At 40.2% G+C, this 121,759-nt stretch overlaps 7 protein-coding genes across 15 annotated transcripts; 2 read left to right on the top strand and 5 right to left on the bottom strand.

The window, feature by feature from the left end:
• The first annotated feature begins 7,039 nt into the window (after nt 1-7,039).
• On the top strand, nt 7,040-23,049 carry LOC113023155 (rho family-interacting cell polarization regulator 1-like). 3 transcript variants are annotated; one of them, XM_026169210.1, is made up of 16 exons: nt 7,040-7,367; nt 10,223-10,356; nt 10,486-10,564; nt 10,662-10,685; nt 10,767-10,820; nt 13,056-13,205; nt 13,448-13,511; nt 13,599-13,642; nt 13,724-13,849; nt 15,576-15,724; nt 15,853-15,961; nt 18,374-18,949; nt 19,026-19,273; nt 20,792-20,888; nt 21,561-21,651; nt 21,738-23,049. In XM_026169210.1, the coding sequence occupies exons 2-16, from the start codon at nt 10,265-10,267 to the stop codon at nt 21,797-21,799; spliced, it is 1,965 nt and encodes a 654-aa protein (XP_026024995.1). In that variant the 5' UTR covers nt 7,040-7,367; nt 10,223-10,264; the 3' UTR covers nt 21,800-23,049. The 3 variants fall into 3 exon arrangements, with proteins under 3 accessions (XP_026024995.1, XP_026024997.1, XP_026024996.1); XM_026169212.1 differs by having other exon boundaries at nt 7,041-7,367; nt 20,795-20,888; XM_026169211.1 differs by lacking the exon at nt 7,040-7,367 and adding an exon at nt 9,756-10,102.
• A 1,266-nt stretch (nt 23,050-24,315) lies between these two features.
• On the bottom strand, nt 24,316-39,514 carry vrk3 (VRK serine/threonine kinase 3). 3 transcript variants are annotated; one of them, XM_026169209.1, is made up of 16 exons: nt 39,403-39,514; nt 35,250-35,461; nt 35,083-35,166; nt 33,726-33,839; nt 33,483-33,629; nt 30,741-30,887; nt 29,762-29,805; nt 29,543-29,609; nt 28,722-28,806; nt 28,522-28,624; nt 27,451-27,543; nt 27,229-27,361; nt 26,671-26,788; nt 26,532-26,590; nt 26,311-26,447; nt 24,316-24,688 (listed from the first exon to the last, which is right to left on the bottom strand). In XM_026169209.1, exons 2-15 carry the CDS (start codon nt 35,458-35,460, stop codon nt 26,311-26,313), a joined length of 1,542 nt encoding a protein of 513 aa, XP_026024994.1. In that variant the 5' UTR covers nt 35,461; nt 39,403-39,514; the 3' UTR covers nt 24,316-24,688. The 3 variants fall into 3 exon arrangements, with proteins under 3 accessions (XP_026024994.1, XP_026024992.1, XP_026024993.1); XM_026169207.1 differs by having other exon boundaries at nt 35,074-35,166; nt 39,403-39,513; XM_026169208.1 differs by lacking the exon at nt 39,403-39,514 and adding an exon at nt 38,781-38,810 and having other exon boundaries at nt 35,074-35,166.
• A 1,343-nt stretch (nt 39,515-40,857) lies between these two features.
• On the bottom strand, nt 40,858-64,018 carry rab27a (RAB27A, member RAS oncogene family). Of its 2 annotated transcripts, none has more exons than XM_026169200.1 (6): nt 63,614-64,018; nt 48,704-48,872; nt 46,177-46,262; nt 45,997-46,100; nt 45,338-45,461; nt 40,858-43,628 (listed from the first exon to the last, which is right to left on the bottom strand). In XM_026169200.1, the coding sequence occupies exons 2-6, from the start codon at nt 48,854-48,856 to the stop codon at nt 43,433-43,435; spliced, it is 663 nt and encodes a 220-aa protein (XP_026024985.1). In that variant the 5' UTR covers nt 48,857-48,872; nt 63,614-64,018; the 3' UTR covers nt 40,858-43,432. The 2 variants fall into 2 exon arrangements, with proteins under 2 accessions (XP_026024985.1, XP_026024990.1); XM_026169205.1 differs by lacking the exon at nt 63,614-64,018 and adding an exon at nt 63,027-63,107.
• A 1,491-nt stretch (nt 64,019-65,509) lies between these two features.
• Nucleotides 65,510-68,467, bottom strand: pigbos1 (PIGB opposite strand 1). 3 transcript variants are annotated; one of them, XM_026169195.1, is made up of 4 exons: nt 68,405-68,467; nt 67,098-67,148; nt 66,208-66,238; nt 65,510-65,852 (listed from the first exon to the last, which is right to left on the bottom strand). In XM_026169195.1, exon 4 carries the CDS (start codon nt 65,804-65,806, stop codon nt 65,648-65,650), a length of 159 nt encoding a protein of 52 aa, XP_026024980.1. In that variant the 5' UTR covers nt 65,807-65,852; nt 66,208-66,238; nt 67,098-67,148; nt 68,405-68,467; the 3' UTR covers nt 65,510-65,647. The 3 variants fall into 3 exon arrangements, with proteins under 3 accessions (XP_026024980.1, XP_026024963.1, XP_026024971.1); XM_026169178.1 differs by lacking the exon at nt 67,098-67,148; XM_026169186.1 differs by lacking the exons at nt 66,208-66,238; nt 67,098-67,148.
• On the top strand, nt 68,164-73,088 carry pigb (phosphatidylinositol glycan anchor biosynthesis, class B). The gene is made up of 12 exons (XM_026169167.1): nt 68,164-68,577; nt 68,665-68,788; nt 69,290-69,407; nt 69,509-69,613; nt 69,850-69,980; nt 70,507-70,647; nt 70,733-70,784; nt 70,901-71,112; nt 71,966-72,030; nt 72,116-72,338; nt 72,632-72,809; nt 72,882-73,088. The coding sequence occupies exons 1-12, from the start codon at nt 68,466-68,468 to the stop codon at nt 72,993-72,995; spliced, it is 1,575 nt and encodes a 524-aa protein (XP_026024952.1). The 5' UTR covers nt 68,164-68,465; the 3' UTR covers nt 72,996-73,088.
• A 332-nt stretch (nt 73,089-73,420) lies between these two features.
• ccpg1 (cell cycle progression 1) lies at nt 73,421-84,295 on the bottom strand. Of its 2 annotated transcripts, XM_026169149.1 has the most exons (11): nt 84,145-84,295; nt 80,883-80,972; nt 80,307-80,424; nt 80,130-80,215; nt 79,853-80,036; nt 79,671-79,763; nt 78,152-78,496; nt 77,947-78,008; nt 77,025-77,144; nt 75,116-76,407; nt 73,421-73,845 (listed from the first exon to the last, which is right to left on the bottom strand). In XM_026169149.1, exons 2-11 carry the CDS (start codon nt 80,940-80,942, stop codon nt 73,653-73,655), a joined length of 2,553 nt encoding a protein of 850 aa, XP_026024934.1. In that variant the 5' UTR covers nt 80,943-80,972; nt 84,145-84,295; the 3' UTR covers nt 73,421-73,652. The 2 variants fall into 2 exon arrangements, with proteins under 2 accessions (XP_026024934.1, XP_026024939.1); XM_026169154.1 differs by lacking the exon at nt 79,671-79,763 and having other exon boundaries at nt 84,145-84,291.
• A 7,902-nt stretch (nt 84,296-92,197) lies between these two features.
• prtga (protogenin homolog a (Gallus gallus)) lies at nt 92,198-116,040 on the bottom strand. The gene is made up of 19 exons (XM_026169135.1): nt 115,794-116,040; nt 114,093-114,395; nt 107,733-107,877; nt 107,421-107,554; nt 106,987-107,283; nt 106,737-106,896; nt 106,072-106,319; nt 104,743-104,907; nt 103,911-104,216; nt 103,029-103,217; nt 97,100-97,195; nt 96,822-97,008; nt 96,237-96,364; nt 95,945-96,115; nt 94,436-94,606; nt 94,220-94,343; nt 93,938-94,079; nt 93,581-93,694; nt 92,198-93,348 (listed from the first exon to the last, which is right to left on the bottom strand). The coding sequence occupies exons 1-19, from the start codon at nt 115,855-115,857 to the stop codon at nt 92,968-92,970; spliced, it is 3,525 nt and encodes a 1,174-aa protein (XP_026024920.1). The 5' UTR covers nt 115,858-116,040; the 3' UTR covers nt 92,198-92,967.
• Between the last annotated feature and the right edge of the window lie 5,719 nt (nt 116,041-121,759).

Below are 121,759 nucleotides of genomic sequence, written 5' to 3'. Positions count from 1 at the left end.
TTTGGTTTTTAAATATGTTTTTAAAAGAAGAAAGGAAACTCCAGTATTAGGAAAAATTTGAAGTTGCTCACATAATCCAGTGTGTGAATGTGTGTGTGAATGGGTGGATGACAGGTTGTGTAAAGCGCTTTGGGGTCCTTAGGGACTAGAAAAGCGCTATACAAATACAGGCCATTTACCATAATCCAGGCTAAAGGAAATAGTCAGCTGTGTGTGTGTGTTTGCATTTTAAGTCCTTTGGTCAGTAAAACTGAAGTTAACCCTTTTTGAAGCTAGGAAGGAAAGGAAAAAACAAAACAAAAACATCATGCAAGTTAACAAGGCTCATCTGTATCACTAGAAGAACGTGATGGGTTATAGTTTTTTATTTCTTTGACTGCCAGTCCTGGTGCAGTTTAATGACCTGAGAGTAATGTAATATATAAATAAGAACTTAAATGCTGTTTACCTGTAAATTTGTCACATGGTCGACAGAGGTCTGAGGCATTTCCCAGGAATGATGGTACTTTCCAGAGAAGTGAAGTCAGCAGCATAAGTTACCATGGCGATGTACTGCAGTAAGAAGTCTTTGTCTTGGTAATAATTAAAACCCACAGCTAAACTCAAAGTTACCTGGGCATGCCCAAATCTTGCTTCTTAGTTCACCAGTGGAAATGCTCAACATCAGACCTCAAAAGGGATCTCCCTGACTGCTGGACGACATCACTGCACTGTGGCTGCATCCATCTTTTACAAAGTCTAAAGGTATCCCTGAGATTGCGTATTTGACATACAGAGCTAAGAAATGATGGTTTCAAATAGAGCATTTAGATTATTTGTGCACACATGACCTATTTATTAGAAATTTTGCCCATGTTTAATATGAACATTCACCACTATAACAGCACATATAGCTGGCTTTTGTGTATAAATGTGAGAGATGATACAATTGATAACATTTCACATTATAAATGAGTCATAATTTGGACATTATTCTAGCATAACTGATTTACTAAAATACTCTTTTTACAAATAAACTGCTGAAGATTTGTGACCCAGAGTGTATCTCTTAAATTTGAAGCTGTGGATTTTAATTACTATAAAGTCATTAAGATTTTACGTCCATGCTCACACACTCACTCATGGTTTTCTTACACTAATTGGGATCTTTGTGGGATCAGTCTGATCAGCCTCCAATAATAAAATTCTCAACTCCGTTTAATCTTTGGCTTCAGCGAACGTGCAGCAGCAGCAGGATCCAAAATTAATGACCACTTCCATTGCATGTGACTTGTCCCGTGAATTTTTATCATGTGAGAAAGGCACGCTGGGGCCGATTATAAATGCTTTTCACTGCCACTGCTGCCATTTTAATTTACCACATGCCTGATTGAACTAAAATAATCTCATTTTTGTATGTGCACCAACAAAAGGAGTAAACATCTGCAGGGTATTTTAATGCATTACTTTAAAAAGTAGATTTTTTTGTCCTGTTAGTTAGCAGACTCAGCAGCCTCACTTAATGCTTTTGGGTGATACTATCCATGGAGTACTGACATTCACACGTGGCACCCATCTTATTCAAACTGGATGTTTAGTGTCTGCTTTTCTTTTTACTATCGAAGCGTTAGCTCACTAAGGCCTTCAGAAAGGGCTGTGGATGTCTGAGTCTCCATCCATCTATTTTCTTCCCCTTATTTGGGGCCAGGTTGCGGGAGCAGCAGCCTAAGCAAAGAAGCCAGGACCTTTTGTCTCCCCAGCCACTCCTCCAGCTTATCCGGTGAATACTAAGGCATTCCCAGGCCAGCAGAGAGGCATAATCTCTGCCCAGGGTTCCATGTCCCAACAGTTAGCCTCGATAGCTGGGCATTGGACCATCAGGGCCTCTGCCCTTGACCACCACCCGGCATACATTGCACCTGCAGGAGATGGCCCGACATGAGTCCAGGCCCATGTTTCCTGTTTGAACCCCATGGAATAAGGCCCAGCCACCCTCCCTCTCCAGGCCTGGCTCCAGGGTGAGGCCATGAGAATCCTGTTCAAGGGAGGGTAAACTAAACCTTGATTTCTTCCCCTTGGTTTGGGTCTTGTGAATTGCTCTTCATCTGTCCCATCAACAAGGACAAATTTGCCTTGGGATGCCCTACCAGGGGACAAAAGCCACACACAAACTCCTCCATCATGGTAAGGTAGCCATTCATGGAGGGGTGTTTATGAGTCTGAGAAATAAAACTGTTTGAAATACATCTCCCTGCTGTGGAGAAGACAGTTTAAACTGGTTCAGGACTGGCCACCCTAGCAATTTTCAAACAGGTGGTGGTATATAAATGGAGGTATATAAATACAAGGCCATCAGCCAAAATGCGTACGTCAAACAATAAAGTTGTTCCTTAGTCTAAAAGCGAGACGGAAGTTTTAACCGCTCCTCTCTGAACATTTTAGAAGAAGGTGAAGTTGTGCCAGAAACCTCAGCCCCCACACTTCACCAAGGGATCTGCAAGCAGTTGTTGGCGTCAAAGTCTGGCACAGATTGGGCTTCCATGGGAGTCGTGCCATGAAACAAATCTCCAAAAAGAACTTTAGAGCTAAACTAGTTTGTTAAATCTGTAGGCAAACGCTTGATGCCTGATCCAGACCAAAGACAGTTTTCCAGGATAAAAACCTCAGCCATGAAGCGTGGGGATGCTAAAGCTATACACCTCATCAAAAGAGTGGTTGATGACAATTTAAGCCAATCTGTTTTAAAGTTAAGGTGGTCACCTCAGTCACCTCACAGCAAGAAGGTCCTAGGTTCAAATCCAGTGGCCTGCTGGAGTCTTGCTGTGCAAAACAGCGCAAAAACATGCACGTTAGGTTGAATAGTGATTCTAAACTGGCTGCAGGCCCTGCAATCGACCGGGATCTGTCCAGAGGGTGGATGGATCAGCTTACATGTCTGAAATAGTGTAGTGTCACACTTTTCACTCACTCTCATATGAAACGCGTATCACAAACTATAAATGTCACACCAAATGAGAGACACTTTGTTTTTAACTTTAGCTAATACCTGAGTTAACACACAGCAGCAATCAGCCAATCAGCAGATGAACTGTCTTGTTAAATTATCAACGAAGAACACTAACTTGCTGATTAACTTACATTTGACTGTTTTCATGTCAGAAATTAAAAACCAAGCAACATTCTTATCTGCCTAATCATACTCATCCTGTTAGTTATAGTGCTGGCATACTCTGGCCTTCAGGTGCAAGTGTCACTGGCCATACACTGCACCTGAGTCTCTTTCTGGCTGTTGTCTGAGGTTTAAAAAGGTGGTTTGCTGCCTATCTTTGACTTTCTTTTATAAGTTATAGACACCCTTTCCCTTTAAATCTCTCACTAGGGGTTCTTCATTTCCATCCTTGCTTACAAAAAAAGGTTGAAAAACATAATCACAGGGCCTCTTTGTGTCTCAACAGCCAGAAGGTGGAAGCTGAGGGGGTTTTGGCTACTAAAATAATATAAAAGCCTTTATTATTTATTCCAAACTGCCTGTGACTTCCTGGACCTGGATTTTTAAAATTTCGTTTTTTAATGCCTGTTTTTGGTTGTAATTTTTCCATTTAGCGTTTTCCTGTTTTTCTTCCCCTCTTTGAGCACCAGTGGTTTGTTATGGAAGCTTGTTTCTGCCACAGAAAAAAACAACCAACCAAACATTTGTTGGCATCCAAAAGTCACTTTTTTGTGTTTCTGAGAATTAACTTCTCAGAACTTTGAGTTATTAAGTTGAAAATTTGGGATAATAATTGCAAATTTTGAGTTGTGAATGGCATTTATTTATTTATTTATTTTTTGGTTGGCAAAAACAAGCTTTCATTGTGTGTGCAACACCGAAGGTCCTCCTGTTTTATTGGGTTATTCCATCTCAATTCATAAGATTTCCCACCTGACCATTTCAGATTTGCCTGAAGAAAGGAACAAAAAGAACTGCAGGTAAAAAACAAACAAACAAAAAAACAAAAAAAACATAATAAAATAAAAAAGTGAATTTCTTAATAAGAATTATACAAAATTGCAGGTCCTTACTGTCATCAGTTTTCTCAAAATAAAATATTTGAAGGGATGAAGGCAGGGGTGTTTTAAGAAATGCTTCTAGCATGACTATTATTATTATTATTATTTTTGAATTAAACTACCCAGACAAACACTTGAGCTCAGTCACTTACCAAAAAAATCTGGTGTTATTCCTCATTTTCCCAGTATGACTTAAAAAAAATGTCTACAGTATGTTTGTCATCATTTACAACACATACAGTGTGTTTTGTAATGGCACCCAGCACACAGCCTCTCTTCTTGACCAGAAAAAAACTTCCTGCTGGGCTTTGAGGTAATGGTAACTGAATTAAAGCATACTGCTCTGCCTCTGAAACAATCTTTGCCTGCCCTGTATGAGCATTTTAAAAATTCATATAGGGAAAATTCGAGAGAACATAACAAGAAAGTTAAAATATTTGGTACATAGTGGCATACCTGGGGAATACTGTACGGCAGTTGTATGAAAATCCGCTCTGACGAGCTGTAACTAAAATATCAGGCCCCTGCATGCAAAACTGTGGTTTCTACGGGCCTCCAACTTGGCTGTCAGAGATAAGACATCCAAATATTTGCAGGCATCCATCATTCTGTGTTAACCAGAGCTGACATGTACTCAGTCACATTCATTCCTTCATTTTTTAAAAAATGTTTTTTTGTTTGATCAAACTATAGACAGTAGGAACCTGAAATTTTGCATAGTTCCCAGTAGGAAGTGCATCTTTCTTTGGAATTTCTTTCATGTAGCTCTGGGATGATCAGGTGGGAAGAATTAGATGAAATAACATGGGATGACTTTCCTTTTTTTTTTAAACAAACAAACAAACATATTGCAACAAACAAACACATCTTTTTTTTTATGGGGAGGAAGGCATTTTGGACCGTGTGTGATATTATATACATAAAATATTAACTTTATACGTGTATATTTTAAGGGGAAACCGTTTTTAAGAGCATTTGGTGTTGCTGAAGGAGAAGCTGTTCCTACATTTTATCACAGGCATGTTAAAACATGAGCCGTGAATGCAGCACATCTGTAAACATCTTACCCAACCATGCTAACCATCCGCGTCCTGCTGCTAAGGCTAAAGGGACACTTTTTTTAAGCTTTTAATAACCTCGTGTTTTCTGTGATGGGAGGACTTAACTAAACTTAACTACTTTAAACTAGCTCTAAACTGTACAATCAGATGTGTCTGCTTGTCTTTTCTTGCGTTTATAATGAACTACAGTTGTGTTGCGCTGTTTAGTTGCGGCGTTATTTAACGTACGGGGATCTTCGCGGCGGCTCTCCCGGTTGTGCCAGCTGCAACGTTTTGTTGTGGAAGTTTGGAGGGAAAAGTGCCACATGCTTTCCCCCACCTCCTCCTCCTCCTCCTCCCACTCCTCCTCGCCTCGGTAAAACTTAGACAAACGGTTCTCGGAGTTCCTGCACCTGATAGATTTAACGGCCCAATGAGAGGCTTCACCGAGCCGCCACCCCCGGCTTACGGCCACGGCTGAAGGAGAAGTCGGTACTTCCCTCAGTGCTCTCCTTCCAAAACGTCATATCTGTTTTTTTCCGATGGGTTCACGGTGGCGTCGCCAGCGCAGCACAAGCAGCAACGGAGAAAACAGTGACAGACAGAGGGACATCCTTGTTGCCACAGCAACTAACAGAACCGCGATTCCCGGTCTGGGGAACATTTCAAAATAAAAGCAGAATAAACGCAGGATTTTAACTATTTCTGCGTTTTCATGTGCCCAGTAAGCGACGTTGTTTTGTTTGGTTGTGTGAGTCTTAAAATGCGACTAAGTGCTCAAAATACGTGTTTGTGGAGACTGGTCTATAAATATAAATATCTGATATAACAGAAATGGAGGCATCTTCCTGCTATAGCTGGTCATTTTGATAAGCAAATTATTAAAAGAAAACAAAACAAAAACTTTGGCACAAGTTTTATTATAAGGAGGAAAAAAGTCAGTTGAGAAAGACTTTGATATATACTGTATGCAACAGATTTCTGCTTGTTTGTTTTGAGGATGTTATGAGAAGTCAAATCAGGAAATTGTTGTATTGTCCTGTCTAAAAACAGATTAATGTCTGTTTACCTTTTGAAATGGCAAGTTGCCATAATTTGATAAGTTAAATATGGAGATGAGGCATATTTAAGGAAGGTGGAAATAAACAAGTATTTACAGATTGAAAAAGTGGAGGTGTGGCTACAGACAGAATGAAGGTTTAAGGACAAATTGATGTCTGTTGTACAATGGGCCATTAGAACAAACTGACTCTTTCAGTCTTCTTTTTTCAGCTTTTCTCTTTAGGGGCCACGGCCACCAGATAATGTCCTCACATGTCCCCCTTCATTACATCCACCAATCTTCTCTGTGGTCTTCCTATTTTCCTCCTGCCTGCGGCTCGATATTCAGGATCCTTTATCCAGTATATCCACTTTCCCTACTCTGAACATGTTCAAACCATCTAAGCCTAACCTTTCTAATCTTATCCATCCTTGTCACTCCCAGTGAATTCTTTAGCTCAGGCTCCTGTCTTTTTGTCAGTGCCACCATCTTCAAACCATAGTAGGTCTCACTACCATCTTGTAAACCTCCCCTTTTACAATTTCTGCTATCCCTCTGTCACAAATTACCCCTGACACTCTTTTCCACCCACTCCACCCTGCTTGCACTCTTTTCATTTCCTCTCTTGTGCACTGTCCGTTCTTTTCGATGGCTGATCCCAGATATTTAAAGTCATCAACACTCTTAAAGCAAGCATAACCTCTGTAGTGCTCTTTCTAAACATGAAGCCACACTGCTCCTCATTGACCCCCCCCGGCTCAGTACAATGTTTAAATTCTTTAAAGACAGTATGATATTCAATTTTCATAATAAAGTAATAAATAAATTATTTACAAATAAATAAATTTGTAAAGCTCTATAGTTCTTAGTATTTTCCACCCCTCTGCTATTTGCTTCAATGCAGTTACTGCAAAATAAATAAAATAAAATACGTAATTGTCGTGTTGTTTTAGGTTAATTAGAGGTTTCCTCCCGCCAAAAATATAAAACTGAATAAAACTGGCTTTATTTGACAAGCAATTGTTTGGCATTGCCAGTCTGTCTCCTGGACCAAAGCAAGCTTTAACTCTGAAAAATGCGAGCCGGAAGTGGTATGCGGTGCTTGCCGTTGATTTTACTGTGAACACAAAAAACTGCGAAATCAAGGAGAAGGACAGCGCCCCGAATAACTGTAAACCTCTGCAAACTGCGAGCGGCACTGTGCTGGAAATGGGACCGGGGTCGTGTCCTCCGGGTGGTCGGACTTTAAAAGAGAGGTAGGGGGGCTTCTGTTTTTATCCCCAAGGTCACAAGCAGAAGCCTGGTCATTTTCTCTACATGGACATGAGTCCGTCCGCCGTGAAGTTGCCTTGCAGTGATGTTGTCGAAATGAAATCCGCTAGCAGGCTCCACTTTGTCCCTGTTTTTTCCCCCAGCCGCTTTCGGTGTTGTGGTTTAGCGGGATGATACTTTAGGAATAGAGGGGGTTAGAGGGAGAGAGAAGAAGGCGTCCTGGTGGAGTTTTTGTGGCCTGTGATGAGCTCCGTGGGGGCCCCGGTGGGATATGTGTGTGTGCGGAATACGAAATGTGGCACGACGGGCGGCTTACAAGTTTTGCGGGTGGGACTCCATCCCCGGGCTGATGGTGGAAGTAAAGAGCAGGGCTGGCCGAGGCGTGTTATCCGACTCAGTGGCCTGCTTTCTGCCGGGTGAGGCTAATCCAGTAATCTGTAATAGAGGTGGTGGCGTTTCATTGTAGCACCATCCTCCTCCTCCTCTTCCTCCTCCTCAGAAACCACAGAAACTACGGATGAGCGCTCTGTCTGCACAGTGGGAGCGACATGGCTGTTTTTGCTCGTCTGCTTCTTAAATGCCCCATAATTGGTCGATTAATTGAAGCCGTTATAATTAATCAGTCGGTGCTTTCCTCCTTATGTGCAGTTTTGTGGTAAAATACACACTTCGGAGCAGTTTTGTTCAGTTTAAACCAGTTAAGATACCACCTTTACCTTTACCCGGTACCTCTCCATAACCCGCTTTATTTTCAATTATGGAGCATTATAGCTTTAGTAATAAAGACATTAATCAAAATACTATCGTTATGTTTAGTTTAGTTATGATCGAATCGCCATATGTGACAGCTCCAACCTCAACCCTGTGTTTTGGAGAAGAGCTAAAGGACTTTTGATGAGCTTCCATTATAATATACCTCATGCAGTTGTTTTACTTAGATCTATAGGGTACATGTTATTATTTATTAAGGCAATTTGCACTACCTCTTACACAATGTCAGCTTTATTTTTAGTGTTAGTTAACTAACTAACTTATTTTGACTTTTGTTTTGTCTGTTGTGTATTAAATTTCTTAGTATAAGGCCCAAATTAGGCACCTGTAGCACTTTAACTTTGTTGTTTATTTGTCATGTTTATCATGTTGCTGTAACACAACAGTTCCGTTTCCTCATTAAATTATCTAACTAGCTATCTTATCTCCCTGACTACCAAGAAGCCTTCAACCCCCATTCTTGTTCTTTATTTATATACTTTTTCTATTTATTTAAGTTATTATCATTATTGTTATTAAGAAATGTGACATATTCTGACCATATAAAAAGCTTGTAGTGAAGATAAAAATGCAGATTTTTATTTGCCGTATTAAGCTAGCTATATGTGTTTGAGCATTCAGTGCATTAAAGTTATTTATTTTATTTTATTTTTTGGTTGTTTTTTTTTAAACAAAGCCCTGGTCTTGTGAGGTGTTTGGGAACAGTATCCTCTTTGTTCCCCCCCTGCTGCGTGGAGAGGATTAATCCAGCTAATCATCTCTAATGTATGTAGGGGAAGGGATAAAATCACATCTGATGGAGAGGACACTGAGCGACTGGGTCTCGTTATTATCAATATAACCAAAGCCCGCTGGTGTATGACATATTTATGTGAGCGTGCAAGATGTGGGTTTCCCTCTGTCTCCTCTGTGTGTGTGTTACCATGATGACTTTGCACTTTCATAGCCAAGTCCTGCACATGTTTGGCTAAAGGTGATTGGTGGTGGGGATGTTTTATCCGTGAAAAACTCTTATAGGGCGTTACACCTTTTCTTTGCCATGTTCTAAGCACGATCAGCTCCAGCTAATCCCCCCTCGTGTGCAGCAACTAAGATTAGTGGGTTTAAGTGGACCCCCCCTAGTCCCTGTGTGAGAGGAGGAATAAATTCAGGGTGTATACGCTCATATCATATCACTGGTATTGATTGTGATTAGGTTTTGATTGTGTAATCTGTGAGAAACTGGTGCCACAATTCACTGTGTCCTGTGCTGACTCATTCACAGACCCCATGTGTTAATATGGGTTTGGCCCCTGCTTGGCGGATTTACTTTGGTTTTAAGTCTACAATCTCTTTTGTGACTAGTTTAGCTCGGGCACGACCCTCTCTTCCTAAAGTTTTCCCTGACGGCAGCAGCGTCGCTCTAATCTGCACCTTTACTAACTTAGCTCGGTGCGGTGAAGGGGTGAAAAGAGATGGTTTTCGATTCTCGGGCCAAACGTCTGTGTAGAATTTCCTGTGTAGAGTCAGCCGTGAGACTTCCTGTATGTACTGTGGTGTTGGATGTGGAGTGGAGGGTGGGTGGAGTGGCAGGGAAGGAAGGGGAAGAGAAGCACAGGCAGACTGCACTCGCTGCTGTTGTCAGCCATGGCCACTGTGGTTGTTGCTAACGCGAAGCTCGCCGTCTTGCAGACAAAGCAGTATGGACACACTGAGGAAGTGAAAGAGGGGATTGCATCCTCTTTTTTTTTCTCCTTTCTGTTTTCTCTGTGCTCTTAGCTGAATCACTGATCGTCTTAAAGGAGCTGCAGTCAGATACAGTGAGGAGCGAAGCTAAGAGGGACATTTTGTTTCTAATATCTGCTTTTTGTGTAACTGCAGGACATGTTCTTCAGTCTGTTAAAGCCACAGTGCTGCACACAACTCTCCAAGCATGTTTCAGCACTATTGATATCTCTTTAATCAGCAGGTGGGCAGCACCCTTTCTGCCCTACTTGCCTGTTTTGAATGTGCTTAAACTGAATGATCCTGGTGGCCTCATCAGAAATCATCCCATCTATCGCTCTCTTTCTTCCTCCCCCTCCTTCAGCACCGTTTGATCCAAGAGAAGCGTGCCTTGTAAGGAAGCAGGATGTTCACAGGCTCCACCAAACTGCCACCCACTAAAACCCCCCAGCCCGAGCGGCTGGATGAAGTGTACGCTGCCTTACGCCGAGGCCTACAGTGAGTAAACACATTTCAGGCTCAGTTTAGGGATGGCTGCCAGGTGGAATATCTCTGAACACGCAGGAAACAGCTGGGCCTCTTTCTTTAGCATAACGAAAGCAAAGATGATTTCTTTTTCGCCATCAGGTCGTACCTGCAGGTCCACCAGCTGGAGCTGGACAGCCTGGGTCAGCAGATCAGAGAAAACAAGAGGAATGGTCGCTTGGTGAGTCAAACCAGTCGGACCAGTACTGGGTGTGATCAGTATCATCATCCGCTGCTTTGATTTGTGTTTTTGATCGGTGTGTTTTTTTTCTCTGCAGGGGTCTTTGTATGAGTTGGATAAGGTGAGATTCAGGCAACGAAACTGAAATAAATAATTTTCTTTACTAGTTTGGCAAGTGTAATAATCATATTCTCCTCTGCAGCACGTGAAAGCCATTGAGAGGTTCATGCGTCGCTTGGAGTTCCACCTCAGCAAGGTGTGTATTTACACATTCAACCCGTAATGAATGGCAGTGAGGGAAAGGACAACAGGCCATTGAAAAGGTGCTGCTCTGTATAATTCAGTAGGGCATTTTAGCATCTTTCAGCACATCACATCAAAACAATACATTATTTTTAATGGCTGCTGTGGACCAGTGTCTTTGTTCACTCACTGCTTGGGAGGCAGCTATTTATAGCAGCAAGTCCCTGATAAAGCCAGTTTGTAGAGATGCCAGGATACCAGATACCCAGTACCAGTAGAATTACATGATTCCAGAAACAAAAACCAAATGATTACTCCTTTATTAAAAAATCATTTTTAAATCTCTGACATGGTGACGGCACTCTGTTTATTTGAATTGTTAACATTATATTTTGGAGACACGACACAGGCTGAAATGTTAGGTTGGTTGCTCAGTAACCTGCTAACATTACCTTGAGGTATAAAGTTTGTTACATTAGCTTAAGCATTTGTATAATGTTCGCTAGGGATGGGTTATAAAGCCTAAAATCCAAACTTTGAGTTTTGTATCTAAAACGTTGCATTCATCCGTGTATTCTAAATTTTACTGCAGGTTTTATTTAAGCCTTTTGAAATAGGATGATTGCTTTTGATACACCCTTTATATCCAAAAAACTCACAAAAATACAAGAAACAATACAACAGCCTAAATACTTAAGCTCCCACCCCTCGTTGAACGCCACAGAATAAAAATGAGTTTTAAGCTTTACTTTAAAAATGTGCAAGGTGGGTACAGCCTAGCATGACCTGCTCATTCCACTGTTTAGGGCCTAAAACATAAAACACATTAATAACAAAAATAACATTTAAAGAAATATTATACATTTCAAGAAAATCTGTGATATTTCTGATACAGAAGAAAACATTACTGAATAATGTTTTATCAATGCCTGGTACAGGCAGCAGCATTTATAAGTGTTAGTAAATGAGTTCCCACATTTCCAGTAAGGTTCTGTCATTGATGATGCACTTCCTAACTTAAAGTACAACTCTACTAAAACAAGCTGCAGCATTATAGTGTAATAGTGATGACACAGCACAAGTCAAATGTTAGCACAGAAATGGCCTGGGTAGGGTTTTCCCCGGTAACTTTAGGTCAAAGTATAAAATACATGCTTAACTAATATAGCAGTGCACACTTTACCAAACAAAATGCTAAATATGCCAGAATAACATCATAAAGTACTTCCTTATCTGACTCATAATGCTTTTTTTTTATCAACAAGTCTGTTTGAGCCTAACCAACACAAGAGTTTTAACACAAAGACGGATACCGATATGTGTCATGTGTGTTTCTTGCACATGAAACATAAAACTTTTCCCCTAGAATTTGCCATTTATTTGTTCATTTATTGGATCAGCTGACTGTTGTGTTTGTGGCGTTCCAAATGTGGTGCTGACAGAGAAGCTGCAGGCTGATGTGGTATTGATGTCAGCCTGCTGTGCGAGCTGCATTGCAGCATGGACACTAAAGTTTGTGAATGTAATAACTTAAGAATGAAGCGACGTAGGATTTTGAAATTCACGCCACAGGTGCATCTACAAAAACTGTTGGGCAAGTTTGAATACTTGTGAATTCTAGTGACTCCAACCTCAACTTTTCTGAAAATCACCTAGGATTTTCAAATTTATGCCATAGGAGCATCTAATAGGATGCTGAGTGGTTGCATTAGTCACCACCAGTATTTTTTAATTTTCATTTATCGGACGTTATCAGTGCTGCTACTGACAGATTGGTAGATGGCTAATATTAGTCGAAAATATCGACCCTGAAGATAGACTAGAAAACTTGTAGACCTAGTTTGCCTCCATTAGTTCTCCAACAATGGCCGCCTTGCAACACTCTGTACTAAAAAAGAAAAAGTACCATCACATTTTCAGAGTTTTGGTAGTGAGAGGTGTTTTGGATCTTTTGACATCCCTGGTTTGCACTGCCTGATGGCCACACGAAAAAGCAGAGATTAAGATTTGCTGGTGGAACATGTAGAAGTTAAAGAGGAAGCTATTTTCTCAGGAGGTGGTGGAGACCAAAACAGAGCAAAGGGGATGCTGAATATCGGATTTAAATTCAGCAGACAACTCCCAAAGGACGCTAATGTTGCTTTGTCACTCATTATATAACCTGCAACATTTATGAAATATAAATTAATGCTATTTTGTTTGATTAAACCGCAAAGGCACTAAACTTTTGTAATGTTTGCATTTCCAGGTTGAAGAACTGTACGATGCTTATTGTATACAGCGGCGACTGCGTGATGGAGCTAGCAAGATGGTGGCAGCCTTTAACTCTGCCAGTGGCAGCAAGGAGGCCCGAGAGAGTCTGAGTGAAGCCAACAAGGGCTACAGGGAATGTACAGAGGCAAGTAATGGGTGTGGTTCTGTTAGATGTTTCTATCATAACATGATTGTTTGTGTGCTTTGGGCTGAAGTGAATGACTAGTGAATTACCGATTAATCCAAAACCAAAGAAAAAACACATCTAAGAAGCAGAAAACATGAAATATCTGCCAAATTGACTAATAAGTCGCTAATTTTTTCGGCTCTTAATTTAATAGGAAGCTGTACAATATTCAAAGCTGTGTCTGCTTTTTTTCTCTGTAGCACATGTGCTCACTTGAGAGTGAATTAGAAAGTCATATGGGAGAATTTCATGTGAAGATGAAGGGTGAGTCGCTTTCTTAGCCCATGTGACTTCCCATTTGCTGCACTGTAAATGAGCTCAATTCTCACTTCTCAGTTTCTGATGTTTCAGGATTGGCTGGATTTGCACGTCTGTGCGCTGGTGACCAGTATGAGGTAGCACAAACACACAGGCGCACATTTTTATTTGCGTATCTGCGTCACCATTATCACACCCACTACTTTTGGCCCCGGCAGGTTCTGATGCGTTACGGTCGCCAGCGCTGGAGACTACGAGGCCGCGTAGAAGTCAGCAACAAGCAGATGTGGGATAGCGAAGAGTATATTTTCCTGCCTCTCATCACAGAACTGCTGTCAATCAAGGTAATGATACCACATTTATGTAAATCTTATGGAAAACCTGCAGTGTGATAGTTCATCTTTTACTAACTCCTACAGCCATTTTAATATGCAAAACACTACAAACAGTTTGCTAGTAGGAAGTGTTATAATTTTTTGTTTTTAAGCAAATGACGGATGTTATTGGTCCCCAAAGGTCAGAAAGTTCCAATAACAGCGACTGATCACATGCTCTGTGTACAGAGGGTGTATCCTCCCACCTGAGTTTTTCCAGCCCTGACAATTTACTCCACTCCATTCTCTCCCCACGTTTATTACATCCAGCTGCCTCAAAAAAAAGATCAGCAAATCAAAAAAAAAGCAGCTCAACAAGTAGAAAGGCGAAATAATAAAGTAAAGTCATAAATAAGTAAAATAACTCAGTAATATTCATGAAAGTCAATCGAAGCAAGAAAATAAACCCATTTTTGGGTCAGACAGGTACATAGATTACAATATGGTGAGACAGAAGGACCACAAGGAAAAACATGTAGAGCAAACATGTAAAACATGTATGTCTTAAAATACAATTTTGTACCATCTTTAATGACTTTAAACAGCAGGCTGTGCCAGTGAGACATGAGAGATTGTTGAAGCTGTTAAAAAAATAGGCGATGATCAGTGAGTAGCAGTATGGCCTTATACAGATGTGATTGATGGAGACATGTCTAGAGAAGGCATGGGAGAGGAACTGTGGTACCACATGAGAAGGATGTGAGGGTGGTTAAGGTCACGTATGAGGACAGAGACACAGTGGTGAGGTGTTTGGTAGGAGGGACAGATGGGTATAAGGTGGAGGTAGGATTACATGAGAGATCAGCTTTGAGCACCTCCTTGTTTGCAGTGGTGGTGGACAGGTTGACAGGTGAGGTCACACATGTTTGCAGACAACAATGGGATTAGTAGTGAGAGTAAGGAGCAGGAAGAGCGTCTGGAAAGGTGGAGGTATAAAAGTAAAGGAGATGAAGAGGAATAAAAGTCAGTAGAAGCAAAAAATAAAATAAAATACATATGTATCTGAATGTAGTGGTGTAAATAGCTGGAGTCACCCATCCAAACAACAGGAAGTGTACAAGAGAGGTGAAGAAGAGAGTTCAGGCGGCAGCGGGAGGTACAGGATTGGACATCAGTACATCAGAGAGAGCTTAGAGACAAAAGTTAGAGGGGCGAGGCTGAGACGTTTCAGACGTGCAGAGGAAGGATGGTGGATATATCGGACAAACGATGGCAGAAAAAGCAGCTCAGTAAGCAGAGAGTGTAACGTGTAGCAGACAGTGTTTGAAATAAAGATGAGGATAAGGACGGATGTGCTGGGTTATTTCATGAGGTAGTTAGATGCTTCCTGTAGCAGTGGAGCTGAACCGTGATCTTTATCATGTTTTGACTACACTAGAAAAAAATACTTGTTGGTGGTCAGTTTGGTTTGTCACATACGCCCAGAATAACTCGCTAATATATTCCCTGCTGTTAGAGACGTGATTCATTCATTTTTTTAGACTTTGTCTTTGTTTTCTTCTGTTGTTTGTTTTTTCCATGTACAGATTAACAACTTCCAGACAGATAATTCTGTAGTCATAATAAAAGTAATTATAACCTTTACCCTTGCTCTTACACACGTTCATATATGTGTGTTTGTATCCACCTCTGAAAGCTTTAGATGACCACATGGTCTCTGCTCTCACGATGGGGTTTGTATTCTTCTGTTTCTAAGGTGACGGAGCTGAAGAGCCTGGCCAATCACGTGGTGGTGGGCAGCGTGTCCTGCGAAATGCTCGATCTGTTCTGCCCGCTGCCTCAAACACTCGCCGTGGATATCAATGACCTCGGGACAGTAAAACTGAACCTGGAGGTCACCTGGAGGTATTCAGACCTGCTACACACACACACACACACACACACACACACACACACACACACACACACCTCAGTTTACATGTGCAGCTTTTTTTTTATTCACACGTCTTTTGTCTCGTTTCTTCTTTCTTCAGTCCGTTTGATAAGGATGACCAGACATCTTCCTCCAGCACAGTTTCTAAACGCCTGCTGTCCAATCAGAGCCCTCCAGACACACCTTCTATGCGAGAGCAGGTGTTTTATGTGAGTGACAACATGAGAAACATTCACCAACAGCTTTTTCCACTAACAACTTCTCCTTCACACCTGTTCTCCTAACATCGCTCGGTCCCAATTTCTATAAATCAGCTTCTTGCATTTATGCTAAACTGATGGGTGTCATTACTGTGGTTTCACTGGCCTGTTCTGTTTCAGCTGCTCCCCGACTGCTTCCTCTGTAGCGGTAGCGCTGATGTGTGTGAGGATGTTCGCAGAGGGTTGTGTGGGTGTGGTCGTGATGTGCCTGAGGCGAGCAGAGTGAACGATAGCCGTAGCGAATTGTGTGACAGCAGCAGTATGTTGGAGCGGAGCTGTGGTCCTTGTAGCTGTTTAGTAGTGGTTGAGTAGAATTCCAATATGTTCCTCCTCTTCCTCGCCTCGATGAAGAGCATGGCTCGGTGTAGGCACTGGCAGAGCCGCTTGCTGGTCAAGGCCTTCCACGGGGTGGCGGCGGACAGGGCGGCGACCTTCCGTTGTGAACTCAGCCATGCAGCGCCTCAGTTCACCACAGCAGAGTCGGTGTGTTGGGATGTAGTCGTAGCTTTAATATAGTTTATAGTGACGGAACAATTATTAACTAGTTTGTTAATATCCAATCAGATCCTAACCCCCCCCCCTCAAAAAAACCCAAAAACTGATTGTGTTTAATTTTCAATTCCAACTGATCCAAGTTTTGTTGCGGAGATTTGAGTTTTTCTTATTTAATCAAGAAAGTTCAGTGTTTAAAGTAATGACATTTCACAAGTTACCAAGGTCCCAAAATTGTCCATCAACATCGCCTACACACAATCTTGCTATTGCTGGGTTGGACCCTCTTTTACCTTCGTTACCTCCTTAATTCTTCATGGCAGAGATTCAACAAGGTGCTGGAAATGTTCCTCAGAGGTTTGGTTCATAATAACATGATGGCATCCCAAAGGTGCTCTCTTGGATTGAGATCTGATTGTGGAGGCCGTTGGAGTACAGTGAAGTTATTGTCATATTTAAAAGTTCCAGTTTGAGATAATTTAAGTTTCGTGACACACAAGCAGTTGTTTTTATAACATCAAAGCTTTCAGCAGAGACAGGATGGTGGTCATGAAGGGATGGACATGATCAGCAACAATACTGAGGTAGTCTGTGGTGTTTAAGTATGGTTGGTTGTTGTGAAGGGGCTCAAAGTGTGTGGAAAAAAACATAGCCTCCACCGCCAGAAGCACTCTGAAGCGTCGACACACAGGATGGGTCCATGCTTTCATGCTTCCTTCAAATTCTGACCCTGCCATCTGAATGTGGCAGCAGGAATTGAGACTGATCAGGCCAGGAAACATTATTCCAGTCTTCTGTTGTCCGATGTTGGGGTTTCCTCAGTTTCCTTTTGATAGCTAAGAGGAGCAGCACCAAGTGTGGTCTTCTGCTGTAGCCCATCTGCTCCAAGGTTTGATGTGCTGCCATTCTTCTCTGATGTCTGGCATCAACAAAGCATTTTCAGCCAGAGAGCTGCTGCTCACTGGATAGTTTCTCGTTTTCAGACGGTTCTTTGTAAATCCCAGAGATGCTTATGTGGGGAAAATTGGTGCCAAGCCCATCTGGCACCAAAACCACACCATATTTGAAATCATTTAAATCCGAGCTCTTCCCCATTCTGATGCTCAGTTTGAACATGTGATTGGATGATTAGAGATTTGCATTAACGCAAAGTTGAACAGGTGTAACTAATGAAGGGGCTGATGAGTACATGTTACACTGGTGAGAATATTAGCAAAAAAACTGAGTGAGAAACCTAGGACACTGCATGCTCGTACAGAAGCATCTCTGCTTTATCACCTGTTTTACTCTAAATAGAACTACATTTACAAAATAAAAATATTACGTCTAATAGGACCAGAAACAAGTGAGTTCATATGACAAACTCATCAGTGGAGCTTTTTTTTCATAGATCACTGTGACATCAGCTTTACTTTTGTCCTGTCTTTCTCCCCTCAGACCCAACATTCATGTTACATGGCCGGCCCTCCCTGAGCCCGGTTCTGTCTGAAGTTTCTTCCTGTTAAAAGGAAGTTTTTCCTTCCCACTGTTGCCAAGTGCTTGCTCACTGTCCGATTGTTGGTATTTTCTCTATATTATCGTAAAGTCTTTCTCTTCCAGTCTAAAGCACTGTTGTTGTGGTTTGGCCCTATCCAGATAAAACTGAACTTTTCAGGGGATCATGTCCAACTTGAGAAACTGTGGCTTTGTTTTTGTGAAAACCCTGGAAACAGTCAGATTACTTTAGTTGAATGCTTTTATCTTTAATCTTCCCCCATTTAAAGCTTTAAGGATATAATTTAATGATAGGTGTTCAGTTAGCATTGTGCTGCGTATCACAGTACAGGTGATTTAGTTTCTTGTTCTGATCTCGTTTCCTTTCATCTCTAGTCTCTGCTGAAGCGTCAGGGGGAAATGGAGAATGGGACGGTCTGGTCCAACTCCTCTGAATCCTCCGATGACTCATCCAGTCCAGCACTGGCTCATCACGCTCAGAGACTGACGGCGTCCAACTTGCTGCAAACCACTCTCACCACTCAGCTGTCATTCACGCCACACAAGTCCAGTGCATCAACGCCCTCGCTCTCATCCAACCAAGAGGAGGATGAGACCGAAACCGGGGAGGTTTTTCCTCAGACGAATGGCCATCTCCAGGCTTCCTTCTCCCACGGCCTCGCCAGTGAGAGCAGCCCGGATTGTACCGCAACTGACAGAGTGTCTGTCCAATCAGAGGAGCTCTCTGAAACCTCGGCAGACCTGAGCTGCTCCTGCCCCGACATCTCTCTGCCTCCTGCGGCGTTTGTGCCTGCGGAGGTGAACGATGACGCGTCCGTGGACTCGTTAGCCCAGGCTGAACAGACTGAAGCACAGACAGACACTGAAGCAGCAGCAGAAGAACACAAGGTAGACCAAAGTCAACCACACCAGTCCGTCCAGGAGATGAAACATGGCGAGGACGCTCCAGCGGTGAGTTCAGGAATAAATTTAACACATTCGTCTATAAACAGTGACGTATTTAACTCCTCTGTGTGTTTCTCCTCAGCCTCCTTTCCCCACATCTGCGAGTTTTAACCAGGAAGTCGAAACTGCCCTTGAAAGCTTCGACTTTCTCAACTGCTCCGATCTTGATGAAGAAGAGGAAGAAGAACAAGAAGACAGAGGAGAGAAAGAAGAGGAGAGAGGAGAAAAGGAAGAGCAGGATAATAAATGTAAAGAGGACCAAAACAAAAAGGAAGAGGAGGAAATAAAGGAGGAAGAAAAGAATGCAGAGAACCTGTACTGTGGAGGAAGGTCAGTCAGTGTGGGGACAGAAATGTTTGTCGACCGTGTCCACAACTGTTAACCTCGGTTTCTTTATAACAGACTATAAAGCTCCACACCAGCAGGTAGGAGCTGGTGTGGAGCTTTACAGTTAAGTATAAACGCAACTTTAAAAACTAATCATTAACCAAACTCAGAGAAACATGGAGCATTTAGGAGCTGATGAAACCGGAGATGAGAGACCCAAAAAGAAGCAAAATGAGAGGGAAAATCTTTGAAGATTAACATCAGGAATCGTTCTTGTGTCTCCATTTCTTCCATTGTCTTGAACATGTTTAGATTTTGATCCTCAGAGGTCATCGTGGCAGTAATTCTAGTTTAATCATCAACAGTCAGGTCTCCTCAGTACAGTACTACAGTGTTTCCAGGTATTTGGCAGACGGATATTTCCAGCCATAATCTGCTGTGCAAATGCTGTTTATTATATTTCTTACTGTGTTATGAAATATCACAGCTTTGTTAACAATACTGTAGATGTTTAAAGTTCCTGATATCTGTGACTCTGAACTAAAAGGCAGAAATGTGAAAGTTTTATTCTGACTCTGTTGCTCGTAATAATTTAATGTGGCCGCTAATGTATACACGTGTACACATACTGTATGTCAAAGATGGACGTGGCTTACCAGAGGGGGTGAGGGGCAACTCTCCCCTCCCCATCTATATGGCTCTCCCTTTCCTTCAGTAGTTTTTGAGCTGCTCAACATGGCAAACAACAATCAAATTAGAAACTGCTGTTAACTTTCAGCACTCACAATCCGTGGCAATAGGACTTTGGGAGGAGGATCCCATTCTTTTTAAAGATTTTATTACATCACTAAGCTATTTGAGAGTAAAAACTATCATTAAACAACTAAACAAAACAGAAATGAACCGTATTCAGAGTCTCAGGAGCCTCAGAAAAATCCTAGAAATATTCCTGCTGTGTGTCAAACACACTGATATCAGATTTCCCTACAAGAGTGAGCTGTGCAGCTTCTTCTTTCTACCTGTTAGCAGCTACACACTGCTGTTGTGATATCCTGCAGTTATTCTACCTCTTTTCTTTTGTTTTTGATTTACTAGTGGTTGTGAAGCTGCTGCGACAGGCTGATATAGAGGAGCTTTAAAACTGCTGATCTCAGTAAATCCAAGTTTTCTTCTTGCTTGTGTGGATATTTGCAGACCTGGGCAAAAGTGGACTCTGGGCTTGACATAATCAAAGCAGACTGTTTTCCTAGGAGAATCTACTGTAGAGGAATATTTATTAAACTGACAGCATTTTGTGGTGTTGAAATTTGGGATTATTTCATATTTTTAGCTTGTTTGTCCAGTTTCAAAGCACCAAGGTGGTGATGGCCAAAATAGAATTTCAAAAAGAAACCAAATGGCTGATGTCACAATGCCTGTGCATCTTTTTTATACAGTCAGTGTGTACACTGAACGTGATACTGTGTCAGTGAACAGGTGCATTTATGTCAGTGTCACAGCATTTTGTTTTGTCTCACTCAGCAGTGATGAGGAAGAGGAGGCTGATGGTCTTGAGATCCTTATGGAAGCTCCAGAAGGATTTAGGAACTCTGATGAAGATCGTTTCTCTGAATCACAGGTAAACAGACTATAATGTTCTTTAATGCTCTTTGATTGTTTTAGGTGTGGCGATGTGAGACGTTACATCTGTGATTGTAGCTCGTTAACGGCAGCATTACTATTTATTGCACAGTTTTCTTATAAAAATGCAGTGTTTTATAGTTGCTGTGGTCCATCCCACTTTAACTCTGGAGCTGTGTGTGTGTCATCTGTCATACCAAGTCTGTTTCTAGGTAGTGTGCACAATTTTGTTTGCACAGTGACAATAAAGGAATTTGACCTTGTAGAGTAAGAGTAGAATTTTGGGACATAATTATTCACACTGTGTGTTCAGCATAAAGCCTCAATCATACTTTCTATGTTTGTGAATCTGAGTTGAGTGACATAAATTTTATCATCTCACATGGGGTGTTGCATGTTTGCTTTTTGTGATCATATTGACGCGTCCATGGAGAATACACCACTAAAGAGAGGAGCCGAAAGAAGCGTATCAGAGTGCAGGGGGTGTAGCAATCCTTAACGTGTTTTAGTGCACACAGTTCATAATCTAAGAGGGTCGGTGCATATTCTAAATGCATGATGCATATATACATTCATGTTTTATGGTCACCATCTGATGTAGGTAAACTGAATCTATAAGGTGCTGCACCGTGCTGCCTTTACCAATGAAGAATTGTGTTTTATTTTTCAGGAGTCGAGCGTGGGTGACGTGCAGGATTTGGGTCATATAGAAATTTCTGAGGGTAAGGAAGAGGAGCACAGCGAGGGAGGCGAGGATGACGGTGAGGAGTCAGTCAGTAAACACAGGTGGTAGTTCTTCAAACTGCAGGTGTGAGGGGTTTAATTTTCCCTCTTTTTAATCTCACAGGAAAGGATCAGGAAGAGGGTTGTTCTAGTCCCAGCCAGGTAGACCTACCTGACTTCGAGTGAGACCACGGATCCACACTTAAACCATTTCTCCCACTCTGGTGCCATCTGTGTCCCTCTTACACTGCAGGATTGGAGGCCTTGAGGATGTTCCACTTACTGCTCAGACAAACAGGCTCCTCCCAATCACAGTGGAGTTTGTGCACATATTCGCCTTGTTCTCACCAGGAATGATAAACCTCGAGGTTTCTATACCTCAGTCGTGACTGTAAACACACACACACACACACACTTCCTCCTCTTCGTCCTCTGACAGTAATCATACTTTGAACGCAGACTTTATCATGTGCTCTGGGTTAAAGTGGGACCCCACTTAAGTTTACACTTTCATAAACTGCTCCTGTCATGTGAAAAAAAACATTTCAGGAACAGCTTAAAAAGCGGCCTTTTTTGTTTTTTTTAAGTGATCTAATCATTTTCAGGTGGTTTTATAATTTCAAGTTGATGTTTTTCAAGCTACAGAGACGCATACAATCAGCTACCAAGATGCATTATAGTGACTTCAGAAAAAAAAAAAGAAAAAAGAGAGAGTATTTGTGGATATGGAAGAACTACCGAGGTATTGATGTTCAGTGTTAACTCTCTGCACAGCCCGGAGCTCTTTCATTGCGAGACAGGGCTTCTTGAGCATGTGATGTTTGTCTGAAGACATGAAGTCATTTCCAAAGCAGCAATGTACCCTGAAAGTGAGAATTTTAGGCTTTCAGAGACAGTTAATGTTTAGAAACACACTCGGAGTGAATTTAAAGGTCAAAATCGTACCAGCGCCTAAGCTGTTATTAGAAATGAACACTTGAAGGATAGCAGAAGTGCGAAACTGTATTTAAACCTGCATGTGTAGCTGCCTCACACACACATACATACACACACACCGCCAGCATGTCTGCATTACAAAGCTCAGCTGATCAGTTTAGGTGTGTAAGCTATGCTCCGCTCTGAGAAAGCCATCCGGTCTGTGACTGTGTCAAAAAAAAAAAAAAGAAGCCGCCTCACGGGGGCGATATAGTCCGTCATGCTTTACATGTTTCTTTAACAGCCTCGTCATTCAGAAAGTGCCTCAAGCGACGTTTAGGTTTTAAATGCCACGACAGGAGAGATCAGGCAAAGAGAACAGTGTTTATTTTCTGAATTACTTTGAGTGTGCACAATAAGAGATATTTACTGTTTCATATAAAGAATTGTATATGTCTTGAAATGTCGAAATGTTTATGTTCAGAAATGTTTAAACTTTATAAAGGTTTCTTTAAAATTAACACGTGCTGCTGTGTTGAATGAATCAACTTTAGTCTCGCATGTCATCAGGAATGTGAAAGTATTTTATGTCCCCAAAATAACAGGAAAATGTACAGATGTCTGTTAGGGTGAGACTTTGTTACCTCTTAACTAGATACCGCTCAGTCATGGTTATATGAGCAGCCTCCCACCAAAGGCTTAAAGTGACCAAAGTGGGATTGTTTATGGATATTTATACTTCCTGTTGTTGCATTTTTACTTTTAAAATTGTTTCTTACTACAAACTAACCAGCTACTTTATAAGTATACCTGTTCAGCTGCACAAGTATCTAATCAGCCAGTCACATAGCAGCAACTCAAATGTATTTAGGCAGGTACACGTGAAGTTTAAGCTGAGCATCAGAATGGAGAGAAAAGGTGATTTAAGTGATGTTGAACATGCTGGTCTACTGGGAATTTCCCACACAACCATCTCTAGAGTTTGCAGAGAGTCGGTCAAAATATAGAAAATATCCAAAGGGTGAAAATTCCTTTTTGAACACCACACTGACCCTTAAAGCAGAAGATCACACAGGCTCACCAAAACTGGACAGTAGAAGGTTGGAAAAACTTTGTCTGGTCTGATGAGTCAACAGTTCAGACTGTTGGTGGTATAAAAGGTGTGGGAGATGTGCTCTTGGCACACTTTGAGCCTTTAATACCCACTGACTGGCATTTAAACACTGCAGACTGACCGAGTATTATTGTTGACCATCTCCACATGACACATTTTTCTTACACTCAGGTTTTAATTTTATTATAAATTTTTCCCTGTCTGCTCTCTTCAAACACAGTAACATTATTAACTGATACAGACGTCTCAAGGCAGAAACTCGATGCCCTCAGTGGTGATGAAAACAGCTCATTTGACAGAGACTGGTTATGGTTACTAAAACAGTTGGGTTGTGTGAGGGTTAAGCTTGGCAAAAGTCTCAAATAAAGAGGTCAGTGTGTGTTTGTGTAATTCCTGTGAGCCAACAGCCTCAGCCTTTCTCAGCCTTCTGTTTGTGAGCTACGACCAATCAGAAGAGTGGAGGTAAAGTATAAAGAGGTAAAATGGGCGAGATGTGCACAAAGGTCCGGTAAAAGATAAATAAGGATTATTTTTAACTCTGAGTCATGCAAAGCTACTCTCCCAAAATTCAGGGACAAAAATCTGGAGCTTGAAAAAAAAAAAAAAAAAAAGAATAACAGGTAGCAATAACCAGACGATGTATTCTTATCAGAAAATATCAAAGCTCACTGAGTCACTGTAAGAAATGTCGATATTTTATTTGTTGAAATGTTCAGCAGGATAAGTCAACAGAAAAAAAAACATCTGTTATAAAAATCACCCTGTTAAATCTAACTACCTAACAACACTGCAACACACAAAATATAAAAATCAGTGCTTTAGGAATTTAAAACTTGTATTTCTTTGAGGCTGAAAACCACAGAAGCCTCAACAGGTCCATAAAGATGATAAACCCCCCACACACACACACACAAACTGTAAAACCAATGAATCGTTTACCTAATAAACTCATGACTTTCAGTGCAATAAAGCATCAGCATTTAAACACGACTTTAAAATAAGAAAACTCCAGGATCTTTCAGTGTCGTCTCTTTTGTGCGATCTCTCTGAAAATAAAACAGATTAGTCAGACTCAAAGGGTTTGATACATATGCAGCATCGCTGTCAGGTTGATGTCAGTTTTAACGCTTCAGTTTGGTTTAATTAAATCTCTGATAATCTCATCTGATCACAGTAATAATCCCCGTTTGCGTTCAGTCTGCTTGGATTTTGCCTGTTCGGCTACATAGATAAAGGGCCCTTTCATATAAACGGTGGCAGCTTTATCTGAAGATTGTATGTCTTCTTTTGACTGGGGGTCACCACAGCGGATCATCTACCTCCATCTTACCCTATTCCTAACACCAACCCTCCGCTTCACTAACTCAGAGCTGTCCCTGAGCTGATGAAGTCATTTCGAATCCCCTCCATCTCAGTCACGCCCAATGAAAATCTAAGCATCTTTACCTCATGTTCATCTGCCACCTCTAGCTTTGCATCCTGTGCTGTAAATAATAAACATAATGTCTCCAACAGATGTAATTCATAATGACATCAGTGTATAAATAATACTTTTTAATATCTGATTGCAAAGAACAGTCCTGTACTATGATACAGGCTTTGAGGCTGAGCAAGGGGTCTTTAGCCTTGAGGTCTTTACCCACTGAGGGAAAAAATAAACAACACGAAATTCAAAATTTTTCAGATCTGAACTTGTCATGTAACGTGTATACACACTGAAAGGGTTTTTACAAAAGGTTTGCCCTCAGAAAAACTAAATCTAAAGAGAATGAAGTCGACATGAAGCGATGATGAGCTGGTCCTGATGTTTTTAAACAAGAAAAGGAAGAAACTGAGATTCTGGGTTCATTCGATTCTCAGAAGAAGGCAGCAGCAGGGAGAATTTCATGGTTTGATCCAGCAGTAGAAGCTGTATCACAACAGCTTTCGTACATATTTCAGGATGTCAGTGGGGCAGTTTCAGCTCTTGTCATCAGAGCTGGAGCCACATCTGAGAAGGCTAAGAAATCATTTCAGAGGCCGACTGACCTGAAGCAGCGTCCAGCTGTGTCTGAGGTAAAATAGTGTTATCTTACTATTTCTATATCACTGTTTATTAAGTACTGGCGCACATTTTGAGCTATGATTGCACTTGTTGCCAAATGCAGTGACCTGATTGGTCAGATCTATTAATTAAAAAAAATTAATCCTGTGAGAAACTCAGAATCAGATGAACCCAGAATCTCAGTTTCTTCCTTTTCTTATCTGAAAATTTTAGTTTTACAAAGATGTTTCAAGTCTTACTGGGGTATCACCATGGTAACTTATGCTGTTATATCTGTTAAGAGATCAACAAATATGAATCAACCTCCCAGTGACCAATCAGCTGTCTAAAAACAGCACCACCATCTCTGTGCAGATACAAAGAGGCTCTATGTGATGAGCATCAATGAGAAATATTAAGATCTTGGAGAATATGTTTAAACTTTTTACTTTTAAAGCAACTTTTTAAAAATATGCTCCTAAAACACAACACCTGAGCCTCGTTGACCTTTTATTCAGAAGGCAGGTAAATGAGCTGACTGCTGACATCAGGTAAAGAAAAGCTATTCTGGGTATGTTGAACTTGCCTCAGGTGCATGTGAACATCTTTATTTCTGAGTTTCAGTAAAGGCGGGTGTGTCCTCACCTAAAAATTGAGGGGCTCCTCCACCGATGCCCCCAGCTGCACTAAAGCGTCGCTGAGTCCGGCCTTCAGCGTTGAGTAATTGGGCTGCTCGGAGTACTGCAGAGCCATCACTGCAGTCAGGTACGTTTGAAATGCTCCTGGAGCACAAAAAACAGAAAGATATCACCAAAGAAAATGCAGGAAAATGTGGTATATGATACAGAAGAAACACTGGAACTCACTGGAAACGCTCCTCCTCCCAAAGCACTGGCTCAGAAGTGCAGGAACATCCTCCATGTACCTGCAGCCATGTGTTATTTGCATTTTGTTTCACACAGAAGGTTAAAATTACACAAAAATGACAGATTATCTCTCTCTTACCTCTGTTTCTCGGTGGCTATCTGCTGTGGTTGAGTGAGCTCGGTCCACGGCAGCAATCCAGTGTGCCAGTGCAGCATGCAGTAACCCAAAGACTGCAGGTCGCTGCGGCGAGATGGAGCTGAAAGAGTGTGATGACAAAAATCAGTAAACAAAAAAAGACCTCAGATTTACAAAAACATCTCCTTGTTTTTCCACGGGTGAAATTTGTACCTTTTAACTTCAAAATCTGTAAAAACAAAAAACAAAACAAAAACCACCTTCACATGTGAAAATAAAATCATACTAATGTGAAGCCATGGATGTTGCCAGGCAGAAAGAAAAAAGGAAAGCCACAGAGAAGGATGGATGTAGTGACGCAAATGGTTGGTGTGATGGAGGAGGATGGTAGATGATCCGCTGTGGCACGAGCAGCCGAAAGGAGAAGCAGATGTGAAGCCAGTGTTTGGCCAGATGGAGCGTGGTCAGAGCGCTCTGGTTTACAGCAGCTTACACGATGAAGTATGATTTAGTGACACTGACAGACTACAGATGGCTCAGTGGACCACAGAGGCAACACACCTGCTCCTTTATGCGCGTCCAGGCTGATGAACTGGACGGTGCCCTCGTGTGGCGTTCGGCTGGCTTCACGGTACTCCACATGCTTTCCTCCTGGACCGTACCTGAAGGCATGGCAGTATCCTACAAGGTACACCTAGACACACACACAAACACACAGAAGCAGCCTGGTTACACACACTTCAGGACAGAGTAGTGCAGTTTGAAGCTCAGAGCACGTCTTACCTGTGACCTCTGTCCTTGTTTTATGTACACGTTCTCGGCACTGATATCCGCATGAACGTATTCGTTTGAATGGATGTAGTGCAGCACGTCTAACTGCAAGGGAAAAGAAAAGTTAGTCTCTTAACGCTTTATCGCCCAGGCCTAATGGATTTATTTTGTAATTCTGGCTCTAAAATTAAAATAATAACTCATCTTTCCAAAACCATTAGAATTTTGTCTCTAGTGCTTGTGAAATGGGAACAACGATGGGCACACATAAACAGGTCAGCACAAAGAAAAGTAATCACTGTGCTTTCCAGTTCTTCTCAGACACACAACTCCAGAAGCCCCACCCACTTGCTGTCCAAGCCTTCCATTTGTGAAGGTCAGCCAATCAGAAACCAGCTGGCTTAAAGAAGTGGGTCTCAGGAGTGGAGCAGGAGCTCGTTTTTTGTGGGTTTTTTGTTTTGTTTTTTTACTTCAGAGGTGACGCTCAGGTATTGATTAAAATGACCAAGTGGGATTATTTATAACCTCATTATATTTTACACAGATTTTTTTTAATGGCTCTGTATGTTTATCATTCGTATACTGTTTCCTTCATCTACCTCACACAATGTGAAAGCTCTTCATCGTTACTTTGTGCATGCAGTTTCTGCAGTTTTAAATGTCGCTGCTCTACCTCTGTTAGTGCAAAACATCACAGTTTAGTGAACAGAAGTGGAAAATTGGTTCTGCCGGAGGTTTCTTCCTGTTTAAAGGGAGTTTTTCCTTCTCACTGTTGCCAAAGTGCTTGCTCATAGGGAGTCAAATGATTGTTGGGGGTTTCTCTGTATGTATGATTGTAAGTTCTACCTTACAATATAAAGCGCCTTGAGGTGACCGTTGTTGTGATTTGGTGCTGTATAAATAAAATAAAATTGAACTGAACAGAATAGAAGGTTAAAGGAAGAGGAGCTAAAGCAGCTCGTTTCAGACTGTGTCTACACAAAAGTCCAGTAAGAGATAAATAAGCATTATTAAGAAGAGGAAAAAGTACAAAAGGTCCACTTTTAGAGTATTTATGTGACTAGACAATTCAAAAACACCAACTATTCTATAGGCCAGCTGAAGAACAACTTCCTCAGACAGAGGCTGATTTTCTTTCTCGATGATGGACTGGAGCGACTCGCCAATGCTGGGAAAAATTAGAAACCTACAGAAACGAAAATAAAATGAAATTAATGTAAACAGATTTACAGGTCAAAGTAAGATGCTTTCATATGTTTTGTATGTGCAGGTAAAGCTCACACCTGTACGAGTCTGTATGGAGACCAAAGCCAACGCAGGAAGGAATCCCCAGGAAGTCCAGCTTGTTTTGCTTGACCCACTTTTCCACTACAGAGAAAACAAGTTTTAGTAGGAAAATCATCACACAGGCAGAAAACACTGTGTATATGTACAGATGCACTGCCTTCAGAGTCTGAAAAGTCAGTTCAGAAAAGTTTTCAATCTACATTCTTTCTCACAGCCAGCAGAGGGCGACTCTTCTCGCTATAAAACAAACATCTATGAGAAAATGACCCTTATCATTGAATACACCTCCCTGAAGAGTTCGTCACTAAATCAACAGCTTAAGCGCTTTGAATATCACATGATGGTCAATCTGTAATTCACGGCCCCTGTTAGAGATTGCGGCCCTCGCCGTCTGGTTTAATAAAACTGAGAATGTGATGACAGAAATCGTCAAATCAAGGTTTTAAAACAGGAGTCCACAAGCCAAAGGGTGAAGTTGCTGTGCTGTGATGAGGGTTAAAGACACAACAATGCTCCTCTGATGCCTATCAAGTCAAACAGATGTATTACAGCTTCATGCCTCAGCTGTTAGCGTTTCTTTCTGACTCATTTGTCACCTTTGAGAGTTTAGTTTTGAGTCACCTGGTAATTTAAATCCTTTGTGTCAAAGTGAATGTTCTGTGCACAGACAAAACATCCTAACCCTCCGTAGGTGATAGAAACCGTCACAGAAACTTATCCTCTGTCTTTATTGAAATCAGAATAAAATCAGCTTTGGGAACTAATTCTGGTAATTATGGGCTTCTAAACGTGACAGAAAAGCACAATAAATCCTCACCGGACGCCGGTTTAGCAGCTCTCTGCAGGAAGTTCTGTTCATTGAAGATTCTTCCATCTTTAGTTCCCTAAAAGTGAAAAATAAAATATAACTTTGATTTTTTTTGGCACAGGGAAATTCAGGAGCAGAAGAAGCATTACAACAAAGTAGAGAGCAATTCAACGGATTATTGGGAAATAAACTGAAAAGCAGACACATTTATCTACCGTTTGTACTCACCAGTTTGAGGGTGTGATTCAACTCCTTTGAGCTTGGCCGAGAAACTGAAGAGAGAAAAACCGCTTTATTCATCTGTGATCATAAAATTTCCTATTAATATTTATCTTTTCTAAGTCAATAAATAGTCAACTGGTTTATCCTGCTGGAGTGCAATGCAGTGTTGACCAGCTACACTGGATTAGTCCTCTCTTTGCTTTAATAAAGTTTACTGGACTCAAACAGATAGAATATAGACTTGACTGATTGCATTAAATGTGGGCTGCAGTTATTATGTTTCGCTATTTGTGGTATGCTGTAGTTTATAGTACATCCAGTATTACTTTAAAGGTTAAAAACCTTGATGAGGGGCATGATTTTTGTAAATCACTCCAGCTTCTGACCAGTCACGCATGATCCAGCTTTGGTTGTACTCTGATAGAAAACATCTGCATGTAGAGAATTTGCTGAAATGCAATCTCAAATCCATGGACTATCATCTGCCAGCGATGTTGGGTTACTTAACGTAATCCCTGGTTCTTTGATAAACGTGTGAGGGGTTTCACTATGGGAATACAGACCACTCGAGCTGTGCTCAGAGCCAATCAGCCCTTCCCTGCTCATCATCAGTTCCTTCCCATGAGAAACCACACCGAGCTCCTTCAGCACACCCAGGCTGATTTGGATGCCAGAACATCACCGAACACGCTGCACTGAGTGAGTCCTTTTAAAGACGTGTGCTTATAGTTACACTCTGGGGACAGCGACCATATTCCTTCTCAGTGACAATAACAGCTGGTCGATGCATCACAGAAACATCTGCTGCAACAACTCAACTAGACTTCCCTCAAACACGTTTTCTGCCAGCTGTTCATATTGAGTTTGCTCAGTGGGACACAGCACATCAGCAATCACCACGACTATTTCACGTGAGTCAAACTCTTCAATTGTACATTTGTCTTTGTTTTCATGTGTTCCCCTTATGTCTTGTGACCAGTCCTACCTTCGTAGAGCAGCTCGGTTGCGCTCTGACTGAGCTGCCTGATCAGCTTCCACTTCTTGCCGGTCGTGTCGGTCACCTCCTCACCTTCAGGCAGCGGTTCCACAAAGGATGCATGCTTTGCCTTCCTGCCTTTATTTTTTCCAGTTGCTGCAAGTTAATGAAAACACTTCAAATTAATTAGTGCAGGAATAACCCCCCCCACACACACACACACAAAATTACACACCTAAAGTATGCTGTGCTGTGATCGACTCAACAAAATCTTTTTGTACAAAGAATTTGTAAAAAATTTCTGCACACTAGAAGAAATGGAAGAAAGAAAGACGACTATTTCTTTTTACCAGAATCACTAAAAACTGCTGTAATCAAACCTATACTGAAAAAGGACAATCTTGACAAGACACAAATGAAAAACTACAGGCCGATCTCAAATCTCCCATTTTTAAGTAAGATCATTGAAAAAGCAGTTTCTCAACAGCTCAGTTACTTCTTAAAACAGAATAACTGCTATGATGCCTTCCAGTCAGGTTTTAGACAGAACCACAGCACTGAAACCACTCTGACAAAAGTGTTTAATGACATATGTCTGAACACAGACAGTGGAAAAATGTCAGTCCTAGTTTTACTGGATCTCAGTGCAGCATTTGATACAGTTGACCACAACATATTACTCAAACGACTGGAGAACTGGACAGGTCTTTCAGGAACTGTACTAAACTGGTTCAAAACATACTTAGAAAACAGGAAATACTTTGTATCAATAGGTAACTTCACATCTGAGCAGACAAGTATCACATGTGGAGTTCCCCAAGGTTCGATCTTGGGACCCCCTCTGTTTAACATTTACATGCTCCCACTGGCACAGATTATAAACAACAACAAAATAAACTATCACAGCTATGCAGATGACACACAAATATATATCACAATGTCACCAGGAGACCGAGGCCCTGTACAGGCTCTTGGTAAATGCATTGAGGAAATCAATGACTGGTTGTGCCACAATTTTCTCCAGCTAAACAAAAACAAAACTGAGGTAATAGTCTTTGGCGCCAAAGAAAAACGATTACAGGTCACCAGAGAACTTCAATCTATACAGCTAAAAACCACAAACCAGGCGAGAAATTTGGGTGTAGTGATGGATGCAGACCTAAACTTAGAAAAACACATTAAGACAATAACAAAATCAGCTTACTATCACCTCAAGAATATATCAAGGATAAAAGATCTGATGTCTCAACAGGACCTGGAAAAACTAGTCCATGCATTCATCTTTAGTAGGCTTGATTACTGTAACAGCATCTTTACAGGTCTACCAAAAAAATCAGTCAGACAACTACAGCTCATTCAGAACTCTGCTGCTCGAGTCCTCACTAAGACCAAAAAAGTGGACCACATCAGTCCAGCTCTGAGGTCTTTACACTGGCTGCCTGTCCGTCAGAGGATAGACTTTAAAGTTCTGATGCTGGTCTATAAAGCTCTGAATGGTTTAGGACCAAAATACATCAGTGACCTCCTAACCCAGTATGAACCTTCCAGATCCCTCAGGTCATCTGGATCCGGTCTTTTATCAGTTCCCAGAGTCAGAACCAGACACGGAGAAGCTGCATTCAGCTTTTATGCTCCTTATATCTGGAACAAACTCCCAGAAAGCCTCAGATCAGCTGAAACACTCAGTTTATTTAAATCCAGGTTGAAGACTCACCTGTTCTCAGCTGCATTTGAATAAAGCACCAAATCCACACTTTTAAGCTTAAATTTCAAAACTTACATTTAACTACTGATTTTATCTACTGTTCTGATTTTATCTGTTTTGATTTTATATACTGTTTTGTTTGTTTGTTAATTAGTTAGTTAGTTTTTTTGCTTGTTTTAATCAATTTTAAATCATGCTTTTTATTTGTTCTTGTTTCTAATGTCTCTGTAAAGCACTTTGAATCACCTTGTTGTTGAATTGTGCTATACAAATAAACTTGCCTTGCCTTGCCTTTACTGATTTTAATTTAACTTAAGTTTAATTTATTGATAAATTTATTTTACTAAGCTGAAACTAATCCACGCTGGGAAGCTTTGGATTTAGTTTTTATTATTACTATTTGCCTCTCATGTATCAGAAGCTTTATGTGAATTCTGTTTATAACAGTGATTCCTAAAGTGTGCAGGTGGGCCACAGAAACACAAATTCAGTTTGAAATTACTCACAAGTATGTACACTCAGAAAGCATTTAAATATTTATATAAAAAGTGAATTAAATCCATTAAGATGAGGTGGTTAGTTTGTGACTTTACTCCTTAGTCTTAACTAGATGTAATGTTCTTGTATTGAAGTTTGTGTCCGAGTGGCAGGTTTCTCACACGTTCTCCTTAAAAGCTTTCCACATGACTGATGAGCATTAGAAATTTTTGATTGGATTTAAGATTGGGGGGCCCCCATGAGATTTTCTTGTATATAAGTGAACCATAGCACTTCTGTAAAAGAAGTGGTTAAATTTAAAGGTAACTCTGAAAAGCCTAAGGGGGAAAAATGTAATTAAATTATTAATTGAATAGATATTCTAAGAGAAATGAATGATTACTCTTGTTACAGCAATAAAACTGCAGTAAATGTGGTGATTGTAACGACACCAGAACAACAATAAAGCTCCCGATCATTAAACATTTTGTGATCTTTATACAAACCTATCAGTGTACTTAACAATGTGTGTAACATGCTCCTGTTACATCATTCAACGTGTAGCTCACCTTTTGCAGGAGACTTAGAGTTTGGTGAGGAAACAGGTGAAGCTCCATCTACTGCTGATCTCCCCTCTATCCAGCCTGTTTTTGCAGACAGCTTCTTTTCTTCTTCCTGCTTTTTCAAAGGACTGCAGAGCTTCCCTTTCCTTTGCACTACACAGCAACAGTTAACAAAGCAAAGAGGAACGGTAATGGAGATTTCATAAAAGAACTGCAGGAACGGGCAGATAAATCAGTGCTTCTGCTCACCAGATCGAGGAGATTTTGCAACAGGAGACTCTACGATTGGCTGCGCCCCAGTGTCGAGTTTAAAGGTGACCGTGTTCTTCTTTGGTGGAGATTCCTGCAACCCAGCGTCATTATCTGTGGAAGCAAAGTACTTCTGGTTCAGGGCTTCAACTGATTGTGATTGAGTATGACTAATTTGACTAGTTTGTCCAGACAAAGCAGTCGGGACAAACATAAAAAATATAAGCTACAAGGTTATGCATCCAAATAAGCATAATAACATATACTTAGAAGTAATAAATAACTGGGGGACAAATATAATTACAAACACGAACAAAATAAGTGGAGTAATCTATAGGCACAGTGAGTAAAGAGTTAAAGTAATCAATAAAAAAAACTTTGGGGGGAAAAAAAGGAATAAAGCTTCCTTTGACTGTGAGAAATGACATCACATCTTTGAAGCCACAAGGGTTTAGCTGACTTCCAGAGGTGTGAGATACGACACGCTGATAACAAAAATGTAAAAGAAAGACTTTTTTTTGTTGCACAGAGGTACAGGGAACAAGTGAACCCCCAAAACATCAATGAAGGGTTCGTATTTATCTGCGTCACTAAAACATCAGACATGGGGAGCCGGTTTAGCTCACTGGGGTGAGCAGGCAACCACATGGTGTATAGCTAAGAGCGGCCGGCCAATATTTGAATCCGAAATTACTTGCCGCATGTCTTCTTCTCTCTCTCTCTCCCTCCACTTTCCTGTCACTCCTCACTGTTCCTATTCAATAAAGCCAGAAAAGGCCAAAAAAAAAAAAACCCCAACAGATTTTCAAAATCTTAAAAAAAAACCCTCAACAACATACAAAACAGACATTCATGAAGTCATCGATCCAGAACTCAAGTATTTTACAGCATGAATAAAACACATGGCTTAGATCATAAGCCACATGTAAGCCACAGTACTTGAATGTATACTAAGGACAGCTTTCTTGCACCATTGATCTACCAGCCCGATTCCAAACTCCAGGGCCATCCATCAGCCAAGTGATTTTTAATTCACTCTAAAGGCCAGAAGAGCCTCCCATGGCCTTTCAGTGTAATGTAATGTACTCACATTTACAAAGCACTTTAACTATAAGTTTGTTCTATACACTTCGAGGTCTTCAGACCCACCAGTGCACGAACTCCACAAAGAAAGGCCCCAGCTGGAATCACAGTGAAGCTACAAAAGGTGGAGTTTTTTAGAACTAAACACTTCAGGGAGCTGAACCCTTTGGTTTGACATCCCTGCTCCAGCTGAATTTACTCATGCTGTTTTCATACCTCATTATAACTGACATCTTAACAGGATAACCTGTATGATCTCCTTTACCTTCTTTACCTTCTTTGTCCAGGCAAAGGCTTTTGCGAGTCCTTCGCAGTGCAGGACGTGGTGTTAACGAACTTAAAGTGTCAAATCCCTGGGCTGGACACAGAGAGAGATTGTTAAAGCTAAATTACTTGGTATTTTAAGTATTTATTTGATGACATACTGCCACCTGTATTCACCTGTACTGAGTTCACAGCTCGTGCTTGGAGTGGGGCTTGGATTAACTACAGATGTTGCTGCTGCATTTCTCAGAGGCGAGGAGAAACTTGAGTTCACAGATTCAGATTGAAATGGACTTTCAGGACCGGGAAGTTTCTCCCCACATGAAGGACAGAATCTGAATTCAGGCTGTAACTTTGTCCCACACTGGGGGCAGAAATGGAAAGGCATTCTGCAAGAGTGAGGATAAAACATGATTATACATCAATCATCTGCTCCAGCCACGTCGTGTATCTGTCCGAGGTTTATCGTGTGGATCAGGAAACTACACACAAACAATCTGACAGTTGTTGGCTGGTAACTCTGTTAGAAATGAATTCGTAGTACAGTTTTTAGCCACACCAGTCTTCACAAAAGCTTTGCAAGTGTCACAAAAAAGTTTTCAGAAAATAAAGTCAAGTTCATAATTCTACTCCCAAAGTAAACATGAGTTTACTGAGAGGATTCTGGATATTTCTTTTTATCAGTGCAGAGGTAATATTATATAAACCAGGCTATGAATGTTAATATATCCCTCTGCAAAAATGGACAGCTTTAGTGAGTGCAAAGACTACATGAGATTTTAAGCTTTAAGTATGGGGGAAAAAAACAAAACAAAAACATCCATCCACTTTCTTAATGGTAGGTTTTTCAGCATTGTACCCTCTGCAGCATTTTATCAGCAGGTGTCCTGAGATGATTCATTCTTCTCTCTCCAGCATCGCCTCCACCTTCACTCCTCCCTCCCTACAGAGCTCAATGTTGTCTGCAAACATAGTTCTGTCTATCACCACTGCAAACAAGAAGAGGCACAGAGCCAATCCTTGAAGTAATCTAACTCCCACCTTGAAACCATCTGTTACTTCTACTCCTGACTGACTTCCTTCATGGAGCGCCACAGTTGGCACCCTATCATATCTGTAGATCCACAAAGAATCTCGCTCTGATCTTCACTATGCACCTCCACCAACACTCTGGCTCATGGATGGAGCCAGCATATTACTGATTACTTGCCAGGTTAAAAAAAACAAACCTTGTGGTGACCCACTATATCACCTGGGGGTACAAACTGGTGTTACATGAAAGTATAGCTTGGCCCCATTTCAACTTCAGTTATCTCACCATACAGTATAGAGATGGTTTGGACATAAAGTCATAGTAGTTGTCTCCTCACACTCTGTTGACAGCTTTAGTTAATTTTGGAAGATTTAAAACTCGTAAAAAGTAATTTACAAACAGTACCTAAAAGATTATTTATTGAAAATTCTAGACATTTTTTTAAGACAATTAATTTAGAGGTAAAGATCCCAATTTAGAGAGCATCTTTTATACTTTAATCATATAAATGCTGTTAAAATTATAGATACTCTTTAACCGTAACCAAAGCTTCAAATAATGAGGTACGATCACATTCAAGAAATCCCTCTCAGAAAAAATAAAAACTCGAGATTTAGACTGTGCTAAATGTTGAGTTTCTGACCTTTTTTTTTTTTTTTTTACACTGTTGACCTTTTTATGGAAGACATGGTCTTTATCAAACAGTCAGCTCATGTACATGTAGCAACACTTATGTTTGGGAGAAGCACCAAAACAAAGTTAAAATGAGAAATTAAATATCTCATTTCAGACAGAAGATAAATGCAGTGCCTGGACCAGTGCTCGATATAAGATACATAAAGACCAATTTTGACCTGTGAAACATGCAAAAATGATACACTATTGTGCAAGTCTTGAACCACCCCTCATTTCTTTATATTGTGGTTCCAAGGAAGCATACTCTTGATTCTTTCACAGGGGTATTGAGCAATAGTTCTCCAGGCTTTCCGAAGGTCTTTCTTTGGACATTAGCTGCCTTTTCACTCATTTTAAGTCCATTTAACACTGACATATAAATCGTTCAAACGTCAAAAGGGGCACCTAAACTAAGGGATGAACCAGTGTTGTCCACACATAACTGAAAATTTAGCAAAATATAACTTAAACTATTATGTTAAAGTAAATGAATCTATGAATAGTGTCAAAGATAACACAGTTTAACAGACATAAAATAGTATTTTTGCAACAACAAGGTGAACCTCAGAGCTATTAGCTGAAAACTTGATATGTCTCAGTGGGATGTACAGTGTGCCCTTAAAAAATGAAACTGGACAAGAAGAAGACTAAAGAACAAGTGTCACAAGACAAGAAGAGAAAGTCGTGTTCTTAAGAATCAGATAAAAAAAAAAAAAAATCCAACAAAGACTTGAAAAAGGCCCTGAGTGATGAAGTCATTTTATGTATGACAGCGTTTTAATAGATAAAGATGAATGGCTTAAACATGAACTGAGCTGCGGTTTGGGGAAGGCCTCAAAGGGTACTGGCAGCAGTTCCCGGGCCTGGCACGAAAACGAACAGTTTGTAGAACTGGGGGACTCGTATCCGGTTGTTCAGTCTGACGTCACTAGCCGTGTCTGGGTCTAAACTCCGCTGCAGGTCCATATATCAAACGATCACTGTGGCATTACTGAGAGTTGAAAAACTGTCTAAAGTCTTTCATCTTTAATAAAATGATCAGCGTTCTGCTCTACCAGGTGTAACAATTGAGTTTAACATCCAGGCATCCATGAAAACGGAATTTATGACATTTAACGGAGTTAGAAGTTAGCAGGGAGTTAGCTCGCTAGCTTCTATCTAAATACAATATAGCATGTCCTGACTGCGGGGTTTTGGAAACAAATTAAAACGTACAGCTCTGTTATCACTTCCAGCATAAATGAAGACAGAAAACTAAACAGCAGTGACGTTTGTAGGGTTACTGAAGTTGGGCTAGCTGGTATATAATGATGTGCTACGTGACCGCTAGCGACACAGCTATGTTAGCATAATATAAACAAGCTAACTTTTTTTCCACTCGATAAAAGTTAACGTGAGTGTTCTCGGTGGTCAGAAACAAATGTAATCGCATGGCAGGATGCTGTAAAAGGACCAAACTTCAGCCAGGAGAACAACTGAGATAATCCATCCACAATACGAGGTTAGTCATTCATATACTGTTGCATGGGCTGGGCTGTAGTTACATCCTAAGGTTTTAAAAACTGAGCTTAAATAAATGATTAGTGGTAATAAAAGCCGAGGGAGGTCAACGGGGATCACTGACTGTTTTAGGAGCTTTTTGAGATCAAATAGAAGAAAATACAAAACATTAAACATGTTAACAACACAAAAGCCATATTAAACGCAGACTACTTTAGACCCGGAAGTAGGATTCGTCGCGTCATCACTGAACAACCGGATAGAGATAAGAACCGGAAGGAGCGTGTTTGGAGGCGTGGTCCCGCTCCTGAAATTCACATACTTTATCTCCAAAACATTGATCCAGCTACTGTTCACAAAAGCTTAATCAGAAATGGTTTCATTAGCTGTCAAGAATCAATGTATAAGGAAAGAGAAACAGGGAGTTTGAGAGTGATCCCAAACACACTGCCAACACAGTAAAAACACCTGCACAGAAAACACACACAGTGCAACACTACCAGTCATGAATTGGTCTCCCCAGAGCCCGGACCTCGACATTATTGAAGCCTGTGGGATCATGTTGACAGAGAACAGACTAAAAAGCAGCTGACATCCAAAGAGCAACTTTGAACGTCCTTTAAGAAGCCTGGAAAGCTATTCCTGAAAACTACTTAAATAAATTACTAGAAAGCTTGATTAAGAGATTTCAGGCTGTGTTTCAGAATCAAAGGTGGCTCCACATTTAGCAAAGCTCTGCCTGCTGGATTGTGTTGCATAACTTTTTCCAGGGAACCGTTAAGAAGAGGTTTAAACGGGGCGTAAAGGAAACTACAGTCCTTATCGCGACAGGAACTCCTTACTTAGAAAATATAAAATAGCTGAAGACCGAGTACGTTTCACATGAAGTTTATTTCAGCGTGTTTGCCGCTTTCAGTTTAATTAACAAATAAAAAACACTCATATACTGACCAAACATTCGTGTTAGCTAGCTAAAAGTCAAGCAAAACTTTGAAAAACCTTTCGGGCGGAAGCGCCGCCAAAGTACTGATATTAACTTTTGTTTAAAATAAGTCTAAAAATTTTGCACCTGGTTTTGTTCGTATATAATAAAAACCTACAAACAGTTAAAACGTCTGGTACCTTTGTTTTGCTGCTTCTTCTTCACCGCATTGACAATCTCACAGGTGGAGCTACGCAGGCGCAATGCTGCCCTCTGCAGGACTTCTCCTCAGGACAGTTGCAACCAGCTGTGCTAAAAACCACAAAGTGAGATCTTCTTCTTCTTCTGTCATTTTTAACGGTAGCTTGCATCCAAAGATGCTGCACTACTGCCATCTCCTGGCTTTTACTCTCACTTCACTTCTAAATCCTTAGAGCCTCTCGATGCACAAAGCAGTATTATAAGAGTTTTGTATTTTATAATTAGTCTGTTTCATTATAATTCATTTTAGTTGTTCCCGTTAGTTCACTTTCCAAAGCGAATTTTCTCGTTTCACGTTAGTTTTTGTTTGAAAATGTTTTCATGGTAGCTTTAATTATTCAATGATACAATGCTTTGAAAAACTATTTGCTTCCTTCCTGAGGTTTTTTTTTTTTCAATTTGTTTAAAATTTGTTTGATCATCTGAAACATGTGACTGTGGAAAAAAAAATATTGGGTATCATCATAATATCTTTTTGCCAAATGTGAGCTTTTGTATTCTTTTTTGTCATCAATGATTTTTCCCCTTCTAACTCTCCCATTGATGCCATTTTTGTCCATTCTCTTTCTTTTGTTGAATCATGAACTCTGACCTTAACTGAGGCCAGACAAGCCTGCAGTTCTTTAGATGTTGTTCTGGGATCATTCTTGACCTCTAGGATGAGTTGTCGATGCACTCCTGGAGTAATTTTGGTAGGCCGGTCACTCCTCGGAAAGTTCCAAGTTTTGTCAGTTTGTGGCTAATGGCTCTCACTGTGGCTCACTGGAGTCCCAAAGCCTTAAATGTCTCTGTAACCCTTTCCAGACTGATAGATGTCAACTTTTATTCCCTGTAAATCCTGGAGAGGTTTCTGTGAGAAAATTCCAGCAGATTAGGAGTCTGGTACAAACTACCATGGCATGATTAAAGTCACTTAGATCACCTTTCTTCCCTTCTCTAATGCTTAATTTGACTTCAGCAGGTTATGTTGGCCATCTCTACATGCCTAAATTAGTTGCTGCCATGTGATTGACTGACTACACCCAAGGTCCTGCTGTTAAAACCTTTATTTCAGAATTATTTTTTGTTTCTAAGAAGTCATAACATACTTTTTATATACACATGAGACTTTAGGAAGCTATAACTGTAGCGGCCTGTGGGAAAACCGAAGCAGTCTCCTGCTACAGAAATGGTGAAAAAAAAAAAAAAAAAAAAAATCCATCTCTCGTGTACTCACAACAAGCTAAAGAAATGTGTATTAATTTTTCATTAAATGTCTGAAAGGTTTTGTACAAATCTGTGAATTTAAATCAGAGTGTCAGTGTTGCATGTTTGAATATTGGCACAGATAACATAACAAGCATCTGGTATTAATTATACTCAGAATTGGAAAATAATTAAATAAAACAGTCAGATACATAAATACAAATGTTTATTTCTGGATATAATTTACACATTTTGCATATGAAAGTATGGCACAACTGACAATGACACATTTCAGTTTTGCCTTTCTTATGTGATCAAATCTCATTTTCGGTGACAAATAATGTGACTCAACTAAAACATCACTCTCAAACTTTCATAAATAAAATGTAACTTCAGTGTTTAATGTAAATATCAGAGGTACAAAATTGATCTGAAAGATTAAATGAATACCTTGATTGTAAACTAAAGTGCAAGCCCCATTTTTTTGCCCTAAATATAATACAGCATCCGAGCGCATCAGTTTTAAACACATTCAGCAACAGTGTGCAACCAAGAAGGAGCTGAGAATTAAGCAACAGCGACAGGTGCTTTTGTTTTTATATCCACAGGTGCTGATAAATAAACAGTATCCACACACAGTCAAAGGACAAGCCAGAGGGGATTCCTACAAATTAAGCTCAACATAGCCAGGCTTTTCTGGCGTTAACTAGCTTAACAAAACCTGAACCTGCAGTATCAGCTTTCTTTGTTAACTTTCTGCTTCAGGCTTTGCGTACACTCACATAAAAAGATGCTTTTGATGTATGATTTCCCTCTAATTCTGCATAGAAATGAGTCTCCGGTGTATCACCAACTTTAGACAAAGACTAAGTGATAGAGATCTAAACAGCAAAATGGAAGACCAAGTGTAATCCTGCAGGAAATCGTTAATCTCCAATTATCACAATCACATTCAGCAGTAAAATAAAGTTTGAGTTAGTATATTTAAATTCCCTTCACTTCAGTCTACCACCGGATCAATGTGAACACGATTTTGTAACATGGTGAATAAAGCCTAAAAATGTAACTGATCGGTTTTCTAACCTGTTATCTAGTAGCTGCAAACCCAGCAGTGTGAAACAGACTAGCAGCAGATTTGGATCAAGCAGCCAACGTGAAATTTCTGCATAGCCGCCTGAATTTCAGCAACAGTGTGAGGCACAGTTAGCACTGCTGTAACCTTACAGCTGGGCTTCGCGTTAGTGAGGTAAGGCTCTGCAGCTTTCATGTGTGAAATGTGTTCCTTTAGCACTTGGAGCATACTGTAAATACGAGCAGAAACTTTTGTTTTACCACAGTAATCTAGTCAGGTCGCATTAAAAGCTCTGACCTCTGATTTCGAGGTCAAGTTCACTGAGATTTGAACTCATCTGACATTTTCACTAGTAGCAGTAGAAACAGTTTGAAAATCCTAGGTAACATCCTTCTTGAGTTATCGTAGTTATTCTATAATTTACATTCGGTTTAATCTGCCGATAAACTAAAGTGATGGGAAATCATCGGAATTGAACACACCGAGTAGCGTTTGAATGTTTAAAAGCTTCAGACATTAAACAAGTTGTCAAAAACGCTGTTTTATGCGAGTGTGCTCAGAGTCTGAAGCAGAAAGCCTGATTTTCCCACCACACCACTGGGTTTTTAAGTTTTATTCAGCCAGGCAACGCCAGGGAAGCCTGGATATGCTGAACCTGCTTCGTAATACGCCCCTCTGGAGTAATAAATATTTATTTGTCAAGGTCTTCGGGACTTTACGAATACTACAAATGATGATAAATCTGAAAATCTGGGTGAAATTTAGGAAATTAGTCAAAGCCTCTCTTCAGACACAAGTGTTATTATTGGGATAACAACAGGCTTCTGCATTTATTTAATCAGAAGCCATTTTGATCATTTTTAGTCTCCAAAATATTCCTCAAAAGTAATCTGAAAGTCCACACACTGATATTTTAGCTTAAAATATAAAACTGAGTATTATGTTTAGCCCAAAAAAGTCCAAATATGCACAAAAGTTTGTTTTTAAACATTTTCTGCAACCGTCTGTTTTCAGCCGCAGGATAGATAACCCGAATCATCCCCGTTCCTGAGTTATTGCCCTGTTTTAAATCACTTTATTTAATTCATTCTAACTACTGAATGTACTTTTTTTTTTTAGTAATTATTGGACTTAACTGTACATAATAAAGTTTAGATGATTTAGTGAAACAGAGTTTTGTAATTTTGCAGGCAAACAAGCACAAAGATTTAGGAAGGAAATTAAAGAGTGTTACTTGTCCATCTAGCTAACACCGGATGGTCACTGTGAGCTACATTTCCTCTTGCTGTGGCACCGGTGAGATTACAGCTTAACATTCAGAAGAGCATCAGTAGAACATAACCTAAAGATCCATAAATAGCTAATTTATCTCTAAAGCAAGTATATTCATAAAACCTGTGGCATTGCAGTTCACCTTTGAATATATGATCTGGAAATTTAAGCTATTCATCATAAGAAATAAATATCCCAAAATCACAACCAGCATGAATTAATCATTCAAAAGACTCATTAAATCAATTCAAGTTAAATGCCCAAATCCAAAAGGCATTTAACTCAGCACTGACAAACTGGATGGAAATGTGTAACACACTGGTTGAATGGCACAAATGATCATCACAGAGCATACAATAATAATGATAATAATAATATACAGACTCCCACCTCTTCATCATTTCCCACCCACACTATGAACACAGATGTTTAAAATAAACCTAACATGCACATCTGCTTCTGTCGGAGCCCTCTGAGAGGTCTGGGGTGAAGGGTCCGTTAGCTCGGACAGTCCCGTCGGGGATCCAGGACTTGTCCACACATCGTTCCATCCTCTTCATGATGAGATCCAGCAGGACTTCCACGGCCTGGCTCACGTTATCCCCGTTTGCAGCACTCGTCTCAAAATACGGGATTCTGCACGGAAACATTTTTCAGTTACAAAACAGGGATCAAAGACAGCAGCTATAGTGTAGCTCAAACCTTTGTTGACGTAGGAGTGCAATTAAAAAGTTGTGACTCTGCTCATAAGAAGTAATAATAATAATAATAATAATAATAATAATAATAAAAATCGGTCATTGAAACACTGGTCCAGAGTCATTCATCGAAACGACCTGAACGTCGCCCCGCTCACAGAAGGGCACACCGAAACAATTTTACCCTCCCCACCTGCCCCATTCGCCAGATCCGACTCTACCCCAAAATGAAATTCAAGCTGAAGGATCGCCGTTTTGACGCAGTGAAGGCGTTCAGGACAAGACTTTCATGGAGCTGAAGTTGAGAACATGAGTATTGATTTTGTTAGTTTTTATGTGCAGAGCTGTGGAACTAAGCATGTTGATTAAGTTTGTGAAATGGAGCTAAGTGTTTTCCTGAAACAGCCTGACGCTGTTATTTCTAAACTAATTAGCAGCAAAAAAGGTCATTTACTGACTTACTGGAGACATTTTCATCTTTGGATTACCCATCTGCTGCTGTGTACTTATTAAAATACACAGATATAATAATACGACAGTACACGGACTGCTACAGTATTGTTTGATCAGTCGGTTAACTGATATACTTAACCACACTGAGATAAGGGTGTTAGATATTGTTTATATAAATTGAATTGATATACCTTTTATTAGTCCCACAAGGGGAAATTTCATAAGGCTGTCGACCTATTGCACGCAATGGCGGCACCATCTTACCCTCCGACCATACATACATTACACAAAACATCACATGGAGAAGACAGGTCAGAGAGGTATAACAATGGAGAAATGCACCACATGAGGAAAGATGAGGAGAAATAATAACTCCCCCCAGACTGAGCTCCAACAGGGAGATCAGTTAGAGAACAGAAAAAACACCTCTGCACATAGCACATGAAAAAAAACTCTTAATACACCAAAGAAACACATGACAAGCAACAGGGGTGGGTAAAGGGTGCAGCATCGGAAGGGAATAAGCGTCGAAGGCGTTTGGAAAGGGAGGGGGGATGAGTGTGTGCATATCAGTGTATATGTATGTGTGCGCGTGTCCAGAGTTCAGCTGAGACAGTGTCCTTCGTCCCTGCTAGGCTAAGTAAACAGAAATGAACAGATAAATATGGCACAGACTATATTAAAAGTAAATAAATTCATTTAAAATAAATACAAAAAAAAAAGAAAAAAAAAAAAGGGAGAAATGTCTGTGGGACATCTGCAAAGCTGAGGTCGTCCTCGACTGTATAAATGTCATTTTATAGTCCGTTGTTAGGTGGTTGCCAGGTAGACATGATGCCGTTTATAGATATAAATGAGAAGTTATTGCCAAGGCCATTGGCTGATTGTCATACAGTGCTTTTCTACTCTACTTGAGGACTCAAAGCATGTCACATATACATTCAGAGCAGATGGGCAGAGATGCCATATACTTGAATGCATCGTTTATATTTTTAGTAAAGGTGTGTCTGATGGGTCCCAAGCAGGATATTTTACACGTGTGCACAAATATTTGTTTTTCAAGGAGGACTAATTTAGTTCAACATTGTCCTGCATGAACTTTGGCAAACAAAGCGGCCACTGCCTCCTTGGCAAATGTTTGAGGGAGAGGTTCATGTACAGATGGATCACAGGCGGGCAGGCAGACAGACGTACCCGTACTTCTCGGCGAGTTCACGAGCCTGGTTTTCACTGATCATTCTCTGGTCCGACAGGTCACATTTGTTCCCACACAGAACGATGTCCGGATTTTCACAGTATGCATGGATCTGTAACTGACCTGAAACGATCAGAGGTTGTTTTTTTTTTAAATGCATAAAGTTGTGTTTCCATGGAAATATCTTAAATAGTGGCAAACACATCAAGGTTTCATTCACGTACTAGTTGATACAGCTGGGGTTAGAGTAGGGAAAGAGTAATAAGAGGGAGATTAAAAGTTTAATTACACTTTGGGTCTAAAACCAAACTCCACGAGTCGGACATAATAAGCCTTTGTGCACAGTCAACAAGAAACAGATTATTTCTCTGCTAAGGCAGAGCCGACGTGGATGTTTGTTTGTCTGTCTGTCAGCAAGATTACTGAAAAGCTACAGAGCTGAATTTCATAAAACCTGGTGGAGAGATGAAGGCCAGGCAAGAAATAAAATCTGGATTACTTTCTTTACAAATCAGTAGAAGGGCATCTACAGGTGCCCTTGTAAATATCCAGTGACTGGTGCACTTTTTATTAATTACACCAGCGGTGAACTGATTGTTAATTCTTCCATTTTCATGACTAAAAATGTGCTTTCAGCTCAACACATTAGGACACATACTCATCCAGTGTCTGACGTTGAGGAAACTTTGCTCGTTTGTGAGGTCGAAGAGGAGGAGGAAACCCATCGCATCTCTGAAGAAAGCAGTCGTCAAACTTCGAAACCTGAAATCAGAGGAAGAAAAAACACTTAATGGAGAAAAACAAAAGTTAGAGATCAAGAAGTTAGAACAGAGTTTACCTCTCCTGTCCTGCAGTGTCCCACAGCTGCATGTGGATCTTCTGTCCTTTGCTTGATGTGCCATCTGGACCAGGTGATTTGTACAGCTTAGAAACAGAAAAATATACATATACTTAATTTAACAGATATTAAACTGGGATTTTGAGGATATAGCCACCCCATTAACCATGTAGGAACAAGAGGGGGGAGAGAAAAAGAAACAAAACAAAGACGATGATAGAAAAGGTCTGAAAACCAAGCTAGTTGTCAGCCAGTTTGAGGAGTTTAGAGGTGTTTCTGTTTGCTAATGAATCTTATGATAATCCTGATATTTATGACTGTGCAGGGAGTTTTGTACTATTCAAAAGTAAAGTTTAAATTAAGTTATGAACAGGGGATCCGTGTAAATGTAATTATCAGATACCAAATCAGAGCTGTCAAACTAAAAATGGGAGAGAGGAATGAATCATTGAATCATGCCTATGAGTGTTGACAGAGCGTTTAAATGTTAAATGAGAAAATGTGAGAATAATTAGAGTACTGCCAGTTTGTGCTTTTTATGACTGCATTTTTTTTTAAACAAAAATTCTGACATTTCCATCATAAATCAGTGCAGTGAAACTAAAGGGAAAATTATGTTAATGACATTTAAAATTTCCTGGAGAAGCAGGAACCATGAACCAGGAGCAGAAGGCTCCTCCTGGGCTAATCACCTATGGCCAACGTTGAGATGATGGATAGTTGACACAATTATTTACAGAGTTTGTCAAAAACTGTAGATTCATCAAACTTTAATAATTAGAAGGTCAGAGACAACTGCCCATAAAACAGCAAATGTGACCTTGATAATGAGTTTATATTGTGTGAGCTCTCATTGTGTGCAAGTTTGATTAAATAATGACCCACACTGTAGGAGGAGTAATGACTCATGTGAGCACAGATGGACGACGGACAGTTCCCCGTGGCAGGAGCTCATCAGTCCTGCAGCCGGATGAGCTGAAATGTGACTTAACGCTTGAAGTGGGAACTCGTCTCTCTCTATGATTCCACTCCTTGTGTCTCCGCACACCAGAGATACAAGCAGAGGAGTAGGCAAGTAGAGACACCGGGAGGAAGAAGTTGAGGCAGCAAACATTTAAGAAAATGTTTTCCTGATTTTTGAGCCTCATTTTGAAGTTGCATGAATAGTTTGTTATAGTCAAATTACAGCACAACTTGATACCAGTGTCAGTTTATTTAATATATATATTTTCAATAAAATCTACATCACTCTCAAGATGTTATTGTTCTTTTAAAATTCTCACAAATGGTGAGGTGCAAAAACTCTGAACACCTTAAACAGCTGAAACAACTTATGAATATAATAAGGACAAGTTGTTCCAAAAGTCCTCCTTCCTCTGTGGTTTCTATATTCCAGCTGTGTCTCACACCTCTGATGTAAACTTTTGCCTGTGTATCCTCCATCACGGCTTCTCCTCCTCCTCCATTCTTAAACACAGTGTACTGAGCAAAACTGCAGCTTGGTGTCTGATGGAGAAGTGCAGTTACCCCATGTATTAATTAAAAAAAAAAAAAAAAAAAAAAAAAACAGCTGGGGAAAAAAAAAAAAAAAAATGTTTTCTGTTCATCTCCCCAAAACAAAAAAACAAAATATTCCCCAGCTGTGCACTCATTTATATTTAAAAGTAAAGTTTTTATGTTTAACGAAAAAAGAAAAGAAAAAAAGAGGTACATTCAAATCCTTCAGACCAAGCATTGAAAAGAAAGATAATGACCGATACATATAACAGGAGCAGGTTTTCTTCTCAGAGCTGAAGGTCAGCAGCATTAAAGTAAATATGAGATGTGCTCAGCTGTTTGCCAATGGTATGAAGTGTTTATTCTTAAGGAGGGTGCTGCCTGCTTCTCAGCAGTATTAGTCATTACTTTCTGTTGCAACATTCACCGGTAGGCTTTTGTAACGTGGAGTGAATGATCTGGGAATCTGTTTAAGCTCCTGATCAGGCTTCCTGTACAGCGTGAGAGTGGAGTAATATGTTCATTAAGATTTCAAAAACACTGACAACATTAAAACAGAAAGTCAGAAACAAAAAAGAAAATAAAAAGGAAGCCATTTGTCTTAATGCTGTACATGGTTATCCATATGCAAACAGCTCTTATTTATTTAAAAAAAAAAAAAAAAATGCAAACAGTCCATTCAAAACATAACAAACCAAACACTTGATGGTTTACATTTACAATTATTCATAATTACTTTCTGTTATATTTAAATCTTTTATGAAGTTAAGAAAGTGTGTTCAAAACGTCAAAATAGTTTTGCTTTGGTTTTCAGTAGATTGCAATTTAAATTTATTTGTTTTATCCAGTGACTAACATCTGGTCTTTCAAGGTTTTTGGTGTTTTAAACATTGTTTGTCGATTTGTAATCAAGTGGAAACAGCTTTGGGTCTGCTGGACTTTCTTTAAGGTCACTTCCCTCACACCTGATGTCCTCCTAAACTGCTTTGATGCCAAAGAAGAAGAGCTGAATGAAAGAGCACCGACTCACCACTCGTTTTTCTCTGAAGTCTATTCCGACTGTAGTGATGAACTTGGAGTTAAACTTGCTATCTGTGTACTGGTACAGGAAGCTTGTTTTCCCCACGCCAGAGTCACCAAGGGCTAAAAATTTGATGAGGTAATCATATTCCCCATCAGACATAGTGAGGCCTTAATTTCTGAAACACATGAACAAAACAACTCAGTCAGCCAACAATCTTATAAATAAATATAAATGGAAAAGTGAAGCCATAGTCATATCTCTATTCTTCAGAAATTAAGCAGAGAGTGGAGTGAAAAAGTACAAAACTAGAACTAAACATAACTCTTGTAAAGTTTTAGTACATGTCTTATCCAAAAACCTCAAACACAGAAACTCTACAATATATGACACGTTTAATATTCAAAAGGTACACTCATCATGAAAAGAGCAAAAGTACCAATGAACTACTGTGTCTGTGTAAAGGTTATTATTATTATTCAGTACATGCTGTAGGTTAAACGCAAACATGCACACACCAGGAAAACAAGATGTGTTTATGTACTATAGAAAACAGTTCACTGCTAAAGTATTAATTAGTCCTGTGGTTGTTCATATTTGCTAAAACTATAGTTGCCACATAGACATTTATGTCTTCATCAGTAAGAACCAGAAGTCTAGAAGTGGAGTGCCAAAGACAGGCGCTCTGTTACGCAAATCCAGTGGTTGCTAAATGTTGTGCCGTATGGCAGGGCCTAGTGTGCAGTGGATTTTTTTTTTTTTTTTTTGGGGGGGGGGGGACCGACCATATTATCAATGAAATGCACAACTGTAAAAAAATAAAAAATTAATTTTTTTTTTTTTAAATGAATTAAAAAAAAAAGTTGCATATATACCGTCTGTATGAATTACTTGGTGCTGGTTAAAGCAGACTTCTGTCAGATGTTACTGAATGATGGGAATTACAAGAGCAGGATTTAGCAGTGTGCTGACAGACAATCCCAGAGACAGCTCGTTTGGACCAGTATTTGACCAACTCTCTGTGTACAGCCTTTCAAGTTTCTAAAGATGTAAAGATCTGCATATGTTAGATCAGGGGTGGGGAACTCCAGTGGGTCTACACACCTGAATCAAATGATTAGTTCATTACCAGGCCTCTGGAGAACTACAAGAGATGTTGAGGCAGTAATTTAGCCATTTGAATCAGCTGTGTTGAATCAAGGACACATCTAAAACCTGCAGGATCACCAGCCATTAAGGTCTGGAGTTCCCCAACCCTGTCTTAGATAAATATTAGAGCTCTGGCTCCACTACAGTGTGAAGATAATGTAAGTTACTCTTCTCCAGTCCAAGCAGCAGATTTTAAAGTATTTAATTACAATTGCATTTAGGGCTGGGCCATATTATACCGTTCACGGTAATACCGGTATAATGTTAGGCAACGATAGGAAAATGAAATATCGCGATAGAATGGGAGTAAAACGCGCATGCGCAGTGCCTTTGTTTTCATACGCACATGGCCGATTGTTGAGTGAAACAGATGAACCAGAATTGGTTTGTAAAAATGGTGCAACTTCAGTGATGTGGAACTGGTTTGGTGTTTGTCCGTCAGATACACAACAAAGCACATTTTTTTGCAGAACATGCAAGCGGCCGTTGTTATTGTCATATTTGTCGGACTAAGATGCTCTTAAATCTGGGAGTAATCTGGGTCCTAAACTCCGTATGCTTCAGGTCAAACAACACTGCAGCATCACTTAGAGTTAAAAACTGTCTAAATTCTTTCATCTTTAATAAAACGATCAGCATTGCTGCTTTACCAGGTGTAACTATAAAGTTTAACTTTCAGGCATCCATGAAAACAAAAGTTATTACATTTAACGGAGTTAGAAGTTAGCAGGAAGCTAGCGGAAGTTAGCTTGCTAGTTTCGCTAGTTACCTAAGCATGATATAGCATGTTCTGACTGAGAGATTTCTGAAAAAAATCAAACGTACAGCTCTGCTATCACTTCCAACATAAATGAAGACAGGAAACTAAACAGCAGTGACGTTTGTAGGGTTACTGAAGTTGGGCTAGCTGGTATATAATGATGTGCTACGTGATCGCTAGCGACACAGCTATGTTAGCATAACATAAACAGTGAAGCTGGAGGACGAACACTAACACTTTTCCACTTATAAAAGTTAACGTGAAGGTTCTTCATGGTTAGAGACAAATGCAATCGCATGGCAGGATGCTGTAAACGGACCAAACTTCAGTCAGGAGAACAACTGAGATAATCCATCCACAATACAAGGTTAGTCATTAATATACTGCAACAACATGGGAATAGAGCAGCTGCAGAGAATTCAACATTAATGAATCAATGGTACAGAAGTGGAGGAAGCAAGAAGAATGAGTTTAATAAAGTTTGATTTATCTGACTGCTTTGTTTCGCTTAATGTGCCTTATGATCCCGTGCACCTTATGGTCCGAAAAATGCGTACTGCACACTGCAGTTTAATGTTGCAAAGCACCTCTTTTTAACCATATAACCATATTATACGTGGTTATGCTCAGGATATGTCAGCCCATTTCTACTGGAAATGCCTTTTGGTTAAACTTTCAGCAAGGAATTTGCATTTGCACTGTTACATTTTTATAAAGCTTTAATGTACATAAAAACCAGCTTCTTGTTTAAGTGAAAATAAATGGAAGGTTGTCTTTTTGCGCTAGTAATGTTGTGGAGTTGTATTTTGTCTCGCATCAATTATATCGTCGGTTATATCGTTATCGCAAATTTTCAAATATATATATCGTGATAAATATTTTTGGCCATATCGCCCTGCTCTAATTGCATTTATTTTCTGATGCTTTCACATGAACTCCGTCTTCCCTCAAATAACAACACTGACAAGTCCTCTTCACACATGAAGAGGACTTATTTGCGGTCTAAAACTTTTCAGATCCGGGACAGTGCTCAGACATTAGCTAGTCTTCAACCTGCCAGCTCCAGATCATCTGAAGTAAAAAACAGAAAAATATAAAAAACTTTTTTTTTTTTAAAGCAATTGGTAAAACTCGTGATTTTAAAAAAATCTTGTGTGGAACTGTTTACTAGGCCAACACATGCGAAACCAAACATCTTGGAAAGCATGACAACTCCAAACAGAAGGGTTCAGACTTTCTGCTAGACTTCAAACCCGGGACCCTCTTGCTGTAAAATAAGATGCTAACCACGGATCTACTGCGCTAAACATGACCGTGTAACCACAGACACCAACCGCAGCATTCAACCTCACCACAACATTACACTCAGAGCACTGTAAAAGGCACATTAAACCTTTAACCACGTCACAAAAGATCAGTCTTAGAGCTATTTTTCTCTGCAGTGTAATTGTTTGTTAGTCTGTAAAAGGGCAAAATGCAACCAGTCTTCAAAATTTTGTTTTATGTAGGAACATCTTTTTGAACTCCAAAAAGGACCAATGAAATTTCTTTTACTGTTAAGTACCCCTTTAGATACTAGAGCAGGGGTGGGGAACTCCAGGCCTCAAGGGTCGGTGTCCTGCAGGTTTTAGATATCACCCTGGGTCAGCACACCTGAATCAAATGATTAGTTCATTACCAGGACTCTGGGAAAACATCAACACATGTTGAGAAGGTAATTTAACTATTTAGATCAGCTGTGTTGAATCAAGGACACATTTAAAACCTGCAGGACATATTCAGACTTTATCATATAGTCTGACTAAATAGACTCATGTTCTATTAAACTACAGTGAAAATTGGCAAGATACATGCATTCCTTCTTTTAGAGTTTTAAGTGCCTTCCAGGCTTAGATTTGTACAGTGAATGGCAATGTGGGGCTAATCTGTGTGTGACGGAAGAGTGGTTTCATCTTGCTGACACGGTGACAGGAAGCATTTTAAATTCCTCTCCGACTAAAGACACGCACTCTGACACAGACAATGCTTTATGTTCCTACAGCTTTAACGTAGTTACAAATTCTCTGAGCAAATTATATTATTTTCTACATACTTGAATTTGTTTTTACCTTAGCATAAGGACACTAGACTCCTAACTCAATAAGACACGGACTGTGTTGTAGCTGCTGGATGTAACATTTTCATTTGTAATGGTCGAATAGGTCCAATCAAAACAGTTAAAAGATGGCGGAGATGTATCATATGACCACTGCATAGAAAAGCATTCAGACAAGTCTTACATTCTTTCACTCTATCGCTCATTGAACTCTCCATCTGGGACTATAATAAGCAGCTTAAGACTAAGTGCAAAATCAGGATCCACGATAAACACCCTGAGATGGAAATGCCTGCTTTAAGCACGGATGTGGCCATAAACAGTGAGCAAAGAGCACCAAGTCAGACGACAGTGACGTCTACATTCCTTCTCGTGTGTCCGTTTTCACTCAGGCGGGTTAAAACTTCTAAACAAGGTTTTAATAATAACTTTAAAAGCCTTGGTGTTTCCATTAGGTCTCCTGGAAGAAACTCAGGTTGGCTCAACTGCAATCAGCATTACATAAATCCTGAAAGAAGCTACTTTCATTCTACATTTCAAATAAAGGGGATATATCAGTATTATTATCTTTTATCAATACAAATGTAAACTTAATGACACATATTTAATATTTAACCTTGTTTGCATGTTTACACACACACACAAAATCAATCTCATAAACATGCAATAACCTAGAAGTCTGAAATTAAAATAACTGACATGTAAAGTTATAGTCTGTTAGATTAGCCCTATTATACCCATTTCCATCTGCATATTTTTGGGAATAGTGTTGCAAAGTTCAAAATAAGCTCATCTTATACTGGGCCTTGGAGCAGCCCCTCACTTGCACCTCTCATTTTAAAACCACCCTCTCTTTAAGCCATACTTTATTCGGATTGGGTGCTCCTCCTAAAGCAATGATTAGAAAAGTAGGTAAAAGGGGCTTCTGTGAGATTGAGGGGCTATGTCTAATATGGCAAAGAAATCATGCAGATCAGAGCACAGTGCTCAGCACTGGGCCATCAGTATATTTTTACTGGTCCACAAAAAAAAAAAAAAAAAAAAGCACAAAAGGTCAGGGTATGCATATTTAATATAGGAATCCACCATATAAAGATCAGCGTAACGGCCATCTTGAAACTCCTGCTCTTAAAGCAGCGTGTTCATGTTTGTGTTTTACAGATTTAGATTCTTCACCACAGAGATCAACAAGATCTATCAGACAAGTTCATACTGAGAACCATGTATTAGCTCAAACAATATGACCAGTGTTGGGACTAACGCGTTATTAAGTAATGCGTTACAGTAACTACGTTATTATTAAGCGCTATATAAATACAGGCCATTTACCATTTACCATTGTGGTAACGAGCACGGTAACTAGTTATTATGCCAAAATCAGGAACGCGTTAATCGTTACTGGGATTTAGATAGGCTCGTTATTCGTTACTTCGTGTGGTGGCTATCGCGGAGCTTCCCCAGATTCAGTAACATTAACAAGTGGTGGAGGCCAGCAGGTGGATGAGGGAAAGGGTAGGCAAGAGGAGAGACCCGAGGTGGCCGCTGGTCCGAGTGTCAGGTGAACTGAACTCCAGGTAAGAAGTTATGACCTGCAGTCTATCTGGGTCAGATATAAACCAAGTTTAGGTGGAGTTTATTTTTGTTGTGCTGACTTTTTCATACTGCGTACTAGCTATCATGACGGAGTTTCTATACAGCTGGGCGAGTGCTATGTTACTGATGTTGAACTTTAATAATTAACCTTATGAACAAAATAGAGTTGCCAACCGTCCCCTAAAAAACAGAATTGTCTCGTATTCAGAAAAAATATCACGCGTTTTGTATTGAGGTGAAAAGGAACACCGTTTGTCCCGGACTTCAGCTACAATGAAAAAGACACAAAGCTGGAGTTATTCTGTGTCTTTGCTGCACAGCTGCCTCTTCTTCTTTCATTCTCGCCCCCTCCCTCTCCTGTTTCTACTTCAATCATGAAACTGATCAATGATCAGCTGATCGGCTTTTCTCTCTTGTTTTTTTATCGCCGACTTCGCGCCACAAAGAAGAAACCAGCAGATGTCGTGTTAAACAACAGCAGCACGTTTAAGCTTGATCAGCTGTTGTTAGAATTTATTTAATATTACTTTCTAGTATCAGCTGATGTTTGCTGGAGCCACAGCTGTAAAAGCTGCTGGTCATGATATCCGTTTGGATATGTGGTGAGCAGTGTTGGTCAAGTTACTTGAAAAAAGTAATCAGTAACTAATTACTGATTACTCCCCCCAAAAAGTAATCCCGTTACTTTACTGATTACTTATTTTCAAAAGTAATTAATTACTTAGTTACTTAGTTACTTTTTAAAAACACGATTTACAACCTGAAGAGGTGATAAAGTGATAGATCTTTCAGCCCAATTCTACTTTTTCTACATAATCCATCATACAAAATGTAATCAAATGGAAAAGTCTCTTTTTTTAACTTGTTTTATCAGTTTTAATCTTTTAACTTTATGCATCAAGCAAAACATTTAATTATATGCAACATTCTCTGACTTGAATAAATTAGTTTAACATTTAAACCTATTTTCTACACATTCCAGCACATAAAATAAAATATTTGTGTTTTCACTCACTCTTTCAAATAGATGCAAGTAAAACACAGCAGAAAATAAATAAAGTCAAAGACTCAGCGGTCCTTTTGCTCTATTTTCACCTGTAAAGCAGGAGCGGGGTAGGCGGAGGGTTACCCTGGTGTAGGTGTGCTGCGGTCAGTTGAAGAATCCGCGCGAGTGTCTCTGTGAGTTTCCCATCACGTCGTAGCTACTCGGTGCTTGCTCAGAAGTTTAGGGGTTTTTTTCGCTGTAAAAAAGTTTTCTTCCCACGCACGATGGACGCTAATGTTTTTGTCACTTTTTATGGAATCAAACTCAAAGTAAGGTCAGTACTTCCACACTTTAAACGCTGCACGCTCATACTCTCTCCCGCACTCGATATATTATCCATTGTTGATCTGCACACAGCTGCTGTCACCAACGTCGCACTTGCTTACGTCACTGTCATGAGACATTCTCGCAAAAAAAAAATCACGGTTTTAGTAACGCAGTAACGCAGCGTTCCTACGGGAAAGTAACGGTAATCTAATTACCGATTTTGCAATAGTAATCCCTTACTTTACTCGTTACTTGAAAAAAGTAATCAGATTACAGTAACGCGTTACAAGTAACGCGTTACTGCCCATCTCTGGTGGTGAGAGGGAAACATGAAGATGAAACCAGGAGATGTCCTTACTGAATCATCAGAGCTGAACAGGTGATGGAGAAACAGGTTTAACTTTTAGTTAACATGAATGAGTTGAAGGGAAGTTATGAACTGTTTCTGAGAGACAAATAACACCAGGATCCTTTTCTAAGTAGCTGACAGCTGCTGGTAACTGTGCAGGGGCGGGTCTAGCAAAGTGTTGCCAGGGGCCAGGTAGGGCATTAACAGGGAGAGGGGGGCACAAAGAAATACTTTTCTTTCTTATTCTCATTTACAATGTCTAGCTTTAAAAAAAAATAATTATCTGAGTCTTACAACAAACGATTGATAGATTGATGCATATATACCATCAAGACAGTGTACATCACTGTCACAACAGTGTTTGTTTTCAATCAAAGGCTTTATGATTTTTCCTATAATGGTGGGCCAGTCTCTAGTCAAAATGCCCAGGACGATTTTTTTGTCCCAGTCCAGCTCTGTATGCAGCTTATCTGCAGTCTGGTTTTACCTACATATTCCTATTCAGAGGGCAGAATTTCTGAGTTCTGAGTACAATCAAAAGCACCACGACTGCAGTTTTTGTGTTGGATGTAAAAAGCGCACATGACGCTGTGATGTAGGCTAGAATCATGGCGGCGGTCAACGACGGTCCAGGCGTGGGATTTCTCTCGTGGAAATATGCACATTATCTTTTCCTTTCTATTGGTAGGTGGCACAGTGCACTTGTGGCAAGTAAGCAAGCTAGAAGACTGGCAACTCTTGCTGGGTATCCAGTTACAGAAGCAACACATTAACAAGAGAATTCTGAGTAAAACCAAAGTTACTTTCCCTAGTAACTAGTTACTTTGAAAGTAACGAGTAACTTGAAGTAACTTAGTTACATTACTAGTTACTTCTCTCAAAAGTAACTCAGTTACTAATTTAAAGTAACTTACCCAACACTAAATATGACAGCTTAGATTAATTTCAAATAAAACATAAGAAAACAGACATAACCTTTTGTAGTCTAAATTCGACCTACATGGATGTGATGGTTGAAAATTTGTCTGGAGAAATCCAGGGAAAGAACTCCAACAAGATTATAGGACTACACTAAGCCTACAGAGAAACATGGAGGAGGGGCTGTTTTTGCCCTTTAGAAAACTTTCAGGCCAGAGCCCTAAACCCTGTAGTTGGCCTATGAGATGCCAAGAAAAAAAAAAGAAGTTAATGACTGGTGTGAAGGTACCAAAGGTTTAGCACGTTGAAACATGCAGAAAAGTCTCTGCGTGAGTCCAAGCACAGGCAGTTCTGTAAGAAACAGGAAGGCAAACTGCACACTTTAAATGCTACTGTGAGGTTTCATGAATTCCTTGTTGGGGGTTAACTGCCACTCCATTTCCACATAAACATTTAAACCATATAACCGATTAAAACACCACAACATCACATCAAAGCAAAAACTAGTGTAATCCTTTAACTTTTTTCAGGTCAGAAACAGGTTTGTAAAAAAAAAAAAAAAAAAAAAAAAAAAAGTCCAGATAGGGCCCACAAAAAAAAAAAAAAAAAAAAAAAAAAACCACGAGAAGAAATAGAGCATCTTGTACAGGATGGATGGAGTTCACTCTGTGAAAAACTGTAAGAAGTAGTTTAGAAATGTTATAGCGTAATACTGGAAAAAAAAATTGTGGTATTTCCACACCTTGTTTAAAATACTGAGAAATCTCCTCAGAAGCGCTTCTGAAAGCTACCATCAGCGAGCATGGCTCCTCGCTGTAGCCACCGATGCAAAGACAAAACAAATGCAAACAACACACCAACTTCTCTGGGCTCAGGCTAATTTAAAATGGACTGAACTGTCCCGTAGCCTGACCAATTAAATCCTTTTCCAGGATCTGTGATGTTATGGAAGGCATTAGAGCACACACATTGGGCAACTCGCCCACCTGTGAAGGCACCATTAATGCCAAACAATATACTTACAGTGACTTTGGAACAGTATGTGTACAGATGCAATCTTTTCCAGCAAAAGGCAGCAGGCCACATATTTCAACAGCACCATTCTGTGGTAAGAGTTCAGGTACTAAACTGCCCTGCCAGCAGTCCATACTGGCCACCCAATAGTGCATTACATAACAATAAACAAATGACAAAGAGGGCTACAAACTGTTAAGCAACTGCTGAATTAAGCAACAATGTAAAACTGTTTCACTCAGCTTCCATATACTTCGTGTTGTTAAAGAGGTGATGCAACACAGTGGGAAAAGTGTTGTTTCTGAAACGTGTTAGCACGCAACTGAAATTCTGCATAATTTTTCTTCTTTGTAGTATTTTTACTTGGGTATAAAGTGTAAATATGAATTATTGCACACTGCTTGTTATTTATCTTTTAATCAGTGTCCCAAATATTTGGAAATGATGTAAATTTTGAAGTGTGGCTGAACTGCTCACATGCATGTAGATCAACAACTAAAGTGACTACAAAACCATCTAAATAGTTTAATCAAGAAGTAAACACTAGAGCCTTTACCCCAAAAGCTGATTCTGGTTATCTGGGCGAGAAACGTTTTGTCACTCATCCAAGTGACCCCTTCAGTCTCAGCTGACTGCAGGTTTCTCCAATCTTACAAACAGTACATTTGCACAATGACTGAAACTAGCACCACTGACAAACATGGGCTGTGAGGTCAGTTTCTTGATCATTAATATGCAAATTGTCATGAACATTGATCAACAACTACTGATCAAAGACCATTGATCAGTAACCATGTGTACTATTCACAGAGTTGAGGAATGGCTGCAATCACAGCATTGGTGATGCAGATGATGAAAGATATACCCTTAGGCCCCTTCCTTGATTCAGAGATTATCTTTCTCTTTTCACGTAAATGGCCTTCTTGACATCCCCCTCAAACCTGTGTTCATTCCTGTCCAGGATGTTTACATCCTCATCATTGAAAGAGTGTCCACTGATCTGTCGGTGTAAATAGCCCATGGGGTCCTGGCCTGACAAGTTAGCTTTTCTGTGTTGTGCCATCCGCTTAGCCAGAGGTTGTTTGGTTTCCCGGATGTATAAATCAGAGGAATCCTCCAGGCACTTAACAGCGTACACTACATTACTCTGTTTGTGCCAGGGGACCGGATCCTTGGGGTGGAGCAATTTTTGGTGCCGCTTATTTCTGGGTTCGAAAGCCACAGAGATGTGGTGTTTAGAGAAAAATGTGTCTTAGCTGTTCCGATACTTCTGACACATGAGGGATCACTAAGGGTTTTCGCTTAGACAGTAGTTGTCCTTCTTCTCTCCAAGAGAGCCTTTACAGCCTTTAAAGTAGAATTTATTACAGCATTTCTTTTTTGTTTCATCCTCAGCAAAATGTTGGAAAAGTCATTATATAAGTTAACCTAATTACTACATTTGTTAAGATGTTCACTAATAAAAATCATGTTTATCTAAAGGAGTTTAAAGTCCTTGTATTGTGTCTCACTGGAAAAGAAACTGAAAAATGTGCTTCTTCATTTATGACAAGTCAAAAAGTACTCTGTAATAGAGAAAAAAAAAACTTTCAGTTTTAAATCAATGGTTTTAATAAAAGCACTGGATTAACCTTCTAGGACTTGCAGCCAGTTTTACAAATAGACCAGTTACTGTTTTTAGTGCTCAGAAAATGGGCCAATATACTTCATCTATGAAGATACACTAAAGAATTTATTCATTATTAGCATTAGTATTCTTTTTTAATGAAGGTTTTTCCTGCTACCATATAGCAAACTGGCAACTATGTACCTAAAGATAACAGGACCACATGTTACTAAAGAGAAAAAGAAAAGAAAAAACCTACCCTGTTTATGTTGTTTGTTTTTTTCTTTTTAAATTGACGGAAAAGCTTGAGCCAATATACGAAATGTGCTTCGGCTAAAACAGGTCACAGTGACACAGTCGAGCAAAACCACAGTGAAGATTGTGTCAGCACATTTCTGCAGATTATTATCAGCTAATCAGAGACGTTCTTATTGCGTTTCATTTAAGTACAAAAAAATGGCACATCATCATACATCAAGAAAATGCATTACATGATATGCGTGGCACTGTTCTAAAATGTAAAGTTTGAGGTAAATTGCACAGTCATACAGCACTTCACAAACCTAGTATAGCTGTGAAAAGGATGCTCTGATAGCACAGTATGATCTCTTGTGTTAGGCAAGAAAACATTAGCTGTGAGCATCAAAAAGAAGAAGCAGCAGCAGTCATGTCCTTGTTACTGCCTTACAAAATGCAAATCTTTCATAATCAATAACACCAAGGGTCCTCCTCGTTCACTGGATGTACACCGCTCTAAAATAAACGTATTACATGCTGGCTTCATGTAGGAGATCTGAACTCTTTACTTGCAGTGTAAGAATCCAAGTGCTGCCAAGACTCAGAGGTCCACCAATAACCATTTTAATAACTTGTGTGTCTTTGGACTGTGGGAGGAAGCCATACTGTCTGGGGAAAACCAACACAGGTACGGGGTAAACGTGTAACCTCCCCACAGAAAGGCCTCAGACAGCCAGTAGAACCACTACCCTTCTTGCTGTGAGGTGACAGTACTAACCACTACACAACCTAAAATAAGAGTAAAGACACATAGTGCAGACACGACATACAAGTTGTAATTCATGTTATACTTGTCTAATGGCTCCACCCTCAAACCCTCCCATTTAATCCCCGAGACTGGGATTGGCACTACAAGCTTGTGACTCCTGAGGCTGGAATTGTGCCTCAAACCAGGGAACTTGTAACTGTACTTGTCACATGTAACACAAGTGTGTTAACCACTACACTATGGAGCCGGTATGAAATGCCTCCATAGATGCGAACTAAGCCTGTTGCTGGATTTAAGTACATTTATCTCATTATTAGGGCAAAAGGTGACATGCAGGTTAGGATAATGGGTGGTGCTTAAATTGCCCCTTTATGTAGCAGTCTGGCGACCCATCCAGGGTTGGCTGGACGGGCCGATAGATGGATGGTGTCATTACTAACAACTTCATTTTATAAATGAAGGAGGATTACTATGACATTTGTTTTGTTGATGGTGTGCTTAATATTCAAAATTTGGAAGCTTAGAAAGGAGATTTAGAAAAAAAAAAAAGCATATTTAATTATCTGAATAGTTTTTAAATAATTTTTGGTTGTCTAATTGTTACAGTTCTAGGAAACTTTAAATTGCACAGCAAACCAATGTTGAGATCCCATTCTATAACCTAAATTAAGTGTTAGGCTATATTTATTTTTGTATATTTTATGGTGCAGTGAACTAAAAAAAAAAAAAAGGATATTTAACCAATTTACCCCAATGGAAGCTAAAAAACAAACAAACAAAACATCACGCTTTTGCTTTAAAACAACTGCATCTGAACATCTTTATCTGTGGTACACCTGCATTCCTAATCTAACCTGATATTCCACCTTTCTATCAGCTAGGATGATCTGTCACCAGCTTCAAAATTACTCTCGTTTGTACATGTATTATATTGTCTGCATCGACAACCCAGTCTAATAGAAAAATGTGAAACAGTCCCAAAGAAGTAGTTTGTTTGTCCTCATGAAGGTGAGATGTCACTTTTTCATCAGTCAGCTGGACTTTGAAACTAACATGTACGCATGAACTGAGAGATTTTTGAAACTAATTAAAACGTACAGCTCTTCTATCACTTCCAACATAAATGAAGACAGAAAACTAAACAGCAGTGGCGTTTGCAGGGTTACTGAAGTTGGACTACCTGGTATATAATGTTGTGCTATGTGATTGCTAGCGACACAGCTAACTTTTTTTCCACTCGATAAAAGTTAACGTGAGGGATTCTGGTGGTTAGGGACAAATGCAATCGCATAGCAGGATGCTATACACGGGGCAAACTTCAGTCAGGAGAACAACTGCGATTATTCATCCACAATACAAGGTTAGTTATTAATATACTGCAACAACATGGGAATAGGGCAGCTGCGAGAAAATTCAACAGTAATGAATCAATGTTACAGAAGTGGAGGAAGTGCAGTTTCTGGCTTTCCCCATATTTCAAAAGTGCTTCATCTCTTTGCTATGACTGTCGCCCGGCATAATTTGCAGATGATAATGGTTTTAGCCGCTGTGATGCTTTCGACCAAAACAGGAGCAGCTTGATGACATCATCAACATGCGCTATCACAGTAGAGCGGAATAGTCAAAATCTCTATCGTTGGCCAAATTTATATCGTTTCTATCGTATATTGTTTATGTTGCCCACCCCATGCCGAACTCAAAAGATTGACTGATAGATGACAAAAAAATTATGCCACTGAAAAAAAAAAAAAAAAAAAAAATCAATAAACAGGCTTCCATATAGTCAACATAAAAAAAAGCTATGCAGAGGTTGTTGTTATTACAGCATTACATGCAAGACTGGACAGAGGAAAAATCGTATTTGGGGACATGTTAAGAAGTGTGGGAAAAGTGTTACCAGGAAGACAAAAACAGATTAGAGGTTAAGACCATTTCACAAACTGCGATGAGACTTAGCACTGATGGTGGAAAGCTTTTTTTATAGGTTTTTAAAATTGTTAAGCGGCAGCTTTAACTAATCTATGTTGTTTCTTTAAAAAAGGTCCTTAAATGACAACATTGAAAACTTTTCTGATAGCTTTCTTATCACATTTGTTATCACACATGTCATACCTCTGCCATGTTGTTTGACCTTAATTTAGTCTTGTTTTTTCCACATCTTGTCCAGAGCTGTCTAGAAAGAAATCTTTAAAAAAAAGCTGTATAATATACCCTAAAAGATCTCAGGGCTGTACCTTGATATGCATGGGAATGGATTTAGAGGCCATTTCTGTCAGGCTGCCATCCATGCAAACAAAAAGCAGCTTTAATCATTTGTCAAAGCTAAAGTGGAAGACCCACCCTGGGCAGCTGTCCAAAACAGAAGGAGGCAGCTCCTTGGGAAAATCCGGATGTGCCAGTACCATAAACCTCAAGCATAATAGGCAAGAAAAAATTAAAAAAAAACAAAGAAAAGAAAAAGAGTGCTACACAAGTGATGTATTTGACTGGATATGGAGGTCCTGCATCAACGATCTAGTCATTAAAATACCTTGTGAGGACTTATCAGCCGCAGGCAGTCAGAGGCGCACAAAACCCATTGCCACGCTCCAATCGATTAACCGAAAACAGGCCGATAGAATCTAATAATCATCAGCTGGTCCTCGTGTGTGTCACTTCTGATCACGTGACTTGTTAGGCAAGAAATAATCACTTATTTAAAAAATTTTTTTTAAAAACAACAACAACAAAAAACAAAAACCTTAACATAGATCCTGTGAAGAAGGCAGAACTGCATGGCAGCTTCCTCTATCAAACAAACTGCTGCCACCAGTTTGGTCTAAGCATGGCAGAGAAGTGTGATAAGAGCTGGAGACAGCCAGAGTTTCACACGTTTCAACAGTCTGCTCAATTATCGAGCAAGTGTAGAGAAAGCTACGAGCTCTATCTGGCTATTTGAGGAGAGGATAAAGCAGGTGCTAAAACGTTTCCCCACGCCAGCGCTCCTTTACTTTAACCACACACAAACACAAGCAGTCCCAAAGCAACATATTCGAGCGAGGTAAAAGTTTTCTTGCTAACTGCTGACAGATGCTACAGGCTGGTTACTTCGATTTATATTTCCTGGAGTATACTCACCCGCCGCAGGGCGTTGCTGCTGGGCGCTTTGTCGCGTCTTTAAAAATGTGGCTAAAAAAGTGGCCCCTGAAGACTTTAGGGAAAGTTAGGAAATGAAAGTTTTACTTTGTCCGTCGCCGCTGGCCTTTTAGTCGACATGAGAGCAGCCTCATCAGCAGTGAGCAGCCGTGGTAACTCGGTCGGTGTGGTCGTGCTGAGAAACAGCTCCTCCTCACGGCTAACGTCAGCTGAAGGAAACGGCAGTTACAACACACAGCCGGACCAGACCGCACTGCTTCAACTGACACACGATACCTCCTCAGGAAACGTCACATTTTCTAATAACTACATACGGCGGAGTGATAACCGCGCCAATGCAAACTGTAACTACGCCATGTGCTCGTTTTGAGGCACTTTTTAATTACGCGATATTCAGCGCAGGGGCGTTTCCAGGATTTTTTAAAGTAGCGGGCACAAAGGGGTCCCACGAACAACAGGCAGGGGGGCATGGTACATAAGTATATGTAATGCAGGATATTAAAAAACCAACAGAAAGTCAGACTTTTTACATGAGAATCCTGATCTTTTAAAATAATTTTTCTGACATTAATTACGAATTCTGACTTTTCTTTATTATAATTCTGACAATAATCTCAGGATTCTGAGATCTAAATTTTTAGTCAGAATTCTGGGATTAATGTCAGGATTCTGCCTTTTTTTAAAATTAAAATTCTGACATTCTGTAAAACAAAAGTAAGAATTCTGTGATTACTGTTAGATATAGATAGATAAATACCTAGCTCAACTACACATTTAAGTCATGGTTCTATCTTATGACTCAAAGTATACAGAAGAGAGCATGATGAGGACCCTACCCAGTCTTTGGATTGGAACAGTGTAGTGCTGTCAGTGACACTCTTGAGTTCAATCCCTGAAAGATGCAATTCTTAGGGGTGAATAGTTTTTATTTCTGTAAATGGTGAAAACATTGTAACCACTTCTATGTTGGCAATATGTATTCATAATGTAGCTGGTCCCCTGAAAATGATTGCTGAATGAGTAATTCTATACGAAATCACTTGTCTGAAGCTATGAAGCACATGTTAGTTGATAAAATGGTAAAACCTTTTTAAAACTCTGTGTAGGCTATATATTATTACATTTGGGGGAAGTAATTACATAGTTCTGATCACTTAATTGTTTAGATGGTTAAAAAAAAAGTCATATTTTTGTGTTTCTTTGTGGTTTTCTGTTAGAAGCACAGGAAATGGGAAAAGTCTAGAACTGCATCTTTGACAGACCTGGTGTAGTTCAAATAGGCACCTGTGTTGAGTTTTTTTTTTTTTTTTTACAAAAAAATTGATCTGGGCACACTGCACTGATATCACAACACAATTTTGTGAGGAACGCCATGGGGGCCTATCAGATATCAGAGGTTATTCCACTCGAGGTCTCCCTTCAACCATGGTTTTGTTTATATAGTGCTTATAATTAATGATAATTGAATGAATTACAAATGTATATATATTTTTTATATAGTTGCATTGTTAGTTCATTTATTCCATGAAGAGACACAAATGTATTTCATGTGGCAGAACAAAATGTGACCTGTTTTCAGGCTTCTGAGAACCACAAACCTCATTTTCTCTTTGCAGATGTCTACACGTGAATGTGGCACTTTATAACACTCAGCAAGGGCAACTAAGGACAACTAGAGGGCTGTTACAGTGCTTTTAGTAATGTTTGATCAATTTAAGTTATGTCTAAGCTTTATGGGCTCACAGTCTCATGGGTAACAGCATTTACTCATATGAGAGATACCTCCTACAGACAACTGTTAGAGTGTAAGGAAAAGACTTTTCTTTTTAAGAAACTGATGAGTAACTAATTTTGTTAGAAGTCATTCTGAAACAGATATGAGAACATGAAATTATTAAATATTTATTCTGTAAATTTATAATCACAAACAGCAGGAATCAGTATGACTTAATCCATGGTGATCTTGTCTTTTTGTTTGGCCTCCAGTCCAGCAGCCTCCTGCCTTCTCGAACTCCTTCAGTCCAGTTCATTCTCTTTCTTTGGCTTGTCCTGGATCTGCTCTCCGGATGTCTTTGGCACAGTCTCGAAATAAGGTCTGTAGATGTAAATTCCACCGGCAACTCCAAGCATTGTGGCAAAGGCTAACTGTGTGAAAGGCAGTCTTCTTCGAAACATGATTTATTATTCTTTTTAAAAAAATTAGGATTTCCCAATAGTGAACCTAAAAGAACAACAAAAGAGTTATAAGACACTTTAAATGCTCAAGTCAGTCCAGCACACAGCTTTGAAACATGTGAAAACAGTAGTGAAATCACTCATCTCTTTACCACAAAGGCACAAAAATGTGAGGAAAGTGAAAAGTCTTTTTAGGTCTTAGCAAATTCGTTTGCACCACCGCTCAGTGCTTTTTTTTCCTCTGGAAAACTAACTATATGTATACTATTATTTTGAAAAATCCATATCGGATAATAGAAGAGGCCGATCGCTAGCTTCACAGTGTGTTCACCTTCTAGCTGGGAACATTTGAAATTTAAAAAATTTTTATTTAAAAATTATTTGTAACTTTCATAGCTCACCGAGGAAGCCTTTTGATCGATGTATTTGTAACTGCGGAGCAGACGCACAAAGATAAAAACCCGAGGAGATAAAAAACAGAAGAAAGAACAAGCAGGACAGTCAGTTACAGCAGGATGACATTCTTCTTCTACGCTGAGAAGAAAACTGCACTGCACCACCTACAGGAGCGTAGAGTTACTTGCTCACACACACACACACACACACACACACACACACACACACACACACACACACACAAAAACAAAAAAAAAAAACCCCACCGAAAAAGCAAACATATTTTGACATAATACCTAAGCTAATATTATGGGACACATGAGCAGGTGAAGTTGTTGTTGTTGTTTTTTATTTTACTTCCTGTCAGGGCTTGAGTTTCAAAGGAATATTTTTCTTAAAAATATGACACAATGTAAGATATGACATAATAATAATAATAATAATAATAATAATAATAATAATAATAATAATAACAACAACAATAATAATAATAGACCTTTAAGCCCAATTCTATTTTTTGGCATAATCCATCATATAATTTTGAATCAATTGAAAAATTCTCTTTTTCAATGTTGTTTGGTAAGTTTTAATATTTTAACTTTATAAATATTGATTCAAACAAAAATTTAATTATATGCATTGCTCTTCGACTTATATATGCCTGCATATTCTGGGGTCGAAGAGCAACCCGGCCCCGGACAAAGCGGATGAAGATGGATGGATGGATGGATATTCTGGCATATAAAATAAAATTATTTTTTGTGGTTATACTCACTCTTTCAAATAGATGCAAGTAAAACACAGCAAAATAAATACAATCAAAGATTCTGCTGCATTAAGTCCTGTCGCTTTTAAATCTATTTTCATCTCTCTAGCAGGAGTGGAGCCGTCTGACCTTTGTCCGGTGCCACAGCAGTCATGTCAGCGGGGGGATCCGGGGCCTTGTCTGTGAATTTCACATTGCCATGTCGGTTTGCTAGGTGCTTGCTTAAGTTTAATTTTTACACTGTAGAAACACATTTTCTTCCCACACAGAGTGTACAGTGGACGCTAATGTTTTTGTCACTTTTTACAGAATCAAACTCAAAGTAATGTTAGTACTTCCAAGCTTTAAATGCAGTATTGTCATACTGTCTCCCACACTCTATATTATCGACTGTTGATCTACACACTTCTGTTGTTACCATGGACGTCGCACATTCGTATGTCATTGTCACACTCACAAACAAAATGGTTTAGTAATGCAGTAACACAGCATGCTCATGGGAAGGTAAGAGTAATCTAATTAGTTTTTTGCAATAGTAATCCCTTACTTTACTCGTTACTTGAAAAAAAAAATGTAATTGCATTAATTGTACTTGTAACACATTGCTGCACATCTCTGGTGGTCAGTATCTGAAAGTAGTCCAGGGAAGGAACAGTAGTGAACTAGTGACAGAGGCATGGGCAACCAAGGCTCTCTGACGAGCTACAGAGGTGTCAGAACACCCCTGTGCATTACAGATCAATCTGATTCCCCAGTCTGATTCCCGTCTACCACCAAAAGCACCAACAACAAACTGGACCATGGGGCAATCACCTGTTTAAATGAATCATGTTTTATTTTACATCACGTGGATGGGCAGGTGTGTCCATGTTTTATCTGGTGAAAACCAGGCATCAGGATGCACTATGGGGAGAAGGCAAGTTGGTGGTGGCAGCATGATGCTTTAGACAATGTTTTGCTGGAAAACCCACATGTACCACCTACATAAGTATTGTTGCAGACCATGTACACCCTTCCATGGAAACTGCATTCCCTAATGGCTGAAGTCTGCCACAAAGCAAAACAGTGAGTGTGTGGTGTTGACTTCGCCTCCAAATTCTCCTAATCTAAATCCAGTTGAGCATCTGTGAATGGATAATATATGCAACCTTAAAACAACAGGATGACAAAATAAATAAAGGAGCTTTTATTTTGAAGGCGGGGGAGAACATTTCACCGGAAGTAGACATGATTGCGGAAGCGCTCCATAGTTCATTTAGCTAACTGAAGTTAACTCACATTTATGAAGACTTTTTGGAGATGTAACAGTCTAATATGCTTGTTAAATAAACCCGAAGCTCGCTCGTCCCTGTCGGCAGGCCTGGAGCTCAGTTTTTCTTCACTTTTAAAACTGATCGTATATGTTAACTTTTTGATTGTGTGAGGAGCGAACTTACCTGCTGCAACACATCCGGGGACAGGTGAGGGGAGCTATGCCCGCAAGAGGTTTATGTGAAGATGGAGAATCTGCGCTCACGTCTGAAGTTTGGGAGCAAAGTGGAGGACGTGAAGCTGAGGAGACGTAAATCCCAGCTGTACTCCAGGCAGGAGGAGAGTCCCCTGAACATCGGTGGGGCTCTGAGATTTATCACAAAGAGAAATAAAACAGATGTTCACCGCAGCTGCTCAAATGTGCTCATTTGTCTGACCTCCACAGGTGTGCTGAGCGTGACCGTGTTTTGTGCCGTGTTCAGACTGATTAACTGCCTCCTGGTTCAAACCAGCTTCGTCCCGGATGAGTACTGGCAGTCTCTGGAGGTCTCCCATAGGATGGTCTTCAAATATCCTTTTTGGGAGACACCCGTCACAGAGGGGACAGTGGATACGTGCACATTTATTCATTCATTTACTTTTATTTAATATTTTAAGCAACTTTGCTGTGTTCAAAGTCACTTAAATCACCTTCCTTCCCCAATGTGATGCTCAGATTCAGCAGGTGTCTTGATCATGTCACCATGTCTAATTGCAGTTGAGTTGCTGGCCTGTGATTTGCTGATTAAATATTTGCTTTAACAGTTGAAAAGTTGCCAGTGATTGCAAATTTGGTTAGACTGTTGAGCTCTACTTTTTTGTGCTTTTCTGAACTTCCTAATTGTTGCCCCTGATACAATTCCACCAGTTAAACATTAAGAAAATAAAAAACTAAACTGAAATCTGCAAACCCCCTGTTTATGTTTATGGTTCCCAGCAGAGATACATGAAGTGACTGTTTACTGTTTTAAATCGCAAAAGGAGCTTTATGCCATTGTTATTCTATCCTGTTATAACCTTAACACAGTAACTTATGGGTATCTGACCTGGGAATGGAAGGCGGGAATAAGAGGATTCTCATATCCACTTCTCTTTGCATTCTTATATAAGATCTTACAGTTCATCAGCTACGACTCGGTTCAGCTGCTGGCAAGTTTCTTTATTATTTTCTCTCAGTAATCTTTTTTTAATGAGCATTTGAACGATTTCCTGTAGTCACGAAGTTTCTATAAACTTGTCTGGCTCTTCAGATTTGGCTTCCGCGAATTCTTCAGTCGCTTCTGGCTTCGTTTGCTGACGTGAAATTCTTCTTCCTGCTTCAAACGCTGGAAAATCAGGATGTTGCAAGATGGACAGTAGGTGGATGTATGCAGATAATGAAAGATTTGAGTGAATATAAGCAGACTGTTTTGCATGGTGACTGTGCTTGGGATTATTTTAAAGATGGAAGATGGAAACCTGCATTTTGTTCAATTCACACTGCGGTTTAAGCATAATAATAATAATAATAATAATAATAATAATAATAGTAAAAACGGCTTCAGTGCTCTGCAGTTTTCATACCTAATCCTCACTTGTCTTTCACCTCCAGTTCTTCTGTCACATGTGCTCCTGGTTTACGTGGTTCTGCTGCACCAGGACTCTGACCAACAGCATGGAGGCCACCATCACCACTCTGGCTCTTTCTTACTTTCCTCTGCCCGGGTCCAAAACACACAGCAGGTCTTGATCTTAAATAGAATTTATTCTAAAATAGATTTAAGAAACATGAAATAAATAAAAAAAGGGGGGAAAAAAATCAGAAAAAGTTAAAAGTAGAAAAAAAACTGAATTAAAAAGTCAATAAAAATACATTAAAAACAAGAGAAAAAAAAATCACACACAATAATACATATCAGAAAGTATCCTTGAAGTGAACTTACACTTTTCATTTCACAGTAGTGTAAACTGTAACCTCAGCTATGCTTTAAATAAACAATAAATTAAAACCAAAACAGGCCACACCCGACTCCCCATCAGTCTGAGCCCTCCCCATCACTCCACATAACCAGAGACCAAAATAAACATCTGAAATGTAGCTTGATCAGAGTTATAAATAATAACCTCCATCTAAACTGATTGCCGGCAGTTTTAAAGCAAAGCTGTGCACAAAAGTCTCTCCTGTTGAATTATACAGAAGCGAAATGTACTTTTTATTTACCCTGATGATCTCTGTGGGGTGTTTTATATACACACTGCTGTTTTCCAGTAAGAAGTACTTGGCCCTGGTGGCCTTGGCTGTGATTATTCGCCCGACAGCCGTGATCGTCTGGTTTCCTCTGCTGTTGTATCATTTCTGGCAGGAAGACAACAAACTGAGGCTCATCACTCATCACTACATTCCCACAGGGTTCGTACTTTCAGCCTCTTCTCCTCTATAACCGTTAGCTTTACAGTGTTTTGTCTCCGGTGTATGATTGTTCTGTCATCACTAGGACGTTGGCCGTTGTCACTTCAACAGCGATTGACTGTTTTTTCTATGAGAAGGTAAAATCTGTGTGTCTCACTCACTCACACACACACACACACACACACACACACACACACACACACACACACAGCATGAAGTCGGTTGGCTGTAACGGCTCCTTTCTGTTTTCCAGTGGACACCAGTGCAGTTTAACTTCCTCAAGTTTAACATCTTGCACGGTGTGGCTGATTTCTACGGCTCTCACCCCTGGCACTGGTACCTCACTCAGGGCTTTGCCGTGGTGATCGGCCCTCATCTCCCGCTCTTTCTTCACGGTTGCATGCTCGCCTTCAAGAGATACAAAATCCTGCTGGCAGCTGTCGTCTGGACCATCGCAGTTTACAGGTGAAGCTGCAACACACACTGCTTACCTGTTCTTGTGATGCTGGCTTATGGTTATTAAACACAAATGCAGAGTTTCCTTTGCCCCTTATTTTTATTCTTTAAGAAAAAGATTAGTGTGAAATATTTGATGTCTGTTTGGACCCCGATTGGCTGCAGAGTGGAGCCTTCTATGGGTGGAGTTTCTTTCAACGCATGCATGTGTGGATTTTGGATCTGGGCGAATTGGAGGCTGTGTCTGTGGCTTTAGCTCTTTTCATGTTCTCTGGCATTTTTTTGGTGTTGCAGAGCGTGCATAGTGTGTTTGGCCCATTTAAAACATTTATGTTGGTGGTGCTCGTCAAAGAGACCTCTGCACAAATGTCACGAGCCAGATTTTTTCCAACAGAACATTGTAACTTAATTATTCACTTCACCATTCAGTTTGATTTAGAGTCTGACTCATTTATTATTTATGATACCAATTTTATTTTGGTGATTTAAAAAGTTGATAGATCAGCCAATATATATATATATATATATATATATATATATATATATATATATATTTTTTTTTTTGCTCACCTGTTTCTGTTCTAGACATCCAGGATGTCACATAGTCAAAGAAGAGGAGAAGGGACGGAGTTTAAATTGATGGTTTAAAGATCTCTGTGCAGATTTATTTATTTTTACGCTCAACAAAACCCTTTGTTCATTTTGAGTTCTCCTAAGACATTTGCAAACGTTTTTCTTTATTTTTTTTAACAGTGTGAAACCTGTTTAAATTCCAGCTACTTGTTATGTAACAGATTCCTATAAAGCTTCCTGTGGGTCCTGGTTGGTAGACAGTCTGACCTGTTTTATTTTTTCCTTCCAGTGTGCTTCCACACAAGGAGTTCAGATTCATTTATCCAGTGCTGCCTTTCTGTATGGTCTTCTGTGGTAAGTCACGTATTCACATCAGAACTGCAGTATGTGGTCATTTCCATCCAGATGTGTTTATATAATAAACGTTTTCTTTCCACAGGGATTTCTTTGGCTCATCTGAAATCGTGGCGTCGACCTGCAGCAGCCGTCTTGTTATCGGCCAATCTTATTCCTGCTCTGTACACTGGTCTGATTCACCAGCGAGGCACTCTGGACGTCATGAACCACCTACAGCCACTTTGTGACGTAGGCAATGTCTCCACCACCCGTCCACAGCCGGATGTATTCTTTCTCATGCCTTGCCACTCAACACCCTTCTACAGGTATTTGATGTGTTTCAATAGATTTCCAAACCACTGCATTCAGTTGTTTTCATTTCACACAGCATCCCACGTTTTCAAGATTTGGGATTGTCTCAACCTGATATTTAAGATTTATTCACTTAAAATCAGAGTTTTCAAAATAAAACACTGGAAACATGTTTTAATAATGTATCTGCTGTGGTACGAAAGATTGATTCATATAAACGTGCTTAGCTGTCCTCTGTCAGTCTTCAGAGCTCATTTCCTCGATCACATTATGATGCTATGCAGCTGATGGTCCTGTCTCCTCACAGCCACATCCACTGCCCGATTAAGATGAGATTTCTCGAGTGTCCTCCAGATCTGGGAGAGGAAGCTTACGTGGATGAAGCTGAGAGATTTTACGAGGAGCCTCTTCTCTGGTTCAGGACCTCATTCCCATACAAGTCCTCTCTGCCCACCCATCTGATCATGTTTGATGTTTTGGAAAAGGTAAGACACAAATTACATTTCTAATTTTTGCTTGCAGTGTTTTTAAGCACATTTTGTGTGTTTTCTTCACAGGAAATCTCTGTATTTTTGGAAGGAAATAACTTTGTGAGGGCAGCAAAGATATTTCACACTCATTTTCCTGAAGGAAGAGTCGGAGGAAGCATCTTTATTTATGAAAGGCACTGACAAACACTGGAACAATGGGAACTTTCTGTCCTTATGGCAAAACATGTGGGGGGGTTTTCTTTTTCAAATGGAAATAAATATTTTACACTTAAATCTTGTCATTCATTTTCATCAATTTAAATTTTCATCAATTTAAAAAAACATTTTATATACAGTTATATTTCCTCAAATGTTATTTTTTCCAGTTTTTTCCTTTTCCATCACAAGTGAAACTGTCCAGTTAAATTAAGTTAAAGGTGGAATGATAGGAAACAGCATGTGAGCTCTCACATCACACAAAGCTGTTAGTGTAGCAGCAAATTAAAACCATCAAACTGAACACAGAAACATCCAGAAGTGCCCCCCCCCCCCCTTTTTTTTTTTTTTTAGTCTCTGCTGTTTTTAAATGAAGGTGTTGGGGCTGAAGAGGGAGGTGCTCATCAGTCTAAAATTTACCAGCCAAAATTTAAAGAATGACTCAGTTTAACATCTTAGATAAACTCAAGCTACATGTAGTTAGGCCGCGTCTTCCACTCCAACCTAATGATTTCTTCACCAAACACCAAAGAGCTGAAGGCCGTTCAGTAGCATTCAAAAGTTGTGCAAACTTACAAAAACAAAAAAGATGACTTTGCAACTAAAGTTTGTAGCCATTGTAATAAACTAGCTGAAATCGCTTCAGTATTTGGGGTCAAAGGGCATCGGGCCCAGCTCTATCTTCACGTCAGCCATGTGTCTGTCTGCGTTTCTTCCTGATCGGCTCCACTTGCGTTCGCTGTGGGGTCGAGACCGGGCTCGCTGCTGCTTACGCTGCTCCTGCTTTGTCCTCGATTCCTCCTTTGAGTCTGCCTCGGGTCCTTCAAACGGCCCACTGGATGATTCAAACACAACACAGACGAATGACATCACTGTGAGCGTGATGATATAAAGAAATTAATATGAACCGGCTGCAGCGCTGAAGAAAACAGGTTCAGTCCTCACTCAACTAACCTAACCCCAACCTTTGTGGGGGACAAAAGGTGTATTTTTTTTGTTTGTTTTCAGGTGCAAACCTGTTACCATGGCAATAGTAATTAGTGGTGACAGCACTTGGTGTGCCTCTAATAATGACCTTCACTCCCTGGCTTAAATGGACCCTGTGTAAATGCTAAAATGTAAGCAGACATCAGAATAATAGAACTGGTAGAAGATGCCACGTACTTATTCCACTATTTAAGCTTAAAGTCAGCCAGAAAAGTCAGAGGTGGACTCCAAGTACACATTTTATTGTAAAGATTCAATCAGCTTATCTAAACACCCGATGAAGGCTTGTACAACCCAATAAATCATTCATAAAACTGTTTATACACTTATCCCTGTGTTTGAATTGTATGCAGGACTAAAGGAGAAAAACCATTTATAATTTGTATGTTACACCAGTTATTTCCAGTAGATAATCAAACTACAGACATATGAATTTTGATTAAATTACTTCAGTTATTAATTTTTAGAACTACAAACAACATTCAACCAAAAAGAGGAACGATTGAAAACAGTGAAATTACATTATTTACAAGTAATTTGAGTTACAGCAATTGATTGCAATTCTTCACCAACCAGTCAGTCTCTGATGGACTGCGGTTGTTTGGAGTCTTGAGTTCCACCCACCAGGTGACCTGTGCAATCGCCTTGTGCTCAAAAAGTTGCACAAGTAACAATTTGCAGTCAGTTGCAAGAAAAGAAAAGAAAAAAGTAATGAAAAAAATGAGCTGACCTTCATAGTTTTACTCTAGTGTGACTATTGAGCCATTTTTTTGCTTCCTTACAGTTATCGAGCCACCTTTGATGAGCTCCGCCCCATTTTCCTGTCAGCGTGAGGCTGTAAAAGTGTCTGAGCGCTCTAGTTTGATTATTACTGTTTATTGAACATTTAGAGGAGCTGGCTTTATTTTTAAAGGTCTGTTTTTATTTTAGTTATTTTTCACACATTTTTAGTTTAGATCACTATAACAGCTTCACTTGGACTGTTTCCGAGAAATTTGGTGGATTTTTTTTGTAAATTTATGACTTTAATCTAGAATTTATTTTCACCCATCCAGAACTTTTATAAATTATTCAGACGCAACCTAACAATAAATTAAAGGATCTTTCTGGACGCTCACCTCGGGCTGTAACTCTTTGTGTTTGTTTCTCCAAAGAAGTGCCTGTAGATGTAGTCATCAACATCCCCGAAAGCGTCATCATCGAGGCCGTGGTACTTGCGCATGTCTGCGAGAAAGTTTTCAACCCCGCTCACAAAGTCTGTGAACAGCATCTGGTCGTGAATGAACACTCCGTTGCAGAAGAAGTTGTTGATGAACGTCTCCAGCTCCTTCCAATGGTGGAAGTGGTCGACCTCCTGCTGCAGGTAGCTCTGCAGCAGCTTGTGAAACTCGTCAGCTCTGATTGGCTCTGTAGCTTTGTTGAAGAGCCTGGTGGATTCCTGGTAGGCACAGTCGAAAACCCCGGAGCATCCCTTCATGTGGGCTTTGTGAGCGTTTTGTTCCCAGTCCTGGTGAACTTTGTCTCCTGACTTCCGGGTGTTGTGGCCAGAGTCGTGTTTGTGTCGTTGATGAGGCTTGTGGGATCTGTGCTGCCACGACTCCCTTGTATTCTTCTCATTGCTTCTCTGTTTATAAAGCCCTCGGGCTTTATTGATGAAGGTTGAGGCAGAATCCTTGAAATGTCTGAAAGTGGATTTGACAGAGTCAGAGAACTTCCTCAGGTTCTCCTTCACGGCCTCTTTGGCTTTTTTAATCTGCTCCTTGTGGTGGTGTACGAACTCCTTGGTGGAGTTCTTCACAGCATCAAACGTCTCCTTCACTTTTCCCGCCATGCCATGCTTTGGTTTTTTCACTTTGGGCTCTGTGTCTCCTTTGGCTCTTTCCTCTTTGGTCTCCACATACAGCCGCTCCCACAGGTCAGAGCGCTGCTGCTCAAAGCTCAGCCTCTTCTCCAGCTCCATCAGGCGGGACTGCAGCTCCTCCGCCTCTGAACCCAATTCCTTTCCGGCTCCTGGGAATCGACTTCTCAGTTGACTTAGCTCTCTCCTCAGCTCATCTGTGACCTTCCTCTCTTTGTCAAATTTCTTTCTCAGCGTCTGTGTTTCGACCATCATGTTAGTCAGCTGGCCGTGGAAGCTTCTGGTCACCTGCTTCTCTTCCTCCAGCTGCTCTTTCAGGTTCTGGTTTTCTGACAGCAGCAAGTCGGCTCCTTCTTCCATCGACTCCAGATCTCTGATCTTAGAGTGCAGACTCTTCAGCTCCTCCTGTAAGGCTGACAACGACATCTCTTCTCGCTGCAGAGAGCTTTTCAGCAGCTGGTTCTCAGCTGCTAACTTCTGCTGCTGAGACACCATGTTAGTGTTCTCCTCCTCCTTCTCTTTCAGCAACATTTCCAACTTATCTCTCTGGGTCTTGATGGGAAAAAGAGGAACAGACATAAGATTGCATATGCTGTGATTACCTGAAGCAGTGCATTCACTAAAATCATTCAATATTTCAACAATAAAACGAAATATTTAGTATTTCTATTTTTAAATACCAGAAAAATGCAACCAAGTGTGGTGGAGGAATAATTCTTCTTGCATAGAAACACCCTGTTCTTCTACTGGGTTTGCAGAAATCAAGTGAAAAGTGTACGCAGCAACAAAAACATTATGATCCAGATTTGGGGGGGGGGGGGGGGGTTATAGAGCTGATCAGCACGTCCTATGTTGGAATATATGCTGTCACGTTGTCAGAAAGAATTATCACATGTTTTCATGTGCACCATCACAAGAGTAAGTGATGTCATTTTCCTGGGTTTTTTTTTTTAAATTTTTTAAAAATTTTAAGAGATACAGATTTGGCATTTGTGTATCTGGAAAAATGTGTACATTTTTTTATTTATTTATGTAGGTATTATTACATACATATACATAACCCCGGGATATAAAGTTTGTATTGATGTATATTAAGTTAAAATGCTCAAAATAAAATGCGAAGTGGCTCTGACAGAATATTATAAACTTGGAGTGTCACCATCAGTTACCTGAACATGAGCCTGTTTCAGAATGAGCTCCTGGTTCTCGTTCCTAATACTCTCAAGCTCCATGAGCAATGGAATTTGGTCGTCATGCATTTCTTCCATGCCATACTCGAACAACTCTTCCTAAGTGAGAAAAAGAAGTAAAACAAGCCCATCAAAGTCCTGCTTATGGCTCCTCCATCTTTTAATTTTTTTTATCTATCTAAGATGAATATGGTTCATGGGAGCTGAAGCTCAATACCCAGATGGTTGTTGGTTCTATATTTTTTTCACATCTTATAAGAGCAGAGGTGTCCAACATGAGGCCTGAGGCCAGATTTATAAAGTGGGAAACAGCAGTGAAATCATTAAGTACTATTAAATGTCTTTCACTTTGACTTCTGGTTCCAGATTTATTAAAATCTCAGCTCTGGTTGAAGTGAACTTTTTCACAGTGTATAAAGTTATAAGTTAAGAAATATGCAGCAGTGTTTTGTTTTAATGCCCCACTTCAGATTAAATTTGGACTGAACTAAAAAGAGTTTGACACCCCTGTATAAGAGGAAGGTAAATATCCACATTTAGTCTTTACGACTGTGAGTTTCTGTTACACTAGTACCAACTCAGCTCGACTAGGTTTTTAGCATTTTCCATTAGGTGGTAGTACCTGATATCAGATACTCTTTTAGTACCTACTCAGCCAGGGATCCAAGCAATCTGAGTCTGACTTTTGGTAAATTCTAATGCTTTTTTTACTGCACAATTGTAGATCAAATTCATACACACAACAGCATTATGAAGGATTTAAGAATAAAAGCAAATAAAGTGATAAATGATCCATGTAAGAAGTTACAAAAATCAAAAGCACGGCACAGAAATTCATGATTACTGTTCTACCAAAAATAATAAAATTACTCCTCGAGTCGGGACCTGTGTAGTCACTGACCTGGGATGTAAGGTCCATCACATAGTCATCATCAAAGAGCTTCTTTTTCATCTCGTATTTCTCTGTAAGTGAAAGTTTTTACACGTTAGTTCCACAGCCTACAGTAGACAGGAAACAGGTGGAACCACATGAGCTACAGTACATCCCTAAAGTTGAGGTCCAAGAAAACTTTCTGCATTTATCCCAGTAAAGCTGGACTACTCACCATAGAAGTGACCCAAACACAGGAAGGCAGCTATTACGACAGTGATGAGGATCGACGTTTTGAAGATGCTGCTGTTTTGGACTCTCTCTTCAACATCCCGAGCAGCTCTTCTCACTTCAGTCTCCTCCTCCTCTTGCTGCTGCTTCTGTTCTTTAACCTCCTGCTCCCCTTTATCATCATCATCACTTGGGCGAGATTCCAACACAGCCTCGTCCTCTGGGTCAGTCACGGTGTTTGTGGTACTCCTCCTCAACCTTCGTCTTCGTACAACAGTGCTGGCGCTGCGTCCAGCCTCGTCCTCGCTGCTGCTCGAGTTTGTCACCGCTGGCGGCTGCACTGGGAAAACTACGGTTAAAAAAATGAGAAGTTTTACATGAAGAGAGGAAAAAAAGCACAAAACAAGAAACAGCACACATGCAAACGGTTTCAAAAAGCAGGCATTGGTGCAGTTAATCATGCAGGCAACAAGCCTCTGTCAGTGCGCCCCAGGGTGGCTGTGGCTACAATGTAGCTTGCCATCACCAGTGTGTGAATGGGTGGATGACTGAAAGTGTAAAGTGCTTTGGGGTCCTCAGGGACTAGTAAAGCGCTATATAAATACCATTTACTGGCAGTGAGACCCCTGATCCATTTGTACACTGTGGGCCACATATAGCTCATTTGAATCTTACATGGGCTGAACCAGTGACACTGCCCTGAAGTCTAACTACACCTTTAATGGACAGTTGCACCTGAGTACTACTTGTTGGCCCCTGTCATATTACCTTAAAGCCACAGTGGATGCTCTAGCTCACTGGTTTAGCTTGCTTGAGAACCGGTATATAAGCCAGCACTAACAAAAACAAAGCTTAGAACTCTTTGTTTAATCAGAGATTTGCTTTCCTCGGTTGCTGTGTTTGAAAAACACAAGCATACACACTTATCTACCAATTCCTAAAAAGAAAGAACTAATTTAAAGGACACTACTTCTCTGGTGCTACTCCAGAGACTGTTCCTGCATTCACATTCAGAAAACTACAGAGTTGAGTCTACAGTACCACTGATTACAGACAGTTTGGCAGCCTGGACCTGGCTATCCCGATCTCACGGTTTTGTAACCAAATGGGAGGAACGAGGCAGATCTGACTAAGAAACTAAGGAATACTGCAGTCATTTAAAGGCAGCCATACCGCAAGACATTTTAACTGTTCTGGTACCATAATTCACAAGATAAACACCCCTGTGTGTTAAAAATGTATACCACACAAACCAGATGAGACTTTAAATGTAGTTTGAAACCCTCTCCACTGTCTATGCTTTACATACAGGCTATTGTTATTATCTCACTTCTCCACACAGAAAAATTAAATAAATAAATCAAAGTATTTGACTCCTCATATTTGCTCAGGCACACAGGCTTTAAACTGTCTGACAGCATCTCATCACCTCACAGTGATTCAGCTGCATCAGGATTAGTTTCGAGCGCTGCTCACCAAGCTAAGCATCAAATCAGAGTCACTGCATTTTCAAATCAGGCCACCTGGAAAAGAGCGGCCACCGGTCAGCTGACTTCTCAGACGGCTGCTTAAGTTCATCAGAGTCTGTGGAAGTTTCCAGTGACTCAACAACAAACCTGCTTTGGCAAACAGGAGAAATGTTTGTGTTGTTGTTTTAATGTTGGTAATAAAATCAGCTGTCTTTAGTGTGTGCGCGCCATCCTACCGGTCTCTGCAGCACTGAAGGCGTACTGGCTGCTGCAGGAGGTGCCGAGGTAAAGATCTTCATGGACGGCTGCCTCTTCTTCCACTTCGGCATGCTCCCCCTCCTTCAAGTCTGGCAGAGTCACGATGTCGGAGAGGTCGCTGGAGGACAGCACGGGCTCTTTCCCTGCAGCTTCGTCTCCGACCTGCAGACGATACAATGAAGACAAGTTATACAGCGAGAAGAAGGGACGAGGCTCTGGATTAATTATTCCGGGGACATTTTCATGTCCTCTCACCTCTGAGGCGTTCAGTGTCTCATCTAAAGTTTGTTCTCCCAGAGTGTTGTCCAGTGAATCAGCAGTCCTTTCTTCTGCACACACAGCTGTCAATGTGAACATAAATGTGTGTTGTGTCAAACAAACTCCAATCAAAGTCACATCTGGATAAAAAAGAAGAAGAAGAAGGAGCTTTACCAGCTGATACTGATGTCTGAACATCCTGCGCCTCTGGTTCTTGCACCAGAGGGCGCTCTAACAGCTCAGCTCCGTACTCCACTGCTGTCTCGGATCCCAAAGTCTCAATATCTGAACCCTGCAAACACAAACGTTCAAAAACCAAACACACAGGATGAACTTCATTGAACTTTCTTTATAAATACCTGACCGTAATTAACTATTCAGAAAAGGACAATTTAATGATGAATTATAGCTGTAACTGACCAGCTATAGCAAAAAGTTGAAGGTTTTATCAATGAAGAAAAATATTTTAAATTTTTCTTGTTAATGAGGAAAAAAAACTAAGCATAAACAGGCTAGTGCTGTCAGTGTCGGCAAACTCTGGTTTACAGTTAAAGTTGTTTATCTTGTAAAACTCTAAAATAAACTTGAAGAAAGAACACAGGAAACTGTAATGTAGCATATCTCTTCAACATGTTCAACAATTCATTGACATTTTATACTTAATGACCCATGCAGACCTGATTAAAATGATAAAAACCATAAGACAACAAGTGGTAAGGATAAAGGATAAACAGAGGAAAGGATTTATACCTCATTACTAATAATAGTCCAGCCACAGGAGGACTCTGCATCGCTGGAGGTCTCTGACATTTCTGTCAGCTGTCAGCAGCACACAGACGTCTGGAGGAGAGAAGAAGAACACCTGAACTTGACTGAGCATCATTTTCAAATTTACAATAAAATTGTTTTCAGAAGCTTTACACAAGTAAAAGTAGAAAACCAGCACTGGAAAAATATTACGTTCAAAGTAAGTCTAGTAATAAAAGTAAACAAATAAAATATGTATGTAAATTCAGAAAATTTAGATAAAGTAAAGGCACTCACTGGAGAAAAATAGCTCCTGAATTTCTTATATCGTTATGCTTTTATCAGACATACAGAAATATAAAAGCAGAGTTTGGTTTTTGTAGATGATGAAAGTCGAGTCCATTTTCTAATATATCAACCTGCAACTAACTATAATGATCTGCTGATTATGTTTCCAATAAATTAATTACTTAGTTCCTAAAACTTCAGAAAATACTTTATATTTCTGTATTAAATCGACACTGTAAGTTAATGTGATCACAGCAACTGTGACTGACTGCTGCCATTTCTGATATCAACTTGAAGAGAGAAACACTGCCGCCAGCTGCAGAGCGACGCAGGTACACCAGACAGATAAGTGCAAATGCTGCCAACGGCATCAGCCTCTTGACTGGGCTATGTTGTAGGCTGAATTTCACATTGATATGTTGTCCAAATAACACCTTAAATCTCCCTTAATTTTCAAAATTACTGAAGGTTAAAATGAGCAAAAGTAGCGAATTTTAAAAGCTGGAAGGAAGAAATGTACAAATATTAACCAAGCAACCAAAAAACAATTATACAACCAATACCACAATATTGTCCTCTGAAATAACGTGTAGGTCTGAAATAAAGTAAATAAATCCTCCAGTTTTTCCACTTCGATGCAGCACTCAAGTTCTTTTTTTATGTTGCACCGTCTTTCCCATCCCACCCATAAACAGAAACCTAAGCTGCTGAGAAAAACACTTTAAGCTTGTTCAGAAGTCACGCAGGGATCAATTAAACGCTTCAGCACCACCACCCACACCCAGCTACAGGCATGAGTAGGGTGTGGGTTTTCACAGGGATAGCAAAATAAATACACATAACAGTCTAACAGTGCAGGCAGTGACACCAACAGCTGCACAAATCACTGAGTTATTATTTCTATCTGACTTAGACTATGCCTGCTGTTCAGCCTCTTGTAGTGAAAGGCAAAGTGAGATGTGCAGGTGAGAGTGGCACAGCATGCAATTAAACTTCTATCAATCACTGCACATCCTGTTTATACAGCAGGGACTACTTTCACTCCATTTTATCACCAAGCTACATATAAAGAAAAAAACCAAACCCCCACACATCAGTTAAATAAATTCATCCACCCATCACGCGGCACTCGGCTGACCGGTGGTGTCACTTTACATTCGACTGCCAGACTGCTGCAGCAGTGGAGCTCCCGCTGAGCTCCACCTACACCTGAGACAATATGTTGTAGTGAAAAGATGAGCAAGACCTGTATGCCACAAAAAATTCACAGCAGGCCTGTCCAACTCATTTTCGTTTGTAGATCTGACTGTAACACGCGAAAGAGCTTTCTGCTCGTCTCCTCCTGCACCATTAGGAGCTTTGCACACAGATACATCTTAGGCTCCAGAAGGTTCTTATCTAGATGTTAACATGTTGCCTAGAAACCATGTAGCAACAGCTTAAAATGATCTGTTTTTAGTATTTAAGCACTTATCAACACCTTATAAAAGAACTGTACATTCTTTTTATTTATCAACAAAAATATCTTATTCATATCCACAAAAGTTGAATTATGCACAATATAGTATGTTGTCCTCAAGTTGCCTGGCAACCACCCTGCATTGGGTTAAGTGGCCTGTTTATAGTCTTTAGATCTGGGGTGACCAACTCCAGTCCTCGAGGGCTATCATCCTGCAGCTTTTAGATGCATCCCAACACAGCCGAATTACCTCTTCAGCATGCCATGACGTTTGGCAAAGGTCTGTTATGAAGCCATTCATTTGGTTCAGGTGTGTCAAAACAAGGATGCAACTAAAAGCTGCATGAAGGTAGCCCTCGAGGACTGGAGTTGGTGACCCCTGCTTTAGATACAGGGTTTTTAAGACTGATACCAGTTCTCAGTGATTTAAAAATCCAATATTTACTCATATCAGCCTAATTATTACTGAACATTGTTCTGCGTAGATCAGCTGTTTTTCGTCAGGACACGGAAGGCAAGCAGTGGTTGACTTGTCAAATCTAGAAAAACCAGACAAACTAACATGAATCAGTCATAAGTCACAAAACTCATTTGTTATTTACCGACCATTTACCGGTCTGCAACGTGCCCTCTGATGGGCACACTATTAAACATCAACATCACAATATAGTTGCGAGCAAGGTTATAATAACTAAAACTAAATATGCATAATGGCAAAGAGGCCAGCAGAAAGTACAACAAAAGTTAGTTAATAGTTTTATAAAGTTTTAAAAGTGGTCAAATAGGACTGGGTTGATTATAATGCAGAACACTGACCTGATACAATAAGACAGAGTCATAAAGATACTTGGATAACAGCTAATTTCTTTATTGTATATACATAAATCCTGTAAACTACAGCCTGTATATAAACACAGATATTAGTCATAAAAAAAATCAGACAGAAACATGAGTAATCACTTTTTGGCACGAAACCTCATTGGAGTCTTGTTGTGGCATCCCTAGATCTACGCGGTACTGTGATAATACCGTTATAACCCCTAACTTTGGCAGTCTCAAACTCCTCTCCCCGAATCCAGTTACATGCCCCCCCCCTGTCGATGTGTTGTAACCGCAGCTAATGCCTTTTTTTACAGCTGGTCACGAGCTGATACCTGGCAGTGTAAACAAACAGAGGAACCAGCGCCCTCTGGCGGTGAAGGCTAGAAGACGATGCCAACCAGCGCGCGGCCTCACGCTGAAAAAAAAGCCGCTGTTTACGTCTCTAACGGACAAATTTGCGGTTAAACCTGCAGCAGCTACGGGCAGCGAACACCAGCTTCGTCCGCTGACATCAAATAACCGCATTTGGCGTCAGTTTCGCTGTTACTGAACTAACTTCAGAGGCTTGTTATTACCGTCACCTCTATAAACGTCGTCGGAACGTATAATTGAAACCGTCTCGAGACTATCCGTTATTTTTAACAGTCGTTTAACATCACTGCAACCTAGAGTATGACGATAAGTGCCTAAACTCACCAGTGTTTTGTTCCTGGCGGCGAGACAGCTGTTTGCAAGAAGCTCCACAGTTATTGCAGTATATGCCCGAGCCAGTTTATCCGTTGACGCTGCGTAACCGACCAGTGGGAGGGAAGTGTAGTTTTAAAGGGTTTAGCTGGACACGCGGCGCAATGTCTTCTGCGACACCCGAAACTACATATCCCATGGGTCAGCTCGGCGGCCAAACAAACTCGGCGAGGGTGGAGCGAAAATCCCCGTGCGGCTGCAAAAAAGAAAAAAACATAAACAAGGAAGCGTGACGAAGCACCGACACAGTAACAGCAACGAGGGCGGAGACACGTCGATGAAGAGCTTTTCAAATGAGTGTTTTATATGTTTAGATGTGCAGCCTAAGCAGAACATTAAATAAGCAAAACGCCATACCTGAAAACTTTAACTGAACACACGTGGTCGTTGTTGTTGTGAGCTCAAATTCCCTGTCTCTTGCAAAAGACTTAATGAATACATAATATGTTGCTCGACTGGTTTGGGAAAACATGGTGTTGCAATCTAACAAATACTAAACAGCTGCAACTGTACTCGAAGAAGAAGAAGATAATAGTTTGTAAGAGGGGAAGAAAAGGTAAAGAAAGAGAATGCTTGAACATTTGTTCATGTTCCTGTAAAGCTTAACAGGTCTGTCAGTAACTACCGACACGTGTATGTGTGTGTTATTGTGTTATACATATATATTATGAGCAGGGCAAATAGGCTTACAACACACTATTAAGAACAATAACAACAACAACAACAACAACAACAGCAATACAAATAAAAACCAGAGCTAGAATAGCAATATGAAACTAGACAATGTCGTTTCTGGAGAAATTGCAGTGACATTTTTGCTACTTGGTCTGTGGCTTGTTACTCAAACCTCTAAGGTAAATAAGTTGTTAACAGCAGCTGCTAGTTGCATCATAAGAAGCTCAATAAGTAAGTAGGTGGCTATATATATATATATATATATTTATAAATATATATATATATATAAATATACATAATTATCACGTTCGTACAATATAATATTTATATTGTACGAACGTGATAATATGTATCTTGTAATAACGTGATATTATGTTGTTCAAACGTGAATAGTATATTGTACAAACAGGAAAAGTATCTTGTTAGAACAATAAACCTTTCACGTTATAACGTGATACACTTTTTCTTTTGCCTGGGTGGCAGCTCTACGCTTCCGTAGTACTCTGAGCCACAAACCACACAAATTAAAATGAATCAGTTGTGAAGAATCGTTTCTGTTTGCTTTCATGTTAAAGTCACAACACTTACTTGTTATTTACAGACTATTTACCGGGTTGTAGTTTTAAGTAAGACTGTATGTTTGAGATTTTAGTGATATTGTGCAAATGCAAGAAAAAGAAGTCCAACATTGAAGGACATATTCTGGTCAAAAATAACTCCAAGACTCCACAGTGTTCCTGGAGCCCAGCATCTGGTTAAACACCATGTTTGTAAGATGTTTAGGGCCAAGTGTAACCTAAAGTTTTATCAGAATTTACAAGCAGAAAATTGGCTAGGGATGGGTATCGTTTAGGTTTAGGTATCCGATACCGGTGCCAAATCGGTACTTTTGAAACGGTGCAGGTGCTCAAACGGTGCTCAAACCGGTGCTTAAAGAATGGAGAACACAAAATTGGTCCAAAAACCTCTCATGTTCAGCTGTTTTTTGTAAAAAGATAACAATGTTAGCCTTTTCTGCAGCTATGGGGCATATATGGTATCACTCTTGGCTGGAAGCAGTGCTTAAAAACTTTATCCAAAAACCTCTCATGTTTAGCCGTTTCCCTCTTTTTCTTTGGTCATTTTAGCCTTTTTGGCCAGGGTGAAGGGAGTATCTGCCATCAAACAAGAAGACAGACGCATGTAGCTATGATGATGTTTGCTAGTTCACCTTACATGCATTAATGTAATAACGTGGTTAGCCTACTCAATGTAAATCACACACGAACAACATTAAGCTACTCACGCAGAGAAGAACGGCTGCTGCTGCCATCATCATCCGTCATCATTTCTGCTACACTGGCAGGGCTAGGGGCCAGGACTCTACTCTTCGTGTTTTTGGGGATGTTGGTAACTCTGGGTCTGATAACAGGCAACCCAGTAGATGCGCTTGGTGTGAGGTCTCGCAGCAAGCTATCAAATACAGCGCATTTCTTGGCTTTTAAAAAAACCCGCTATGCGTTGCCAGGTGTTTCATCGGATTTGAGGTGTTACCTCCCTTTGTGCCACTATTCTGAGCGCACGTAAAAAAAATTTGCAGGTGCAAGTGTTGCATTTTGAGGAGAAATTTATTTTGAGCGAAGAAAAGCTGAATTTGAGTGAACAAAATTCATTGCTGCGTGCAAAAAATGTATTTCAGTGTTTGCTATTATCCACACACACAATAGCAGCCCCTCTCGCTCAGTTTTTGCACTTGCGCTCGCTCGCAATGTGTCGCTCGCGCTCTCAACATTTCAGCCCGTGCGCGCTCAACTCGTTCTGTACACCGTTATATTTGTGCCACAAAACCAGCCAATCACAGACTTGGATGCAAAAAAAATCTGATTGGCTGTTTTCGTCTCCAACCAGCTCGAAATGACGAAATGCAATATCCCAGAATCCATTTCGTCCAAAGCTCAAACGAGGCAGTGGCGGAGGAACACAGAGTGGCAGATCTTGAAATATTACTCTTTGTGGGTCACAAAATAAACTTTTAAGATATTTTCATGCGAGAATGGTGCTGTGTAAACTTCTAATATCTGCTCGATTTATCAAGACATCACATATTTGCATAAGTGCTCTAACGTTTTTGGAGATGCCTGTTACCCACCAGCTGACCGAATACCTGGACTGGCCATTGGGCATTTACCCGGCATTTGCCCGGTGGGCCAATGGTGATTTTTCATTTTTATGTTAGTTTGTTTGTTTTTGTAATGGTATAAACAATGAAAGGTGGTGGATTAGCCAGCTGGTAATAATCAACTCTGGGCTGGACCAATTACAATACATCCGTATTGAGGGGAAAAGACTTCAGCGAGAATAAAAAAGACACAAAGCTGGAGTTATTCTGTGTCTTAGCTGCCTCTTCTCTCCTCATTCTCTCTCCCTCCCTCTCCTGTTGCTACTTCAATCATGAAACTGATCAATGATCAGCTGATCGTCTCTCTTGTTTGTTTATCTCCCACTTTGCGCCAGAAACAGGAAACCAGCGGATGTTGCGCTAAACAACAACAGCAGCACGTTCAAAATTGATCAGCTGTTGTTAGAATTTATTTAAAATTAATTTCTAGTATCAGCTGATGTTTGCTGGAGCCACAGCTGTAAAGCTGGAAACATGAAGGTGATACAAATCATACATATATACCAACAAAACAGTGTACATCACTGTCACAACAGCGTTTGTTTTCGTTCAAAGGCTTTATGGTTTTTCCAATAATACCTGGTGGTGTAGTCGGTGATTTTTTTGTCAGTTCAGCCTTATATATTATGTTTAACCCGAGTTCCCACCCGGTCAGCTGGTGGGTAACAGGCATCTCCGAAAACGTTGGAGCACTTATGCAAATATGTGATGTCTTGATAAATCGAGCAGATATTTGAAGTTCACACAGCTACATTCTAACATGAAAATATCTTAAAAGTTTATTTTGTGTCCCAGAAAGAGTAATATTTCAAACTCCGCCACTCTGTGTTCCTCCGCCACTGCCTCGTTTGAGCTTTGGACGAAATGGATTCTGGGATATTGCATTTCGTCCTTTCGAGCTGATTGGAGACAAAAACAGCCAATCAGATTTTTTTGCATCCAAGTCTGTGATTGGCTGGTTTTGTGGCACAAATATAACGGTGTACAGAAAGAGTTGAGCGTGCACAGGCAGAAATGTTGAGAGCGTGAGCGATACATTGCGAGCGCAAATACAAAAACTGAGCGAGAGGGGCTGCTATTGTGCGTGTGTATATGGATAATAGCAAACACGGATATACATTTTTTGCATGCAGCAATGAATTTTGTTCACTCAAATTCAGCTTTTCTTCGCTCAAAATAAATTTCTCCTCAAAATGCAACACTTGCACCTGCAAACCTTTTTTACGTGCGCTCAGAATAGTGGCACAAAAATAACGCCATACGTATCAGCTTAAAGCACTTGTTGCTGCTGAGTTTGCATATTTTGCTGTGAAGTACAGCCAGACTTTTGACCGCTTCGCCTTGGACATTTTTAATCTGTAGCTCTGCTCTAAAAGAACGTACGTACCTGGCCCCGCCTACTATCCTCGGAAACGTAAAATGATTGGCTAGAAGTGTATCACAGCTCAGGAAAAACAAGCACCGAAATAAAGCACCTAAATGTGCGCTGCTTTTCGGTCTGGTTACTACAGTTTATGTCAGAACCGGTACCCATCCCTAAAATTGGCAGTCATTCAGGTCTTTGTATCTTTAAGACATTGCTGCAGTTTAACTAATTGGTGTGTGTTATCTAGCTAATTGGTGTGTGTTATCTAGCTTCACGGACAGATAAAGTTGGGTATCATCTGCATAGCAGGGAAAATTTATGCCATACCTTCTAATGATACTGTCTAAGGCAGCCTTCCCCAACCCCCGGGCCGCGGACTGGTACCGGGCCGCGAGAGTTGAAGCTCGGGTGTGAAATTTATGGTTTTCAGGGGTTTTATCGTTAACTCGGTTTCCCTGGGTCTTTCCCGTGTTGTAGTTGTGTGTCTTATTTTGAAAGAAATATTTTACGCGTTATCATAGCAACCAGAGAGCATTAAGGGGCAGAGAGGAGGATGGTACTCTCAATGTTGTTGGCACATTTCAGGAGGACGCTGCTAATAAAGTTACACAGTGAATTCACATTTACTATTATATTTACAAAATACCACCGTTGTTCTCTTGGTCATATCATTTTATTTTGTTGTATTTATCTGCCACACTTTAAAGGCCGGTCTGTGAAAATTTTGTCTGCCATTAAACCGGTCCATGGAACAAAAAAGGCTGAGGACCGCTGGTCTAAGGGAAACATGTATAATGTAAACAGAATTGGTCCTAGCACAGATCCCTGTGGTACTCCATAATTAACCTTAATGTGTAAAGAGTACTCTCCATTCACATGACAAATTGGAGTGTATTAGACATCTATGATTAAAACAACTGCAGTGCAGTACCTTTAATACCTATGGCAACTGCACACTGTATAGAAAAGTAAAAAGAATGCTCAGAGTTTCAGATAGAATCAACAAAGACCGACTACAACAGCAGATATTATAGCATTTCTGTATTTTTATTTAAAGTGAGAATCAGACTTTTTATCATTAGCTGTTTGTATAGAAACTTCTATCTAAACATTTTGGAAACTTGCAAGTCATTCAGCTGGCACAGACCAAATATAACAAAACATTAAGAGAAAATATCAGGTAACATAATAATTACATAAAGATACATTCAATTTCAAACACTTGAAACCTGCTTTGTCCTGATGGATGAGCAGCTGTGGGTCCCCCTGAGTCTGACTGTAAATGACCCTCAGTGCTCCTCTACACAGGATTAAAACATTACTGCAGAAGACTGTGTGTGTTTAACCCTTTAAATTCACATGTTTTTAACATTTATAAGATGAAAAGCAGCACATCAACTTCCCCAGTCCCACGTTTGATGGCCGTACATCTTGGCCCTTACAGGCATTAAGGACCCCAATCACGTTTAATCTGTACCCATAAAAACAATATGGAAACAAACACCAGAGGTAGGACTCATGTACCTGCATGAACTACTCAAGGGTCTAATCCAGAACCTGCTCGACCAGAGCGGTGATGTGTGTGTAAACGCACAAAGTTCAGATGTTTTTGGATTCTGGATCGGGCCCTTAAAGCTCTGCTCAGGCAGTACGTCTGAAAACAAAGACTCAAACTGTTCTTTGCAAAAGCAGGAAAACAGTATTTAGCATTTAAAAAACCACAACAGCAATTGTTTTTGTGGGAAATGAAATGATTAAAAAACACGCTGTAACGTTTCCATCCTCCTGACATCATACAGTAATAAAATGAGTACAACAGCAGTGGAAATAACATTTCACACAAAGACAGGATGATTTTAAACTGATCTCTCGCCATCATGCAACGGTGACCTTTTAATAAAAAAATCTTTGGTTTGCTTTTTCTTAAGAAAGAAAGTTAAACTGATTGTGTCACCTAAATATATCAAATGATTGAATCCTCTGCAAAGTCCTCTGATTAAAAATACAGAAATGTGACGACTTGTGCACCCACTGGCATTTTAGCTCATTTATGCCATAAAATTACTTAAAAATGAAAAAAAAAATTCTTGTGAGCACTTAGAATGAAATTAAACTATAGAAATATAATAATAATACACTTTAAACATATTATTCCTTCTAATTATTTTTTTACACTAATTTACAGGAGACAAACCAGTGGATGCACGTTGACACACAGCTGCACTGCCGCAACACAGACTGCTAATCCATATAAAATACTGTATTTAACTCTTATAACATTATAACCATGCAGACGTATGTTTGCTTCAGAATTTGAGGAACTCTGCTGCAGGATAACCTGGCTCGTGTGCATAAATATTAGTCATTGTCACTCCATTTAGTGCCTGTGAATCCTGCAGGCACAACTTTCACCATTTATTTTCCTTTAAAATCTTCATCGTGGGTCAAGGCCACTAATGTGCAAGGCTTTGTTTGATGATCAACTGATCTCCGGTTTCATCTTTGGTCTTTGGTTTCAGTTGTTCCAGCCAGAGATCAGTTGAGAAACTAAAATAAAGGTGATAGCGTCACAGTCACCGCTGCACATTGGCCTCTAATACAAACTACTTTCCAGACAAGTGCTAACCTTTATCTACTCTAAAGCAAAGCAAAAATACTTGGAACAAAAGTAACTACAAGTACATCATCCTCTAACAAAAATAGACTTTTTATAAGTAAATGTTGTCCATTCGATTCTTCACTTCAGTCTCTGATTGAACACTTCCATTACAACCACTCTTCATGTGTTGCATCCTCATGTGGGGTGTCTCCCTCAGAGAGATTAGGCTTTGGTTTTGGAGTCTGAGGAAACGCTGTCCACATTAAGGCTGATCATAAAGCTTTTCCATACGGACATGCCGCTGCAAGCACTTCTGGTGTGAATTCTTACACAGATACAATGAAGAAGAAGTCAACATACAGACATTAAAGAACCCGCAGATGTGTCCGTCTGTGGTAAGGGCAGCACAAACATCTGAGCTGCTGGCACATAATGTCAGAGATACATTCATAGCGTTTTCTTTGAGGCAATTACACGTGAAAACAGCTTAGTACTGAGAAGTTACCCTGTCAGTCCATCATATAACACTACACGACTTTTCGCACGTACTAAACTTTGTTCCCTGAGTTTAGGAAAACAATAAGACAATAAAATTAAATCTTAAACGAGGTAGTATAAAAACAGGAGTAGCAAGGGCGACTGCACACCGACATAAAGATGAAAAAAGAAAGATAAAACAGACATTCATTACATCAGTAACTGATAAAAAAAAACTGAACAAAGACCTATTAATACTGGCTCAGTGCCTCAGCAACATCTGAGGTGATAAATAATAAACTGTGAGTGTGTGTTACATCCTTCAGTCCACACCACAGGTGGAGCGAGAGGAGTGAGCTGCAGCGCCCTTACCATCCTGTACATCAGAACAAAGCAAGGAGAGAAGACGAGGAAGTATAAAGTGTAATGTGACGGAAGCAGCCCATCACACAACGCAAGGTTTAAGTAGTTATTAAATATACAGTGGGAGGTTTACCCATGAGGCAAACCGAGGTAGATAATCCGCAAAAAGGACCTCCCTTTCGCTCCAGTGATAAACTCTTAAATAGCATCAGAAATGTCACTTTGACACTCCTTTTTAAACATTCATGGTGGGTGAGAAAAACACGTACACACACGCACACAGATGCACACACGCACACACACACACGCACACAGATGCACACACACACACAGATGCACACACACACACACACACACACACACAAACGCACACACACAGGAAATGAAAAGAGAGAGTGAGAGAGAAAGAGAAGGAAGTTAAAAGGATAAAACGAGCTTTCCTGTCAACACTTTATACTGTAGAAGGACTTTGTTAGCTTAGCGTTCACAGTGTGTAGAAACAAAGAAGAAGAAAAAAGAAAAAATCAACACAGTCATATAGGCCAGCAGTTTACCTGCACATTCAAATAACATTATCAGGTTTGTTGTTTGTGATTAATTCAATATTATGGTCTTTTCAGTACTTTCATCATTAAAAGGATTTTTAGGTTGGCTATGTCAGAGTAAACTGACATAACCACTCCACATTAGTTCTTTAAGGCGCATGTGTGTAACGTAAAGCACTGTGCTAAAAGCCACATATTTCAGTGACATTTAAACACACTTTGGTTACTGAAGAATGTGATTAAGTATTTTAAATTATTTAATTTATTTTTTTTTTCTTTTAGTCTAGGCGACTAGTCTGTTTTGTTTCTTTTCCTGTTTAACATGCTTATATAACTTTTGTTTTACGGGGTATGTGTGTGCCTATTTCTTAGCTCTGTGATGCAATTAAAGCAAAAAGGCAAACTCATAACAGCCCAAATAAGAGGCAGCGTGGTTCCAGACATTCTTCGCTGCACTCACTGACGTGCAGTGTAAATAAACAATAAAGTCAACTCTGGTGAGTGCGCACACTTTTATATTATGTGAATGTTTGTGCAAGTAAACCACCGCCTTCACACTCACACACACACGCACACATACAGAGGCACGCCTTCACACTCTGCTTTGGGCTTCGTGTCGACAACTGCCAGCATTCATTGACTCCTTCGCCTTCTGTTTGCTCTGATTTTCCTCTGACAGTTCGTTCAACTCTTCAGCGCAGCTGCTACAGTCAAACTCGGTCCCGTCCTCTGCCGTGGGAGACGCAAGGTGGCTGCTGGGCCCTGAGGACAGGTTGGTCAGCTCCGTCTCGTCGTGAGAGTAGCGGCCTGAGTCACCGGTGGCGTGGCTGCCCTCGCTGTTTGAAGATCCCTCTGTGTCGCCGGGATGTCCAAGCAGGGTCTGCAGGTTGGTGGGCTGGTTTGAAGAAAGCTCCTCTTCATAGGTCAGCACTGTGGTGCCGTGCTGGTATGAGGCCGCGTCAAGTCTTGTGTTCTGCAGCGCAGAGAGAAAGTTTCTCCTATTAGTCTGACTGTTCACGGCTCAGTTTCACATCTGCAGAGATCTTAACATCTTGAGCAAATCAACAGAAAAAAATATTCAGCCCTCATGAGAAGTGATTCAAACTAGATTTAAACCCAACAGACACAACATACCATGCTGTCGTCTTCAGGTTTGATTATTTGGTAATCACTTATTGAGAAGGACTCATTATTCTTAATCTCACCTGTGTGGGTTTACTCTCACTTTTCACATCACTGCTGAAGGAGAACCATTTCCTTTTCTTCTCAGCGGTGTGCTGAATGGGGCCGAGAGAATTGATGATGAGATCTGTTCCACCCTGCAAGAAAAGCAGCAATAAAAGAAAAGAGGCTTTATTACAGTTCAACTGTTGTTTAAGCAGCTCACATTGGCACTTAATTATAAACCTGCACTGTCATTGTGGCACTGATTATTTGAATTTGTTTTGTTTTTTTACAATGTCACATTTCTCAAAATGTAAATATAACTTAACACATTTAATTAAAATATTTAAAGTATATTTTTTTCTGGATTTTAGTGTCACGAGTATGACATGCTGTACCTTTGCATCAAGAAAATGGCTTAGATTCATCATTGGCATGCTCACATCAGCATGCTCAGCTTCTCCTTGAGAGGATGGAGGTCTTGCAGCTGCAGCAGATGTGCTCATTCCCTCTCTGCATGTTTTCACAGCAGAAAGTTTCCTGAAAGGACACAAAGTGACGTGTTCATAGAGGAAACCTTGATGTCTTGAGACAACTGTTGTTGTGATTTGGCTCTATATAGATAAAAGTGAATTGAATTGATGTGGGACATGGTCACTACACTCAGAGACACCAGGTACCTGTTTTTGCCTCTGCAGATGATGATGAAGGCACAGATGATGATGCAGATGAGAGCGATGCAGACTCCAACGCTGATACCGGTCATCGACTTCTGATCCAGGTGGTAGAAGTTATCAGAAAACGCTATGGGCCGAGGAAACATTGTCAGGTTATCATGTAACCTCTTAAAAAAAGAAACTCTTTACACTGTAAGACATCATGTTGGTTTCACTGACTTGTGGAGCCACGAGAAACCCGGATATCATGACCAAGGGGGAGACCTTCTCGTACTGTCAGCTCCACCGCATGAGAAAACGGACCGTCGCCCATGTCGTTGGATGCTGAAACCTTCACGAAGTAAATCTGGCCAGGCTTCAGGTTCTCCAGCAGCGCCATGGTGATGGTCCCTGTTGTGAGATGAAATTCTGTCTGAATACACCGGTGTGTATAAAGCATAAAAGAAGCAAAGACCACAAGGTTCTCCGTTTAATAGCACACTGTTTGTCCATGTTCAGGTAGTTTATGACTCTTCTGTGGCACTGTAATCCATGATGAATAAAAATAAGTTCATGAAGTAGAACAATTAATTAAAAAAATGTTTACTAGAGCCAGATTGATACAGGGTGCTTAATACCAATACCAATATTATCAGACACTAGACCGATATGTAACAATTTAAAAATCTAATATACCAGCTGATCTATTATTTTCTTTCAGACACACTAAATCTCTGTCATCTGCGGTTACTCACAAGTCCTTACTAAGATAATATAGCAATTCTGTTTAAAAATCCTGTTTTATTGTTAATTGTCCCAACTCAGCTTGGGAAGAGCGTTCCAAACAAAACATGTTCCAACAGGGAAGTTGCAGAGCACCCTCTGGTGGACACACTATGCAATGCCAACACCCATAAAAAGGTTAAAGGGTGTTTCTCCCGCCTCTTCTTTAATTTTTTGCTTAATATATATTATAAATATGGATATTGGTATAACGACAAATAGCTGGTAACCAATATACTGGTCAAGCTGAGAACTATCCTGTGACATTTACAATCATGGATTTTTTTTTAACTATGTTTTCACAGTAACCCTTATAATAATAATAATAATAATAATAATAATAATAATAATTCATCTTATTATAGGCACCTTTAAAGACCCTCAAGGTCAGCTTACAATAGGACAAAAAATAAAATAAAATAAATAAAAACATAAGGCAAGGAACAAAACAAAACAAAAAACAAGCATGAAAGTGTAAAATCAGGTATAAAAGCTAAACAAGGTAAAAACAGACTAAGACGGAATCATGATGAAGGGTATACAAGATTAAAAATAAATAAATAAACACACATAACTGAAATCAATTCTGACAATGCCTGTGATATCGGTTTATTGTGTGTACTTACTAAGAGTCAAATTGTGAGCAATAATCTATCATAGTATAAGATGTATAACAATTATTTACCATCCATTATTGCAGTAAAAAGATATAGGCTGTTCATTTACAGAAGAGATTTAAAAGCATCTTTATGTGCAAATGGTCAACAAGACTGTAAATCAAAGTCTTTGTTGTAGTCTCATTAAACCACTTGGCAGTAAGACAAAGCAGTGAACTCTAGAGAATTCTGGGACTACAATGAAGACAGAGGCAGAGTCACTGATTCCCAGATGACCGTTTCCTTGACAGTCATGCATATATACACACACACCTGTACATAAATGCTCTTGTTCTGAGTCTCTCCTTACCTTCCCTTTCCATCACCTGCCACTCCCCAGCTATCCAGTCATTTCTGGAGGCATACAGGATTGTGTAGCGTGTCACAGGTACATTGAGTTCATCTGGAAGCTTCCATGAAACAAGTGCGGTGTCTTCTTCAATTAGAGTCACTTTGATGTTGGAAGGAGGTTGCGTGGGAGCTGGGAGGTGAGAATGAAAAGACAAAGTGAACTCAGAACAGCTTTAACATGGGGATGTTCGTCTTTGTGCATGAAGAAATGAAGAAATTAATCGGTGAATAAGATGTTTCTGCATTTTCACCTTTAGGGAAGGTGTTCTGATAGACCACAGGGCTCCAGGGGCTGGACAGCTGGTCAAGATGGAGGCGAACAGCAAATTCGTACTTGGTATTGGGCTCCAGATCTCGCACGAGGAGTCTCTGTTCACTCCTGCAGAATACATGCACACTTTAAGAATTGTGCTCTCCTTTACAGATTCAATACTTACTGGCAAGACATTCCAGCCAACTTCAGACAGCTATGTTTAAAGAGGGTCAAAGAAATGGCCAGAAGAGGGCGATATGGAGCTGTGATGGCAGTGTAAAGAAAGAAGTACTTGTAAACTTTCCCAAACAAGTGTGAAGACAGCATTTATGTTGTTAAAGTGTTGTAAACACACAGTATAAGAAATGCATTCAGCTGATTTTAGGTTGTGATAATCAGCTGCTGCTAAAAAATCTAAATTACTGTTTAAAAAAATACTGTTAAAATAAAAACTATACTATGAAAGGAAACCAGGCAGTCGTACAGTAAATGCAGCAAATGCAGTTGAAATTACACGCTAACAAATATGAAAATCAATCTACATGTAGTCATGTTCACTTTGGTCTGAAGGGTAATTTCTTACGTCTGCAGGTAGAGCACCAGGGAGGCATTCTGCAGACCAACTGGATTGCAGCGGACGGTATAGTTGACTGCGTGGCTGGAGGTGAATGCTGGTCGACTCCAGTGCAGAAAGACGGTGGTCGAACTGTTGGTTTTAGCATACACGTTGTGTGGAGGAGGTGGAGGGGGTACCAGGCGATCTCGAACAGCTGAGAGGTACATCTAGATTAGTACTGTTATTTTTTCCCCACTTTTTCTGCACCATGTGGTCTGACTTTTCTATTATAATGTGGGACTTACAGACACATCCAGGGGTGCTGATAGTCTGGTCTGCTTGGTACCCATCTCCCACAACATTATAAGCCAGGATCTTAACGTGGTACTTCTTCCTTGGATCTACATTAAGAGATGAAAAAAAAAAAGAGCACTAAAGATTTAGATTGACAGTTCCTTACACAAGTCAGTATAGGCCACAACAGTGCCAGATGTGTTTCCTAAAGCTAATGGGAAGTGGGGGTGTTGTGTGAAAGAGAGCTGGCCGGTGTGGGTGTGAGGTCAGTGATGTGCTCTGGTTTGATGGCGTGGTGAGAACGAGGGGTAGGGCAGGGCGACAGATGCTCTGTGCTGCGAGTCCTTTGGTCAGTTTCGACACCACCCAAGGCAGCAGAACAGATAAGCCCCCCCCCATCCATCACCCTGTCACCCCCAGCCTTTTGACCACATATAAAGAAAGCTCTTTCTCTGGCCCCGTCAGGCTTGCTGGTCATTGGTCAGTGGCCACACCTACTCGGGTCCTGAATCTAGGGGTTAAATCTGGAGTGAAAACCCCTTGGGGAGGACACTGCTGATGGTCAGCAGCAGTAGCAGACCTTAGTGACCCTGGAGACCCTCTGCTGAACAATAGCCAACTGACCACATGTCCCTTTTACCCCTAAATGGTCATAATTTCCAGTGCTTAAAAACAGTAAACAAAATGTGACCCAGAGTCTCTAAATAATGTTTCAAAGGATCACAGTTTGGTGAGAAACACCAGGTGGATGTGCAAAATAACAAAATCCAAACCAATCAATCCTTACTACTACAACTACTACTATCAGAGTCCTGTGTGTCCCGCAGACAACACAAACAGATGTATTTGATGTTCAGACATTTAGAAGCTCGAGAGAATAGGGAGACCACAGGAGATGAATTTATCTCCATGGAAGTTTGCAAAGTTTAGCGTGGGTGGAGCTACACACATTGCACCCCCACAGAGCCCTGAGGAGTTTCACTGGAGCCACACCAGGGCCAACAGGTCAGGCCAAGATAAAACTGAAAGAATCTGGGGTCATGGGTGTGGAATATGAGCTGAACCTCTTTTTTTGCCCAGGAAGCCTAAAACCTTAGTTATTCCTAAAGACAATTAAAAGCAATGAGGAAAAATAAAAGAACACAATATTCAGCAATGTAAACTATCTCATGAGTTGCTGCAGAGTAGACAAATGTTTACAGAGAAGAAGGACTGTCCCTCTCTTTGTTACTTCCAGAACTAAGTGAAAGCAGAATTCCTCGACTTCTACAGCTCTACAATGTCCTCCTTGTTATCTGGAGTTTCTGAGCCGCTTGTTAAGCCTTACCTCTAAAGAGGAGTAGGCATGTAGCATGCACCTCTACCCAAACCCACAATACAATGGGCCTGCCGTAATTATGTGAGAGAGGAGCTATGAGTGGGGGGGAAGCTGTGACATCTGGGCCATGACCTTTGACATGGAATCTGAGCAAGCTAAATCCTGCAAAAAAAGGGGGGAGGGTTACCTCTCTCCCCTTGAAGGGGGAGGGTCAAGCGGAGGAAGTGAGTGAAAAAGCAGGGAACCACCAAGAGTCAAACTGACTTAAAGTAGCATCATATCAAAGTGTCCTGATAAAACCATGAAGATGACTCTTGAAGCTCTCAACAACACAGTCAGGTGAACAAAATCAAAGCAACAAATGACAACAACGAGGATTTTGCCTCAGCAAAAGATAAGAAAATAGTCTGAACTGAGTGTTCCTGATGATTATTCTGTTTAATTTACAGCACATGTAATAAAAAAAACTTATATGGCATGTTTCAAAATCCATCAAACAAGCTACTCAAAAAAAGCAAAAATAAACTGTAGTAAAAAAAAAAAAAACAGAGAAATGAGGAGACTTAATAAATAAAAGTCACTTTTAATTAAACAAGCACAATCATTACAAATGTTGTAGGGGATGATGCAACTCAGACGAAGTGACTCACTCACTTTCCTCGAGCTGCGAGTGCATCACAGTTAAACTGAAAATGTTTAAGAAGTTTCTCCATCTTCTTACATGAAACAATTCACTCACAACTGTATAACTGGGGTTTCTTTGCTTAATTAAAAGACTGAGTGTAAATATTACTGCTGGAAGGTATTTTTCATATGCAGAACTAGATTTACAAATTTTAAATGTGATTACAATACTACACATTGTATTCCGCTTTCAAAGCCATTCCTCAGGAGAAGATGCTTTCCTGTCCTTTCCACTGGGATACAGGCTTTTACTCCCATAAATTATTCTGTTTGGGGATATTCAAGCCATTTGTGAACCCCCCCCCCCCCCTTTTTTTTTTTAAAAAAAAGCTAAAATGCAGTTCCTGTTGGCCCTTGCAGTGTTGTTCTGTTGCGAAAGGCCCCCAGGCCCGAAGAGAGGCAATAAATGTCAATTCCTGCAAGAGCCCTCACACCGGCATCTATTAACCACCACCACCCCTACTATTCCTGTCTTTAGCCTCCAACACAAATCAGCAGACACACATGCAGGTTAAACATGACATAGCCTTTTTCAAATGAAGACTGTATTTCACACAGAACATGCTTTGCCTCATGTTTAATAAAAGGAGTGGACAAGATGCAACATGGCCTGCAGCTGTGAGATAAATCTGCAGTCCTGCCTGGTGCCAACAGGTATGAGAGGTCTTTAAGCTTCAGCTATGACAACTTGTGCTGTTCATGGGCCAAGCAACGAATACACATGCGAGGAAAGGTCACATCACCGTGCCATTTATACCAAACTGGAGCCTCTAAAACCACATTCCTGCTTTTTATGGTGTGCTTTCAATCATCTGGCTTGTCATGAGTGAGTTCAGAGCATGTTCTCTGCAGCTGAATCAGCAGTTTGTGGTTTTTCCTACAGATGACAGTTCAGAAATCAATACTATTGACTGCTGTATACAAAATCAAGTAGATTATGAAAAAATTAATTCACAGCACAAGCTGATTTGATTTGCAATGATAAACAGCTTCAAAGCTGCTTCTAGCACATCTTTAAAGCCGAGTTTAAAAGAAAAGCAAACACAAACCTATATATAGTTTTAGGGCAGCTTTCTTATTAAGTAACCACATGGGGCCAGGCAACTTAAGCTATAAAATGTAATTTGAAATGTAAAACTGCCAGAACACAGGCACTGAAACACTGAATTATAAACCCATAAATATTTCCAAAGCATATGACGCTCTGTGACTAACACTGCATCAGTCTACGAGCTCATTTCAATCAGCTTTACTAGCTGCCATTATCTAATGAGAACAATTTGCAGTAAATAACAGTGTAACAGACACAGTTAATGTATTCATTCATAATTCAATAATCCAATAATTCATCTAAGACCACTTAAATGTAAATCCAAAACAGGGGCGGAAAACCCATAAGGGAATATGGAGAAAATTCACTACAACTAGACTGATGTAACCGATTACTGCCTATCATCTAAGCTGGATAATAATAATAATAATAATAATAATAATAATAATAATAATAATGGATTGCATTTATATAGCACTTTTCGAGACCCTCAAAGCACTGTACAATTCCACTATTCGTTCACTCTCACATTCACACACTGGTGGGGGCAAGCTACAGCTGTAGCCACAGCTGCCCTGGGGCAGACTGACAGAAGCAAGGCTGCCATATCGCGCTGAGAGCATTGCTCATTGCCTGATCATCTTTAAAGATCACCTTAAAAGTGAGGCAATGTTGCTTCTAAAAGAAGGAAACACACATTCTCCCCTTATAGAAATAAAAATAACAAATAAATAAGACAGAAAGAAAGAGTTGTTGAATTCACTGGACTCTTCCACAGCTTTAGTTGGTCTGGAGTGGCCAGAAGCTTACTGTGACAAATGCCAATGCAGTCAAAAATATTTATAACTCATGCTAATGCTACTTTTTGACTCATTTTAACATCCAAATTTCCTTTCAACCTTTTTCCAATGCAAACTTCATTTTAACAAGAATTCAAATGTTGTAACAAGATTGTGTAAAACATAATTATCAAAATAATTTCAAAGGAAAAGAAAGCAGATATAATTAGAGGAAATGTCAGACTGCTCACAGCACAGAAATGCCTTCTGTGCTGCAGGATGCGTTGCCACACAGGACGTCAGACACTTCAGTTCACACCTTTCTCCCCATGCACAGCGCTGCAGCTAATTTATGAGGAAGAAATCTCAAACCTGTGACATAGTGAGCTCACAAGACATGCTCATTGTTTAGCTAACAGCTCTCAGTTGGTCAGAGGATGGTTTTCCTTGAAATTCTGGCTAATACACCATCTTTGTGGCCCTCAAAGCCAAACAGAATAGGAGTCTTTGATCCTAATTCTCCTCCAGCAACACTGCTCAAAGGAGTCATAAAAGGCATGATAAATCAGCCTCCACAAAACAGTCTTACCCTCTTTAAAACACGGCCATGGAAAGCTGTTTTAACAACGAGGAACAAAAAGATGATTCTTTTAATTCAGCAGAAGCTGTATTTTACAGAGTGACCACAGCTCGCTCGTCCTCCCAGAACAACCCAGAACATCCAATATTCAGGGCAAAAAACAAGAAAACAAAAACCAAAACAGCTTAGAAATATTTCATACAACCATTCTTGCTGAAACGTTTAATAAATACTGAAACCCCCCCCACACACACACACAAACTTTAGCTGAATATAGAGGAATCTTTTTACTTTTTCCAGCACCTCAAGCTATAGCTATCATTAAAATAATATTCAAGGTATAACTTCATATCTAGGCAAGTAATTTTAGTGTCTGTGACTTTATCTGCACTAGATTCAACTATGAGTTAATCCTAGCAGGAGAAATGGGTTTAGTTGTCATATTTTTCATAGGATGTGGCAGAATGAGCCTAAACAGTTGTAGTGTTTACTGAAGTAAATTCTAACTTACTGAACACCTGTATCATTTAGACTTCACACCTGCAGTAATATAGAATGACTCCTTGTCTTTCTCCCTTTCTGATCTCACTTGAGCACAGAGGCTTCTGATTTACAACTCAGCTGATGACCACCTGGCTGACCTCCTCTGGCCACATATGGTCAGTTGTCCTTGGAGCTAGCCTGAGCTCCCTTTCCGCTCTCAAACAAAAAAAGATAAAATGAATCTGACCTAAAGGGCAGAGAGGCTGTGATGTGTCCCGAACACTATTCAGCAGCAGCAGAAAAGCCGCACACTGATGTCCCGCAGAAGTCAAGAGGTCGTGGAAACTGGATGTGATGCTGATATATTTCCCACTTAAAGAACCTCTGCTCCAAATGTGACATGACTTAAGCTAATTAATCGCTCACGTTCCCTAAAAAGATGCATCCAGATTTTAATAAAAAATCTTAAAGACTGCTTTCTCTACTGTATGTATATCCATAAATGACAGAGATACACACATGATAAACAAGCAACAAGGCAGGTAAGCAACAGGATGTACACCTTGTCCATTACTTTAGTTGTTAGAATACTGGCATTCAAATTATGCTAAGTTTGATCATTTCATCTGAATATCTGGGACACTGAAATCAAACAAATGTCTTAGCTGGGAACTCACATGCAGCAGCTACCAAAACACAGACGGTCTCTGATTACACACACACACTTTCCCTGCAAAGAACCCCATCAGTTCAACACATCTTTTCATAGCAAATATCCATTTCCAGCCATATTAAATCATTAAACTATGACACCTTTAATTATGACGTAGGCAATATTAATAAAAAAAAAAACAAGTACTGTTAAACCAATAACACGTTGTTAAAAATCAACATTTTCAAAGATTGCCTGAAAATCTTAACAGATCTTAAAACTTGCAAAGTAAACACGAAACTTCCATCATGTGTTGGTGTTCATGTGAAAATACTGTAAAATGACCCAAACAGCCAAATTGGTGGCAGAAGATAACCTAAGGTGAAAACTCACCGAGCCCTCCGATGGTGTGTTTATTATCCGAGGCGTGAAACTGAACTGGGGTGCTCTCAGGCTGGCTCTCCTCATGGTAGAATAGCTTGTAGCCCCGCACATTCGCTGAGTTTCTGGGTGCCAGCTGCCAATGTACCAAAATAGTGGTGCAATTTAAAGACTCCAGATGCAGCTCAGGAGCCAGGGGAACTGCAGAAGAATAAGACCATACGAACCACATTTATTTATTTATTTATTTAATATAAGTACGTCACAGTCTTCTTATAAAGTCGTACAAAAGAGGAACTTGATCCTAAAACAACTACAATCCATTATTTGAGCTGTTTTTGAGTGACAGAGGAAGCTTCTGTCCTGACCAGGTAAATGTTTTTGAAAAGTTAAATAATGCCCCCATCCCCCCATACTTTTAAATACTCAATAGAAACCACACGTAGAGATAAGGAAGCTTGTTTCACACGTTTAGGAATGACGGGAATGAAGTTTGCCAATAGAAGTTGCCTTTCAGAGTTTACACTGGACACTAAGGGTAAAAGAGATGGACAGAAAAAAAAACAAATCCTCCCCTCCCCCTTCCCAAAGCTTCAGATCTAGCTCTAAACAGCCATATATTCTGTCCAGCTCTGAAGCCCGAGGTCTCCCTTTATGACCCATGACCAAAGCCCTTCCAATGTTACTGACAGCACAGGGTAAAGGTCAGAGAGAAACAAATGCAATGTCTTAACAAGATTATTAAAGCGTGCTCTTCTCAATCTCTTGCCCAATTCACATTTTTGACTCAACTTCCTCTGCTTGGATGAGAATCTATTTAAAGTACAATTCTGACTTCATATTTTTGATTAAATGCTTCTATTTTAGAGGTTATGAGGACAATTCTTCAAGTACCTTGAGCACCGGATGCCTTCGGGGTACGGTGCGATGTCCAGGCGGACTGCTCACCCCACCCTACGCTGGTGGCGGCAACAATTCGAAGAAGGTAGATGGTGTCGGGTTGCAGGTTTTCCAGGAGATGCTGGGTCTTTTCTCCAGGAAGTTCTATCTGTGAGACCGCGCTGTCAGAACTGGTACGATAGGATAAGCGGTAGCTGCAGACTCGGCCACGACTCAGCTTGTCTGGAAGAGGCTGCCAAGACACCTGGATGTCTGTGGGGCTGCGACTGGTGAGGCTGAGCTCAGGGGCGCGGAGGGGTACTGTGGACCAAAGTTTAAATGATGAGCTCAGAGCATGTACAAGTAAACCTGTAAGCCAAAAGCTTCACGGTGCTCTACGCACTCAGTTTCAGAATGTCTTGGTTTTTTGTCTTTTAACTCTTTCTTGTGTATTACGTCAAAGAGAGACTCTGAACACCCAGCACCACTCATCCATCTACTCAAACCTTCTGTTTCCCAGTGCTAGCCAATCTGAAAGCCTAAAGAAATGCCCAAACAGGGAGGAAGTTGCTTGTTGTGCACCACCTTGTAGCTAACACTGGACATTCAAACCTCCCACTGCACCCCGTCATATGTGCCAAAAAACGCTATCAGCAATCTCTAGTAAAACCACCTATGCAACTAAAAAAACATATGAAACAGCCTCATATCCTGTTTTTAATTATATCACACAGGAAAGACCATGGCTAACCCATCTGCAGAAAATTCAATGACCTTAAACAGGGCTTATTTCTTGTTTTGTATTGACTGCATTAATGATTTTTTTGTTTGTTATTGTAGACCTCACCGTCCTCAAGTGTGTGCTGAAACACGTTGTCCGACATGCGACTGGCTCCCATTGGCATGTAGGCGACTACATAGAAGGTGTAGTTGTGCGCTGGCTCCAGATCATCAATAATATAGCGAGTTGTATCGTTTCCAATGACAATTTGATATTCCTCATTGTTTAACCCTGGACAAATGACAGGATTAAAAAAAAAATGTTGAGATAACAATAAAAAGCAGAACATTCAAACTTTAGCCCCCAGCCCCCAAAAATCAGCAAGAATATGATACAGTTTTGTTACTGTAGGTTTTCATAATTTATTCAACATTTTATGTATGTCCAGTCACTTTGTCTTATTTTACCACTGCTCAGCTTGCTTTGTGCATTCCCATGTTTTTTTCATTGTAATAAGAACATTATGCAGCTGCAGTTTTCATTTCCTGCCCCTTGGAACAACCAGCCAAGTCAGAAACAAAGACGGATTGGTACCTGGTCTAATTTCACACTTAAGGTACTTCAGGCAAACAAAAATGTATTCTGTGTAGTCTGAATGCCTCAGTACGGCTCCCTGGAAGTCTTAACAAAGCTTGACTTCCTGTCCAATTTAAACTATCTTCCCCTCATAGAATACACACTTTTGGCCACTCCATCACACTGGCTAAAAAGTTCCCTTTTTCAGTAGATCTTCAGTTAAGTCCCAAGCCTCTATCAACAACCTCAGGTAAAGAGCACACTGCCTGATAACCAGCTTCTTTAAGTGGCACCAAGAGGACAAAAAAAAATCTGTGAAAAGTGCAACAAATTCCTGACAGATGTCAGTTATTTGTTCAGCGACATCCTGTTTTTTTTCTCAGACATCCTTATTCCCACCAAAAATCCAGCAGGTGTTCTTTTTTCAATAGTTGAATTCTGTACGTCTCTCCTCCTCAATGGAAGTCAGTGGCATTATAATGAAGTGCAGTCCTTGAATGCACAGCCTGCACATTTTCCTGAAATGCTACATTGTTTAAATGTGACTCTTGTTGTCAACAGAAAGAAAGTTCCCAGGAAAACTGAAAGGCTTTAAGGCTTTTCTGCTGCCACACTACAACCGTTGTGCTTCTTGTGAATAGTGCATCCTGTGTTTTATCCAGCAAAGGAAGGAACCCTGCATCTTTAAGCTTAACATGTCTTGTTGGTTCAGAAAACGCAGCTGTTCCAATTAACTCCGGAGTACAACAACACAACACTAACGTCACAGTGTCTGACAGAAAGTAGGATTTCTGAAACTGCCACGAAAATCCTGTCTTAATGTACTGTTCCTGTTACCAGAAAACCCAACAACAAAACATGTGTGTGGATTCTGCTTACCTTCAGCCTTCATGTAGTGTACAGAGTAAGCAATAACTTTATCCGAGTTATACAGAGGCCTCTCCCAAGCCAGAAGGATGGCAGAGCTTGACACAGTGTCAGCTCGGATGTTCCTGGGTGCGCTTGGCCGGTCCTCTGACATCACCACAATGAGCCTCGCCATAGTGAGGACTGATCCCTGCTCATTCTCTGCCTGGCACTGATAGATGGCGTCATCCTCAGGGATGATCTGGTTGATGACTAGTTTGCTGGAGACACCCAGAGATAAAGAGTATAGACCCAGATGATTTCAGGTGAAAATTTTGAGGAAACCAACAAAATTTCCATTGGCACATTTATAAATATACAGGGTGGGGCATTTATATGGATACACCGTAATAAAATGGGAATGGTTGGTGATATTAAAGTCCTGTTTGTGGCACATTAGTATATGTGAGGGGGCAAACTCCTCAAGATGGGTGGTGACCATGGTGGCCATCTTGGATACAACTTTTGTTTTTTCAATAGGAAGACGGCCATGTGACACATCAAACTTATTGGTAATGTCACAAGAAAAACATTGTGTGATATTTGAAAGTTCTGGTCAACTAGAACTTTCAAATATCATCTCATGATAATTTGGGGTCACAGTAATGACTCTTTAAATGAACTGGAGAGAAACATGCCTGTTGTACATCTTGATCCGACCATTAGAGTGAACTTTTTCTCCGTTCTTAAGCCAAGTGATGCGAGGCGTTGGATTTCCTTCAGCATGGCACACAAAGCGAGCGGTGCCAGCTCTGGGGCGCGTAAGGCTCTCAGGCCACTCCACCAAGGAAGGCGGTGCTTTAGAAAAAGAACAGCAATATGTTCAATTCTACGTGATCATCACAAATAGAAATCATGAACAGCCTGAGTAGTATATTCTGTTTTTACCTAGCACAGTGACATTAGCTGAGGCCATGGTATAGTTCCTTGTGCCAGGTGTGGTGGCTCTGCACAAATAGACGCCTCCGTGCTGGGGCTTGATGTCTGTGATAATGAGGTTGCCGTTCCCCAGCACTTTGGTGTTGTAAACATCAATAGGTTTGCTGTCTGCTCTGCTCCAGGAGATGATGGGTCGGGGATTGCCTGTGGCCATGCATTCCAGGATGGCAGTTTGGTGCAGTGACACCGAGATGTTCTGTGGTGAAGCGATGATACGAGGTCTCTGGGGAAGCTGTGGTCTGGGACCTGTGGAGAGAGAGCAGAAGACAGCTTTAGTGCACATGGTGAGCTGTAAGGCTTTCAACTGCTTCAGAGTCAGACTTTTTAACTCAACTGTGTGCTTAAATATTACAAGTTTGCAAAAAGTGAGCTGGCTAACACACCTGGGGTCACAGTGAGGGTGGCCTCTGTGCTTCGGCGTCGACTAGCAATATTGGTGGCAACGCAGCGGTAATTTCCAGCGTCAGCCTGCTGCACGGCCTGAATCTGAAGAACACCACTGGGCAGGACTGTGATTCTGAAAGACAGAAACACACGCACCCACACAACAATGATACTTACAATATGAACCAATTTCATATGAAACATCTTAGACAACATGAAATAATGGCTAATAAAGAATCTTATCTAAAATTTGTGTAGGAATAATGTAAATGAGTAAGATGAAATTAAACTGAAAACAACAGAGTGCATACCGTTCAGTGGCGAGGGGTAATGTGACCCGATTGAACTCCCAAGTGATGATGGGAGGAGGGTGTGCAACAGTCTTACAGGAAAACCTGGCGACTGAGCCTTCAGTCGCCACAATAGATGTTGGCTGAACTGAAAATGAGGAAATACCTGCAACAAAACCAACCAGGAGACAGATTAGAGACTTGTTATGTATGCAGAAGTACAGAGAATTAATGTATATCATTAAAATAATAAACAAAAGTGTTACAAGCATATCCAAGTTTGTGATTATCATGACATCATCCATCCATCTCAGTCAGATATCAGAAAACAGACGTTCCTGCTCCTGAAGCTGTAAATATGCAGCATGCTGCTGGAAGGTGGTGACTGGAGTGGAACAGCTACATCCTGCGTGGATTGGGTTTCTCTGAAACTGAGCTAGTGTCAGCCACCAGCCAAGCAGCAAGCAAATAAGACCCAACCAGATTTACAATAAGGACCTTTTAGATGTTTGTGTAAATCTATTGAAGTTTTGAATAGCTGTTCCTCTTGAGTCACAAAAATCCTGAAAGACACCCAGATCCTCATGCCCCCCTCTACTTAAAAAGCAGGAGGTCAGTCGCTTGTTAAAAGAAATCAATTGCACTCTTGTCTGTGATAGACAGAACAGTGAGCCCCACAGCTTGCTAACATTTACTATAATAAATAAATCAAATTATCAATGGCATACATGGACAAATCAGTACACTAAAGGATTTTTGCAGCGGACCAACAAATTAAATTTTCAATTTCAGTAGGTCCATTTTCAAAAGCTGTTGCCTGTTTTTAAGTCAAAACCATCACCCATTCAGCAATGGATAAACAAATACACTGTGGTGCTCTTTAACCTCTGAGCACACACCCAGAGCCGCTTCTGCTGCAGTGAGCCATCAGCACTCAGCAAAAGAAACACAAAAGAACAGGAAGCAGGATATCAAGTTAAAACCACGTCTGTCACATGTTTACTGCAAAAAAAACCATCCAAAGAGACGTTTGGAGATGCTGCAAGGAGAAATACCAAATAAACTACAAATAAGGAAGAAAACAAAGAGAAACCACAGAGGAAACAAGCATAAACCAAACAGTGAAATGAATGATATCCGAATTACTCATTGCCAGCTATAATCCTTTACACTCTGATATTTAACATCCTTATCGGGATACTTTTCTTTTAGCTCAGTGCTATGATAACCTCTGCTTTCGAGAGAAGTCTCCAGGAAATCCCTTAACTGCAATAAACACACAGTGGTGCGTATAGGGGAGGGGGTGATGGATGGCTGTGTGTAAGCAGTGCTGCCAGCTGCTGTGGTGTTAAACAACAGCAGAGCTCAGACTGCGTTCAGTGAATTATGACTTTTACACATTTAACAGAAACTGTCAGCTTCAAATCAAACTGACATTTGGAGAGGAAAGAAAGGATCTGTAGTTTGATTCCAGAGATAAAATTAACTTCTAATTACTAAATTGCAGTTTTATTAGGACTATTTGGGGTTTTGTGTCATGCAAGGGACTTCATGAATGAAAACATTAAAAAGGCATGGCTGCTGGCTTCATCCATTTCTGATGAACCGTTGGACAAAAGTCAAACTGTTGTCAGGATCAGATGTCGTCACCATGGACACGTTTAATCTAATTAGCCTTAAGCTGTTGCCTCCTTAGCTCCACTGTGATGTTTGATGTGAGGACAGAAGCAGAGAGAGGCATTGAAACCGCCTCTCCCAGGCCCTCTCCTGCCCCTCCTGTTTTAACACAACCTCTTACAAAAATGCCATTACCCTGCTGAAGTGATATGACTGCAGGGCATGAGAGATGAGCTGCTCTGATCCTTTGCCTCTCCACTCTGCCTTTCCATTCACTCAAGTGATGCTCGATTGACAAACAGCGGGACAATCATTGATTATTGATTAACCACTAAGACAAGAAGGAAGAAAATCTTTAACTGCTGAGGGTTTGTTGTGCACTGTTCCAAGCTGAAAAACAGGAGGCGGACTCTTTGAGGGATGATGTTTGCCAAGAGGCATCTAAGACGTAGATAAAATCATCAAGGCAAACAGCCGAGCTCTTTCTAATTCAGTCAAATATACACATTTTCTGATTCGGCTATTTATTCTGTGTATTTCACAGTGAGTTATGTGGTGTAATTTCCTTTCCTACACCAAAATATACCAACATAACAATCTCTGGTGTAACATTTTGGCCTTTACCCTAAATCAAACAGAGTAAATACCTCAGCCTTATTCCCTAAAGGCTTGACAAAGCAGTTCCGACCATCTGCCCTTCCCAGCAATCTCACCTCTCACCTCTGACCTCCACAAATCCTGCATAGCACCCAACTATGGCAGAGTCCTGTGTGACCACCCCAAACTAGTCCTGTTGCTCAAACTGCCAGGAAAACTACCTAGAAAACACATTGCCCCAGCTGTGAGGCTTTCAAATACTGTTTTACAATAATAATAATAATTCTTTTGTTCTATCAGTGACATCTTCCAGTTGTTTCTGTTACAACAAAATAAAACCGTACAGATGGTCCAGCTGCTTTTTTACAATATACAACAGCCAGAATTGACAGATAACATGAATTGAAAGGTCATTGTCTTTTCTCTGTCTTATTTAATTGGATAAGCAGTTATAAAAGCTGTGGTTTTAATTCCCACCACACAAAAGGTCATTATGGCAGTTTACTGTTGCTTGTTTATTGTTTTTACTTGAAAAAGATTATTTCCATTATGTCAATTTGAATAATACTGCACCTCTAGCTTTCTAGAGATTTGACGAAAAGCACGTTACACAGTTTAAATCAACAACATGCACTTTCCATGACTTTTCTAAGTAGAGTTAGGTTACCTTAAATCTACTCTTCTTATGAGCCTGATTCTTGTTAACTGGAGTGAACCACGTGCTGAGACTAAAATAAACCAATTCCAGCAGCACTATTGAAAAGCATCGTCATTTAATTATGAAGAGTGATGAGTCCTTTACTATGATCACTGGCCCTACTGAACATTGATACAGGCTCTGAAAGAAAAAAAAAGGGCTGATAAGAAGAAGAAGAATGCAAGGCTGAAAAAACCCACAAAATCAATCACTAGCTGCATGGCAGATGTGGCGCTGCTCCATGCAGGCTGTCGGACAGTCAAGTGACCACTGGCCTGGCTAAACAAAGAGCTATTCCCATGAGCAGTGTGACCTCTCAAAACTCCGAATGGGCAGTGGGGGAGCAGTGTTGGAAAGAGCATTCATCCCCCTTCTCCAATTTCTTATCTCTGCTGCAAAGTTTTCCAATCACTCAACAGCAACCCTGCACTCACAAACAGTGGCTTCATTGTCTTGAAACTCCCTAGCAGAGAACAGAGTTAATAAAGTCACTCTGTAAATACCCGTGTTCTGGTTTTGGCAACAGTTTTATCCTTTGTTGTGGTATGAAATAAAACATATGAGAGATAGATGCTCATGATCACTATGAAGGAAACTAATCAAGCCAGATGCGCACCCAGCATTATTGCAGGACAGATTTTAGGCCTACTCTGCATCCCACTGCACCTCCATCTATTGAACAGTTAAAAGAAACCTTTGACCTTAGGGCCCGGTGTTCAGGGGAACCATGGTAACCTTTTGTAACCAGCAGAGGAGAAAAGCAAGAATCTTGGGTTTGAGTTGTCTCACTTAAGGGCATTTCCTTCACTCAGATTGCAGTTCACACTGTGCAAGGTTTGCATTTGTCTTCAAAATGTGCCAAGCTGGTGCAAGTCAGATGCATTCCTTAGCAACTTAAAATAATGTCACAGTCCTGACCTTGCAGGCTGTGGACACACCAGCGACGTAAAATAAACTTTGCAACAGCTCCTTAGAATACCTCCTTTAAGGCATGAGCATAAAAAAGTGAAGACTACCCAGAGTAAGAATTCATGCCAAACTCTCTTAAACAGTGACAACTTCACTTGGGAAAATTTGTTTTCTTATAAACATGAAAAAAGTTCAACAAACCACTAACCCAGGATACTGTTATCATAATCTCTGTTATCTGACTTAACAGAGTTCTATGCATTTTCTGGCTATTTTTGCCCATTTCATCAACAAAAATTATTATTATTATTATTTCTTGTTGGACAGCAGGTAGGGATGGGAATCAAGATCAGTTCGTGTGCCAGAGGAAGAAAACAGTGACCATGAGGCATTCACTTCCTAACACACTGGCCATAATTTTATTGTCTTAGTCTAGTCCTCAGATCTACCAAGTATCAACCTTACGAGCTGCAAGAACTGAGCCACAAATTTCAAAACACTGTAGTTTCTCTAATGGCCACTCAAGGCTTACTACAACATACATAAATCCCTACAGACATCCATGTTAAAATTTCCAAATTTACAGCATGTTTGCAGCTGCATTTCATCCACCTGAATGGTAGAGGATGGTTAGGGGCGTGGCCACTTTGATTGAGAAGCCTCCATAAACAGGTACCTGTAGCCTATCAATGTCTCCTAGGCCTCACAACTACTACCACTGGAGTCAATGAACTGTACATTTTCACTGTGTTTATTCCTACTGGAAATTTTTAAGTGAATAAACTGTTTCATTTCACTTCATCAGCTTTCACCAGGATGAGGATATCCTTTCACTAGCAGACAGTGCCCACATTACATCAGTATGGGAGCTACAAATACACCAGAGCTGTAAATGTTTATTAAAAATAAAATTGGAAATTTTCCTATTTTTATACAGTATTCACTTGTAGTGGTATATTTTTCTGGGGAGACAACTCAAGAGTCAGTCCCTGTACTGAAATCCCCATCAATCTGAGGTCTGTTGACAAAAGTCACACGATGAGGCTCAGGTGTCACATTCCTTTTCATCAAGGCCAAATCCCTTCTCACCTTTGTGCTTCAGGATCCTGTGTTTAAAGTTACCTTCCATCACCACCATATTTCTCAAACAACAATGAACATCCATCCAGAGATGGAGCAACGTTTGAAAAAGCTACCAAGGAGCAGACCGTCTGCAAAAGCAGCATAAATCAGCTGAGGAACACATGAAAAGACTCCAAAATTCAGACATCAATGAGCAGACCCCCATGCAACAGGCATGTCATATGATAATTAATCAAAATGCAGATCTACTAATATTTAACTTTTACGACTAGTGCAATTAGCCTTGCTGTGGTGACCACTTCCAGCAGCTCTGTCCACTTTTGCCCACGAAGAATGCCTTCTTCTTTTGTGAGCCGGGAGTGGACAAAAAGAGAGTGAAAAGCTTTATACTCTTTCACCGGGGCAGTGAGGCAGAAGACAATTGGGTTAAGCCTACGATGCCTACTGACCTGCTAAGGCCTGCAATAAAGTTTGGTCATTTAGACACTCAGGGTAAAGCCGCAGTATTGGGAGAGCAGCAATTCACATTTGTGTGTGTGTGTGAGAACCACTTACAACAACCCCCACTACTACCTCTGTGTCCTTCAACTGAGCATTTCTCAGGTATGTGAAAACTTTATGAGCTACCAGATAGACCTTCCAGCAGGTCTAAGTGCTGTTTTAAAACAAACTAGTAAAGCTTACAGGCAGCCTTTATCACCTCTTAACTTAAAGCTATAAAGCAAACTAAACCACTCAATCAATTAATCAAGCCACACTTTTTAAACACCAGAAAATGTCTGAGTTATGACTGGGAGCTCTATCAGAAAGCACGGCCTGTGGTACCGCTCCAGAATAATTAATGTAAACACAATAACTGTTATGTAACACATGCTAATTGCAGTTTTTTGGCACAACCTGCTCTTAAAATCCCCTTCCCTACAGCACTGCAAAAAAAATTAAATAATTTTTTGTATGTATTTTTGGGTTACTAATTGATCAAAAGCAATAGAAAACGCACACATTTTACAAAGTGGCACAACAAGACAGCAAATTTCAGGGCCTGTGAGTGGAAGAAGATATAAGGTGCCAAAAGACCAACTCTGTCTGAAGCCTCCCCTGCCTCCCCCTGAAAATACGAGGCCAACTCGCACAACGCAGGAGGAGAAAGCATTCAAAAAGAACAATTCCTCGAGCCATCAGGGTGCAATAACATGAAAGCCAGGGCCAGTGAATAGGGGTCATCTGCTCTTTCGCATTGGAGAGCCAGTATCCCACACTGCTCCTAACCTTTCAAATCTCCTGGTCCTTCATTAACACACCAATGGGCATTTTCCTCAATTCCCAGCAGCATCCCTTTTAAGCTCTAACTTTGAAGACTTTGTCCATCTTCTTGCTGCCACCAAAGCTGCCCAGACCAGACCAGACTGAGCATCAAATAAATATGCGTATAGCAGCAAATCATGCTAGATTACACAACTCATATCCCTGATACTCACTTGCGATTGTAAGGTGGGCTTTCTGGCTCAGGATTGCTCCATACTTGTTCTGAGCAAGGCACTGATAAAACCCCTCATCTGATTTGTCTCCTCTTCTGCTCTCCACCTCTGAAATAAAAAGGGAGCCGTTGGAGAGCAGGTACACCCGCTCATTCTCCGCGATTTGTACTCCGCTCTTGAGCCATTTGACGTCGATGGGCGCCTCTCCATGCGCCTGACAGTCCAAAATAGCTGCTTCTTTCCGCATGACGGTGACATCGAGGGGCTCCTTGATGAAAAACAACTCACTAAAGCACAACACACCTGCAGGTAGAGAGACCAGGAAGAGAGTTGTTATGATTTAAGGAATTTAACAGCATTTGTACACCAGTTAAAGAGTTTAAGACCAGCCTGATGTAAAAAAAAAAAATTAAAGACGTTTAATAATTTCTAGCTGGGTCTCATCAGTGTCTGTGGAGCCAGTTTACAGCACCTACTAAGGGAAAAATCACATATAAAAGGCTTGTAGGCCTGCCAGCAGGAAGTCTACTGTCCAGTATAGTCATAACACTCAAGCTTGAGGTCTTCCTGCACCACCTACTTAAGGCTATAAAGCTGAAGATGAAACAGATTGTCCTATTAGACCAAGCCTGTAGTTTAAAGCATTAACAGGACAACGTGCAACTATATTTACATCTTACAAGCTTATAAAATGTATAAGAATCTTTTCTCATATTACTCATGAACCAACTCTGTTATATGTATTTATTTTGCTTTGGTAGCTGGATCTGATCTTTGATTTCAGCTCAACACCTGACTCACAGTTTCTACTAATACTCTGTGGTACCTTTAAAGTATATTCAGATGTTCTAACGCAGGGATGTTAAACTCATTTTACATTGGGGGAACTTCCTCTTTATCTGTTTTTCCACATGACAAAGAAATAATGCTTTGGGCTTAAACTGTAAGAGATAAACATGTAAATTTACAGAAAAAAAACTTTGTTGGGTCACTGTGAAGAGCTGTAACTATACTGTAATTATAAAATGGATATTTCTTGTTTATTGACAGAATGTCATCTTTTTGTTTTTTAACAGTCAACCTAGTGCAAAAATGGTGGCTTTTTATAGTAGTTACTTAAAAAATGAAACTTTCTGTCATTTAATTGTTAATCTGTTACTTATTTTGTTTTGCGCAGTATCAACGACCATGGAGGAGGTCTGTGTTAGTAATAAAAGGTGTAGCCACATATGAAAATACAATTAAAAGTCGAAAAATTATGGCTTCCTTCACATTTTCGAAGTTATCTAATAGGCCAACCTGGAGTCTTTAGCTGTACGATTCTGGCGCCCGGGCCCCATGTTTGACACCCCTGATAATACAGTTTTTATATCTACCTGTAAATAGATTACAATTAACCAGGTGAACATTTGAAGTTAAGACTGACTGTTGAATGAACCAAAATAGGAAATATTGCCTTTAATACTCATGTTTTATGGCTTTTAAAATAAAACTTTTTACCAAATATGTTTAAAAACTGCCTCCGTGTCTTCGGTTTATTTTAGGCAGCTAGCTAAAAGTTAAAACCGTTAAACTGAATCTGCGAGCTTCCGTTAAAGTCCGCAGACTAACACACACGTCCTCACGGGACAGTCAGTGATGTCCATACAGGACGCCGCGCACTCACAGGTTAAAATGAGTAAAAGTGGTCCTGCTTCTTACCTGTGATTGGAAGAAAAACGACAAACAGCAGACGCTGGTATAAACTCCTTTTAAATCGCGCCATTTACGTGAATTGTCCGCGCATGCTAGCTGCTCTCTGTCCTTGCTGCTTCCTCCACATGAGCTGCTCTGCTACTGACGAAGAGGACTCCCTACTCAGAGGTGCAGGAGGACAGCTTCCCTCGTCCGGCCGAGGGTGGACGGTAACACCAATTAATCACATCCATAGTACAGCGTGTTGTGCGGCGCCACCTAGCGGCAAGGCACGGACACTACACCTGGGAAAACATTACTATAGAAATTTAACTGTGTAATTTTAAAACTGTGTATATACTGTATATTCTGTGTATTTATACTCTCACTCTTATTGCCTGTTTATGCCCTGTCCTTATCTTCAACGTCATGCTGCTCTGTTGTACCTTAATTGCCCCTTTTGGATAAATAAAGTCTTTCTGATTCTGATTCTGATTTGTGATTTTTGCAGTGAGTTCACAGCAAAAAGCAAATGAAAAAACAAAAAAGAAAAATTCAATTAAAGAAGAACAAATTTTCAGTTTTATTATTGCAGGACAGTCTGTGCAATGTGCTACCAGAACATTTTCAGTAAATTTACATAGTTATTTCTTATAATTTAGGGCTTAAGCGGTATCTGTTTGACTGTGTAGAAAAAACAAGCTCTACTGTTAAAATTGTACTTTATATATTGAAATATCTCAGAGATTAAATGTGTGATTAAACTCAATTAGAAAGTTTCAGAAAGTTCAGAAAGTTGCACTGGTCCTGTTCACATAAGATCAAAGTGAGCTTAATGTGGTTCACAATGTAAAATTAATATGATATCCCTGAGTTATAGTGTTTGCCATCTTTAACAAGCTGTTGCACCTGAGTGATCAAAAGGAATCATGGTCAAAACATGAGCGCTGCCAGCTAAAAACAATGGAAGGGATCCAACACAGAGTGTGGCAAAAGATGTGGTTCCCAGTCGGCTGTGTCTCAGGCAAGCCCAAATTAAGTTGGACTTTTGTAATAGGAAAACATACAGGCAGATCATGAAAGTTGCCATGAAAATGGACAGAAAAGAATATAAAAAAGGTTTTAAAAATAACACAAAAACACTAACATAGGGTTCAGAGTCACCTGACTCTGTATTTCTAATATTAAAAGTAGAGAGGCTGTCTGTCTCCCAAATCCAAACTGGGAGCTGGTTTCACAGGAGAGGGACTGAACGCTGAAGCCACTGTCTCCCGTTCTACTTTTAGAAAATCTGGAAGCCCCAGTAAAGCCCGCAAACTGAGACCAATGTGCTCTACTGGGATAATATAATTCTGTGAGGTCAAAGTTCAGTTCTTGAAGGAAAAACAAAAAACATGCTTTTGCATGTGGCAGATTTTCAAAAACAAAGCATGATGACAGGTAAAGTTTTCTGCGGTAATGTCCTTATCGTGATGTGTAAATATCTGTATTCAAACAGAGAAATCTGTTAGAAACAGAGAAATGTTTTAGTGCAGTGATGATGGCATATAGAAACTTAGCTGACTTTGTGTCTGAAGCTAGGATTATCTGTTTAACGCTTCTATGGCACCGTAATGTAAATGATAAGGTACAACTACTTTAAAAAAATAAATAAAAAAGCATTAAATAACTCTTTATTATCTGACTAGCCTTCTCCGTACACACAACATCAACCATTTGCAGCATTATAGTTTAGAGAGAGATCAGCTGGTGACCATAAATAGTGTTTAATGTGTTTTATAGACTATTTAGTAAAACACAGTAACATGATAACTGAGAAGCCTTCATCTGCTGTGGAAAGCTGTTAGTGGAGGTGCAGAAGCTCCAGGACGAATGAGTACACATAACTAAAATACTGATGTCTTATTTGATAAGTTTTCAAAGTCAGTGATTAATCTTCAAGCTGAATTGGCACATATTGTTGCTCTGCTCTAATAAAAGCTGAATTGTCTTCTTTGGCCCATTAATACTGCACGATTTGTATCAATAACGTCATGGTCAGATGATTCACAGTCATTTTCTGTGTAGTATCAGCCCAGCACCCATGATACTGCCCAGCAGAGCAACACCAACATCACTCGCTCCACCCTTATCAACAAACTCCAGTCATATTGATGGGAACAGATCCCTCAGTATCAGAGGCCAGACTTTTCAGACTGAAAAAATAATGTTAATGGAAATGAGTTTGTCCTTTAAACCTGAGCTCTGCAACTATGACAAAGCACCGATAGGAGCAGGACAGCTGCTGTGTCAATGTCCATATTGATCCGATGTCCATCACTTATTGTGGGGAGAGATCAAACCCCCCACCTCCACATGCTCCTTCCCTTCCTCCCTTTGTGAATCTCTATAAAGCAGCAGGGCCACAGGCCAGCTGTGATCTGAAAACTGAAAAGGAAGAAGGGGAAAAATGAAAACAGAACTCCTCTGTAACTGGTTGGGTTTATCAGTACATCAGGATTTTTTATTGAGAAGGAGACACTGACTACAGTAAGAGACCAAGAAAGAACCAATCTGTGGGTCTCTGCCTTCAGTCTTGTATTTAATAACTTAAAGCATGCTCTCTTGGGTTGAGATCAGGTGACTAATTTGGCCTTTGAAGAATATCCCATATCTTTGCCTCCTTTCTTTGCTCATTTCCTTCTAGGCAAGAGAGTATGGCCCTGCACACCTCACAAGTCCTGGTACTTCTGTCACCAGTCACATAATGTATAAACCCCAGTGACCCATTCAACTGTCAGCCATGCCATAACATGAACATGAGCTGTTCCTTTGCTTCTCCATACTTTTTTCTTCCCTTTATTCTGGTGTAATGTTTAACCTTTAATCATTTATCCTGCTTTCATTTGTCCAAAGAATTTGGAAAAAAAGGGGGAAAGAACCTTGTTTCTAGCAAAGTCTAACCTGGCCTTCTTGTCCTTGGGTTCATCCAGGGGTTTGCACCTTGCTGTAAACCCTCTGAATTCACATTCATACATTTTTATTGTTGATTTAAGTCTTTTTATACATCAAACTCCTTGTTTTGTTCTTCACTCCTTTAGATGTTGTGAATTTAGCATCTTGTCAGCATCTGTTTACACCTCATATTTAAAACTACAATAAAAAATCTGCTTATTGTTCTTTGAAATATCGAGGAAACACTGTCTTCCCTGAAGAGTTAATGCAATACTTAAGTTCATCCCCTTTAAATAAAGCTGAAAGTTTGCAGTTCAATCACATATTGATTGGTGGATTGATTTGAAATCCACTGTGGTGCACAGAGGCAAAATTACAAAAAAACCCCAACCCTACTATCATATTTCTGAACAAGATTTGATCCATATTGATCCATATCAGTTGTTCAGTGATATCCACCCAAAACTGCTCAACAAGAGGACCACAGCATTCTCCACAACCACAGCAACACAATTTTAACGATGCATGATCACGTTTCTTCAGTGTACAGGGTTTGGCATAGCTCCTGTGTAATATTTATAATTGCAGTATTGTGTGTGTGACACAATTAGATGTTTTTGTTCCATATATTTTCATAGAAAGGTTATTACCCAACCATAAAATTGATTATCAGCTCTTCTATTAAAGACGGTCAAAAAAAACCCAAACAAACATCTGTGTGTTACTCTAAGTTTACATACACATACATGACTGGTGAGGTTTCCCCTTGCTGTACTTGTACCATAATCCAATAACTGGCCACATTCTCAGTTTAAGTGGTGGGCACGTCTCTTACATAACATGGGAAAGTGAGGGTCTGACCTCATTCATGGTCAGTGAGGATCAATAAAGAATTTAGTTTCAGCACCTGCCAATATGCTGCAGTTTGGTGGGTGGAGTGATGTTTAAGCTCTGCGGCCAGATCAATGAAGTAAAAGTCATTACTGGGTTATGAATGTTGGTAAGGGTGTGGGTGAAGGGGAGCCAGCTTTCCCCAAAATCTACCATCATTGGCTGAGGGCTTTATCTGCTACCACCCATGCCCATCCCCACTGACCCCTGAAGTGTCCAAAAGGCCGGCCTGAATCGTGTGTAACCTTTCCACTGACCTCCGTGGAGGGTGAGGCCTTTCTTTTTTTTACTGCCCTGATGGGGGGTTGTGGAGAAATTAGGACTTTGGCTCTTCAGCTGAATCACACAAAAGGCTCCAGCAAGAGAGATGTAGATGAGTCCTCTCCACACGCTACTCTTCTTCACCAGAAACAGTTCACATGAAATGAGCCCTCCCCCCAACAATAATAGGGCTGTTATACAGTGAAATGTAGCTTAAAATGAATCACAGCTGGAAATGAAGAAGCAGAACTCAAAGAGAGAGATTAAAAAAAAACAACAGCCGGTGTGAGCTGAAACAACACCAATTTGTTCATAAATGTAGTTTTTCATATTTTGTAACATAACCTCAGATCAGCCAGAAGAAAACGGATGAATTAAACACTTCATATGCACTTAAAAGCTCACTGAGCTCTCTATGCTTAAAGCAGATTTAAGATGTTAAAAGTATCTCTTACAAAAGTCTGGGTTAAAATGAGTCCAGACTTGCAGGTATACTACTGACTAACTACAATTTGTGTTCACTTCAAAGTATGGATGTTACTGCTCTCTTGTTTCCTATTATAGGACACACATTTAAACAGTACCATGTGATTTTGCCGACATGCTTTGGTTGTATCCACATGTGCAGACATCTGCCTGCTTTTTTCAACTGTCAGTGTTTTTCTGCACTTGTCCCTTACAATTAATCTGTTAAATAAAATAATATTAATAAAAACATAGCAATTTGGTGATGCCCCAGCTGCTATGTTCAGGAAATCTGATTGTGTTTCATCTCCCCCAGCTGGAACAAGTCAGTACTACAACCACAGGCATGTAAGAACATGCTGGATCACGGGGGTTAAATCAGATTTAGACAAGCGATTTTTATTTCCACACAATAGTCAAGTTACTTTTATTTACAGAGCACATTTAACCCAGCATGCTCTCCAGTTAAGAACCCAAGTACTAAACAGTAAAACTCACACAAACAAGTGACATGATAAAAATTTTAAAAAAGCAAAGCAAAAATTACTCTATTAGTGAAAAACACAATAAATGCCAAAGCTGCTGAAGTTTAATCTGAGGATCAGAATGTGGAAGAAAGGTAATTTAAGTGACTTTAAATGTAGCACGGTTGTCAGGGGAAGACGTGCAGTATAGGGCCCTGGGTGGTTTCAAGCCCAGGCTGTTACATTTCAGACATGTTACATATGGCCTCAGTTATCATCATAGTTAGATTTTTTTCTTCAGTTTGCCAACCAATCTGCACTGTAAATATGACACACTAATCCCCTGCTGTGAAGAAAAGGCAATAAAGAGGCTGGACTGTCATTCTGTTGTAAGGCCTGTAGTTAACATTAATCAGTAACTTCCAATTTAGACATATTTACACTGCTACAAAGAACCACTTGTATGTAACCTCTTCATCTCTGAAATAAATCAATCATGTTATTGATAACAGTGAATGTGAGACAGGAATTTTCCATGACTTATTGAAAGCATTTAATTACTATGTGTTTATACACCACTCTGCATTTAATCATTAGTTACTATTAAGCTCTGGCTCTCTCCCACAGCATGTCTTTGTCCTGTCTTCCTCCCCTCACCCCCCAACCAGTTGGGGCAGATAGCTTCCCCTGTCTGAGCCTGGTTCTTCTGGAGGTTTCTTCCTGTTAAAAGGGATTTTTTCCTTCCCACTGTCGCCAAAGTACTTACTCAAAGGGGGGTCATATGACTTTTGGGGGTCTTCTCTGTTTTCTTTGTATTATTATTATAGGGTCTTTACCTTACAATATAAAGCACCTGTTGTTGTGATATGGCGCTATATAAATTAAATTGAACTGAATTTATACTCTAGACTTCTTTTAGGCAGCCTAGAACATGGTGTCAGGGGATAGCACTTAGTGGCTGTCAAATGTGGGGCCCCA

This window comes from Astatotilapia calliptera, chromosome 1, assembly GCF_900246225.1.
Source record: "Astatotilapia calliptera chromosome 1, fAstCal1.2, whole genome shotgun sequence".
NCBI lineage: Eukaryota > Metazoa > Chordata > Actinopteri > Cichliformes > Cichlidae > Astatotilapia > Astatotilapia calliptera.
Note: the sequence above shows the minus strand (reverse complement) of the source record. Positions and strands in the feature narration are given on the sequence as shown.

Excerpts from the sequence above, each read along its gene's own strand:
- pigbos1 (XM_026169195.1), bottom strand. The coding sequence starts at position 65,806 with ATGTTTCGAAGAAGACTGCCTTTCACACAGTTAGCCTTTGCCACAATG.
- rab27a (XM_026169200.1), bottom strand. The coding sequence starts at position 48,856 with ATGTCTGATGGGGAATATGATTACCTCATCAAATTTTTAGCCCTTGGT. Across the intron at positions 46,101-46,176 it reads GACACTGCAGGACAGGAGAG|GTTTCGAAGTTTGACGACTG; the intron begins GTAAACTCTGTT and ends CTCTGATTTCAG. Across the intron at positions 45,462-45,996 it reads CAACGTCAGACACTGGATGA|GTCAGTTACAGATCCATGCA; the intron begins GTATGTGTCCTA and ends TGATCGTTTCAG.
- ccpg1 (XM_026169149.1), bottom strand. The coding sequence starts at position 80,942 with ATGTCAGAGACCTCCAGCGATGCAGAGTCCTCCTGTGGCTGGACTATT. Across the intron at positions 79,764-79,852 it reads CTTCAGTGCTGCAGAGACCG|GTTTGTTGTTGAGTCACTGG; the intron begins GTAGGATGGCGC and ends TTGCCAAAGCAG. Across the intron at positions 76,408-77,024 it reads TGAAACAGGCTCATGTTCAG|ACCCAGAGAGATAAGTTGGA; the intron begins GTAACTGATGGT and ends TTTCCCATCAAG.
- LOC113023155 (XM_026169210.1), top strand. The coding sequence starts at position 10,265 with ATGTTCACAGGCTCCACCAAACTGCCACCCACTAAAACCCCCCAGCCC. Across the intron at positions 13,643-13,723 it reads GCGCTGGTGACCAGTATGAG|GTTCTGATGCGTTACGGTCG; the intron begins GTAGCACAAACA and ends TGGCCCCGGCAG. Across the intron at positions 13,850-15,575 it reads CAGAACTGCTGTCAATCAAG|GTGACGGAGCTGAAGAGCCT; the intron begins GTAATGATACCA and ends TCTGTTTCTAAG.
- prtga (XM_026169135.1), bottom strand. The coding sequence starts at position 115,857 with ATGGCGCGATTTAAAAGGAGTTTATACCAGCGTCTGCTGTTTGTCGTT. Across the intron at positions 107,555-107,732 it reads TTACCCCTCGCCACTGAACG|AATCACAGTCCTGCCCAGTG; the intron begins GTATGCACTCTG and ends TCTGTCTTTCAG. Across the intron at positions 104,217-104,742 it reads TCAGCACACACTTGAGGACG|TACCCCTCCGCGCCCCTGAG; the intron begins GTGAGGTCTACA and ends TTTGGTCCACAG.
- vrk3 (XM_026169207.1), bottom strand. The coding sequence starts at position 35,460 with ATGCCTTTCCATTTCTGCCCCCAGTGTGGGACAAAGTTACAGCCTGAA. Across the intron at positions 33,630-33,725 it reads TGCAAAATCTCCTCGATCTG|TGCAAAGGAAAGGGAAGCTC; the intron begins GTGAGCAGAAGC and ends GTTGCTGTGTAG. Across the intron at positions 26,448-26,531 it reads TGGGAGGAGGAGCGTTTCCA|GAGCATTTCAAACGTACCTG; the intron begins GTGAGTTCCAGT and ends TTTGTGCTCCAG.
- pigb (XM_026169167.1), top strand. The coding sequence starts at position 68,466 with ATGGAGAATCTGCGCTCACGTCTGAAGTTTGGGAGCAAAGTGGAGGAC. Across the intron at positions 68,789-69,289 it reads TCCCATAGGATGGTCTTCAA|TTATGGGTATCTGACCTGGG; the intron begins ATATCCTTTTTG and ends TAACACAGTAAC. Across the intron at positions 72,339-72,631 it reads CACTCAACACCCTTCTACAG|CCACATCCACTGCCCGATTA; the intron begins GTATTTGATGTG and ends GTCTCCTCACAG.